The 143,288-nt window shown below is 41.7% G+C and overlaps 5 protein-coding genes and 1 long non-coding RNA gene across 9 annotated transcripts in view; 2 read left to right on the plus strand and 4 right to left on the minus strand.

Moving 5' to 3' along the window:
- The first annotated feature begins 5,706 nt into the window (after positions 1–5,706).
- CSTF3 (cleavage stimulation factor subunit 3) lies at positions 5,707–52,275 on the plus strand. Of its 2 annotated transcripts, XM_058807982.1 has the most exons (21): positions 5,707–5,883; positions 13,678–13,779; positions 13,909–14,004; positions 36,593–36,625; positions 36,989–37,086; positions 38,442–38,508; positions 38,605–38,639; positions 38,748–38,874; positions 41,318–41,395; positions 41,589–41,751; positions 42,243–42,352; positions 42,746–42,862; positions 43,942–44,016; positions 45,258–45,401; positions 45,500–45,602; positions 47,007–47,076; positions 48,252–48,447; positions 49,862–50,015; positions 50,400–50,494; positions 50,625–50,685; positions 51,576–52,275. In XM_058807982.1, exons 1-21 carry the CDS (start codon positions 5,854–5,856, stop codon positions 51,776–51,778), a joined length of 2,157 nt encoding a protein of 718 aa, XP_058663965.1. In that variant the 5' UTR covers positions 5,707–5,853; the 3' UTR covers positions 51,779–52,275. The 2 variants fall into 2 exon arrangements, with proteins under 2 accessions (XP_058663965.1, XP_058663966.1); XM_058807983.1 differs by lacking the exons at positions 50,400–50,494; positions 50,625–50,685.
- TCP11L1 (t-complex 11 like 1) lies at positions 52,099–66,141 on the minus strand. Of its 3 annotated transcripts, none has more exons than XM_058807985.1 (10): positions 65,928–66,141; positions 63,407–63,572; positions 61,124–61,256; positions 59,795–59,915; positions 58,906–59,126; positions 57,736–57,872; positions 57,108–57,301; positions 56,636–56,817; positions 55,778–55,950; positions 52,099–55,569 (listed from the first exon to the last, which is right to left on the minus strand). In XM_058807985.1, exons 1-10 carry the CDS (start codon positions 65,949–65,951, stop codon positions 55,334–55,336), a joined length of 1,587 nt encoding a protein of 528 aa, XP_058663968.1. In that variant the 5' UTR covers positions 65,952–66,141; the 3' UTR covers positions 52,099–55,333. The 3 variants fall into 3 exon arrangements, with proteins under 3 accessions (XP_058663968.1, XP_058663967.1, XP_058663969.1); XM_058807984.1 differs by lacking the exon at positions 65,928–66,141 and adding an exon at positions 65,051–65,113; XM_058807986.1 differs by lacking the exon at positions 65,928–66,141 and having other exon boundaries at positions 61,124–61,252; positions 63,407–63,411.
- Positions 66,142–68,781: 2,640 nt separating this feature from the next.
- DEPDC7 (DEP domain containing 7) lies at positions 68,782–77,496 on the minus strand. Its single transcript, XM_058807548.1, has 9 exons — positions 77,413–77,496; positions 74,763–75,150; positions 73,100–73,230; positions 71,972–72,161; positions 70,975–71,189; positions 69,729–69,871; positions 69,427–69,552; positions 69,250–69,328; positions 68,782–69,089 (listed from the first exon to the last, which is right to left on the minus strand). Exons 1-9 carry the CDS (start codon positions 77,483–77,485, stop codon positions 68,872–68,874), a joined length of 1,563 nt encoding a protein of 520 aa, XP_058663531.1. The 5' UTR covers positions 77,486–77,496; the 3' UTR covers positions 68,782–68,871.
- Positions 77,497–87,329: 9,833 nt separating this feature from the next.
- QSER1 (glutamine and serine rich 1) lies at positions 87,330–131,210 on the minus strand. The gene is made up of 13 exons (XM_058806841.1): positions 131,057–131,210; positions 114,940–115,049; positions 113,598–113,762; positions 106,653–110,351; positions 103,446–103,741; positions 102,282–102,398; positions 101,544–101,677; positions 100,074–100,285; positions 98,361–98,498; positions 96,922–97,019; positions 93,091–93,243; positions 91,915–92,010; positions 87,330–91,344 (listed from the first exon to the last, which is right to left on the minus strand). Exons 1-13 carry the CDS (start codon positions 131,170–131,172, stop codon positions 91,204–91,206), a joined length of 5,475 nt encoding a protein of 1,824 aa, XP_058662824.1. The 5' UTR covers positions 131,173–131,210; the 3' UTR covers positions 87,330–91,203.
- Positions 131,211–132,783: 1,573 nt separating this feature from the next.
- On the plus strand, positions 132,784–142,328 carry LOC131558658 (uncharacterized). The gene is made up of 5 exons (XR_009274831.1): positions 132,784–132,918; positions 134,983–135,141; positions 137,231–137,368; positions 138,751–138,861; positions 139,743–142,328. It is a non-coding gene; the product is annotated as an uncharacterized LOC131558658 (long non-coding RNA).
- Positions 141,286–143,288, minus strand: part of PRRG4 (proline rich and Gla domain 4) — an 11,173-nt gene continuing 9,170 nt past the window's right edge. The window contains exon 6 of the mRNA XM_058806587.1: positions 141,286–143,288. This exon is cut by the window's right edge and continues 1,653 nt beyond it. The gene's annotated coding sequence lies outside the window, so the exon portion shown is untranslated.

The raw sequence follows: 143,288 nt of genomic DNA on the forward strand, positions 1-143,288 counted from the left end.
CTTCAAAATTAGCTTTGGGAACAATAATGGCATTAGAGACATAAATGTGGCTTAAGGTAGGACACACAGCACAGTCACCATGGGTTTTGAAGGTGAGCTGAAGCAAGAGGTATCTTGTGGATCAGGAGGAGGGGGTGGTTACTATTCCATTACACAGGCATTTCCAGGACTTGTAGATCAAGTTTGCCTAAAATTAAGGAGATTTAAACAATCCCAAACTTTGGTTTCTTCCACATTGCTTCTAGGTTTCTGGGAGCTTGTGATGCACTTGAATCACACAAAGAAGCTTTGTTTCATAATAGAAGGAAACAAACTTAGAGGAAAGAAAGATTGATTCTTATGTAAACCCTTGTTTCCTGGAGCTGAGCTTTCAAGCAAAACATCAAACACTAAAGTTGCATAGCAACCTCCCCACCCCCATGACAGGTGGACCGGGTGGCCAGTTCCACCTTTCCTGTTTCTCCAGGCTGCACAAACACGGTGCTTGCACAGGTAGGATTTATGTGGGCAGGGTGAGCTTCCTGCCTGTGGACAACTTGTGTTTAGGAAAACAAGAGCTCTGCCCAAAACACCCCGAGGTGGAAACCTGTGATGTTCTGTGCTCATGTTCTCTAGTACATTATGAAAATGAACAGCATGTAATGTCTTATAAACTGACTCTTGCACATCATCTTATGATGATTGGATTATTCAGCTAAGTAGAAGGCATTTGAGTGCAAGCAACATTATGCTTAGATAGTCAATTATTTATTGTTAATCACTAGCATTTTTTGAAAGTACTATATCCACTAATCACAATGAACACTAAATTTTGTATCACTGGCTTTAAGTGAGAAATATCTGCAATCACCACTATGGTTTTTACAGGGCTTTGTCTGTGTATTTGCAACCAGAGTAAGCAAGCATACACTAGAAAACACCTGAGGCTAAATACTTGTATGCAAAAGCACAAAACCAATTACAAGTAAGTATGTTCTGCCCCACCTCATTTTGTTCTCCCTTTTATTTGTTGGATGATCTCTATGCTGCCTACTGGCAAGTTCCCTCTTTGATTTCCAATCATCCCTTGATGACTCTAGTTTTCTTCCTACTTTCTGCCCTTCTAATTAACTGTTAAAACCCTTACACCCAAAATGTGCCTGACTTTTTCCTAAAATAAGGTAAAGGAACTTAACTTTGCAAGCTGTGACTCGACAGCAGGATTCACAGAAAGACACTCGTGATATCCAACAGCAATGCGGCAGGAAAAAAATCCCATAATCCAGACATGAACCCCCCCGAGCTGGTGCCGTGCCGCTCTCCCCGCTGGGCAGGTGCCCGGTACGTGCAGCTCGTCCCCTCTCTGCGCTGGCCGAGCGGTGTTTGCCTGCCACCTCCCGGGTGAGTCACACAGGGACACGGGGCAACGCGCCAGTGCTCGCTAGGAGCATCTTAAGGACTTCCAAAATACTTAGGTTGCAGACACTCCGAAGTTTGAGAACATTGCAATCAGCGAACTGCGCTGCTGTTTGTGTGCAGTACCTCATCTTTCTCCCTTCATTTGGGCTCCAGTTTCATCCAGAATAGCGTTTTTCAGCTGGTTTTCTTTTGTTGTTGTTGTTGTTGTTGCTATTGGCTTGGTGGTTTTTGTTGTTTTGGTTCGGGATGTTCTGTGTGTTGGCTTTTTAAACCGTTGTGTTATTTGAGGTTTTCTAGATTTCTATTTTTTTTTCTGCCAATGAATTTGGCCCGGGCAGAGCTGGTGGGTATCAGCCCCTCTGATTTTCAGAGCCTTGGACACTGTTGCAGGAATGTCAGAGGACTGGCTGCTGGGCATGGGGGGTTGACTGTGCTCATCCTGGGGAGCTGATCTGCTCACAAAGCATTTAGGACATGTTAGACCCACTGTATGTACACTATAAAGGGTAAATATCTGACATACAGAAATATCTGACCACAAATCTCAAAGGAAAAAAACCAATGTAACCCTGCCCGTGAGGATACCCAGTTGTTGGCTTAAATAATTTACTGCACTATGTTCACTGCTTAGTGTTTCATGCTTAAAGTACAGCTGTAACCAGAGAGAGAGAGTTGCACACAAATTGAGCTTCAGATTTCATTTCATTATGGTAAATTTTCCCAAGAATCCACAAGGCAATATAAATAAACATTGATGAATACTAATAATGCTCCACAACAGCAAGAAGTGTTATAGGAAGGTAACAATTACTTGCACTGGGAAATAATTCTGCATTGAAAACAGAACAGGATTTGATTGACATGATGATTATTTATACTTTCCCTAGAAAACATTAAAAAGCCGCTAACAAAAAATAAGTGAGGCAACAATGTAATAAATAGCACTAAGTAATAGGCAATTCAAGCAAATGAATTGATGGTGAGGAGGTTAGAATTCAACCCCAAATTTTAACATCTTATTACACTATTAAAATACATTACTGGAACTATGTGATCTGCTGTAATTATTTTTTACTGATCACCCTAGCTGCTCACTGGTCCATTCAGCTCTGTTTTCTTGCTCATACGCTGGATTTCCAAACTCTTTTCAATCCTGTTGCTGCCTTCTCCTCCTCACCACCCAAATCCCCCCCCAGATGCTTCCTTCCTTCTTGGCTACAAAGCCCAGCAGTGCCACTGCAGAGCCCAAGAAAACAAACTCAGCAAAGCCTGTTTGGGTTTTGCCTCCTTCCTCATTTATACACTTGATTAGTCAGACACAGCTCGCTGGAGGTGAAATGGGGAGCAACACCAGTCTGGATTGATCCATCAGAAGGATTAATTTATTCATTCTTAATCATGACCTATGAGAACGTAAATTTAGGCTGCTTTCTCGTCTTTGGTTCACAGAATCCTCAGGGTGTTGTCACTTTAGAAGCACCAAAGGGGTGATTGTGGGCTCTGTAGGGCAGAAGTCTCAGCTGAGCAAACACCAGGCCCCAGCACGCTCCTGGCCAAGATCAAGGTGGGATCTCTCCGTTTCCAGGTCCTCACCTTCAACCTGTGTCCGAAATGCATCTCAGAGGAGGGGAGACAGCCCACAGCCTCCAGCAAGTGTGGTGACACTGGTGACAATCTTCAGCACCCTCTGCCCTCTGGTGGGATTCAGCACTGGCACACAGAAATTACCAGGGCAGCTCAAATCCGAGGGGCTAAAACTGTCCTTCCAGCACTGAGCAGACACAATCAACACAATTACATCTGTGACTGAATCCTTCTGAGAACTAGGTTGCAAACAATGTTTTTAGTGGGAACAAGGTTGCAAACAATGTTTTTAGTGGTTTTAGATTCACAGAACCCATGATTTCATAACTAGCTGCTAAAATGCCTTGGGAGGCAGGTATGCCAGGCCTGTTTGATAACCCCAACTCTCTGCAAGCAGCTTCCTTTCAAATTTGCTTTGCTTACAGCTCACCAAGATCCTGGCCTGGCAGCCTCTAAGGTTCAACATCTATCTAGGTTCTCATTTCCTTCCATTTCCAAGTCCCTGCAGGTACAGCAGCCTTTAATTCCTGAGCAGCTCTGGATTTTTGATTTGTGCCCCATTCCCTCCCAGAGCAGCATAACCCAGAGTTTCCTTGTTAATTCATGAAGTTCCACATCAGTGACTGAGCTGAGCATGAATCACAGCAGGCACCAACAACATCCTCCTGTCTGATATCACAAAGCTCAAGTGCAGCCCTGCCTGCAGCAGCCAGGCCTGTCATCATGTCCTGGCTGCCCCAGCTTCCTCAGGCTGGCGTTCACAACAAAATGGGGACCTGAAGAACCAGAAAAAAAAGAGATTCAGCCAGGCCAGGGAGGCAGCTGACACTCTGCAGCCCTGCAATGACACAAGTGTTGTCTAATTAGAAGTTTTCCCAGCACTGCTTCAAGTAATTGCTTTGAAGGAATCAGTTCCTGTGTAGGAAGTGGAAAAACATTACAGGAATGACTTGGAAAATTGCAGGGTTTTTGTAGTCCCTGTTCTCCAAGGGCCTACTATCAGCCAAGACACGTTTGTATTTCACTTTTGAAGAATCAAAGTTCTGAGAAATGTCACTGCACAATTAGTCAACTGACTCTCCACTCTCTGCTGCCTTTATTTTTCCCAGGTGAAGCTTCAGAAGGTTGCACATTATGTTTTCCTTATGTCCCATTGCCACACATTTCTGTGGTTTAAGACAGTGACTTCTGCAAGATGAGGCAGAAAAGAAACCCCAGCACTAACACCAAGTTCTTCATGTATTACACAATTTTAACATCACTTACACTGCTGTTGTGAAGGCAGCTAAATCACCTTGGTATGTGCCAAGCCTCCTCCCAGATTTTTTTTTAAATATAGCAGAGTTTCCCTGCACTGGCTGCCTCAAGGCTCTTTTCTCTGGCTGGTGGGTATTTTGTAAACAAAACTGTGAAAAATGTGTCTTTTGTGATTGGCTTTTGGCAAATATTCAAATGAATATTATATGTGTTGTGTTAGAAAGCAATGCTGTATTAATACTCTTAAGTACTGTGTTAAATATAGTTATAGGTTATAACAAAATGTTAAAATAGAAACTATGCTGTGTAGGATACTTTTTTTAAAGTAAGGACTTGCAGCGAGATAGCAGCCACGGGACACCTGAATCTTTCAGATAAAGAGAATTTATTGCTCCATTTTCAGAAGAAACGAACTTCTTCCCCCATGGAAGGCACTGTTAGGATTCGGAGGAAGCTGACGCTGATCAGACAGAATCCTGTATTTGAACGGAATTTATGCATCATGGATGGGATGTATGGATATGCAACAGGCTGTTGCTTTTAAGGGTTAATCCTTTGTTAACGGGTGTCCTTTTTCAGGCCCGTGCTGCCCAAAAAAAAGGTACCTGGAGGTCCGTAAGTCCTTGTCTCTATTGTCTCATATTGTCCTAATTCAAATTGTCCAAATCATTATTACTCTAATTGTAGTACTATTTTTATAGCCATTTTTATTCCTATTAAACTTTGAACATTTTAAAAACAAGTGATTGACACTTTCCACAAAAACTAAGTAGCTTTAGAGGAAGCTCCCTCCTGCGCCCTTGCCATCTTTAGTGACCGCGATCTCAGCCTGGGTTTTGAACTTGTCTCAATCAGCAGAAGCGCTTGTGAGGTGCAAGGGACGGCCCTGCGGCTGGCAGCCGCCTCTGGCGCTGCCTCAGCGAAGGCAAAGCGCCGGCAAGGAGCTGCTGGAAGTCTCCGAGCTCCCGCAGCTCCCTGCATCCCTCTGCGGGGTGCCATGAGCGCGGCTACAGCGGCTCCCGGGGCCACCCTCATGGCCGGGCCGGGCATCGCGGCTGCATCCTGCCCGTATGGGGCAGCAGCGGCTCCGGGGAGCCAGCTCTGTCCCCACGACGTGGAAAGAGAAGGAAGGGGCAGGGAAAGGGCAGGAAAAAGGAGAGGAAGAAGAGCGGGGAGAGAAGAGGAGCGGGAAGGGGAAGCGCCGCCTCAGCGCGCCTTCCCGGGCCCACCCTCATAGCCGAGCCGGGCATCGCCGCTCCATCCTGCCCGTATGGGGCAGCAGCGGCTCCGGGGAGCCAGCTCTGTCCCCACGACGTGGAAAGGGAAGGAAGGGCAGGAAAAAGGAGAGGAAGAGGAGGGGGGAGAGGAAGCGCCGCCTCAGCGCGGCCTCCCGCCCTCAGCGCGGCCCCGCCCCTTCCGGCCGCCCCCGCGCGCCGCGATGACGCACTTCCTCCCGCCAGCCCCGCTCCCCCGCCCCCGGGCCGGAGGTGCCGCCGCCATTTTGCCGCTCTCTCGCTGCCGCTCTCCGGGCGCGGCGGCTGCGGCCGGACGAGCGATTTTTAAGGAGCTTTAAGCCGCTCGGGGCCCCGCGCCCCAGCCCGCTTTGAACGCGCCATGTCCGGAGAGGGAACCGCCGGCGACCAGGTGAGGCGGGGCAGGGTGAGCGCAGGCCGCGCCCTGAGGGAGCGGGGCGGTGTGGGCTCGGTGAGGGCGGGCGTGCGGCGGGGCCCAGCGGAGCGCGGCCCTGAGCCCGGCCGGGCTCCCCTGCCCCGCTGGCCGTCGGAGGAGCTCCGTGTGCTCCGTAGGCGGGCGGGGAGCGGAGCTGGCCCGGCCCGGGCGGTGACGAGCCCGGAGCTCCGGCTCTCAGGCCCAGCCGGACAATGGGCGGCCCGGTCACGGTCCCGGTCCCGCTCGGCCGTGGCCGCTGAAGGCAGCGCACTCCGGGAGGGAATCGCAGCTCGGACGGGCTGTTTACAGAGGCAGCTTGCGGTGTTATGTAAAGCGAGCGTTGGCCGAACTCAGGCGTTTCGTGGAGAAGGCCTCCAACGACACCTCCAGAATAAAGCATTGCTAAAATACGCTCAATCCTTAAACTAGAAACGATAAACACGCGTTTGCTTGATAAAGGGTTTTCTTACAGTACAGCGCTCGTTTCGTTTAGTAGGGAGCTGAATTAAAGGCCCAGAAGTGCCAGCTCAGCATGAGGAAGAACTGCTTTAGGTTCAGCGTTGCAGAGCCCTGGATCGGCTGCCCAGGGAGGGCGCGGAATTTCCCTCTCTGGACGCATCCCAATCCCACCTGGACCCATTCCTGTGTCACCTACTCCAGCAGGTGACCTTGCCTGGGCAGCAGGGTTGGACTAGGGCATCTCCAGAGGTCCCTTCCAAACCTCATCCTTCTGGGATTCTGTGAAATAGCTGCAGTTTCAGCGGAGTTTGGTTGTTTTTTGTTGGTTTTGTTGGTTTTTTTTTGTTTCTTGGTTTTTTGTTTTTTTTTTTAATAGGCTAAAGTCCGTATTTACTCTAATCTCTTAATTTATAGAGAGCTACCGCAGTGTTGTATGTCACCTTTTTAAATCTAGTGTTACTATGAACGATTTCTGATTTACTGGCAGAGTTTCTCCAAAATGGCTTTTTTTAGTAGTTGGGATTATGTTTAAAATCTGTATCAGTTGGAGGGGTGGGGGTGAAAATTCCTGATTGAGGGAAGAATTATTGATAACAGCCACATGGGAAGAGTTATTGATAACAGCCACGTGTCTTAGCCTTTAGAAATACTTAAAATCAAGCTGATGCCTTAGTTGCTTCTTGAAGTGGCTTTTTCTTTGTAGAATGTTAGTTTCTTACCAAACTGGTGAATTTCTGTATGCCTGTGCCTTATACCCCTAAAGGATGGAGTGTCAATTTTATCTATAAGCTCACTATTTTGGTGGATGGGGTGGGTGTAGGAAATGTGATGCTCAGAGTGTAAAATACTCAGGATATGCCTGGTTAGGGTCATGCCCCAACATTCCCTGTGTGCTCCAGGCTGCTCAGTGTGCTTGGAGGTGCAGGATGGTTCCCTTCATCATGAGATGCCTGGCTGCAGAGAAGTAAGAATGTGCCACAGCAGAATGTTGTTAGTGCTGGTGTGTGGCATGTTGCAGGTTTCATCTCCCCACTCCAGAATGTTTTCAGGAATACTTTGATGTTTCATGGCTCAGTTAAGCTGTTTGTTAAAAGGGCACGTGTGTTTCTACAGCTTGTAAAGTGCTACTATTTAACTGCAGTCCTGCTGACTTTAGACTTTATATTCTTTTGCAAGGGAGGATTTGATAAGCGAAAGGTTGAGTTACTTGGTCTTTGGGCCATAATAAGGTTCCTTTTTTTTGCCCATTATTATTTCTGTGTTCATGTTGGGTGCACTTAGATTAAAAAACCTGCTCATTCATATAGGTTGGGTTAATTTTTATGTTTTTATTTCTACTGCTCCATCCTCCTGATGAAGGCTTGTGGATTCTGATTTGCTGCAGGGAGGAGCAGCAGAGCCTGGGGCACCCTCAGTGCAGCTGCTCTGGGCCAGCCTGGTGCTGGATGAAAGGCCTGGAGTTACCTGCACAGGGTTGTGGCTGTGCCTGCCTGTAGAAACTGGGGCTGGCGTTGCAACCTTAGGCCAGGCTGAGCTGCAGGGGCTGTTACTGTGTGACAGGAGCCTGACCTGTGTTTGGTAGCTCGTCTCCTCGTTATGTTACTGTGGAGCAAGCTGGAGCAGGAGGACGGAGAAAGGCAATGCAGCCACAACTCTTGGAGTGTATTTAAGTTCTTGCTCCGTGTTCTGTGCTGGGCCCAGATTAGTCCTGAAGAACCAGCTGGATCATGTGAGGACTTCAAATCCATCAGGCCTCTGCCAGATTTCTGCCGAGGCCTCATGGTGTTGAACAAAGCAGGATTTCCAGGGTCAGTCTCTGGAACAGCAAGCACTCGGCCTGTCTGTGTCACAGAAATGCACTTTTGTAGACTGAAGGGCTGCTGCATCTGCCACTGTTTGCCAGAAAATTCCATGGCAGGCTCTGCCCAGGGTTACAAAGAGCCCATGCTTGCACCTGTGCGTGTCTGGACATGTTTGTGCTCCTCTGTGTGCACATCCAGTTTCATGTCAGTCACGGTGCTTGTTTCATGGGCTTGGTGACAGAACCTCCATTCCCCACTTTATAAATGCTTGCCAGGCATCACCTGCGTCTGATGATCACATAACATTTGCTTTGCCCCTGCCTTAGTTACCTTCCAGTCTTTTAAGGTTACAACATGCATTTCACACTCCCAGTTAGAGTTTCGAAGATGCTACCCCAGTCTGAGATGCATTTTTAAGGTTACAACATGCATTTCACACTCCCAGTTAGAGTTTCTAAGATGCTACCCCAGTCTGAGATGCATTTTTTATGTTCCATGAATATGGATCTGTGGAAAAAAAAATGTCTGTATTGTCTCTGTGACTATAAAAATACCTCAAAACCAGTTTGTTCTGGTTTCTTCAGGTACTTTTGTCCCTTTTGATTCCTTCCTCTCTTTGTCATGTGTCTGTTTGATGTGGTACATCATGAAAGTTTCTGCATGCTAAAGACAGTAGTAAATGTTGTAAAGTTGCAGTTAACTTCAGTTTAATATTTTAAAAATAGATGTCACTGAGTGCAGTGCTGAAAGAAGACTTTCCTTGCAGGATTGTGTGGGTTTAACATCACAGGAGGAGCCATTCTAGAGAAAGCTCTTTAAGAGTAGACACAATAAGTGCAAGTATTGCTGAAGGAAAGCTCCTGAGTTTGTAATGCAGTGCTTTAATGACAATTTATTTACAACTGTGTAAAAACTGTCATTTAGGTGTATTCCAGAGTCAGTAAGTTCCAGGTATGCAAATAAGAAGTTCAAGTGAAAAATGTGTCAGTGCAACATTTGGGAAATAGTCCTGTGAGGGAAGAATGGTAATCATTACTAATCTAAAATTTCAATTTCTCTGGAGTTTTGAGCCCAGATGATGTTGGGATGGGGCAGTACTTACAAAAGTTCCTTTTTTGGTCAAGATGAATATCCTGGGCTCCAGCCTTAAAGGACACATTTTTTTTCCAAGTGGTTTAGTGTAGAATAGAAGAAATCAAGGCGTTAAAAACATTTCAGAAAGTGCAGGTTTTGCTAAGCTGAAACTACAGTTCCCCCAGTGAAGGGCTGTGTTACTGAGGAAAGGGTTTTAAAACTTGTTCTTCTCTGCACATGCAGCTTTAAATAAGCTTACAGGGGAAAAAGCCTTAGACTAAACCAACCTGTAAATTTAGCAAACTGAACAACTACCAATGCTTGTCAAGTTAATATAATGAATGTTAATATATTTGAAATTCCATTCACAGTTCGGGCTGTGCTGAAGTGTGCCAAACCAGCAAACTGGCTGTGTCTGAATGGCCAGAAAGCTCCTTTTGGCTGTTAAAGCAATTTGACTGAAGTAGCCATTACAATTCCTGCCTTTTTGTATCCAACAGCTCCTCCTGTGATGTTAAACCCACACAATCCTGCAAGAAAAATCTGCTTTGGTTTGTAGAAGTTCTTATTTCATCATTAGTGGTAGTTTTTAGAGCATCTTGAGCTGGCCACTCCCTGGATGTAGCAGGTGTTGTAAACACATTTATTTACTTTCCACTGCAGAGGATCCTTTTGTGGAAACAGGAGGATACCTTAAACTACTGGATGTATTTAGTTTTGCAAACAATATGAAGGTATTTAGGTATTTTCTTAGACACTTTGGTTGGAATCATGACGATTTATTTGAGAGGCTTGAGGAAACTGTTGATTTTAGGAATATAATATAAACCAAGAATATTCCCTTGGAGATGATTGATAAATAAGCAAATATTAAAAGTGGACTTTATTTCCTCTGGTTTTGTTCCCTCAGGCATCCTTTATGACTTCAGAATTGGATTTTGTGGAGTTGATGGATTTTGTGGGAAGGAACTACTAGATCCCTTCCTAGAAATGTGGGTTTAGGTCTCTTGAGATTTTGGAAAGATCTTTTTATACTTCTAGTATCTGTGAGACTTCAGTTCTATTGCTGTTTGGCAGTGTATAAATAATAAAAGGGTAGTTGTGAGCTGGACTAGGTGGTGGTAATCTGTAGAAAACCCTAAGAGCTAAAATAATTCCATGACCTTCAGAGAGTTGCTCATGGGATAGGATCCTGATGATGTAGAGATCTACTGCACAGAGTTAACAAAAGCAGAGGGAAAAAGGGTTTTTACAGTCTGTGTAAAAGAAAAGTTAAAGCCAAGACAAGTTAAAAGCCAGTATCCGGTTAGGTTCAGCTGGATGGTATTTCAGCTGGTCTAAGTTGAGGCTGCTGGAGTCCTGAATGGTTTTGTGTCCTTTTTGCTGCATCTGATCCTGAAACCAGGAGATTGAACCATTAGAAAGTTAATCCCTTTTCCAACAGGATTATTTTTCTGCTGATTTAACTCCCTGAAGTGGTTTGCTACAGGATGAGCTTCCCTGGAAATGCTTATCTAGGGGCAGGATAATGGCAGTGAACACCCAGGAATTCCATGGTCCCGGTTTGGATATTGGCTGTTGTGCAAGCACTACAGTGAGAAATACATAATTTCTGTGTGCCCTTGAACTGTGATAGCAGCAGCTGCAAGCACAAATTGCAGTTAACATCAACTCTCAAAACTGGGATCACGTTTTTCCTGCCTGTGCTTGAGAGTCAGGCTCGTGGTTCCATTTTGCTGTGTGTTGCTGTAGGTGTTGGTCCTCACAACGGGTGTTTGTTCACACACCCAGCTCTGGCAAAATGTCCAGGAAATCCCGAGTGTTGATTCCTGCAGGGTGTTAGGAGTGGTCATTTGGGAAGATGCAGTGAGGCCCCATGTGTGCTTTGCCTGCAGTGCAGTGTCCTGACGTGTCTGGAGGTGCACAGGGGACAGCACAGGGACTGTTCCCTGAGCTCACCTAAGGTACAGCAAGTGCAGGCAGTCCAGTTCAAAACTGACCCTCAGAGTTATTTTCCATTCTGTACACTGCCTGTCTTCTGTCTTCTACAGCTGAATGGAGAACTTTATCTGCTGCTGCTGAACAATTATTTACCAACTTAAAAAAATCAGTCCTTTTGATTTTCCAGTAAAATAATTGTGCTTCTTGCACAGTTTGATTCGTGTATCAAATACACAAAATTAATGTAGGATTACTGTGGTTGTGCATCTTATCCCCATCTGCTTTTGTCCTGAGCTCTTTCTGCCTTTCTGAGTTTGAGTTTATGACCCTGTATCTGCCTAGGTGAATGAAATTCCTGGAAGTCTTAACATGAGATGAATATTTTTGTGTCACCTGGAGAGATTTGAGGGAACACAATTTAGCTACTGATGTAATAGCTGAAAGGTGCCTCAGTGGCCCATTCTGTTTAATATTGTTTAAAAGTCAGTACTTAGAGGGCAGGACCTTGTGCTTTTGTAGGTGGGGTCCTTTTGTTGTAGCAGACATTAATGCTGCATCTGCCAGACCCTTCTGTCTCATGCACCCAGAATAATATATTTGAGACAAGTAAATTTCCCTCTGATGTTGGTGTATTTGAATTAATGCTTCATTGAATAAGCAGCATTTCAGTTTTGGGTCACCTGGAGGGGTAGCTTACAGAAATAGTTTTAAAATGCAGAAATTTCAGCTGCAGTGCTGCTTCTGGAAGCTGAATAATGTTTATGCATGTCAATTGGGAAGAAATAAAACCACCAGATCATTTTATAGTGTTTTACATCTTAAGCTTGTGTCAGTTGAACTACTACAGAATCCAAATTTCGATGGACTTAGGAATGTAAAACTATTCATATGGCAGTTTATAAATTTACTCTTTCAGAGTTGACAGCTTAGTGCTACTTTGATTTTTTAATCAAATTAATTCTAGAATAGTTTAATGTGGGATTTGATGTTTGCCTTCCAAGCTACCCTGCTTTGCATTAGTGTTAAGAATTGCTTGAAAAGTGAATCAAAAGAAGTAATGGTGTTTAGCCTCCTATAAAGCTCAGCTACTGATTTTTTTTCTTTTTCCTTTATTGTATATCTGCAATATCAGATATGTCCATTTAACAGTTCTGCAATATTTTTGAACCTTTTCCCATTTTATAAGTAGTTTTATTAAGTGATGTATTTAAAGGGATATGCTTTGGATTATATCCTGCTAGTGGGACTGACACAAAAACTGGTGATGCTGAAAAATATTCAGAACTAGTGTAGTTACCTTCTGCTTCTCATTTATTCAGAACTAGTGTAGCAAACTCCTTGAAATAATATTCTAGCAAATGACAGAATTTGGTTGTTTGTTTTTTTTTTTAGAATTTTCTGCAAGTTTTAGAATTTATTTTTTTTATAAATCAGACACACTGCACGGTACATTAGAGATGAATATTTTTAGTTATGTAGTGAAATTATAAAATTTCACCAGCAAGGTCTTACAGTGATGATTTAGGGGTTACTATTGTTACATCTCACAGAGGCAAGGATTTAGTTGGTGTGGTTTTTGTATTGCTCTTACCTGCCTAAAAATGAGCCAGGTTTTCAAAGTTAGTAACTGCTTTGGAGTACAGGTCAGAACAATATTTCAGGCTTAACTAATAAACTTCAGTTCATTTAGGGTTGTAACAAGCATGTATTTTAAGGGTGTCTGTATGTGATCTTCACACTGTAATTTTTTATTCTACTTGTGCTAACAGTTTTAGGTCTAGGAAAAAAAGCCTTGAAAATCATAAAGCAAGTTATTTCCAAAAGTGTTTGAAAGTAACGGCGTTAAAAAGTTTGCAGTCAGTTTGGTACAGCTTTTAGCCTGAGAAAAACCTTTTAAACTTCAATCAGAATGTCTGAGTGTTTTAAAAAAAAGGTGATGTTAGGGCCAAAACTACAGGAGAGCATCTGTAGGGTTGAGAGATCAGAAAGTGAGCAAAGGAATTGTGCTTGCGTAGTGTGTATGTGTTTCTGCTGAACATCATCTCCTGGTTTGCTTGTTAAACCTGTGGTACCCAATACTTCTGTTCTCCAAGTCCACAGTGACTCCTGGATAAACTGGCTTTGTTTGCCTGAGCTCTGTGATAGAAATAATGGGCTGAATTTACTTTTTACATCTTAAAGTTGCAGGTTGGTAAAAATGTTTAAAATTCATAGTGCAGTAAATATTCCAGCAAACTCAAATTTGTTTTCGTGTTTTAGAGACATTGAGTTGGTTTAGTCTAACATCTTGGTCGATGTCCATAACATGTAGAACTTGTGCTAAATGTGCATTATCTTCCTGGGACAACTTCTTTTCCAGCTGAATTCCAGTTTAGAAACTGCATTTTAAAATATTCCACTGTTGAAATGTTTTCTTTTGCTTGACTGTGTAGGTGGGACAGAACTTTTCAAACGCTGCTTGTGATCTCTTATGTCTTCTTTTTAATTTTTCTAGACTGCTGAATATGTCCCAGAAAAAGTGAAGAAAGCTGAAAAGAAACTAGAAGAAAATCCATATGACCTTGACGCTTGGAGCATTCTCATTCGAGAGGCACAGGTTTAGTGATATAGGATTACATTTCCTTATCTATGGTCCACTCACACTATTTGGTTCTGGAGTAAAATCAGCATATTCATTGACATGAATCATAATACTGTAAATGCTGTTTTGATTTTCAATTTTTAGAATCAGCCTATAGACAAAGCACGGAAGACCTATGAACGCCTTGTTGCCCAGTTCCCCAGTTCTGGCAGATTCTGGAAACTGTACATTGAAGCAGAGGTTAATATTTTTACATTTTTTCTTACATAACATTTAATAGGATTTTAAGTTTCTATTTTTATAAGCATGAATAAGATAGGCACATAATATCTAGGGGAAAGGGGATTTTAAATATGCCTTGCCTTTATTTTGTAAAATAGGTACAAAGGAATGATTAAAATGAATTCTAAAGTATTGGGTCTTTCATGAGTTGATGATTGTTGCATTATGGAATTGCAACAACATTAAAACTGTTTCAATGGTATTGGAGTGCTTTAGCCTTTTATTTGCTTGTCGTGTCAATTTATTGCCTCCCGTGTCATTTACTTAGAGAATTTTTTTTTATTTACACATACAAACTTATTTGAGTGACTTTCTCTGAATATTTGGTTCTGTTATTTATTTTTTTTTTTGCTTTCTTAGGGAATTGAATGTTTCTGTGAACAGTGTTTGCAGGGAGGGTGTGGGGATGGAAGCTAATTTCTGGAATGAAAATGCATTAGCCCAACTCAATAGCTTTTAAAAATCCCAACAAATTGTGATTGTTTCCATAACTGGGTAAGACTTATCACTAGGTGCATTGGTCAGTGAACTGTCTCTAATGACATGCCATGAAATTCCCTGTATAATCATGGGGGGGTGGTGGTGGTGTTCATTTTGGTTTGAGTCCTTTCTGTAGCTGGTATTTATTACTAATACACATGGTTTCTGTGGGCATCCTCTGGCTGCACATCTTCCTTGAGACAGATTTTCTATGTGCTAAACTTCAGGGGTGGGGACCTGTGTTCTGTAGATGAGAAATGAGCTCTCTTTTTCTTCCATTTGCTGTGAAATTTCATTGCATAGTTATCATATCTTATTTTACATTCAATTACTTATCCAGAAATGTCTGGCAGTAAATTTTGAAGATAGAGAAAATTGGGATCATGGGAATCGAGCAGAATTTTTTTATATTGCAGTTCATAGAAAGACGCTACAGTGCAAAATAGTGAGTGCCATCTGAATTGAATGCTACCAAATTAAATATCTGGAGTTTTCACTATCCTGTTTGTAGCAGTAGTTAGAATGTTGATGTTTATTCATGTTTGGGAGATTGCAAATGGGCTAACATAAAAATACAAGTTTTTCCTTTTCGAACCCTGCAGCCAAATCCATTAGTACACGAGTACCCTGAAATTTTTGCTACAGGTTCCAATTTTTAGAATCTAATCTTATTTCATCATTTCATTAAGTTGCCTGATTTCTGCACTTTTTTAAAACCTTTACCTTTGTCATGCCTCAAATTCAGGGGTTGAGCAAGGCCATTTCAGAAAGCCAGTACCACACTGTGCATCCTTCAGCAGAAAGTCCTGTTGTCAGTGTAAAGCTCCCTGTCTTAAACCACGTTCAGAGATGAACTGACAGACATCACCTCCCCTAATTTATAATTAAGACTATTTAGAAACCTTAACAGTGGCAAACTTGGAAGAGTCTAGGGCAGAGTTTTTTACCTGTTCCATCAAGGAGAGCAGATCAGCACCTCAGCAGTTAGGGGTACCAGGGAACACAAGGTAACTCTGAGAGGGAAAGAATTATCATAACCTTCACTAGTTCTTGTGTATGTGCTTATTAATACACTTCAAATATTAGAGAAATGGAATATAGAGTTCTGTAGTTCAAAATAAAAATAGGAACTGTGGATTTCTGGTAGAGGCTACAGCTGAAGAGGGTTGTATTTGAAAGAAATGTAAGAAGGTAGTTTTCTTTTTATCTTTTATCTTAACAGCCAAATTTTTAAAATCCCAGTTATTACTTAATTTTCAACTTTCCTGTTTACAGTGACATGTTCCAACTGACAGTGGCCAATTTCCAAACAAAGCAATATGCTTTTCTCTGGTTTTTTAAAGCATATGTGAGCATACATAGCTGTAAGTTGAAATAACTTACTTCGAAATTCCTCTCTAAAAACAGATATGCTCACACAATTGGGCACCATTGTCAGTGTTGTTTTCAGTTGCATATCATTTGTGCAGTCCATCTGGGTGAATTCAAATCAAAATGCTTTATCAAATGTTCTTTAAACCCAGTGGTTAAATTAAAGACTTCAGTTAATTTTTGAAGGCTGAGTGGAGGAATTCTGTTCAGGCTTCTTTTTATTGCAGCCTTAAGTTGTGCAAGGAATATGAGGAAAGTATTTTCAAAAGCTCTTTTCCTTGGCAATTTCAGTAGTCTCCTCCTGCTAGAAAACTTTTCTTGGGCTGTTTAGAAGTATATAACTTTCTAGCCATGACTTAGTAAAATAAACCCGTGGTAGATCTGCAGCACTGCTTTCAATTTACTTTTGCTGCCTCATTATTGAAATCTGAAACTTGTAAAATCTTCAGTCATCTGTTACCTGCATTTCCTCTGATGTCAAAAAAGGATTTTACTCTTTAACATGAAAACGTTTTCTCTTTGCATCCCAGAAAGACAGAAAGGGGGAGGGAAGTGGGGGTTCTTTTCTGCCAGGTTGTCTTTCACTAGAGAATTTTGCCCTCTGCAAGACATAAATCAGAGCTGAAAAATGTTCCTTAGTTGTGATGTATTGCAAGATGAGCCAGGGTGAGGGTTATGAAAAGGGCCTTACAAAAAAGAAATTAGCCCTTAAACAGCTGTACTCTCAAAGTTGTTAGAAGGCTTCAAATTCCCCTTTGTCTGTCTTAACAAATGTGTTCTCTTTAGTCACTTCCAGTCTTCAGTAGGAATTGTTGATAAACTATCTGCACAAAAAGTGCATGTGCCAGTTCTTTCTGTAATGTATAACTTGTAAGTGCAGGCCTTGCTGCTGTGATTGCCTCTGGGTTTTATGGCTGTGTTTGTTCAGCTTGCTGACTGTTGTGCTTTCTGTGTGTGACTGTGTTCCCTGGTGGAATATAGTGGGGAGCAGTGCTCAGCACTCAGTGTTCATCCAGCTCACCACACCTGGTACACAGAGCATGCTCAAGTAACCAAATACTTCACATTGAGCATTTTGTGTGCCAAGCACTGGTTTAGATGCTCTGCTCTCTGCATTGTGACTGGTTAGGTAGGCAGTAGAACATGGAGATTAGTTAGGAAGAGCATGCTTTGAGTTTGTTAATGGGAATTACATTATTAAAGTTGAAATTGTTGAAACAAGTTTGGATTCTTGCACTGGTTCTTATTTCTTCTGACCTTCAAAGAAGAATTGCAGGACTTAGAAATGATATAAGTGGATGAAACAACTCCCAGTTCACAGCTGGTTTTGGGTCATAATATTTGAACATCTAAGTAGAGTTTTGGATTTGATAAGTGTTTAAGCAAGCAAAATAGTGAACTTGATAAACTGCATCTCTTAAAATTTAGGAAGTGGAACAGTAGTGCTATTCTTCCCAAACTCTTATTTTCTCTAGCTACTTGAAGCACACTTTTCTTCTGATAACCTTTCTCATAAAAACCTCCTCTCAGAAACTTGACTCTGTTGAATGGCAGTTGTATAAAGGAGTGCCTAAGTGTCAGCCCCACTGTGCCATAACATTAAATCCATAGATCACACGCTCTGGACTCTAGCCTGCTCTGCTGATGTGCTGTGTCTCCCTGGGTAAGTTATTTAACCTGTTCTTTAACAGATACCTACCTACCTCACAGGGTTGTTGTGAGGCTGCTCTAGTGATTAAAGTGCTTTTGGCACCTGCCTAAAAGGTGCTACAGAAATGTGCAAATAAATCCAGTTTAATACCCTGTGATCCCATAGGCCCACCTGTCTGTTGCTGTTTCCTTTGTCACTTTGATTGAACCATCTTTTAGATACAGAAAGACCTGATAATGCTTTTCATGCTCATGAAAGAACATTTACTTTACCAGTCTCCTAAATACTTCAGTAGTTCTGAAGCTTTTGAAGTTGCCTTTTTTTCCTCTGCTAGTTTCCTTTGAGAAATCACCAGGTTGAAAATCTTCTTAGGCACATTTATTAAACTGTATTCACATACTTTCAACATTTTTTTTTTATGATTAAAGAATTTTTAATTCTAGTTACTCTGAATGGAAACTTTCCTCTGTAATTGTCCTGAATGCTTCAGGCCAGTTCACACCACAGCCTTTACCTTTATATCCTGGTCACTTTGAACATTGTTAATAGGGGTTGAAAGGTTGCCATCATTAAAGACATAAAAATCAGATCCAGAAAACAGTTGTGACAAGTAGCCCAAGTCTAGAAACAATAAATACAAAGCTGGTAACACACATGTAAAAGGTTTGGCTGTTAATATGTATTTTTTTGTCTTGAGAATTTTGCAAGACTCCTGTGTTATTGCTTGTCCTAAAGAAATGCAACCAGATAAATTTGTTTAGATAACTTCTATTTCATATGGACATTTTGAATTTTAAATGTCTTGGTAACAAACAGATGCTGTTTGAGGCATCTCACATGCAGGGGGTGGGACCACAGTTTAGGGTTGATTGTTTTGCATTTCATCATATGCAATACATCAGTAGCTTTAATCCATGTAATTAATTCACACTGGTGTGGATACTAGTCAGAATGTATCATTTAACATACCTGTATATGAAAAATGTAAATAAAACCATTTAGAAAAATGATTGTTTTTGTTTAAAATGTCTGTGTTTCTTCAAAGCATTTTCTTCCCCTGTTTTACTTTAGTCTGGTTATGAAAGGAGAATGTTGTACCTATCACCAAAATTACTCTGCTTGGGGGAAAATGGGAACTGCCTTCTGTCAGGATGAAGTTGGAGTGATCAGAAGTCAAAGTAGAATAGGTTTCTTGCCTGAGATTCTGTTTAGTGGTACTTTCAACTGAATATATTGTGTGTATCACCTGCTGATCTTAGTGAATTTCTTAATGGAAGGCATCCCCATGATAATCCAAGCCCACCCCACTAGCCAGCCACATTTCTCATGGTAATCTCCTGCTTTGAGAAACTGCTGTACAGGTGCTCTGTACAAATAACCACACTGCACAGTCTTGACTGCCTCAGTCTGAGATTTTCAATCTTTTTTACAACTGTATTATTTATGATCTTTTCTTATTCATGTGTGGACTTGTTCCATTCCTGTTAATAAATGTTGTTCTGTCTGTGTGATTATTGTAGACTTGCACTAGAAGGTGAATGCACCTTTTTCCTGTCTCTTCTGCTCCAAGTGTCAATGCAGGTGTGTCTACATCTTGCACAGTTCCCCTGCTCCTACAAGCTGTGTAATATCAGAAAATTGCCCGCATACTGACATTTGTAGTTGGGGAAGATGCATGCAGTGCAACACTAGTGGGTTTTTTCATAATTCTATTTGCTGTATTTGGTCATTAAAAATACTATGGGGAAGCTTTAGGACATTTTTGAAGTGGAAGTGCTGCCTAATGAAGAGATTACTCTGAACCCTCTTCTGTAGTGTGTTGCTATTTACACGTGAATAAACACAAACTACTTCCTGTTCTGTTGTATTCTTTCCATGTGGGGCAACAGAAATATCTCCCTGTAAGCTGTGCTAGCTGTGTGCTCTTGTTTACAACACTTCTGAAGTCTCACTTCAGGTGTAACAAGGACAGTGAAACTTTTTGTGTGCTTTCTTCTGTTGAAGTCATTTGTTGATTCTTTGATATTTTGAGGGGGGAATCTGAGTGTCAGGTCAGGCACGAACTTGGGCTTCTTATGTCAGAACCTGAAAGAACCAGAAGTAAAACCAGGTTTCTTGTGTATGCTGTATTTGCTATGGATTGGTTCTCCATCTGCCTGGGAGAGGGAAACTGGAATTGTAATCTTTTGATTCTTTTCTACATCTCTTCCAGCTGCCAGCTGGTTGAGTTTCCTGATCTTTATTCAGATTTTGAGAAACATGATGATTGAGAGAACACTTTCTGTTAAACCTTCTCTGCTAGTGCTACTACATAAAATATTGTGTGCTGCAGAATGTCTTTACAGACTGTGGGAAGGCTTTGAGTCATAGCTGGGATGAAATCCAGTGGCTTTTCTTAGCTGGAAGCTCTGTGGAAGCAAGTCCTTCCTCATGGCATTCCTGTGTCCTCCTTGCACCAGTGATCTTCATTTACAAGAGTGCATTGGGTTTCCTCCTTGTTTTATTCTTGATTTTTCTCACCAGTGGCCTCAGAATGATAGGTGCTCCATATCCAGTGACAGTTTTGGATTTCTGCAATGGCATGTGTACCTAACATCCTGTGATTTTTTTTTTCCTGTTTCTTACATAAAGCAATTCAAAAATGAGGCGAAATATCCATTGGTCCATAACTGTGTAACATTGCACAGGTAGCATTTGCTTTGTGCACATTATGTACATGTAGTTAACTACACATGAGGAAATTTTAATTTGTAATTAAATAATTATTAGAAATTATTCTATTATTTCTATAGAATTTTTCTTATTCTGTTATTTCTAATAAGCCGAGTAATTTCAATCTGATCTCTAGTGGGGTTTAGCTGGTTTGGTAATGACAAATATAGTACAAAAGCATGGGAGCATTTCTGGGTTCATTGGAACATCATAAATGTAACATTTTAAGGATAGGCAGATAAGTAGAAAGATGTTCTTTTTTAATTGAGTTTGTGCACAGTTTTCAGTAATAACTTCTTTAGAGTGGGGTCCTGTTGCATCTTGAGGCAAGACCTCGCTGTTAATCTGGAGTGTGAACAGCTGGGCTGTCCCTGTTCCCTTAAAAGCAGATTGGACAAGCCCCGTGCCAGGGGCTGTGCATTAATCTTAAATTGCCCCATTTCATTGAGCACGCAGGGCTGATCTGTTGGCAGGTGCTGCCCCCAGTGCTCTTGTAGATTGCTGGGCTCGAGGCTTTCAGAGCTGTAACATCTCTGACATCCTCCAAAAGGAGAAGAGTTAGTGTGCTGAGGATGTGTGCTAATTTTACTTGTGCTTTCACCCTGGCTCTGAGTATCAGCAAAGCAGCTTGTACATATGTTTAAATTACCTAGTTTTTTATCCTTAATTCAAACTATTCCTCTCAATCAGCTAATTTGGGAAGTTTAATATTGTGATGGAGGATCAAGTGCGTTACCTCCTTCGATTCCTATAATATATCTGGATGAAACTTTGAGATTCTAATGAGGACAAGATACTCAGTCCAGTTCTCTATGCTTTGCATTAGTGCTTGAAATAGAGAGTCAGAAATAACCAGTGTGTGAAACTAGAACAAGAGATGACTGTACATTCTTGCTATAAACAACTGATGTTTCTGTACTGGTTTTTGTGAGAATGAATACATTGCTTAAAATACATTTCAGGTCTTACATTTGGACTAAAATAATGCCTAGTTCAATTTATATTATTTTCTATGTCCAGACTGCAACAAAGTCAACTTCCTTTAGCTGTTGTTCACCCTCGAAGTATGGGTTTTCAAACACAGTTTTTACTGTTTAAACAAAATAAAAATGAACTCTCATTTTGAAATTTAGCTTTGCAGAAATGGGGTGGCCGATGTGTAGTTGTATATTTGCTATTCTGCAGATAAAACAGTTATGAAGTTCGCCTGTTAGATAACTTCATTGTGTTCAGTGGAGCTGCATTTAAACATCAAACTCTTAATTTAGGATTTTGATTATTTCAATTTTTATGGTTAAATGCAGACTTACTATAGGTTCTATGCCTGTGGATTCCTGAGGAATCTCTCAGACTATGCATATGCATCCTTGTTTGTGTGTGTTTGTGTATGTTTAGATTATAAGGTCACACAGCATAATGTTCTTTTTAAATCATAGAGTAGGATAGGAGTGGGTGAGCTTATCAGTGCAAATTGTCTACAGGTAATTTACTCACGCTACCTAAAAGTGTATAGGTACTTGGAAAAATAATGTATGTAGAATATATTTCGAATTTCAGTGAAAAGGATTTTATTATCTGCAGCTTCAGCCTGGGTGCAAACACATGCCTTGGTGCTGTGTGTGGAGGAGTGGGAAGATAGAGCTGGATTTCCTCTTCATTTTTGTTGTCTTCATCCCACTATTGGCCTGCCTTTTCTCCATTCCTACCTACCCATCACAGTCCTGTGCTTGTGTGTTTTTATGGGCAGATGCAGGAGTGTAAGAATTGTCACTCAGTGTAAGAATTGTCAATCTCAGCTCTTGCTGGATGCTGGATCTTGCAATGTGGGCTTGCAGTTCATCTTTCAGATGCTCAGGAGGCCCAGGAGGCCTTGGCAAGAAGCTGTCACTGCACAGCTCAGACGTGTTCTTGCAGTGCCACAATTGTGCTGACCATTTCAGATGGGGCAGCAAGGGCACTGGGGGGGGAGATTCCCTAGTATTGAAATGGAACTGATTTGATCAAAAAGATCTCAAATTAATCCCCTACAGACTTTTTAACATTGCAGTTACTGCAGAAAAAATCTGGTATTCTTGCTATCTCTAAATTATGCTTATGCAGTTGCATAGCTGCTGGTTAGTAATGGTATTGCATTTGTAAAGTGTGCAAGTACATTTAACGGCCTGTGATGAGCACTGTATTGTAGGAACAGTTCTGAATTAATTTCTTTTAAACTCCCTGAGACATGGTTTAGTTAGTCTCTGTAGGTTACTCTTTCATGTTGGATCACAGAAAATTGCATTACAGCATGCAGGAGCTTGAGGTCCAAGCAGCCTTGCTATTGATGTTAATGCAGCAGGGGCTAGAATGATGGGAATTTAATATATATATAGGCTTGCTGCTACTTAGAGGTGTTAAGCATTTCTAATATACAATTCATACAAGCTGAAGATGAGTGACAGTGAATAAGTTCACAAAAAATTGCTTTTGTAATACATTTGCTTTTGGAAGCTTAGCTTGCAGTTTTCCTTCCACCAGCTTTGTCAACTGAGCCCTTCCCAAGATCTTCCCATGGCACTGCAGTAATGAACAGTTTAGTTCCCAGCAGTGGGCTTTGGAAGTGTCCCTGCACAGCCTGCCAGTGCAGCCAGGTTCCTCCCTGAGGAAACATTTCCTTCATACCACATCAGAGCAGCAGGCCCTACACTGAGAGCCTTAGTCTGGCAGGGTTCATTTCACTGGGGGAATTTTGTCATTCTGGTTCTGACTGAGTGTGCCTTGGGGAATTTGAGGTTCTGTCTAGTTGAAGGATTGTGCCCGATATTCTTACTCCTTGTGATGATGGCCAATAGTTAGATAAAAAGTGACTAGGAGAAAGTGTAGTCCATTTATAATGAAAAACATAAAGTTCAAATGGACTGGTTCTAAATAGACAGGGATAAATGTTTAAAAGCACACATAGATGCCCTGGAAAACCCTACTAGCTATTTAAGGATTTATTTTTTGTAAAAATGCACTCTTAAAATAGTCTCAAATGCATGACTTGTTGGTCCAAGTCCCCCAAAGAAGTGCAGTGGGTGCAAGCTAAATGCAGAGCAGGGTCCCCATCCCTACTGCACCCCCTAAGAAAGAAATTGCTTCCCTGGTGCCTTACTTGCCCATGATTGTATCCACCAGTTACCATTCCCCAGGGCAATATTATCAATAATTGTAGCTCAAGCGAAATTCTGCACAGAAATCCTTGAGCAGGATGGGCAGGCACCTCAGAATATTCCCCAGTATCTCCTACTGATAAAATATCAGTGCTTGTAAGCCTGAGCAGGAAACAGACTGTGTGATGTATTGTTACAGGATAAAAATTTAAGTTCTCCCACACAAGGTGTGACTAAACTTAATTCAGGCCTCACTTTTTTTGGGGGGGGGGGATTCAATTTCAGATTGATACACAAAAGCACATGCTTTTTTGTATGTGTACAGGATGGGTGTTAGAAATACTGTAGAACTTCAAAATTAGCTGGCTTGAATTCAGGAATATTTTTTCTGGCACTAAGTAAATGGAGGTAAGTTTCGTGCTAGTGGGTCTTAGCTGTTAAAAAAATCACTGTTGCATTATCGGCTATTTACAAAAGAAAAAAGGCACAAAGTTAGAGATGACATACTTATTTGTCATTGTACTGATGCTCCCACGGTTTGGGTTTACCCCTAGAAAAGTTGTGAATAAGGTCAGCTGTGGTTTTTTTTTTTTTTTTTAATTTGTCAGTGAGAAAAGCACTGGTGTTTTCAAATAATTAAGTTTGGTAATTCTGGTTGATCTTCTCTCTGACTCAATTGAAGACCCAGCACTGAGGAGGTCTCCTTAGACTTCCAGCAGTCTGGCATTTCTGCACAAGCTTCACAGTCAAACATTTTTCACTGCTCCTGGAGTGTGCCTTTGTGCCTGCAATGCACCCACATGTTGAGCACCTGCTGAGTTGCTGCAGCTGCTTGAACCCTGTGCTGGTGGCTGTGTTTGCCTCCCAGGCTGGCAGAGTTGCTGTAACTGTCTAGAAAATGCTGGTTTTCACCTGTGAGCAGGGATTTCTGCTGCAGTCAGTACTGGAAGTCAGTTCTCAGGTGCTGCCTGACTCAGTCCATCCCAGAGCTTTTGTGGTGATGCTTCACTGTGTTGCTGAGCCTTCAGAATGGATTTTTAAGGCTGCTGCATCACCATGATGACACGTGCCCAGAGTGCTGTGGTATTGACGTGTGCTTGGTGTTTTTATATCCAACCTGCTCTTGGCATCCTAGCTTAAAGCAGCAAAATAGAAGAAAAAAGAGCTGTCTTGGGATTTCTGAGATCCCTTATGTGCTTCCATGCAAATTAAGTTAGCTAGGAGCCTACATACCATTTTTAACGCTAGGCTTTAATTTTCTCTTTGCAGGCATTTGCAGCATTCTATAATGCAAGTGCTGTCTGAATGTATTCTGTATTTACATAAAAATGCACCTAACCTAGGAGTCAAAGTCAAGTCCTGAATCGAATAATTGCCTGCTGTTCATCTACCAAAGACGCTCTTCTCTGTAGAAGGTTTTAGAACACTTTACCATGGGCTTCTGAATGATCAGCAGAAAAGCCCCAGAATGCTTGTAGGGGAGAGAAGTATCATACTGAACAGATGTTCTGCTCTCTCAAAACAGCAGTTCCCTGCTATGTGTCTCATTCTGCATGGCCAGCACTTGGTGGTGATGGGGTGCAGAAGAAAATACACTTTTCTCTGTGAAAAGCAACAAAAAAAGAGATTATTAGTACCAAACAGGGCTTCACTGCAAAGAAGCTGTAATTGTTCTGAGTGTTCTCTCGTGGGGGAGCAGAACTGCCAGCAGTATTTGTTTGTTGTGCACTGCTGTCTGTAAAAGTGGCACATTCTGGTCAGGAAGCTGGTGTTCTTTCTAGCATGTGAGTCAAGGCTGACCTTTGGCGAGGCTGGGGATTTACCTATGCCAGTTTCTCCTCATGACCCCAAAATCAGAAGCTGTAGCTTAAATACATGACCCTAACTCCTGGTATTTCTTCTCCGTATAATGACAGGGGGATAGGTGGGAGGAAGGTGGGAGGTCAGTGGTGTTCCACCTCTCTTGTTTAGGCTACAAGTGAGTTTCTGTACTGCTTTTTTGATGCGTTTCTGCATTTCATCTTCCTCCTAAGAGGTGAAATAAGCTGCAAATGCACCTACCTAGGCTGCGTGGGAAATGAGTGTTAGCACTGCTGTGATACTGAAATCTGCCATCAGAGCAGCTCTTCTCTCTGCTAACCCAACACCAGTGAGTTTCAGATAGCAACAACATAATGAATTGTCTTTGCAAGTCTTTTGTCTTTGAATGCAGCTGGCTTAAATGGGTTTGAATCCTATAATTCTGATAGCACAGAGTGTATAGGAAAAGGCCCACAAGCGGACAGGAACCTCACATAAAGTGTCAGTCATTTGGAGTTGACCTGTAAAATTAAAAGACTTCAGTGTAGAGCTATCCCCTCTCACATTTCAGTGGCAATGTCACCTAAGCATGGGCATGTGTGATCTGTGGTTTTATTTTCCAACTTCAGTGCATCTCTGCATAGCCAGTTATTCAAGTGTGAAGTCACTTATTAAGTTATCTAAGCACTAACATAAATTCATAGATTTAAAATAGCCATACAAATATTTTTGTCTTGATCCTGGTTCTTGAATAAGTTCCCATGAAGGAAGTTGAGCAGGCTTAGCTTTAACCTTTGAGGGCATGAAGCTGAAATTTAGGGAAGGAGAAGAGAAACCCACTTCAAAAACTCAACTTGTACAGTGTTTAAGGGGAAAAGCAGTATAGCATTTAAATATTTTAGAAACTTGAGGGGTTTGTAATGCAGTCTCATCAGCTAGGACAGTAATTACACTCAAATTCAACTATTCTGGAAAGAGGATCCAGAATAGTTGTGCAGAGCCTATCCATGGAAAGTTTTGGATCAAGTTTTTACCAAAAAGATTTGCATTGTTCATGTGATTATGGATGAGGTTGTTGGTGATCAGTCCAGATATGGTTGCTAGATATTGAGACCCTGCAGTAAAACTCCTGTCTTGAAGGAAACTGTTTTACCACTGAATGCTGGTTTTATAGTGAAGTCTGTTTTCTCTTCATGGCCAAAAGACAGAAAGCTGGATGTTTATTCTGTGATTGACTCTTCAGATAGAGTCTTTCCTTTTCCAGTATAAATTGTAGATGAGATTTCTCAGTAATTATGATTAGGAATATGCATTTTCAAAAAAGGCATGGGGGAATTTCCTTGATTTCTGACAGATATGTGAAAGATTTTTGATGAGGGCAGCTGCCTATATTAGAAAAATAACTTCCCTGAACTTCAGCAGGAAGAAATTCATTAATGGAATACTTCATTCATGTAAACCAAAGCAGCTCAGTCATCATCTGAGGCAGGTTATTATCCTGCTTTAGTAAACGATTGACCTAATCCTGTTAATGATTTCATAGGAAATCCATGGCAAAGCCAGAACCACATCCCTTCCTTTAGAGATTCATTTCATGGCACTGCAGTTGAGTGTGCTTGCTTTGGGATTGGTGGGTTACCTTTGCTGGGGTTTATTTTGTAATGCAATGTACAACATACAACATCTTGTCAGCTGCAAATGGATGCTGGGATGCAGTTGCAGAGAATTGCTTGTGCCTGAGCATTATTCTGCACTATTAACTTTAACATTTCTGATTGATGGTTTCCTGTGATGAGACAGTGGCTCCTGTGGTCAGACATGAGAGCCCTTAGGCACTTTTGGAGGCTGAGGGTCAGTCTAATGGTTTTGAGAACCATTCTCTGGGCCATTTCTGCTACAAATTATTGGAAAATTGCTCTTTATGTTCTAAGAACAGAGGCAAAACATTAAGAACAATTTGTTCTCCGCTAACAGGCCAAGCTGGTCTTGTGCTAATATTATAAGAGTAAGATTATGCTGCATGACATAATTACATCATCTATTTTTTAACCTATTTTTAACTCCTTGAATAACCTGTATTCCTTTTCCTCAGGAGAATTGCTTGTTTGGCTGGATTTACTGGGGAGAGCCTTTCTGAGACCAGTTCCATGCTAGAAAATGTGAGCCATGAATGCATGGCCACTGAATGAATCTGACCACTCCAAAGAGCAGCAGTTCTTTCTGGTCTTAAGATATCTTCATTTGGGTTAGCAGCCCTTTTTGCTAAGTCCCTGTGGAGGCTGCCTTACAGATGAGTAGCTGTTATAAAATTTTATATTCTAGGATCTCTTAAAGAAGTAAGATCTCTTTGAAATTGTAAATTGCTCAGGTGTACTTTTAACATATGATTGGTGAATGAACAGAGATTTCTTCCATTAAAATTATTATTTGATAGCCATATTTTACTAAAAAAATTGTCTGAAATACTATAATTGACAGTTTGCTTATCAAACTTACTCTTTTCTGCCCTTTTATGCAAACCCTTTTCATCTGAAAAGAATGTGTCAAAACTGTAGGCACGTGATGAGTATAGGGAGAAATTATAAAACTATAAACCTAATGGGGAACTCTGTGCCCCCTAAAACACCTCATTTTCCCCAGCTATAACCTCAAATGACATAGTAAACTGCCACTTTCTTAAAGAATTTGAGGATAGCAAAATGAAAGCAGGAATGATTTTTTAAAATAGCTGTACATTACTGTAATGGACACTGATTTCTGATAGACATGAGAAAACACAATTATTTCAAATTAAGAGTCTTAATAAATTACATTTTAGGTCACAGCCTTGTAAGGTGTGAGAGGAACAATCGGCCTTTTTCCCCTAGGTAGTGATGCCTCACATACCCTTTATTCCATATAATCTGTTGCAGTGCTCTGATCCCTGCCTTGATTTTAGGTCTGAGTGTAGCAAGGAATTTCCAGCTTGGATTATTATCCAGCTTGGAGTATATTATTATGAAAATTGACTTTTTGTTAAAATGAGATTGAGGATCTGGGTATGAGGTAGAATCTGACTAGAATGTAGTGGGTGCTTATCATTACTGTTATTCTATCTCTATTGGGGTAGGGCCTGTGGTGGCACTGGCAGACTCAGTGGGTCTGTGCTCCTCAGATAATAGGCACTGGTGCCTATAATCTTATTAAATCAGCTGGAAAAAGCATTAGAGGAGTGCCTGTGTTCAATTGCAATGGGCCCTGCTGAGGGACTGTTCTCTTTTGAGAAGCAATTGAAGTAGACAAATGGTGTAATTTTCTGATTTTATAAATTAGGGATCTCTAGCCCAATGAGATGGGCCAAATACCTTGGCTTTAGTCTTCCCTCTTAATGGAACTTTAAAACTTCAGTGATCTGGCCAACAGCTAAGACTGCAAATCTTTAATTTATCTCATTGCATTTTGTCATGTTAGATAGAGATTATCATGCAATCCATGGGTGCTAGATGTGCTTTTGATCCTATAATTTGAGAGTTAAATGATAAAAAGTAAATTCTAGGAGGAAAATCACTGCTGCTTTGCATACTTCCTAAGAACTGCAAAGGATCCCAGTAGATCTGGGGGTATTAGCTATCCAAAAACACATCCTAGAACATCCCACTGCTTCTGTAAGGTACAAGGGACATTGAGAAAGGGATGAGCAGCAGAAGTGAACTAAAGCACGCAGGAAAAACCGAAATGCCTAAGTTGGGAAGGAAGCAAGTTTGCAGGGCTGTGAATGTGGGAAGGTGTTTTCTGCTGTGCCTTAAAGGGAGTGTGAAATTGAAGAGGAAATTACAAGCCAGGGGGCATGTCGAAAATTGACTTTTCATTAAAATGAGATTGAGAATCTGGGTATGAAGTAGAATCTGGCTAGAACGTAGTGGGTGCTTAGCATTTGTGAATTACTTCATACAGCTAATATTACATTCCATTTCATAATGGGCAGATTGCCCAAATAAAAAAAGATAATGGTTTTCCTAAGTTGGAGAATATATTAAAGAGTGGGTAAAAACAGAGCAAGGGAAAAAAGCTGGCAGTGCTGATGTGATCTGTGTATCTGGGAGCTTCATCAAAGAACAGCCAGTGCAGTAGACTCGCAGGAAAAGAAAACTTAGACATGGAGCAGTTCTCTTCTTCACCCCCAATTTCTGGGCAGAAATGCCCGAGCTGTCGGGTGCTAAAGTAAAAGAGAAGTGACACTGTGTTTGTTTTGAAGAACATAGAGTGTGCTTTTCATCATGATTTAACAGGGCTGGTTTTGCAGCTTCACTTCACTCCTAATGTGTGAGACATGTTTGCAGTACTGGGGCCCAATCAGTCAGGAAGAACATCAATGCAAGTAATAACAGATGGGTTTGGTGTTTAACATAACTCCCAATTGGGGTGGGGGGTGTGTTGGGTTTTTTTAAATGAAAGTGTGTTCTGGAAACAAAGTAAAACTCCAGAATGAGAAGAGAGAACAGTAGGATGCTGTAGATAGGAAGAAAGAGAAATGACACATGAGAAATTGGTTATTTTTTATAATCAGATGAAAAACAAAATAGATGTATTTGATGTCTGAAATAAATGAAGTAGGGAGTGAATCAGTGATTGCAATTCAGAATCATTCTCCAACCAGAAAAAATCACTGAAGAGTTTTGTCACTGCGGGTTTGGTTTTTTTAAGGCAGCCTGGAAATAAATATTTCTCTGTACACCTTTTATCTAGTCTCTTGAGAGTGGTGCCTGAAAATTGTGCATTCTTTTCAAAATACTAACATGAAGGAAGGCCTTCCCTGCAGGACCAAGAGCCAGCAGTTTTTGTAAGGGGGTAGGGGCAGATGCTGCTCCTGCAGATTTCTCTATTTCATAGAAGTAGACAAATTTCTATTTCTAATGTTCTATTTAATAGGAAATTAATCAAATTGCACTAAGGTGTAAACCAAAGCACAATTGCTAGTTTTAGTAGCTCTGTCTCTGAGCTCTTACTTGTTAGCAAAGCATTTGCCCTTGACACTAGAGTAGGTATTTAGGAATTAGATAGATAGGTAGTTCTTTTATATTCCAAACTATATGATTAGTAGCAAAGTTTATTTACTGTGGTGCATTAATCCTTCATCACTTCTAGATCAATGTTTGCTGTAAGTAACAAATAGGCTGTCAACATCCTCAGGCCATGTATTCCTGCACTTCTGCAATGCAGTTTGCTCATACCTCAGCACTTTCTATTCAAGTATTTGTATGGATTGATTCCTTTCCTGATACCTCTGAAAATGAAAGGTACTGGGTCTTTCAGTCTAATAGATTAAACTAGAAGACATCTTCCACTTGCAGTTTTTTCAATTGGTAATTATTTGCTTACATAGGTTTTCTAATTAAGAATGACTCTTAACACTTTAACTGGGGAATGTTACTCTGTCTGCAGAGGGGCATTTCACAAGTTCTTCTTTTGCACCCTTTTCCAAAGCCTTCTGCTCTGAGCTGCTCCCTCCTCATCCTCAGGCCCCCTGGGTTCCTTTCTTTCCCAGACTTCCAGATAAATCTAGTTTTATGTTTGCAGTTTCAGAAATAGCCTTTTCAAGTCCTCAGTGTAACTTCTGCAGTCAGTGAGGGAGATGCTCAGGCAGAGATTCTCCAGGCTGCTGCCCCTCAGAGGAGAGATGTTGGTAGAGTGTGTTACCTTGATATGCTGTGGTTAATTGTTTCTCAAGGCTGTTGCAGGTTTTATTAAAGGCTTGGGGTGATGAAGCTGTAATGAGAATTTCAAGAAGTTAAGAGAACGAGGAGCAGTTTTGCATATTGCTGCCCATTCGTGCAGTGGCTCTGTCTTTGCCACTGCCTTGTCCCCATTTCCGGCTGCCACTTAGCTCCCCATGAAAATTACTGCCCTTCATTTCCTAATTATCATTTTTCCTGTAGACATGACCACTTTTTTTCTGTTGAAAATGGTAATGTGGCTCAGAATTTTGCTATTAAAAGTCAGCTTTCTCACTATCTGTTCAGTAAGTGCCTGTTCAACTATTTTTGGGTGCAGGATATGAACTGGTAATTGGATTTACAGAACTGCAGCTTTGCTTCATTAACAGAGCCAATATTCTCAGTTAGTGTAAAGCTTTTTATTCTTAAATACTGTGAGCAAATAGAAAGTGTACCTAGCTATAAATACAGTGTATGTGACACCTCAAGGATGATGGGGATCAGGAAGCGGGTGGAACAGGCTTCCCAGAGAGGTGGCCCCGAGCCTACTGGGCTTTAAGTGTCATTTGGACATGTGAATTACATTTAAGTGTCATTTAGCCCTTAAGAACATCCTTGAGCCTCTTGTCAGCCCTGAAGCTGGGCTGGGTGACCAGCCTAGGTTCCTTCCCACTGAAATATTCTGTTCTTGGGTTTTCTCAGAAGCAGATTGCAAAATAGTGGGGATTTTCCCCTCTGCATTACAGATGGGGTTTTTTGGCAGCTGTGTGTGAATCCTTTTTTTCATGTGATATATCTAGTGGAAACAACATGACTTTTAAATTTTGATGCCATGGTTCTGGAAGCTCTAGAAATAGTCCTTCTAAATAGTAATTGGAGGCATTTAATTTAGAATAATTTTAAGGAACTTTTATGGCAGTCTTTGAAATTGAAACATATAACCAGGTGAATGTGAAAAATTACAGTTCTGAATGAAAATATGTAGAATCTCATCTTGCTGTCTTTTGAGAAAATGAGTTTTCCCATGGTCAGTGTGCTCTATCTCTTCCTTGCAGGCTTTACTAATAGCAAGATAAAAGCTGTATTTTCACAGGGAATATTAAAACTCTGAATGAAGACAGCAGAAATACCTGATAATTCAAGCCTTATCTGGTACAAATTTTAGCAAAACAATACATTACAGAAATTGTATCTGCAATCACATACTAATGCTTTTGAAGAAAGGATTCGGAATATCTGGCACAAATGAAATATATGCTTTGTTCAGCATACATAAAAGAAGTTTTGCATCCAGTTCTTTAGACAGTGATAGTCCAGCCTCCGTGGGTTAATGAGCACAGGGAAGTGCAGTGCTAGCCCTGCCTTTTTGCTGCATTTCATGTGTCTGGGCAGAGCTTGGGCTGCTGTTTGCAAAGGCCATTGCTGCTCCCTGAGCTGGAGCCAAAGGAGTTTGCCACATTTCATTGTCTGGGAGCCTCAGCAAGCAGCAAAAGGCTGAATGTGCTGAAGATGGAACAGAGAATTGGCATCTCCATCCTTTCCAATGCCACTCCTTTGAGGTGCTCTGAGCTGCTGTGGTCCCTAGCCTGTACTTTGGAAACAGAGAAATGTGAATGGATTTTGTTACCCACAGTTCTGGAGACCCAAACTGCACTGTGCTTGACAGTGGGGAGTTGATTATTCCACCCTAACAATCAAGATGTTAAAAAAAAAAAAAAAAAAGCAAATGGTCAACACAAATGGATTCAGTGGTGATAAATTTTGTGTAGTCTGATATTATTTTTTAAATGTTAATATTATTTATTTATTTAACACCCAGTCGTGTAACTGAATGAATTCAGTCAGTGAATATAGGTCTTTCACAATGAGTTCCCTTCAGTTAACAAACAAAAGCAATATTTATACTTATATTTAGACTCTGGTTGTAATTTTGCATATTATGAAACAGATTTTGTGTCCTTTTTTTTATAAAAACCCCAAACAATAAGGATGGTGTGCGCCTTTTAGTGTTCGTAACAAAACCAGATTTTAGGAAAATCCTCAAAAAGGTAACACCTGTGTAGCTGTGGTGTTTCTTCTCTCCCAATTTGTCTCTCATCAGCTGCTGCAGTCTCAGGGGTGCAGAGTCCAAAAAAAACTCTAAAAAACCTTGGAGAGTAGTGCAGGGGCAGTGGGAGCAGTAAAGAAAGCAAGAGGATCTGCCTGACCAAGGAAGAACTGCAGGGAGTGAATAAGGGAGCATCAAATTTTCTGCTGGAGAAAATATTTTTTCCCCTGGAAAGTAACAATTGCTAGAAAGAAAATGGAGTTGGGATATAGAAATAAATGAAACCATGCTGGTCCTTAATTATCATATACTAACTGTGCTTCCTTGGGAGCTTGATGGAAAGCTGAAGAGGTTAAAATAAAACAGGGATGCTTTTTAGGCTGGTGATGCATGTTGCCAGACAACTAGAACTAGTATTAAGTCTCTAGATTAGTAAAATCACTTGCCTTGCATAATCAGAAATGATTCATGTGGCTTGTAAAAGTCTGTTTAAAAGGATGAAGTGCTGTGTAATTTATGGATTAAGATTTGCCCTTCAATGCTTGTGAAGCTCATTATAGGGAATTACATTGTGTATTCTGGGAAGAAATTTGACTTATTTTACAAATTAATCTTGTACAAACGTGATACAGTAGTGACTTAAATTTCTTACTGGAGCATCAAATCTAAAGTTACTCTTCTAGCAAAGCAGGTGGAATTTCTCCTTGTCATGGGCACAGGAGGGCAGGTTCAGGTGTGTTTTGCTACAGGAATGTCCAAGCAGAGCTAGTCAGGCTGGGTGGTGTTGTGTAGTCCTCAAGGATGAAGGGGAGACATTCATTACATGGATTTTACCTTGGAATGAGGATATCCCTCATCTCATTGAGATAGGAGATGGATTTGTGGTGGAGCCACTCCTTGGTGTCAGCTTGTGAGGGTTAGGCCTGCCCCTTGAGTTAAAGCAGTCAGAATAGGACTCCTGGCAGCCTTAGAAACTGGAGGATAAGCTGCTGTAAGTATCTTTGCAGTTGACTTTATGTTTGTCTTTTAAGGACAAAATTACAGTATTAATGTCAGTTCTTTAATGCTTTCCCACATCTCATCAGTGCCTGTTGCAGTGTCTGTCGTAGGAAAACCAAGAAATGTGTGCTGGGTCCCTGCTGGGGGTGGTGCTGGGCTTTCCCTGAGCCAGGGCTGCAGGGCTGTTGGCATGGGAGTGGTGAGCCAAGAAATGCAGATTCCTGCAGGAGAGATGCTTTTCTCTCATAGTTGAGACAGTCATAGTACAAAGCAACTCACTCCATTTTCAGAAGGCTTCAAACCTGGTTTTATTGTAGCATGAATGCTTTCTACACGTTCTTACAGAACCCCTGAGTTTACACTTCACTCATAGGTCAGGAAAGACAAACAAAGTGCTCATTGGAATAGGCAGTTGTAGATTTCTCTTCTTTATCCTTCTTTCTTTCTTGGTCTTTATGTCAATGACCATGTAGGAAGTTCTTTCAGGGGTAAACATGGATCCTCTTGTCAAGCTTCTCTCTGGCTCACAGCAGTCACTGTAAAACCTCCTCCACACTTTTCCATTGAGAAATCCAGTAAGCTTTGGCCAATATTGCTTTGCTTTTCTTCTTAAATCCTGCTCGCCAGCCTCCTAACTTCACTGGTACCATGGTTTCTGAATTTTTAGATACCAAACCACTTGTGTGCATTTAACAAATATAGAATGTTGACTTGAAGTCCAGATGTGGTCAGCAGCTTTTCATATATATGATAATCACATAGCAAATATTTTGCTTTGAGTCATAACCCATGCAAATGAAGAATATACCTCCTTTTCTTAGCAAAGTAGTTTTCTTTTCAAGGTCTTTGGTCCTGGGAAGTGCAAGCAGTCTAATTGATGTGTATTCCTTGTGCTCCATCCTTTGATGCTGCCTGGTGACAGTGCTGCCAGGAGCTACTAAACTTGCTGACACTGTTTTCCTGGCTGCACCTGGCAGGCAAACTCATTTTTTTGCCCTGCCTGCTTACAGCTTTTCCTTCTGAGCTCTTAAAAATTATTTTTCATCTTGTTACTGAATAATCAGAGGGTGATGGCATTTGTCAGTGGCAGAGCCATGAATTAATTATTTGATTTTCACAAAAGAATTCATACTATCTCCTATCTCACTCTCTTTAAAAAAAGATAATTTATCCTGCATATCTTGTTGAATGTTTAACTTAATACAAGGGAAAGAAGGTGCAGGCAGCTGTCCTGTGTGCTAAGGCATAGAACCCAAGATTCATTTGTTCTTTTTCACTCAGGAGATTTTAGGGAGTGGGAGAAGAAGGATGAAGTAAAAATGTCTTTTTTAAAAAATTTTTTGGGACTTTTTGTAATACACAATGAGGTTTACCTTCCTGCCATCCTGGATTGTGTGGAATTCTTTCAGCCTGGGTGGGATGCTGCTCCAGTTCAAGTATGGTACACACACAAGGGTCCAGTCTGCCTTGTGTGTGCCAATAAAGTTTTTTTTCAATATTTTTTCCGTTCTCTCATTTTTCATTGATCTTTTTTTGAGAGTGAGAGAGATGGGGATGGCTCTTTGAAGCCTCTCAGTGCTGGGGTGTTGCAGCAGCAGAGACACCCAGGGGAGAGGAGGCGTGGTGTTCTTATTTTAGGTGCATCCATTAGAAATGCTGCTGTGCTCTGGAGTGGGAATGCTCTAAACTGAAATCCTGAATAATCCCTGGTGCAGAGGGTGCTGCTGTTTGCTACACTGTGCTCCTCAGGGAGATGGAGAGGTGCTTGTGCTTCACACCACAATAAAGCTGGGAATCCTCCAAGTGAACAAAGAGCAGTGAGATCTTAAAGGGGAGTTTGATGCTTTACAAAAACGCAACACAGCATAAAAAATCTTTTTTTTTTTTTTTTTTTTTTTTTTTTTAATTTCAAGGCCTCTTTTAAGGGTGTTGTTGATTTTCCTTGTGTCACCAGGGTGTGTGTCTGTAGAGGTTGCCTAGCCTGCTACCATGGCTGGAGCTAACAAATCCATGCAGGATGCCAGAAAATCTCGTGCTTTCCTTTGTCCTGTCTGAAAGGCAAACTGTGAGCTGGGGTCTGAACTTCACCCCTGCCCTTGTGGCGTGTGTGTGTGTGGATGAATGAAAGTGCTGCTGCCATGTGAGAGTGTTTGCTCCCTCCTCCCAGGGAGCACCGGGGCTGGGACAAACAGGTTCTCCATGGGTGTTATTCCCTTATTCAGCATCAGCAGATTGGAGCAAAGTGCACTTTGAGACATGAATATTCAAGGAGAATACATTTATTAGCCTAGTAGTTTTGTAAATAAGTGTTTTACCCTTTACTAAATCTTGGTCTAGAAGCTCTACATCTATATCTGCTCTGAATGCATCAGGTTCCTTGAAATAAAAGGCTAAGTCTGGGGGTTCAAACCAGAAAGCAAATTTGCCTACTGGTACCTACATTTTGGAATTGAAGAATTAAAAATAAAAATAAAAAATCTGCTAATTTTACATGGCTTCTGTATGTTTAATTATATTTTTGCAACGTTATGGGGTGTTTTGGTGTAATTGGTTTAGGCAGACAAAGTACAAATTGGAATGCTATAGTATTGTATGAAGAATATATTCCTACTATTCTAAAATAGTTTCTTAAGTGATTTGTTTTTTTTCTGCTTCCCTGTAGATTAAAGCAAAAAATTATGACAAGGTGGAAAAGGTGAGTCATATTAATATATGTAATATATCTCTATAGCAAGAGCAAGTACCTTGTGATTGGGCTAAATCAGATTGAAAAAACTCTGTAGCTGTCATTGAATGTGAAACACAGATAAAAAGTGGCACTAAAGTTGACATGTTGCTGCCAAGCTCTAATCAGTGAAATGTGCAGGGGGATTTCTCTGCTTAATTCTCTCCAGTTCCCTTGCACAGGAACAAAAGAATGAGTAGTTTAACTTCTTCTTCCTTATAAATCTGAATCATAATTAGAAGGGCTATTTAAATTCATTTTGTATAGCTTTAAAAGTAGAAACCTAATTTCTGTGTCTGGAATCCTGATCAATCTTCTTGCTGTATTGCACAGTTATTTCAGCGCTGCCTTATGAAGGTTTTACACATTGATTTATGGAAATGTTACCTTTCCTATGTACGAGAAACCAAGGGGAAGCTACCTAGTTACAAGTAAGTTCCCAGAGTTGCTCTGAATTATTCTAGTTTTATGGTGGATCTCTTCTTGATTTTTTGACCAGGGGATGGGGAAGAACCTGGGTGACAAATCTGTCTGGGGATTTTCTGGTGGGGGGGTTAATATATAATCTGCATTTAGAAAACATTCAAGTCTCTCTAAGTGGGCTTGCTGGGTAAAACTGGTTCCTGAGTCTGGATTCCTCTAACAGGATGGGGTAAGAGCAGTGCAGGGGCTGGTGTATCAATGCCAGTTCCCTGCAGATGGGATTGGTGCTTAGGCCAAAAACCTGAAACTCCTGAAACACATTTCTTCTTCTTTGTCCTTGCCCTCCATGTCCTGTTTAGTCTCCACAAAAGTTAGCACTGGTTCCAGCTGAGACCAGTCACAGTAAAGAGTTCAGGAATTGGAGGAAGTTTTGCATAAAAAAGTCATAAAATTCAGAATTTTGGGGTATGTTAATCTTCATCCCTTTTCAGTTATTACATTTTGCTTGTTTATATTCCTGTGGGTTGAGTTTCAAAAATTACCAGTGACTTCCAGCATCTATAAACTGTTTCTTCCCCAGCCCACCATAATTTCTTTGCTCTATAATTAGCAAAATGAGTAATGCATTAACAAAGAAAATAAGCAAGGGGTTTTAATTTATTTTTACATGACTGTTTTGAAACAGTTTTAGGAGATTCAGTTTGCCTGTCCTCTGTTTCTCCTGTAAAAGTGATCAAGGAGGCAATCAGGTACTGAAGTATGTTTGAGTAAAGGAAGCTAGGACAAAAGTTAGGGAGAGAAAAAAAAAGAGCTTTCACTGAAACTTAACCAAGGAAATTCTGTAAACATTTTAAATTTGAGGAAAAATACTTGGAATTTGGGGGAAATAAATAGTGTGAAGTATTCTGGGCAGTTTCCACACAAGGGAGCTACTCCTAATTGTCCCAGACTTTTGGGGCTCCTGGAGAATTACAAAAAGGTTTGGGGAGCTCTGAGGGGGAAAAAATAAGAAACCATGGGTGCTTCTGTCAGCTGAGAAGATGTGGAGAGCAGTTGGTTTCTTCTCAGCTTCATGGCATATTTGTGGATTTCCACTGACTTGGGGTGGGCCAGGAACTATTAAAATGCTGGATTGCCACCAATGAATTTATAATTCTTGAATAAAACAAACAACCAAAGCCCCAACAGAATCTGAATAAGGAATTTAAAGCTATCTCAATACCAATTTTTTCTCTCACCTGTTGAATATTTCTGATTCCTTGATGTTTGGTTAGAACTTGCTGCACAAAAGAATACACTAAAAAATAAAGAATTTTTAAATACTAAGCACTTGCTTTATGGTCTTTGTGGTTCTTTCCCTCAGAGAAAAAATGGCTCAGGCATATGATTTTGCTCTGGATAAGATTGGCATGGAAATCATGTCATACCAGGTATGTTTTCTTAATCAAAACCCATTTTATTTCTAACTTTGTGACAACTACAGCTAACCATTGGTTTCACCATATGTAATATTTTTTCTCACCTAGATCTGGGTGGATTACATCAATTTTTTGAAAGGCGTGTAAGTACCTGAAAATTCACCTTTTTTAAGCTCAGTTGATGCAATGCTGATGTTGCTGCCAGTTGTGACCTGTCATAGCTGACCTTGCTCTCTCTCCCCACTGTTTAGAGAAGCAGTAGGATCTTATGCAGAAAACCAGAGGATCACAGCTGTCCGTAGGGTTTACCAGCGTGGTTGTGTCAACCCCATGATAAACATAGAGCAGCTCTGGAGAGATTATAACAAATATGAAGAGGTAACCAATAACTGATTCTTTGTGACATTCAGAAAGAAGTAATTATCCTGTAATCAAACATGGTGCCCAAGCCATATCCTCTAAACACATATGTATAAAAGAGATGACCAGCAGTATAAACACATTTTTGTGTGCAGTATGTGCCAACTCCTGTGGCAAAAAATCACTCCTGAGTGATTTTTAAATTTCTTTCAAAGACCCTCCATGAGATTCATTTGACTGTCCCATTTCTCAGCTGGTAAATGCTGGTGAGTGAGTGAGTGAGTGAGTGAGTGAGTGAGTGAGTGAGTGAGTGAGTGAGTGAGTGAGTGAGTGAGTGAGTGAGGCATCAGTGGAGCAGCTGAGCTGGCAGTGAGGACTTGTGTCCCTAAGGAGGCACTCCCCTCCTTCCACTCAGCCTCAAATGGTATTCAGCTGGGATGGTTTGGGCTTCCTGCACAACATCAAGTTACATGCTCTCAGTGCTTAAAAATGCTCCTCACCATCCTCCACCTGAAGCCATCCCAGCACCCCTTCAGGTGAGTCTGCTCCCACACTGCCTCCAGCTCAGCTCTCTGCCCTTTCAGGCCAGTTTGGAGCTGCACCCTCGGAGTGTGTTTTTAGACACATCTGCTGGCCAAGCAGCCCCAGCCAGCAGCAGCGTGAGTGCAGAGCTGATGTGGGTACCCTGGAGCTCAGCCCTGCCCTGCAGGGATGCTCATACAGCTCCTGCTGGCTGTGCACAGGCATGCTTGCTGTGGCTCCCTGTGCCCTGAGCAGCAGAGAAGGGCCAGTTCCTCTTTCCTTGTTGCTAATTAGGCCAGTTGTGAGCTTGGTGCCCTCTCATGTTAATAAGGCCGTGGTGCTTAGCTGCTGGGAGAGCCTCTGGGTGGGAGAGCTCCAGGCATCCCCAGCCACGAGTGTGTACCATGACAGCTCATTGCCCCACAGGTGTTTGGGGACACCACTGCTGTCCCCAGAGAGGATGCCCAGGACACACCTTCTCCAGTGTAGGAAAATCCCCACCACAACTTCCCCACAAAGCACCCCTTCCCCTCCCACACAGCCAGCAAAGGCTCTCGCTGCTGGTTCCTCCTGCTCTCATTCTACATGGGGAGGCTGCAGAGCCATGGCTCAGAGCTGTCCCACCCGAGGCAGCTCCAGCAGCCCCTCAGACTGTTTGAGCAGCTGGGAGCTGAGGGCCAGAGCTCTGCTGGGCCACAGGGATCTGTCTGTCCTGTTGTGGCTACTCTGACCTCAGGGGCAGGGCTGCTGCTCACTGGTGTCCTGGCACAGGGAAAGCAGTGCTCCTCACCAGAAGGGCTCTTTGAGGGGGAGGTGATTGCCCAGCTGCCCAACAGCACAGAGACTTCATGCAGGTCTCAGCATGGAAAGGTGATGGCCATTTGCTGTAATCTGAGCTTTCCTTCAGCTCAGCTGTAGCCACCAGGTAACAATACCAGCCTGTCAGTCACCAGTCTTTAACTAAATGGTAAAACTTTTAGGGAGACGTGGCTCAGCGACAAAGTGACAATCTGGCTCACAAACCTGCATGCATCCTGGCAGAGTGCTGCTGTACCCTCAGCCTGGTCCTGTGGGTTTGAGTGCCACATGGCCCAGTTTGCCATCCCAGACAGTGCCTTGGCTTCTGCAGTGAGGGCAAAGCTCCCTTTGCTTCCCAGCTCAGGGGCCTCTTTGCACTTGGGCTGAAAGCTGTGCACATCTTCTGCACAGTCTTGGCAAACACAGCAGCAAAATCCACCCAGACACAGGCATAGCCAAGGGGGGGCTGCTTTTCCTGCCCAAGGTTTTGTTCTTGCCAGGACCCTGTGCCCAGGGCCTGGCTGCCCCCAGCCCCTGCTGCTCTTGCAGAGCAGCACAGCAGAGCCCTCTGCACGGGTGTGACGTGTGTGCAGGCCTGGAGGGTGTCAGGCAGTGCTGACACATCTCAGCCCCAGCTGACAAAGGCAGGTGCTCTGCAGGGAACCACGTTCCATGTACTGCATGGAATCTCTTCTAAGAGCTGTCAGTTCCTTCAGGAACAGAGGAGAAGGCAGAGCTCTGAGCCTGGAGGTCAATCCCTGGTACTCCTTGTACCAGAAAATCAAATTGCTCATGTGCTCTCAGTCACTGACCATCATTTTAGAGCAAAATTGTAAATCACAAATTTTCCCACTTTCACCCACAACAGTTCATGAGGAGCTCATTTTATGTTTGAAAGGGATTAAACATAAGCTGAAGTGCTTCAGGGCACTTGGATTTTAGTACTGAGTTCATCCTCTGGTATAAGTTCTTGCCCATATATTTATTAGGCGAAATAAATATTTTGAGATTGGTATCTTTAAATAACTTTGTCTTTGGTCACTTTTGCATCCCCTTTCAAGCTCTTTCCTGCATAAATTAAGATTCAGTATGTCCAAAGGGAAATTGCACATTGCCAATGCCTTTTTTCACCCTTCTCCAGGGCATCAATATTCACTTAGCCAAGAAGATGATCGAGGACAGGAGTAGAGATTACATGAATGCACGACGTGTGGCAAAGGTACAACCTTCTGTTGAATTTTCTTTGTCCTATTTAACACCACAAGCCAGCATTAAGCTTGGTTCTTACACCAAATAAAAGTGTGCACAGACTAGTAAGGCTGGCATGCTAAAATATTTCCATTTCTTTTAGGAAGCATAACCTGAAGGAAGTGTTCAATGTGTTTGAATTCAAAGCCTTGCTTGTGTTTCAGGAATATGAGACGGTGATGAAGGGCCTGGACCGCAACGCTCCCTCCGTGCCCCCACAAAACACCCCCCAGGAGGCTCAGCAGGTGGACATGTGGAAGAAGTACATCCAGTGGGAAAAGAGCAACCCTCTACGAACAGAAGATCAAACTCTGATAACAAAAAGAGGTAATGAGATGTCTCTAGGGCATGGAGAATTGTTTTTCTCAGCTCCAGCAGAAGCCATGATGTGATTCGGTGTTCAGGGATCGTGCTGTAGTAGGTGTTGGTGGAGTTTCTTGAATTGTGTGGGTGGTTTTTTATAAAATACAATCTAGATTTTGCTAAAGGCAAGCTGGAAGTAAGAAATGCATTTTGGCAGACAGTTTTGTGCCACTGAACCTCTGGTGCAGGTCAGGGAACAGTAGATTGCAGCCTGGTTTTATGGCTGATTTTGAGTGATCTGTGCTTGTTCCTCTGTGGACAAGGCAGGTTTTAGCTGCTGGTTGTGGTTCGTGAAGTTCCTGGCAGTATAAAAGAACTGCAGCAGTGACCATTGTATTCAAAGCCAATTAGTATTGATGTTGTCTGATTTATTTGATGAATTTTGCATTCCACACTTGGGTTGTACAATGGTGGCACCATTTCCAAGGAGTGTTCCTCTCGTGTTTTGCCCACAGTGATGTTTGCCTATGAGCAGTGTCTCCTGGTGCTGGGCCATCACCCAGACATCTGGTATGAAGCAGCTCAGTACCTTGAGCAGTCCAGCAAGCTGCTGGCTGAGAAAGGGGTAAGCAGCTTGCCACTGGCTTTCTCCTGTTTCCTTGCTCTGACATGCTGTACTCTCACTTTTTCCTCAGAATCAGGGAGGGGGGGTGTGAAAACACAGTTGTGACATGGTCAGAATTTTCAAATGGGGAAACTAAAAATTTTAAGAAATAAAAATGTCTGCATTTTAGACAAGAATTGTGAAAAATTGTTTCAATCTTGGCCAGCTTTAGGCGTGGGGGATTTTTTGTGCCTGATTCTGTGATTCCTTAAGTACTGGGGAGATGATTTTCTCTTTGTTGGAGCACTGAATGGAAATTCACTGGGGCTTGTCACACACAGAAGATATTCCATAAATTGGCCTTCATTGTCACAGATGCTGAACAATTGTATTATTATACTTATTTTATAACAGGACATGAACAATGCTAAACTTTTCAGTGATGAGGCTGCTAATATTTATGAAAGAGCGATCAGCACTTTATTAAAGAAGAATATGCTTCTTTATTTTGCATATGCAGATTATGAAGAGGTGAGCAAAAAGTAGTGATGTACTGACATTAAAATACAAATAACATCTCCCATTAATACTGTAATTTATTTGAAACATCCTGAGTGCACAAAATTCTGTAGAATTAATTTACTGATTCTTCTAGCCTTATTCTCGTTCAGTGTTTTTGAGAGGAAGCTGACAAAATGGAGAGGAAAAGCTATGAAAATCCACTCTCTTTCCATTCCAATATTGACTATATTTCTGAAATGATCATAAGGGTGAAATGCTTAAAAATTTCCATTTCCCAGAGCATCAGCTTCTTCACTTTTAAAGTGGGCATCAAGGGCAGCTTTCCTGTCTGATTCTTGGGAAGGTGATGTTTTTGTTGGCACAGCTGTGACAGAAGATGGAGCCACCTTTGCTGCAGCTCTCTGGAGAAATCTCTTTCCCCAGACCACAGTGAGCCTCCACAAGGAGCAGTGCCCCAGTGGTGTTTATTCCACCAGGAATAAATGCTGTTTCCCACTGGGCACATGAGGACTGTGGAGTCTTCTGTGGGGCATAATTTGCCCACTTATTTTATTGTGAAAGAATCTTTCCAGGGAGAACTTCAGGACAACAGAGGGGGGGAAAAAAGCCTTTGCCTTTAAAAGAAAAATCCTTCCTTGGTTTTCAGTGCTGTGTCCTGGTTTTTCAAGGCTGCACAATACAGCCTGGAGGGCTGCAGCTGGCAGGGAACAGAATGGGCTATTGGAAATGTGTAGGTTGGAAAGTTAAAGAGATGGTGCTCCCACCTATCTGCACATTGCTTTTAGACAGAGGTAAAGGATAGTCTTTGTGTGCCAAACACCTCCAATGGCAGTTCTGCTGCAGCATTACTGCATTAGAAAAAGACTTCAAGGACTCCTGAAAAGCATGTAGTGGGAAATGAGTGTGGGAAGTAAAAAATGTCTGCACAAGACAGAATATGCATCTGGGTAAAGGGGCTGACATACACAGTGTTCAGCCAGGGAAAAATGGGACCAGGAGAATTCTAGTTTTGTCTTCAGCTTGAGTTTTGCCTTCTGGGAGGTGATCTGAAGGGGGTGAATGAGCAGTATGTGCTTGCCTTCCCCCAGAGCCGGATGAAGTACGAGAAGGTGCACAGCATCTACAACCGGCTCCTGGCCATCGAGGACATCGACCCCACACTGGTAAGATCATCCTCAGTGCCTCCACATCCCCATGGATTGGCACCCAGTGCATGCACAGAGTGGGGGAGCTCTTCCAGGACTCCTTGGGTCACAGGCGTGGAGTACTGAGGTGGCAGAATTACAATCTTTAATCCATTGAAATACCTTAAGACGTGTGCACTTTCCTCCTGTGTCTCGTTTACAACAAGTAATGAAAAAGATGTAAAATATTTCACAAGCATCCTGTGGCCATGTAGTTTGCAAATAAATCTGCAATGCATCATGTAGGTAGCAGAGTGTTGCTGTACCTGTGCTGCAGTGACACAGTGAACACTGTCCGTGTGCCAGCTGTGGTGGTGCTGAACAAGTGGTGTCAGCAGGAACCTGCCCTCAAAAGGTTGTTTCGTTTATTGTAACACAACAACCTGAAATGGTTGTTTCGTTTATTATAACACAACAACCTCAAAAAGTTGTTTAGTTTATTATAACACAACAACCTCAAAAAGTTGTTTAGTTTATTATAAACAGACACAACAAAGCATGAGGGGGCAAAAGAAGGTGTGAAGCCTAACACTAAACATCACGTCAGTGTCAGAGGAGAGGTATCCATTCACTGACACTTGCCATCCTTTTGAGACACATCCTAATGCTTCCCAAAGGCACATTGTATGGGAAACCATGTGCCAGTTCCTCCTGCTAAGGAATGCTGCTATTCATGATCTAATTCAGAATGAAGGAGAGTTGAACCCCAAAGAAATGCAAATCACAAATTGGCTGCTGAATTAAGTAGCACGTTCATTATTTCCTTGATCAGGTATAAATACTTGCAGGCAGGAGGATTTGTATCTTGGATTGTATTATGTACAGTAAAATGCTTCATCAGGCCTTTTGGCTGTTCCTTGGCTTTATGGACATTTTAACTTTACTGGAAAGTTATCATTTTTACAACAAGCCTTGAGTTCTCTGAAGGCACCGGCTAATGTCAATGACATTCATCTCCTTATCTCTGTGTTCACTACTGTCTTTTCATGAGATCAGTCTTAGGTGTATCCCATTTTTTATTTTTAAAAAAATCTATAAAAAGGTTTTCCTCAGTATTATAAAGCAAAACCACACAGAGGCACAAGACAGCCTTGTTTCTAATAGGATTCATCTGCTGTATATTGTGAGTCATGATTACTTTAGACATAGTAAAAACCTTAATGATAGCCTGGTGTTCTTTGTTAGCGCTGATGCTATTTAAATATTAATGTGCACCTTAGGTTTATATCCAGTACATGAAATTTGCAAGGCGAGCAGAAGGCATTAAATCCGGAAGGACGATATTTAAGAAAGCGAGAGAGGATGCCCGGACCCGCCACCATGTCTATGTTACTGCAGCTTTAATGGAGTATTATTGTAGTAAGGTAACCACAGGTGCTCACCCTGATCCTAAACGAGTGCCAGGAGCCTGCACAGCTCACTGAAGCTAATAACTTTTTTTTTTTCCCCCTAATGTTTGCAGGATAAGTCTGTGGCCTTTAAGATTTTTGAGCTAGGGCTGAAAAAATATGGGGACATTCCAGAATATGTACTGGCATATATCGACTACCTTTCCCACCTTAATGGTAAGCTTTGAGCTTTGAGAGGTCTAATGAAGCATTACTCAGACCAGGTTCTTGGTGTTTAAATTCTTCATGAAGCTCAGCAGTTAATCTGAACACAAAACCTGCTGCTGGTTTGTCTGAACCGAAGCTCCGGAAGTCTGATGACATTAAATCTGGATTCTGCTGAAGAGAGTGAACTTTCCAAATTGTAACTCACTGGCAGTGCAGGAGTTTTACAGCATCTGCTGTGAACAGTGGGAAGTGCACTGAGGAATTTAAATACTGAAGAAAAAGATTTAAAGGAGTTTACGGTCAGCATGAGAGGAGTGAGGGATTAGCTGGTCCTGATCAGGATGAATTTATAAACTCATTCTCCCCGAGCAGATGAGATGAGCAAGATGTAAAATCAATACTGAGCATGTCAGTCATGCTTGGAAGGCGCTGGGGAGCTGCAATGGAAAGAGCAGGGACAGGGGCTGGAGGTAGAGGTGGTGGTGGAAGGGCTCTGGGTGGGATTCCCTGGGGCTGAATGGCCTCCTTAAAAAGGAAACCCAAGCTGCTGTGTGGGTTCTGCAGCACCAGGCACCATTCATTCATCTGTCAGGCTGCAGTTCCTGGAGTTTTCAGGCACTGGGAGTTTAAAGATTTTTGAGGGTTTTTTTCTCCTGTGAGCTGTAAAATGAGAGATTTTATCTAAGATAAAGTATATTTAATTTTGGTCTAAGTTATTGAGGGTCTACATAAATATTGACAATACCTTTCTCTAAGATGCCATGAGAAAAAATTCTCCTAGAACTCCCTAGTTTATTGGTCTATTTTAATAACCCAGCAGAACTCCTGAAAGCCAGGAGAACTGATCTCTGAGCTGTAAGTGCAGGAGGTGGTGCAGTGCACAGGGCAGGAGTTGGCAGCTTTAGGAACAAACCCACAAACTCTCCATCCCCCCAGCTGGCAATGTGCAAAGACTGACTGCTTGCTGGGAGCCAGCTCTAATAATTTTGGGAGGATTCTGATAATACAAGCATATTAATATTGCCCTGATTTAAAAGGGAAATAATGAATCGAAAGGCCAAATTTACATTTGCCAACATATGCTACTGAGATAATTCAAGAAAATTGATAAAACCCCCAGAAATCCTGAAGAGATGCTAAGTAATAGCTGTGGTCTTATAAAAGAACCTGTAGTAAGATAAGTTTGTCACTATCAATAAAACAGACTCCCAAAGAACAAATTCACATGGGAATTTAACATCAGGGAAATTTAATGTGGGCACTCAGATCTCTTTATACTTACTGAAATTCAAATCCATGAAAGTCAGCCTTATGCTTAATTCAATGTACACATCTCTTTGAATGGACATATTTTAACTTGTCTTTAATATGTTATACTCAGTGTGATTTTTTTTTTTCTTTCTATTTTTAAAGAGGACAACAATACAAGAGTTTTGTTTGAACGTGTTTTGACTTCAGGGAGCCTTCCACCTGAGAAATCTGGGTATGTTGCAAAAGCAGTTTCACTGCTCTGGAAAAGACACATAACCCCTTTCAACCGTAAATATCCCAAAGAAATTAGAAACATGAACAGCAGGACAAAAGTAGGTACAGATGTTCCTTCCCCTCTTCATGCTGTCTAAAATAGCAACAGCTGTGACAGATCTGGGAAAGTCCCTATCCCACCTCTAGTGAAATTCATTAATTTATTGACTTTAATAATAAATTAAAGTCTCACTGATGCAAGATTGTTGAGGATAGAGTCCAAAATCCTCCTGTACAGTAAGGATCCAGTGGTCTGAGCTGAGAAGGTGAGTCAGGAATTTGTTGAGGAGGGTGCTGAGCATCTCCCAGCCATGAAAATAAAATAGGAAAAGAACCAGAAAGGACTTGGATTAACCACTCACTGCCATATTTGCATTACTACTTTTTAAGTTTCCTTCTCAATAAAAATGCTCATCAAAGCCTTGCAGTCTGAGGGTTCACTTCACCATTATTACAAAAGCATCAAAAGTAAGGAATCAAATATGGCACTGCTGTGCATATTTGTTCTGCACTTCAGTTCTGATCTTTCGTGAGAAATATTTTTATACCCAATTTAAAAGTGACAAAACACAAGAGCTTAAAAGCTGAACCTTCTTCAAAGGTGAACTCCAAAGCTAAAATATAAATTGAATCAAGTCCAGAAATATGGTCAGATGTTGCTTAAGTTATATATGAGATTTTCCATGGAGAAATCAGCAGTAACTCTATATATTTTGGACTGTATACAATTCTGAAGTGCTGCCTGTTGTGGTCTTGCCAGTTAGAATGTGCTGCTCTGTGATCACAATGCATGGTAAAAAGTCCTTCCCATGTCAGCATCAGAGTGAAGCTGTGTGTACAGGATGAGCAGAATGTCTGATGAAAGATCACCTCAAATGCTGCAGTCCTTGACACCAGAATTCCTTTCCCTTCTGTAACAAATTCCTTTGCAGTCCACCAGGCTGAGGGCTCTTACAGAAATACAGCAGGCACTGGGAGGGCAGTGCCTATTTTAGATGCACCTAAAGCAAAAAACAGAAATGGCCATGCCCTCCTAGATGGGCTCCTCTGGCTCTGTCCTCCTGTGGGTTTGTAACTGGGTTGTGCTCAGTGTTCCTTCCTCCTTCAGTAACTCTGTGTCCTGCTCTGTTCCAGGGAGATCTGGGCTCGGTTTTTAGCCTTTGAAAGTAACATTGGGGATCTGGCCAGCATCCTGAAGGTGGAGAAACGCAGGTTTACAGCCTTCAAGGAAGAGTATGAGGGCAAAGAAACAGCTCTGCTGGTGGACAGGTACAAGTTCATGGATCTGTACCCTTGCTCTGCCAGCGAGCTGAAGGCCCTTGGTTATAAGGTGAGTGGCTAAGAACACTTCAGTTCACTGGTGGTGTTCTCAATCCTAGGAAACTTGGGCAATTCCTTGTTTAGGACTAGCCTTATAGTCCTTCCCCTTGCTAGAAAAGCAGGTAAAATAGGCCTGTTCTTCCTCCTCCTCCTGGTCTCCTTGGGCAGTAAAGGAGCCGGGACCATCAGTACCAGCTGCAGTTTTGGGTGTTCCTGGTTACCTCCCATCTTCCCATGGAGAGGTCAGTGTGTTAATGCCATCCCCTTGCAGCCACAGGCCTCCACTCCACATCTGGGCTCCTTCAAAAACCAGAGTTCTGTGGGAAATTTGTAGGATCAGGTCACCTGTATGAAATATGGCTGGCTGTCGTTCTGCTCTGGGGTGGCAGAGCTCCCCTGACTTCAGTGGGAACTGCCTCAAAGCCCACATGCTGCAGTGCCAATGTTTGTTGGGAATGGCTGAGGAAAGCTCTTGGCAGGGAGCACTGGTGCCTCTTTTTTCAGTTTTTGCTGCCATGTGGAGTTCAAAGTCTAGGCCAGACCCCTGTATCTGGTGGTCTCCTCCTTGGTTTCTAACCACATGTATTTTTACTGTTTCTGTCATTTAACACTTTGGGGAATCATTAGAACAGAACAGGATGTTGGTTTACAATTTTTAAAGGCTGCCAGAGAAGCAGAAACAGCTGATTGCCATTTACATGGACAGGAAGAAACGCTCAATCCATGGTTCTAAAGCAGTGCCTCAGCTTCCACTTACTTCTTACGCAGAAAAATAATGTATGAAAAATACAGATGCCATCAAAGGTAACAAAGCAGCTGCATAAAATAATCTGATAGGTGGAAATCAGAGTCACATTGAGCCACTGAATACTTTTCTTTGAATGCAGTGGGGGCAAAGTTATTTTGAGGTTAGATGTGAGCTTACCAACAAGTACATTTTGCTAAGTGCATGCAGGGCAGTGTGTACCTAAGATGGTGCAGTCCTGCTGCTTGGAACATGCCAAAACATAATCCTGTTTGAACTGATGCTTTTGCATGCCTGCTGACTGCCTTATGCTTTACTTCTTTTCTAGCTAAAGCAATCTAGGAATGAAATGAGGGAGAAATGATAGTTGTGAAGGCCTAGTGGTCTGCACCTGTTCACCTAAATCCTGTTAACCTAAAAAAGGAGCCACTCCAAAATGACAAACACACGTTCAGGAACAGAAACAAGTGTTTCCATTCCATCCCATTGGGTCGCTGTAGGATTCAAATCTTTAATGAAACCATGCAAGTTTTGCCCAGATGGCCTTGTGAGAGGCCATCTGAGATGATAATGAAGACAAAGTGAGAAAAAGCAACTGGTGCAGAGCGAGGTTTTGTTCTGTAATTGAAGCTAGCGGTGTGATCCTGCCAAGTTCACACTCTCTAATTGGCTTTCACAGGATGTCTCCCGTGCCAAGCTAGCAGCAATAATTCCAGACCCTGTGGTTGCACCTTCCATCGTGCCTGTTCTCAAGGATGAAGTAGACAGGAAACCTGAATATCCCAAACCAGACACCCAGCAGATGATTCCATTCCAGCCAAGACACTTAGCACGTAAGTCAGGCTTTGGGGAGTGGTTGTGTTTCACCTGTGGTGAGTTGGGAACCTGGCTGTTCAGCCTCATCAGAGGCTTTCCTGCTCCTCAGCCATCTAAACCTGTACTTAACTCTCAGGCTGTCATTTCACTGGCTTGCTAAAGGCACATGTGTTTTAATTAATGCCAAGGTCACATGGAAATAAGTACAAGGAGTTTGGGGTCTGGTAAATGGTAATAAGCTGTTACACACATCACAGAGCAGATGGCTGAGTGGACAGTGTGGAATTAGTAGAGGCAAAAGGGACAAGGTACTAATTATTTGTATCAAATAACAATGCAGTGCAAAAGCAGCTCTGGCCCAGCTGTCCTGCACTGGCTTCACCCAGCTTTTCTCCCCACAGCTCCAGGTTTACATCCTGTCCCAGGCGGGGTATTTCCTGTTCCACCAGCAGCTGTAGTTCTCATGAAGCTCCTGCCACCTCCTATTTGTTTTCAGGTTTGTTTTAAAGAGCTCTGAACATTTCAGAAAGCTGTGGAAGACATTCTGTCATGACAGAACCACAGTGTGTATCACTCTATTGAAAATAACCTTCTAAACTTTTTTTTCCCCTTTGGTAACAAATCAGGGTCCCTTTGTTCAAGTGGATGAGCTCATGGAGATATTTAGAAGATGCAAACTGCCAGACAGTAAGTTACTTGTCCTCTCTGGAGGCTGTGCTAGTGCTGCATGAGACTTGCTTTTACATATGGATATTTGTGTCTAAAACCCAGACCTCATTTACAAATTGTAATTAGTGTTTGAGAGCAGAGGAGATTGCACTGGAATCTGCATAGAGATGTTTGCACTTTTACCTGCAGGGAGGCAACAAAAAGTCAAAAATCTGCACATCACCAGCTGCTCTTTAATATGTTGGTGGTATCAACTGAAAGAAATTAAGACTTTGAGAATACCCTTTAAAGGCAGCGTTTCCAGCAGCCTTGCAGCTGCAACATGAAATTCCAAATCTGCAGCATGGTGAGGGATAACTCTGAGTGCACGTTGTTGAGCCCCTGCAAAGAGGGGAAGGAGGCTTCTGGAACAGAGAAAAAGCACAGATCCTACAGCAGATGATAATATGCCACTCTTCATGCTCCTTGTTTGAGGAAAAAAATTATCATAGAGAAAGAAATGTAGGATTTAATTTCTTCAAGTGAAACTAAAATATCTATTTAAATTATACAGGGTATTTTTGAGGCTTCCTCTGTTGAGAAGCAGAAACTGACTTGCTGTGCAGCCTCTCTGGTGAATCATGAACTAGTTACCCTGATTCCCAAAAGGCCTTCCTGTTTTATTGCAGCTCTCAAATGACCTCAATTCCTGTGTCAAGGGAGGGGAGGGCTCCAGCTGGAGCAGCAGCATTTCCTCTCTAACTGGTGCTCAGAGTTTCAGACAGCCAAGGCTTAATATTTGTACAAGAGGGCAGGAGAAGTGTCTGAGGCTGCAGAAGTGTCCCCAGGGTGTGTGGGGGTGTCCCTGCTGGGTGCTGGGCAGGCTCTGAGCTCCCCCTGAGTGGCTCTGTGTGTGTCTCTCCCTGAAGCTGTTGACGAAGCCGTACGGATAATCACGGGCGGCCTGCCTGAGATAGCTGTGGAAGGCAATGGACCTGTGGAAAACAACACCATTCTCAACAAGGCTGTGAAGAGATCACATGAGGATTCTGATGATGATGAGGAGAAAGGATCTGTAGTTCCCCCCGTACATGACATTTACAGAGCACGACAGCAAAAGAGAATCCGGTGAAACAAGTTTGGAGTTCTGCTGTGACAGACAAAGACTTGCATTGAATCAGTCTCTTAAAAGTCAAGCATTTAAAAGGGACAGCTGCAAACAAAAAAATCCTTGAACATGGTTTTGTTACTGTGGTGCCTCTTCTCCCATATGGTTCTTGATCTGAAAACAGCCCGAACAACCTTAGAATGTGCTCTGAACAAAACTCGGTTTTCAAAACCAAAAGTGCAAAATGTCAAAACTGTATTTTGTTCTTCGAGGGTGTACACATCTACCACTTGAACTCTTGTGGGTTTTCAACAGTTTTATTTTAAAAACTGGATGGCTTATACTTGTGAAGCATTTTTAATTCACATTTTCTGGAAAACAGTTGTTCTCAGTTTGTTCATGTAGTGTCCTGCCTTATTGTTCGTTTTTATTTATGGCAGAATGTAAGGAATCTGTTTTGTAGTTGAAAATTTAAAAACAAAATGACAACAAAAGACCATTCCTTTAAAATAAAAGGATATCCATAACATCATGCCTCATTCTGGTTTTATTCAAACACAACAAGGTACTTCTTAAATATTACTCAGCCACTTCAAAAGCAATGCTAATTATACCGTCACAGGAAATTGATCAGAGCATACATATTAGAATGGATCTTGCTTTCCATTTTCTAGAGGATACAGCACACTTTGGCTTGTAATTCCAGGACTGTTTGAAGAAGACAGCATTGTAAGACTAACTCAGTTCAGTGTGGGTAATCCAGGAGCACTGGCTCACACAGCCTGGTCCTGGATACCTGCACTGCTCTTCCACATAATGCACAAAGCTAAATGTTAATAATCGGCTACATCCTTGCACTTATCTTCAAACAAGCTAAAGAAACACTATGTGAGCTTTCCAAGCAGTTTCTACGCCTACTTCAGCTTTTAACTTGGAATTGGCTGTGATGAGATTGACTCTGATAAGATCCTAAGAAGCCCTTGGACTAGAGGGCAGTCAGAGCCTGGGGCAGATGGAGCCATTCCCAGCCCAGCACAGCTGCCCCTGGAGATGAGGCCGGCCTTGGCCATCCTGGAATGTCCTCCTTGCTTTGCCACTCAATTGCAGCTCCCTGTTCCTTTAGAGAGGATGTAGAGATGTTTGTCAAACACTCTCCTTAAATAGAACAACCTGGGAGAATCATTACCTTGCACTTGTGGGAAGTTATTGCAGTTCCTTTAGGTCCTTCCTGTTGAAAGGCCCCCAGCACCTGTGCCAGGGGCATTTGTTCCTTTGTGTGGGCCCTGGAGGTGAGAGTGGAGCCAGGAGAGTACTGCACTCTGTTCCCTCATTCTAGGATCTTCCTGCTACACAAAGGCTTAGGATCAAACCCATGCTGTGAGGAGAGCTGGGATTCCCTGTGTGGGCCTGACCCCTGAATCCCAGCCCTGGGAGCAGCCATCTCCTCAGTCAGGGTTTTATCCATTGCTAGAGCAGTGCCCTGCACCCTGCCATCAGGCACACACCTTTCAAGGGCTTCTCTTTGTCCTCCCCACAGCCTCGAGCTCCTCCTGTGCCTCTAAAGGCAGCTCCTAGGCAGGACTAATGATAAAACAACAGCAGCAACTCCTACCCTGTGCAGCTCTCACTTAGGAAAATGGCAACAGCTGTGCCTGGTTATCTGTCCTGGTGCCATCACCTCCAGCAGTGAGGGCTCTGGAGCTCACTGAGCACAGGCTGAGGGGGTTGGTGCAGCTGCAGAGCTATAGGCTGTGATGGGAGCAGAGCCTGCTCTAACAGCAAAGCCCAGCAAGCTGAGGCAGCAGCCTTGAAGGCCTCTGTAGAATCCTTTGCTGATCCAAACAGTGAAATAGATCCTACTCAGAACCCTTTTTTTTTCTGGCTAACCAACCTCATTTTTGAGTTCTCAAAGGAGGATTCAAAGACGGACATTCATTTGGCCAAGAGAAAAATCCCTTGTCTGAGCTGATGAACTCTCACAGGGTTTTTCCCTTGGGGAAGGGGCTTTGTAATGCATGAGAAAAGATTTGGTTTAGAGTTGCATAGGCTAATAAAGAAAAAAAGGTCTTATTTCTCCCATCCCCCTCCAAACACAAAGCTGGTGCAGCTTTATCCACACTGACATTCAAAGGAAACTGGAAAGGGAAGCATCAACAGTTGATCATAATCAAGTGCTTCTGCAAGTTCTGTTTGGCTGATTCCTAAATTAACCTGCCTGCTGGCAATACAAGGGCCCTTCATTCATTTATTTCACCTACCTTGTTGTTTTTTTTAAAGACAGCACGTTCTGGTTTGGACAACCTCATACTTGGGCCACTTACTGTGAGTAACTACAAACTTTGCTCTCACAAAACCATCAAATATTGATTACTGAAATACACAGTTGTGCTCAACCAGAGGAAAATTTCACTTACCTCCCAGCTGAGCCTGAGATTGCAATGTAAGATCACTGGGCTCTTCTCCTCTCTACAACATGTAGCTTATTAAATTCGAGACCTACAAATATTCTAAGTTTCAAGAACACATCTAGAAAGTGAAAAAATCTACTAAAATATTCCCTATATATTCAAACTAACATCAAACCATTCACCTCTCACAGTACATTAAAATCACTGATACTGCCCACAGTGCCCTGCACATAACATTTTTGAAGACATGATTGAATATGCAACCATCCCCTGCTGTAGTTTTTTAAAAAGCCCAAAATTTTCAACCTAAAGTTTCACACACTTTAAATCCACCTTCTGCAAATGAGAATTTACTTTAAAATTAGTATTTCACCTAAAAAGGAGTAAATTACTAGCAAAAGAAAAGAAGGTAAGAAATGCCACTTTTATCAAAATGTTTTAGCTCTGCCCTTTCTGAAATCTTTACAAGATATAAATACAGCTGCAATCTATAAGATTGCCACCTCTGGGAGTACTGTACATAGCAGAGGACAGTTACCCAATAACCAGAAAATTTGCTACAAAAATATATTATGTTTTGTAACGTCTGCAGGTAAACAGCAAAAAAATGCTATTAAAAATGCAGTAAAATACAGAAAAAAACTAGTAAGCCTACCATACTCACCATAATGTTACAGTAAAGTGCTGTTTGGCTTGGTGTTTTGTCTGCTAAAGTTCATCTTTAGGATTTTAACTTAATTAATTCTTTAAAGTAAGATTTTTTTTAAAAAAAACCAAATCACCCCTTCTGGGAAGAACCATTGCTAATCAGCTCTGGATAAATTAAAGTAAGTTCACTGTAAATTAAGAGTTAAATGCCCTGAAACGAGCCACTTAAATACAAAGTTTGGTTGTTAAACTTGCCCTACCTATCACCAGCTCAAAAATCTAAAAATTGCAGCCAGAAAACTCCTATGATATCCCCTTCCCCAGGTTGCATAATTATATTAGAAATGCATCTCTCATCTTTTAGCTCAGAACCCTTTTGGCATCTCCTCTGTTTCCCTCACCAGTCAGCACTTGTGGGTTAAAGGAACCAGTATTTACACGGAAAGCTCTTTTCCTAGACAAATATTGGTACAAGTTTTATTTAATAGCTGACAATACTGTAGTGGTAGCACACAGACTGGTTTTATGATTCTTCTGACTTCCCTACAATCTGGGATTCTTCCTTAGTCAGTATTTTGCCAAGGACTGCATCATAGTAAGGGCTGAAGACCATTCTGTTGTAGTTGACAAGACGGATGTACTTGGCAGCAATCTCCTCCAGCTCCCTCTGAATGGGGCCTAATCCTCCAGGAATGGCAGGCAATGATTTCTGGTGACTGGATGCAAGGTAATTCTCCAGAAACTTTTGAATACGAGAATCTGGAAAAAAAAGGGGTTGGTTTGTTTGCAGAAGAGATGGTGAATTAGAAACAGCATCACCTCATGTGAAATGCAACAAGCCTGAAGGTGGCCAGCAACTGGAGAGACAACACGGAAACAACGTGGAAACAGCAGGGAGAGAGGAGCCCTGCACGTCCCCCAGCCCCAGCTCCACAGACAGGCAGAGCAGAGCACTCTCCAGACCCACCTATGAGCTTGGAGATGGAGTTATCTGGGCTGCCCACTGCCTGGATCTGCCCCTTCAGCACAGCCTCCCTCTCAGCTGAGAACGGGGTAAAGCCATGCTGGGAAAGGCAGCTGTTCACCTCAGCACACACCTTCTCACCCACGGTGGCCAGGGATTCCTTCAGGTTAAAGGAGCTAAAAAACATGAGGTACAGCACAACTGTATTAGTTACTCACTGCTTTCCCACTTTTTAAAAATAAATCATTCAATTAGAGTTGCCTTACTTAGCAAATGTAGCGGGAAAAGCACAATGCAGATCAAGGCAATTATAAAGATTAATCCAATTATATACACATGAAAAATAAAGCTGAGATCTAAAGCAAGGAAGTAGGAAATCATTCAAGACTTAAAACCTGAACAATCCACACACATAAGAGCTGACTTTCTGTCTGAGCACAGCTCTGACTAGAGCAAAACCTGGAGATGTAATCACTGACTCTGCAGGCAGCTCACTGTGCCTCTTCCAAGTGGGAAACAAACATTGCTCTCCTATAAAAAAGCTTCCATGGAATGAACTTCACTAGCTCCATATTTTTATCTCCCAGGTTTTTGGGGAGCCTGGCCCAAACTCTGAGCAGGAGCAGCTGCTGGCACTCTCCTGTGCCAGCCTGGCACCATGAAAAACACAAAGTTTGTACAAACCATGAAAGAGCAGATTAAGGAAAGACGGCTCTGTGTAAGTTAGCTGAAGAAAAGCTGGACTCATAAAAAGATTGCATTTCCTGCAGTCCCCAGCCAGAAAGTGCCTTAAGCAGATCATTTCCCAGGGTGCCAGGAGAGCTCCTGCAGCTGCCCTGAGAGCAGGAGTGCTGTACTCACGGGAGATGCATCCCTGTCAGCAGCACCTTGACGACGGTTTTGATCCTCTCTGCAAAGCCAGGCACGTCGATGAGAGCTGGGCCTGCTGCACTGAAGGTGACCAGCAGCACTGTCCCCACCAGCAGCAGCTGCTCCAGCTCCAGCTGCATCTCCAGGAAGCGTGTCTGGTCCATCAGCAGCGTCTGCAGGGAGCCAGCAGAGCAGGGAGTCAGCCTGCAGGGCTGGGAAGGGTCAGCAGAGGGCCAGGGAACAGCAGGCCAGCATCAGGAGCACAGTGAGAGCACTGGCTCCTCTCCCCCAGCTAAGCAGCTCTCAGCACTGAGACAAGTTAGAGCTGCCCCATCTCCCAGTCACACATCAATGGTTTAGCACTGTACGTGTTGCCAGGCTACAAATCCCAACAGCTTCTGCTGTGTGCTGGGAATAGAGGAGTGGAAGAAGCACAGAACCAATTTTTCTGTTAAATACCTACTTCTGGAAAAGGCCTGTTCACGTGATCCCACTTCAGAAGCTTCAGATAGGCCTGATTTTGTACAGCAGTGAAGCACAAGGCAGAAGCTCCACCAGTGGCACCATCATTACAGTGGGGAGGCAACGTTTCATGTCCCAGCTTTGCAAGATCATCTGCTGCTTCTTGCAACCACTTTGTGACAAGGTCTAAAGAATCTGGAAGAGCAGGGAAAAAAACTCTTGTTGAGAAAATTCATTTTCACAATCAGGTTCTTCCAGCAATAACTTCCAAACAATCCCATTAGTTACTATGACTAATGCCCATGATTTCAGGTATGACATGCATTTCATTTATTGCATCAAGCAGAACATCTAAAACAAAACCACACAGCTACAGGAAATCAGAGGTGAGATGATGCTGGGTAATCATGCCCTACACTGTACTGAAATTAAACTGAATGTAGCAAGGGCACAACTATTGCTCTGGCAGACTTTTTCCAACCAGTTTTGGGGCACAAGCCCCAAAATGTCATTTACCATATGAATTCTAGAACTTATAAAAATATCTGAGTTCTTTTCATGATCTACAAGCAAAGACACGCAGTTTACTGGGAGGTCAGGGGGGAAGAAAGAAAGGAACAAAGTCATACTTGGCTGTTTCTCAAGAAACTCCTGAAACTTCTTTCTTTCATATTCAGCAGACTGCTGCATTAATTTTGGCCTAATACTACTGACAGCGAAGTTTGCCATATCCATTTTCATTAGGTCTAATACAGAGAAAATTGCTCTAAACAAACAAACAGAAAAAGTTATTCAAGGCTGCAGATGCTTCAGAGGTGCTGTTTACAAGATTTATTACAGGTTGTCTAAAGAATGAGCAAAAACATGCATGGGAAACAGTAACAGCTTAACAACTTCAGAGCATGAGACAGAGAAAGCTGGAGCAAGCATGTACATGCATGCATGTGCCTCTTCCAAGTGGGAAACAAATCTTGCTCTCCTGTAAAAAAGCTTCCATGGAATGAAGTTCACTAGCTCCACAGATTTTATCTCCCAGGATGTGCAGTATTGTATATGAAAAGATATCTGGGTTTCCTTGCATGCCATGGCTCTTGGCAGCCTGGAAAGCCAACCTCAGTGGGAAGTGAATAATCAGACCCAAGGGGCAAAAAAGAAAAAACAAACAAACACCAAAGAAAAACACCTTCATTTCAAAGCAACCTAATTCCTGCTGGCAATATTTCTGCCAAGTCAATCTTGAACTCCTGGAAGCTTTTCAAATTAGAAAACAGCAAGGTTAATGAAGCCTCTCCCAACTACTGAGACCTTGAGCTGCTCCATGAGAACGTGGTGGCAAAGCAGAAGCCTGGATGCTCCAGAGGTGGAACACACACTGCCTTTGGAACTGACAGGGAATTCCACAGGGACTGGGGTAAAGAGAGCTCCAACTGGGAGGGAAGGACAAATTGGCTGGAAACCAGTAATGCTTTTCCCCTAAGCCCCTGTGTGCTTTTTTCACCTTCTGCTGCTGACATTCAATTCTGATACAAACTGATTATTAATCTGCTACCTTACAGCTTATTTGCATTTGACATTTAAGCAAATGTCCTTCAGTGCCATGCAGGAGCCAGACAAATCCTCCAAGTCACCAGATCAGAGATGGCCCTTGTTAATGACTCCTGGAGCATCTCTCCCCTTCACACCCACAGCTATCTCTTTTTTCCTATTACTCTTCTCTTTCTAGGAGTTTCAAGTTGCCCCCTCCACTTCTAAAATTATTTAAGGGGCTCTGAACATGACAAATAAATACATTTCAGTACCTGAAAAGAGGAACTATGTCATTAATATCTTTCAGTTTCTTAATGTCTTCATCTCGAGCTGGAGCACAAAGAGTCCCCATCATGCCAATAACAAATTTGACCAACTTAGAAATGTCAAGGGCCCCATTCTCTGCCTCCTGTTTTATCAAATCCAGGTCAAGAACTTCTGTAATCTGGCTTCTCAGTCTAGTGTGACCAGGCAACAAGAATGACAGAAGACTCTGAAATGGCAAGTTAACAGTGCATTAGTTCTACATCAAAGACTACAAGGATCCAAACAGTTACTGAACCACCTCTCACAGAATTACAGAATCATAAAATGGTTTGGGTCAGGAGAGACCGTAAAGACCACCTAGTTCCAAAAGCCTGCCAGGGGCAGGGTCACTCCCCACCAAACCAGTTTGCTTAATGCCCCATCCAACCTGGGGGCATTCTCATCTAAACAACAAATAATTGATTTTTTTATTTTTACACCAACCACTCACCAAGTCCAAGTGTTTCACCTGACACTGTGTGATGCTGAAGTTACTGAGTGGCAAACCCTCTGTGGCACAGAATAAACTTCAGACTGTTGTGCTTGGTTTTATCAGCCCAGGGTTGGAGCATCTCACTGATTCCATGACTAATACCAGTGCCATAACATGAAGGAAGCTTGCAATTACGGAACTGGTATTGTTTACCTGTTAATCACCTTACATGGTTTTACATTTGGTTTTATATTCAAATTTCTCCTCTAGGATTATACAGCTGGTATATGTTCACAGTGATACAGTAATGAAAAAGAACACGAGGATTTTTTATGAAAAGCCAAACTCCAGCCACTTTTGCTCATTCATGTCAGTGCAGCTACTCAAATTCAATCGTTTCCCTTCATATCACATCATCTTACCTCTTTAATTTCTCCCAATAACTTAATTGCATGATCATATGTTGGGGGATCTTCCTTCAGCTGAGCTTCCAGACAATCCCAGAAAGCTTTATGCACAATATCTCTGACTTTCTTCTCTAAGCTGTGAAAAAACATGTTCAAAAGAATGATATTGGTCTCTTCACCACCTTACAAAGATAACCTGCAGCTCCTGAAGCCCAGCATGTAATAAAATCAATATAATGTAGTAGTAATGATGTGATGATTAACAGAGATCCATCATTTAAAGTTACTCAGAAAAGCAGGAAAAACTGGACACAGGATTTGGAATGGTTTATGTCTTAATACAAGGTTAAACACCAGCAAAGGTGGCTACAAAGTAAAACCTTTCAAAGTGTTTATCACATGCTACATCTAGAAAACTGGACCAAAACAAAAAGAGCAAAAATTACATTTTGTCTTCAAAAGACCAGTATTCATGTTCCTTTTAAAGGCCCCACTAAGTAAAATCAATTTCACTACACAAAATTCAGTAGTAAACCTAACAGAAATTAAGTGACTTCCCTGACACAAAATCTTGGGTTTCACTACATAAGTATTGCACCTACTCTGAGATAAGGGCCCAGATCAGTCTGTATACAAAAAATAAATGAATTCCACTGCTTCAGTACCAATTCTTAATTCAAAATAGCGACAGTTCCTGTTCACACCAGGTGTAACTTCAACACTGGCCCCAGTGGAGAGCAAGTTCCCCCCATGAAATATGCACCCCCTGTCCCAAATCAAGGCAGGAGGCTGTCAGCCACACCTCACTGTGTGTGAGAGAGGGTAAAACAGAAGATGAAGCTTCCTCTGCTCTCCCTCTCCCCTCTCAGCAGGGCACACAATTACTGCAGACTCACACACACAAGGAAAGGCTTCCAACTTGAAAGGAGCAACGTAATAAAACACAGGAATCTCTGTCTAAAATATGCCTGAAGAAACAGACAGGAAAAGCTAAAATAACCAGTTTCCTCTTACTCCCACAGGCAATGAGAGCTCAAAAATTGCTAAAAGCACCACCTACATCTGCAGCCAGCCTGGGGTTCTGGGGAGGCTGCAGCCTCTGGGTGCTGGGACAAGGGGAAACAACAGAAACCACAGCACTCTGGGGTTTGCACCAAGCATCTCCAATTAATCCAGGAGGTTCTCCTTTCACACACACACATCTGGGGAAGCAGAACTGCACACTTACCACCTTCTTATATTCTTTCCTACTTCCTCCACCAACCAGAGCCTTTACCTGAACCCCCAGAGCTGCTCTGCAGTTTCTACAAACACAATTTTATTAGTATTTGGTACCAACCTTACCTGTGTTCTGGCAGTTCAGCTGGCTTTATCTGGAAGTCTCCATTCACCACAATTTCATGTGCCAGTGCCATGTTGGTGACTCCCTTGGCTGTCTCCATGAGCTCTTCTATGGACACAGGCCGAGAGGGACTGGCTGCAACATCAATGACACTGTCAGACAGCTCTCAGCAAAAGCTGCAGAAAGAGTCTTTTGGGCCCTTTCCACCTGACTGACAGCACACAGGGTCAAATGACAGCATCAGCTGAAGATTTTCCTCCTTTCCTTCCCTTCCTTTCCCATCTGGTGGATGGCACAAGTTTGGAGTATTTCAAAAACCCAAGGAGTGGATCCCAGTTGATATTCTGGGCTCAATATGTCAATTGCTTCTATCAAGCTCTTTTAAAAACCACCTCCAAACAAAACCCCCCACACAAACCAATACTTCTTTAGGATGGCTTTAATAGCACCTTGGAATCTTTCTCCATGTTGCAGCAAGAAATAATTACAAACAGCACCATTTTCACCATACTAATTCCACAAGCATTGTGCAGATATTGCCATTTCAGTTTTACATTTTTCAAGGAAGTGATTTCATCATTAAAGCAGTCAACAAACAATCACCATCACTGTTAAGCAGCAGCACACCAGTAGCTAATTATTCTCACTACTTCCAATGCAAATGGCAAATGGCACTCCTCCAAACTCTTTTTTTTTTTTTTTTCCCAGAGGCCATTACTCAAACAACAGAGATCAGCAGCAGTGGCAGCACCAATGCTGAAGAGCTGTTACCCTGGCAGGCATTTGGGAGTGAGCAGGATGGGCCAGCAGCCTCAGACTGGGTGACAGGGCTGGTGCCCTGGTGGATCCATTCCATTCTGTACTTCATTCACTTCAGCTACAGGCATGGGAGCAACACATTAATCCCAAAAGTGAAAGAAACCAAGCAGGCATCTCCATTTCTCCCTGAGAAATGTTTCAGGCAAACTATGACCATCTCATTTGATAATCCATGTTGATTTGACTTAAGTGATTCCACAGAAAATCTTCCAAAAGGAAGTGTCCATCACTTGTCTGCCATGCAGAGCTTTTCTGAGTTCATACAGCTGGGTTCCAATGTGCTTGTTTTTCATCCATATCTTGCTCTTTTCATGCAGCCCTCCTAAATCCTTATTTCCTTCTGCTTGGAGCTGAACCTTGCACAGTGACTCTGGGAACACAGCAAGGATTGATAGTCTGAGAAGAACCAGCAGACAGCAAAGTTCACAGTGCTCTCGTCCAAGCACCAAATGACTTCACTCCAGCCCTGGGGGCTCTGAGAGCAAAGGCTCTTTCATTGGCCAAAGATTGCTCCTAAATCACATCACTTCATTCTCATACCTGCTCCCTTGCAGGAGGGAAGGGCTTGAGATCAAACCACCTCTTTGTGGTACAGGGCAGTGCTAGACTGTGCCATGCCTTTTCCTTCCACGTGTTCAGGGCCTCTCTCCACACAAACACCCCATTCCCCACCAGGCAACCAGCAAGGCATGGGAACAGAAACTCCCTCAGAACATCTCCTCTGACTAACACCACGCTGAACACAACCAAAAAATAAAAAGGATGCAACAAACAAAATGTTACTCCCTACAGAAATACAGAAGCCTGAGCACTTCTGCTTCTTTGAATTGAATCCCTGGAGCCAGAAAACTTCCCCTTGGTTTTATCTACAGATCTGCCAGAAATATTGGCTCCCATATTGCATCCAAGACCTTCACGTTAAAAGCAGAATGGCAAAGAAAATATGCCTTAGGAAAAACATGCAGTCCTGCTTATATGGAAGTAGCACTAGGATTAAATATACAACTTTCCATCTATCCTGTGAGGGGGCTGACAGGACATCCCTTTGTTGATAACAGCCTTTTCTGCCCTGCACTGGGAACAGGGGCTGCAGCAATGCAGAAGGTTCAGCTGATAAGGCAAACAGCAGAGTAGGTTTAGCTGGAACACACTGGGGTGGTGTTCATCCATTCCAAGAGCACAAACTCACCTGGATATTTAGGATATATCACCAGGATATTTAGGACACATGTGGCTCAGAGCAATGTGGTCATTGTGTACAATTAAGAAAATGTACACACTGTGTGTACAATTAGGGAGATGAAAAGAAAACAGGGAGAAAAGTGTTACAGTTTCAAGGCATGACATCAAGAGTCCCACTGTATTTAACTGCAAGCACAGAATGCTATCAAACACTAGGATTGCCCCCACCAACAATTAGGGAATTTAGGGTTTTTTGGTGTATTTCATAAAGCAGTTTTGCTTACACTTGGGTGTATCATCTCTGTGGGACCCTGGAGCACTCTGTCGTATCCTTTTTCGGTCAGACTGATCCGAGTTGTCCAAGCTCTCCTCCTCATCCTCCTCCAAAGCATTCAGCTTCTCTTCACTTGAATTTAGCTTGTCAGGATTCTGAGACATTTTCAGTTGGCTCTTTACAAAAAGAAAACGTAGGAAAGAGGGAATGAATAAGCATTTTCTGACATGGCTGAGAGGGTAAACATTACCAAGAGTCCTCTTGATTAAGAAAAAAAATTAAGAGTGAAAGAATTCTTATGAGAAGTTATATGATGTCATCCCCATAATGGCAGGGGACCTGGACTCAGTGACTCACTTCCCATCTCCCACAAAATGGGATGTTTTCATTTTTATTTAATCTGCAGTCCTAGTCAGTTCTCAAAAATCTCAAACTGTTCCCTTGCCATAATGATAGACAAGAGAAAAACATAGTTTTCTTTCCTAGCACTGCTTTTGAGAGAACAACAAAAAACACCTTCAGAACAACGCCACAAACATGTTTTACAAAAGATGATGAGGCAACATTTCCTTATTACACAGCAATAAATCTTCCTGAACATAACATATCCCTGAACTATGGTCTGTCCCAACTGCTCACACCTTAAAAACTTCCCTCTGAGCCATCCAAAAGCATTAAGAAGCAGCAAAAGAACTAGAAAGAAATTATTATAAAATTCTATTCCCATATTTTCATTACATTCAAGAGTCCTGATTTATGCATAAAATATCACAGTTGTTTAGGTTTTTTAATTAAGACAGTAAAGAATAGCTTTTGTAATTAAAATCTTGGTTTATGAGACATTACATATTAAAGGATATTTATATCACATTGCAGACACCTGCAGGGTACCCAAAGTTACACTGAAAAAATGACCATATAAAACCAAGTCTCACTTGGTTCCTTATCTTCACTTATTTCATTCTCAGATTTCCCTATCAAGAATGTCATTTCTACATCCACCATTGAAAGCTATCACACAGGAAGCTGCTGCTCAGGCTTTAATTTCACAGAAACCTCTCAGAGAGCATATGATGTCTCTAAATTAAATAACTTAGATGTTCTGTGAAGTGGGAGTCCGGAAGAGCCTGCTTTCAAAATAAAAGAAAGCTCCTGGAAAAATAACAACTTCGTTTTTCTGCTAGTACATTACCATCTCCACTTTCACATTTTGAAATAAACCAAGTTCCTAGCAAGAGAAAGTCTCCAGAGGCACCTCACAGCCACTGAGAGAAAACACAGCATCAAAATCTACCCTGGAGAGGATGCAGCAGGAAGCAAGCAACAGTGCAGAAATATAAAATGCAGCACTGAGATTTATTTTCATACAACAGCTGTAATAACCAACCCTGCTCCACCAGGGCTTAGATTGATTGCACAATGTGATTCCAGGACAGCTGGAAAGCTCAGGGCACGTAAGGAACAGCTTTGCTCTACAGCAATGACTCAGGATCATCATCTTGCTCGGTGCCTGAGAGACAACAGCATGCAACACATTGCCCACAGCACTGTGTCATTGCTATTTTAGAAGAGAAAACAGCATGAGGAGCTTGGGACAAGTAACACAGGAGAGTTATTGGCACACAGGCATCAGCACAGGTACTGTCAGACTCACTCCAGCTCCAGATGGAGGATGAGGAGCTCTGGTAATAAAAGGGCTGCTCACAGAAAAGAGCATAGCAACCACTGCAATATAAAATATAAAATGTAAAATATAAAATATAAAATATAAAATATAAAATATAAAATATAAAATATAAAATATAAAATAGCACTGGTTAAAGAGAGAGAGGGAGAGAGACCTGTTGTTGAATTTGGCTAGGATAAAAGCATTATCATAAAGGTTTCCACACTCATTCCAGACTGGATGGTCGTTCTTCCCATCCATTCTCTTCCACAAAGCATCCCCCGAAGTCAAATCTGAACCACAAAGATGACTCAACCAAGCCCCACTACAGTCTTTAATGCACACAACAACCCCTATTGCCTTGCAATCTCTCACTGCACTTTATCCTCACTACCCTGAGAAAAGCAGAGAAAAACAATAAATCTCACAGAGGGGAAACTGAGGTTTGAGTTCAGCTGCTTGAGGACTCACAGAAGATAAATGACAGGGACAAGATCATCAGTGTGATGATTCCTGGCCCCAGCTTTGCCCAGCAGGCCACCATTCCTACCATGCAGACTACACCCTAAAGTGTTACCTTCCAGAAAACGGCAGCTCAAGAGCCACGGTTTCCAACCCAGCCCAAATTTCATTTAATTACCATTTGTTTTTAAAAAAATCCTATTTCAGCTATGGAGGACAGGTATTAGAACTCCTGGGCCATTCTCCCAAATGACTGCTCAGCAGATGATGTAAACAGGCACACTTGTTGGTTTAGTTGTTTAGTTTGCAATAGTCTGCTCTTTTCTGATGGATTACTGCTATTATTGCCAGAACACATCTAGAACATATCCTCTTTCCACGGGGTAAATAAGCTTGACAATACCTCTTCCAGAAGCACGACTGTCATCCCTCCTTTCACAGAAACAATTCCAACTCTTAACAAAGCAAACTCTACTTCTTGCCACTTCCCTCGCGTTTATTTGTAATGAGAACAGAAACGCGAGGAGAAAAACCCAACAAATTAAAATCTAAACGAAACATTTTCCACAGCTTCATTTCATTAGAGCTCCTCAAACCATGTGATGGGCACCTGCACGAAACAACCTGCCTTAAAGCACACACAGGGTGGGCACTAAATAAAATGAACTTCACTGTGCTGCCCTGGAGCACACACAGGGTGAGCACTAAATAAAATAAACTTCAATGTGCTGCCCTGGAGCACACACACAGGTTGGAGCAGCAGCTCCCGGCTCCCAGCGCTGTCCCCAGCGTCTGAGGCAGCGCTGAGCCCGGCCCAGCACTCCCGGCTCTTTCCCCAGGCGCTGAACTCTTCCCTTCCTCTGTTCCCCTGCCACACCACAGCTGATTTCCCTCATAACCCGCTAGCAGGCAAGCCTCAGCCTGTCCGCCGTCCCACTTGAAGGAAAGCTGTGGAATGCCGCTGTTTCCTCCGCCGCCGGTTCCGTGCGAGGCCCAGCCCGTCCATCCCTACCGGCAGCTCACACGGTACCGGCCCCATCCCCACCGGCCCTGCAGCAGCGCCGCTGCTCCAGCCACGCTTTCCCTTCGCAAGGCCCGGGAGCCCCGGGCTTCATCAATGGGCGAAGGGGGAGAACGAGCCCGGGGGGCCGTGGGTTGGCAGGCCGAACGGGGAAGAGGCGGCGCTGGGGCCGAGCCCGCCCGGGGCCCCGGCGCTGCGCTGCCCGGCCGGACCCGGAGCCTCCGCGCCGCCCGCTCGGCGCTGCCGGGCCCGGGCCCCGCCGCCGCCCCCCTCAGCCCTGGGCCGCCCTCCGCCCCGGGCCGCCCCGCCTTACCGCCCTCGGAGCAGCCGCCGCGGCCGCCGGCTCGGACGGGCCCGGCCCCTCCTGCGGCCGCGGAGCGGGGCTGGGCCGGCGCCGCAGCCCCAGCGCTGGGCGGGCCGCGGCGGCTGCGGGGCGGAGCGAGGGCCCCGCGGCGGAGCGGCTGAGGGGCCGCTGCCCGGTGCCGGGGCTGCCGTGTGGGGAGCGGGGCCCGAGCCCAGCAGAGCCCCGCGCTGCCCGACAGCGATGGCTGGGTGGACAGATCGGGTTCTGCCCCACCACACTGCGCTGGTTCAGATCAAACCCCCAACAGCCCGCGAACGCGGTCCTGGACTGTCCTTGCTGTCCTTACACAGGTCACGGGAGTGACCGCCAGTTCCTCCACAGAGGAGTCTGAGGCACTCAGATTCCCTAAATCAGCCCGAAAAGAGCAAGGGGCGTGCTGACCCTGCCCTGTGCCCACCTCTGAGTGCCCCGGGGCTGCTTTTCCGTAGCCCGAGCCAGCCTGGCACCGGGGCCAGCCCAGTGAACCGGGACTGCAGCAGGCGGTGCCCACCGGCAGCAGCTCATTTTCCAGATAGGAATCTCATCCTCCTGACCGAGATGTTACAGCAGGCAGCAGGTGGAAAGGGGAAAATACTTCTGCCGAAGAGCAAACCAATCCAACGCCACCACTAAGTTAGGATTTCCACTCCAGCATTTTAAAGACAGTTTTTCTGAGGAAGTGCATTCATAATAAAACCCTTTCAGTTAAAACTAAGAACTAAAACGATAAAGGCTTGTGCTTCCCTGCTAGGTTTCAGGAACAGATTATTTTTAGAAGTCCTTTGTAATTAACCAGAAGAAGCTTTTGACATTTTTGCCTTCCATCCCCCATCAGGACACAGTAAAACATTGTCCTGTTGCACACCAAGTCCTTCAGCTCCATTTCAGAGAAACCCTCTGGCCCCTGGCAGCAGACACCAGTAATCACTGAAGCATTAGTTAGTGAGACATGAGAGTCTGACACAAGATGAAGCTTTTTAAGAACAGCTCATCACATATGCCTGTAACAGTTATTACTACTTTGTTATCATAATTAAATTAGTTTTTGCTCCTAAATAAAAGAACAGAGCTCAACACTTTAAACTGAACAAAACTTGGTTGGTATTTTTTTTTCCCAACAGCAGCTGTAATGAAGTTTTGGTGATATCATTCCAAAGTTAACTGCACAAGAGTCAAAATTAGATAACTGATCATGTTAGATATATATATATATATGCATGTGATTGCAGTTGCCCAAGTTGCGAATCTTGGTATTTCCACTGCAGACCAGCCATGAAGAAAAAAATGCCACAGGCCCTTCCTTTGCTCCAGCACTTTTCTAATTACAGCTGGTGCCATCAGTAAGAGTTACAGACAGAGCAAAACCCTGCAGGGATGAAGATAACCAGCCACTGACAGCACAGCCTGTGGCAACCAAAGCCAGCTGACTTAAAAATCCAGGCTGCATTCACCACCCCAGGAGAGCCAGTTCCTCACCGTGGTGCCATTTAGCTTAAAACAGCACAGTAATTCAGCACACACATGAGTTAGTTGGCTGGCAAGCCTGAAGAAAAGCTGTGCAGTATCAAGCAGAACATGTTTTTTAGCTCTCTTTTCAGCACACAGCAAGTCAAAGATCAATGTTTTATGTAATACATAATCTAAGGCAAATTAGGGAAAAAAAAAACCCATAAAACTCAGTGCTGGGGCAAAAGGTGGCAGAGATTTCATTCATGGTGTCTTCCATCTCAGTGATTTTGATACTTGAATAGAGTATATTGAATACTTGGCTTTTGGGGAGAAAAAGGAATTATTTTGGTCCTATAGCAATTACCAATGAGAAAAGCTAAACTATAAATAAAGGTCAAACTCAGTTACTGTTGGCATTGGTAATAATTGCATAAATTCCATCAATTTCCACAAAATAACTTTATTAGGCAGATACATGAATATAAAAGATTTACAAATATATTAGTGTTTTCACTGCTGGGGTATACAAAGTAATCAATATTTACACACATTAGTAACTCTGTCTCCAAAATACTGCATAAAAATACTTGGATTACTACTATGAAACTGATCTAGCAGCCTCTTTCTCTCTTTGTCAGAGAGCTTTGAATCTTCATCAATAGCTTTCAATAGAGAGAACAGCTCATCTTTTGTGGTCTTCTCTGTGTTGGAGCGATACTCTCTCTCATCCAGCTTTTGGCAAAAGGTATAACCTGAAAGGAAAGGTGAGATATTCAGAGGATTATCACCACACTCCACCCACTCTCGAGATTCCAGGGACCCACCCTCCTTTAGATCACATCAGCCATTGTTACAAACTTTTTTTGCATTTGTGGGCATGACAAGATGACAAAGCTCAGTGGGAAGGGTTACCTGGTATCTTGCTGGGATCCTGGCCTTTCTGCAGGGCCAGCAGTTTATCGCTGACCATTTTGTGCAGTGCCCCTGGGACCTGGAACAGAAAAAGAGGACAAGGCAACAGCAGCTTTTCCATCAAAGTTCTCCATCGAGTTTCAGACAAACAAAACCTGGCCATTTTCCAGCTCCTACCTTCAACACATCTCTCTGGTTGTCCACAAGGAACAAGATCAGGAGGTCAGTTTTCCCTCTGGACAAGTTTTTATTGTTGATAATAGCTTTAGAGAATGTTCTTTTCACGACCATCCTGTTGTCACTCTACAGAACAAAGGGAAATAATGACCAGAAGAGGAGAGTTAGTGTCCACCTTTGTTCTTCTGAGACATGGCTTTTCCTGTAGTCACAAATTTAAACTACAAAGGTGGTTTCTGACCAGTACCTGGGCAATCTGGATTTCAGAAAGAGCAAAACAACCGTCAAGAATGCAGATTTACCTCCTTCTGTAGCTTGAGCTCAGAACTATGTGCTGCAACAGCCATGAAGTACAGCAGTCTCCTGAACTCCTCCCTGACTTGGCTGTCTAGGAGCTTCAAATAGAGCTGAACAGCTTCTAAAGACTGCTCCATCTTCCCATTCACTGGGGAGAGAGAAAGGGATCCATTGCCATATTCATTTAAATAAACGTTACCATGAAACACGTGAATTAGCCACTAAAGAGATGCCCTTCTCTCTAAACAGAACCTGCCAAACACAGCAATCCATTCTCCCAAAAACCTCTCCCAGGCTGAGGAGAGCTGCTTGCAGAGCCTCTGACAACACCCCACACACAGACCTTCAGCCTGGCATTAAAGCTCCCTTGTAATTAAGTTCAATTACAGTTCAGCCATCTTAAAGGGGGTGAGAAATACTGAAAAAGGAAAATGGTTCTATTAAAAACAAAACAAAAGAATGACCTCTGCTTGTGGTAATAAAGACCTCAGAAAACCTGAGGAATATGTCCTAGATACATGGGCTAGTTTGATGAGTTAATTGCAAATTACTTTGTAGAAGTTTGCTAAGTTTTAATTTGCCTTACTATGCAGAATAGTCATTTTAGAGTTGTGAATTGTTTAAATGAAGTAGGCTGTGCTAATATCCTTTATCATGTAGAGAAGAAGAATGGGATATAAAGGCTAAGTATTCCAGTTAACATGAAAAAAGGAGAATAATCAAGGCAGAGAACTTACGAAAAATAAGATGATCTGGGATAAAATGTTGAGAACTAAAACATCATAAGCTTTCTAAAATGGTGTCCAAACAAAATTTAAAAACAAGTAAAGAAGAAAAATTAAAAGTTGCCAATGGGATACAAAGTATGTACACCTTTCAGTTTAGCTCTTACAGCCTAAATATTTACTATTAGGCTATATTTGTATTTCATTTCCCTTGGATATCTGACTTCCATGGATATCAGCTAGTACCAAATAGTAACACTCTGGTTTCACAGCCATTCTACATACACCTGAACAATGATTACAGAGCTGCATGCAGTAAGAACCAAAATGTCAAAGAACAGTCCTTATGACTAGAAATTAAAAAAAAAAAACCCAACCATATATAAAATCCTCAAACAAACAAACCCAAAACAAAACAAAAAGCCACTTGTAGAAGTCAGCTTTTATTCTCAGCTCCTGAGGTAAACACTCAGTTTCTTAGTACATATCTCACATAAGCATTGGAACGCAGCTCTATCTTACTTACCTAACAGTTCTGCAATTCCTAAATGAATTTCAGATGCATGGCTTAAGAGTGGCTCCTTTTTTTGGCTGTAGTATCTCCCAATGTTTTCAAACAGCAGCAGCTTCCAGGAATCTGCTTTGTCTGGCTGATCAGGCAGGTTCCTGCTAATATCCACCACCATATGATCAGGAAGATATTCCAAGCAATCAATTGCTGCAGAGAGCCACTCGTCTGTCCTGGAAGACAGAGAGGTTTGGGGTTGTACCTTTACTTGAGGGTGCCCTTCAGAGCTGGCTGCAATGCTTTCCACAGAGAGCAGGCAGACTGGTTCCTTCATCACACTGAAAACTGAGCGTGCGGGCACTAAAACCCATTGGAGATTCACACACAAGACACTTCACCTGACACACTGGGGCAGATCACAGCCATAAGCCTCTTTGTTATGTATTTAATCAAGATGAAAAATTAGTAACCCACAAGTAAACAGGCCCAAGCAGTAAAACCCAAAGTCAATCATGTCCTCTACTGTTTGATAAGGACACAATTAGCGCTGGATAAACAGAAACATGAACCTTGATCTGATTCAGACTGGTACAAGTTTTTCTGAGAATGTTTTTTCACCTCTATGCACAGTTTCAAGCTCAACATTCTTAGCTCTTTGAATACAGTAGGAGAAACTAAACTAGTTCCTCACAAGCAATGTCTCCAGGAAAAACTTTCATGATGATTACAAACCCTCTATCCTTCCCTCAACGCAACAAAGATTTTCCCCTCTGAACACCCTCAGCTACTGTCATTGCATTCAAAACCCATCCCAGTGCTCAGCAGACATGCTCACCAAGCAACTGATATTTACCAGTTATTCCAGTCAAGTCCAACAGGGAAAAAAAGCTCACATCCTTTCTGCAGCACTGAGACTGCTACATTTGCTACATCCCCCCGAAGCCCAACTGTGCTTTACACTCTCCTGAAAGCAGAAAGTTCTTCAGAGCTGCAGAGGAGAGCAAGGATTGCTTACTGAGAGTCACTGAAAGCCTTGAGGATCTCTCTGTCCAGGTAGTTGCTGGTGATGACATAGCCAGGTGCCTTCCTGGGCTCTGGCAGCTGAGCTCTGATCTCCTGGTGCTCCAGCAGAGACTCCAGCAGAGGGAGGTCCACCAGCTGCAGCAGGCGAGCAATTGTTTGTTCTTGCCACACTTCATTAATAACTGGGGAAGGTGCATACACAAAGCACAGAGAGACTCAGCAATGTGCAAAAACTGATCCCAAGGAAGATAACTCCCTTCCTCCCATCGGGCCTAACCTAACAGATTGATTTTACCAAAGCGGAGACTTGCAGTAGCAAAGCATGTGGCTCTTATCAGCTTGAAGTGCCTTTTATCACCACAAAAGGGCAAGAATTACCCATTTGTTTAGTTAGCTACAAGTGTGGGAGAACTGCTTTTCGAATAAATCTGAAGTGCCTTACACTCTTTGTGCTCTAATTTGCAAACAATCTTTGTTCTAGATAAGGGATAAAAAATAAAGCACAACAGTGACACTCTCCTTATCACAGCTTCCTTGAATATTTCCCTATGATGAAACCACAGTTTCTAGGATGCATTAGCACTTTTAACCAAAGGAAAAAACACATCAGATCATAGTTTGGTCTGAAAGACAAGCAGTGAATTGTCAAGAGTTTCACACAACACTGAAGGAGTGCTGGACATGCAGATACACAATTCACTTCCAGCTAACAGTAGACTATTTGCCCTGACTAAAACCAGCACAACCAGCGCAGGTCACTGAGTATTAGGAATATTTCTAACTCGAATCAAGCTCATAATACTCAATACCAGCACAAGTAGTGCAGGTAACCGAGTATTACGAATATTTCTAACTCAAATCAAGCTCCACACATTGGGTATTCTTCTCCACAAAAGTCAACGCTGATTTATTTCAATCAAGAGATAATGCCTCCTGTCTGATGAAATAAAAAGGCAAAAGGCAAGCCTGCAACAAATATAATTTGCCTTTTCATGACATGGTGGTTAAACCAAAATACTGTGAGTGTCAGTTTGCCTCCCTCTCCAACCTGAGGGGCACAAGTCCTGCAGAGGGATTTTCCTTCTCCCACAGGCAATGACTGGGACATTATTTGGCTTACCTCGCCGGGACAAGCTGTCTGAGATGTTTACTTGAGGGCTGCTTGCAGGATTTAGACTCAGGTTTTCCCAAAGATCCTCCAAGCTTTCTGGTTTGAATGGGGTATTGTAGAGCAACGTGCTGTTCTCGTATCTGAGATTAAAACCAGTTTATATATGTATATGTATAACCAAATACATGGATAACCAAATATATCATGCAACATACAGATATGGGTAACTGTCCCAAGATCAAAAATTTTCTCCTGTATAGATGTTTACATAATCCCCCTCATCTCCCCTGCCTGACATTTCCTCTGTCCAAGTCACCCAAGAGAATCTATCATACCTGCAAAAATTATTTGCATGTAACAGAGCCACTCCAGCCACAAAATTACTGTTTCTCCAAGCAGAGCTGTATGATTTCAATTGCCAGCTCTTTGTTTTAGGGCACTGCAATATCTTTTTGATGTCCACTACCTTTGACATGGATATGCATGTATTGACAGAGCTGCTCCTTTGACTAAATGAAGAAATGTAACCCGATGGATCTGTGCCCTGCCCAGAAGAAAAACACCTTCATTCTACACTAATAAAACAGGAATAATCCAGTTTAACGACTGTTTGTTAAATATATTCTAAGTCTCACTTTAACAGCTCTTGTGATGGAAGTATTTTTAAATACCACATATAATTAAAGTGATTTTAATTTCTCATTAATTCTCTTTTTAAATAAAGACTTGGGACAGTATGCTTCAGGAAAGAACAAGAGCCAGTGGGAGAAAGGGGAGAAGCAGGACAAAGGAAATATTTTTAATCTGTGTTCCTCTGCTTTTTTCATCAGGGTTGATGCACTCAAGTCCACATTTGCTACTCACATGAATACGTCAGTCAAATAAGGAATTTGGGGTCAATACCATTTACAATCTCCAAAAGCGCACATTGCTAAAACTGCTGCATTAAATACATCCACGGAGTTTCTTGTAAGAATATGTCAGAATAGGTGAAGAGACGAACACTTCACAAAAACTGTTGAAGGGAAGTTATGTGGCAAAGTGGCATCTACACATTGTGCTTTGTGTGGGGTTAGTTAGCACCAGGGATTTCTTTGCCCACTCCTAAAGGGACAGGGAAACAAAAAAACCTCACCATTGCACTTGCCTCTGGTTCTAGGATGGAGCGCAATAGCAGAACAGCCTGCTACCCTGCCTGGGAACAAGTCATACATGCATAAAGAAACAGCTAAAAAAAAAAGAGTAAAGTTGGAAGTGTAGCAAAGCGAAGATGGTGAAAGGAGAAAACGTTTTCTTAGAAGGTGCATGGATTACTGGTTTATGCCAGAGCTAGATGTGCAGTGACTAGATTGCCCTGTTGCATTAGCCTGCTTGATGCATTCCAGCTGGTTATATTGATTTAGATCAGTATGTAAATGCACTTAATTTCTACCCTCTCACCTCCCTCCCCCAAGGCGAGGTGACAACAGACAGAGAAAACAAGCAGCCATGTAGGCTGTGTGGTTTACTCTCTTCAAATTGCTCTTTCCTACCTGTCTTCCACCCACATCTCCACAAACATCTATGCAGTGTCTATTTTTACCCCTTAAACGAACAAATTCGCTTTTCTCTCCCCCAGAACACATAATATTTTCCTCTTGTAAATAATTTCTCTTCACCTCCCCGTACTAACCTCTGCGGGGTACACTGCTGGTAATCCTTCTCAAACTCCGGCTGCCTGGGGGCGTTTGTGAATCGGTAGAGGCTGCAGCTGCTGTCCTCAAACACGGAGCGTTTGTCTTTGCCAAAGACCCTGGTGGAGACGGCCTCGAACACTTTGCAGTCCATCAGCGCCTGGCACACCCGCACCACCTTAGCCCGGGAGATATCCACGTCCCCAAAATACTTGTTCTGCAGGAGGTGGGCAAAGACAACATCCACTGCATCCGAGCCGATGAAGCAGTCGTGGTAACTCTTGAGGTTCTGGCGGCGCTTCTTCACTTCCACTTGAGTCTGGAGGGCGCTGATGATGCTGCTCCAGACGAAGGTGGCTCCGAACGGCTTCTGCGCCAGGCTGAAGCCTGAGAACACACACAAAGCCTGAATTCATGCTGCAGCCTCAGAGAACAGCCCCCTCTCTGGCTTCCAGCTTTCCTCAACCTCGTAAGGGTTTAAAAATCTGTCAGACTTCCACTTTGGCTCGGGTTGCTCAGGCATTAACACTGTGTTACTTCCTCAGCAAGTCTGCCTGCTCTGCGCCCCTGTCCCTCTCTCTCTTTGGCGCTTCCCCTCGCTACACCAGCCTAAAGCTTTGCGACCAGGAGTTCCTGTTTTGTCGGCCTCTCACTTTGTCCTTTTGTGTCCCTTGGTCACCTAATGGTCACCCCTGCAGAGCCACTGCTAAGTCCCACAACCACAAACCAGCTGCGTGCACTCCTAACACCCCGGCTCCTCCACAACACAGCTGGGCAGGGAACAGGGATGAAGAGACACCTCAGAACCCTGCTTGCTCCAGGATTGTGCACACAACACACAAGCTACCTAACACAGTGCTCAGCACACCACTAACAAGTGCATGGATCCTCTGGAGATGGCACCGACTCCACACCGATGCCACCAGAGAGCCCTTTGCCAGCACGGCTCCCTCTGTCACCCAGCCCGTCTGCCCTCCCGCCCCCAGTGAAACCACTGAACTATTACTCATTTACCAGTCTGATTAGAACAAAATGCCAGCAGCCAACAGTTTGACCGGAGGCTGCACTCAGCCTCCACAAGGACTCAAAAACACACGAAAGTTTGTTTTTGAGCAGGTGGCACCCAACTGGGGAGAGCTGCGGCCACCAGGGAGGCTAGAATTAGAACGTGTTTTTCACTAAGTCAGATGAATAATTTACTAAGAGTGAAAGCAGAGGAAGAAGAGGGAAATCAAAAGCTGAAGGACAAAATATGGAAGGAGGAGTTGGCAGCAATCCTACAGAAAGCCAGCTGGGATTGTGACAGACCTCAAACCAAATGAATTAACAGTGCAAGGCAGTGTTTGAAAAAAACAACAACATGCAACCCCTTCTGGAACATATTACCACGAGCGTTTTCCACAGGGATGCAGGAGGAGGTTGTTTCTGCTGTTTAGTCTGAAGTGGCTTTAGCTAGAGAGGTGTATTCCAGTTTGAGGCACCAAATCACCAATCAGTTTTCAGCTGATCCCCAGCTGCAGGAAAGCCCAAACTGGCAAATAAGCAAGGGGAAAAGGAAAGGTATAGGGGCAGTGAAGACTGGGAAGAGGGAGAGAAAGCAAGGAACACACCACCATCTGAACACAGCAACTCTTCAGAAAGACAGCATCTTTTGTTTCTGAAAAGATTCAAGCCAGAAAAAAAAAAAAAAAAAAAAAAAAAAAAAAAAAAAAAAAAAAAAAAAAAAAGAGAGAAAAGTAAAGCAAAGCAGCTAACACACAGCATTGAACCAGCCAAGGGAGAAATCTCCCAGAACCTTCAGTTTCCAAAGCTTTAAAAGTACAAGACAGACAAGGTACAGAACTGCTGACACTTCAACCCGATGACACCTTCAGGAAGGCAGAACAAACACAGCGAACACGGAATTCGCTTCCTGCCCTACATTCCAACAGCCAGCTATGCTCTTTGGGAGGGAAGAACCCCAAACCCGACACCACCAAACACACAACCGCGCTGGTTTCCAGCGCTAGAATAAACACAAGCACCTGCAATGCTCTAACTACCGCTCACAGCCTTACCAGCGCTTCGGATCTTTTCTGAGGGAAGCGGTATGAAGTGTACCATTAGGACAACAACTTTCCACAAAGTTAAGGTGGGGAAAGAAAAAGGGCAAAGGCAGGGAAAGAAAAAGGGCAAAGGCAGGGAAAGAAAAAGGGCAAAACCGCTTTCCAGCGAGCGCGCCCGGTCACCGCTTAGGCTGCGCCACCGAGGCACCTGCTCCTAAACCGAGCTGGGGCCGCGGAGCTGCCCGAGCCTCCCCGGCAGCGACTCCGGCGGCAGCTCCGCGGGCAGGGCAGGGACGGGCAGGGCAGGGACGGGCAGGGCAGGGACGGGCAGGGCAGGGACGGGCAGGGCAGGGACGGGCAGGGCAGGGACGGGCAGGGCAGGGTCCCGCGGGTCCCGGCGCTGCCGCCCGGCCCGGAGCGGGCACAGCCGGGACGGGATCCCCGCGGAAGCGGCTCCCGGAGCGCGGCCAAGTTTTGAACCTCCCGGAGCCGGGAAAGGCGCCGAGCGCAGCAGCCGCCGCCGGCGGGAGCCGCATCCCACTCCACGCCGCTCCCGCTCCCATTCCCTGCCCCGCTCCCCGGTATCCCCGGTGCTGGGCCGTACCCGGGGGCCTGGCGGCGGGGCTGCAGGCCGCGCTGAGGCTCAGAGCCGCCGCCTTCTCCCGCACCGTGGCCATGGCGAGCGCCGGCCGCTCCGCGCATCGGCCGCTCCAAGGCGGCTCTCGGGGCCCGCGGGGGCGGAGCTGCCGCGCCCCCGCCCCGGGGCGGCGCCCGGCACGGCGCGGGAAGGGCAGAGACCGGCCCGGCACCGCCCGAGCGGCCGCGGCGTGGGCGGAAGGGACCCGTGGGGACCGTCGGGTGTAATCCCCCGGCGAGGCATTTCACGTGTCTCTCTTACATCTCAAGCACGTCAGAAGGCTCTCTCTTCTGTACCAAACTTTATTCTTTAGATTTCAAATGTCTTCCCACAACAGGAACGCGCTCGGGGGGCTCTGGAGTGTCTGTGCCGGTGCGCTGCCGCCTTCGGTGCAAGAAGCTCCTCCTCGTGCAGTGAGCGCAGCCCTGGCACCCCAGTTTTGACGGGGCAGGCAGCAGATACTGGCTGGTCGGACAGGATTTGAGAAATGCCATCTTTTGCTATTTCTTAAAATAATATTATTGTAAAATGCTTTCCTAAAGCACATTTAAACTTAATATATACATAATTATTGTCAATATAATAATTCGTTTATAATTTTATTTAGTCACTCTAAATAGTGCAGCCTCATGCAGCCAGGATGGTTTTGGCTGGGGGAATTCCTCAGACCATAGTGGAAAGAGCTCAGGATAAAAGTACAACCCCCTGTGTCTGGTTTCCCCTTCCACAGCAGATTCCCCCCAATTAACATCCATAAACCTGAACACGGGATGCACAAGAGAATGCCAATTACAAAGACACTAAATTATGTTAATTTATTCACAAAATTGTTTGAGACCAATGTATTTTTAACAGAAGTCCTAGTCCTAATAAAAGCCACAGTTGTGTCAAATTATTTTCAACTGTTGCAAAGGACTTTTATAGCAAGGAACAGCAGAATAAAAATCTGTTTTCATTTATTTCCAGGTCATCTAGAAATACTCCTACCAGCTACAAAAGGATCAAGAGAGTGGTTAAGTTTTGAAGAACTTAAAAACTTCAGTTTTCAAGAATTTCTGAGTCTCATGTAAGACCTGTAGGGTTTAATTAGAAGCATAAAGCAGAAACAGAGTATTTAAATTCAACAGCCACAATTTCAGACATGTCTGTTGATTAATTTCCTCATGTCAATTAAGTGTTTGCTCAAGGATAAAGATGGTAAAGGATAAAGAGCCACGTTCAGGTCTTGTCTGATCATGGAGGGAGACAAGGCCAAATGGAAACCTGCAGCTCACAAAGGGAGCAATGATGCACACCTGTGTGCAAAATGCAAAAAGCTTTTCCCATAATGAACCTGGAATCTGGGCTGCCAATCAGGATGGGGAAGTGACAGCACCTGGAATTTCCAGATATTCTGAGCACTGTTCTTCCAGATAACAAAGGAGATCTAATTGGATATAAGACCTTACACAAAGTAAAAACATGAGAGGCGTATCAATAGAAAATATTCTATTTTATAGGGGTGCTGTTCTATTCTATAGGGGTGCTGCTGTTTTATCTGCAACAGATCAATGTTTGGTTAAGTGACTGAGAAATGTTATGTGTTCATGAAAAAAAACACAGGAGAAAGTTTTAATTTCATAACTTAAAAAAAAATGGAAGGACACCAAAGCTGGAACATAAGCTATTCTAAAACCCAGAATTGTTCAGAGTTCCAATTAGTATTCAAATTTTAAACACCAAAACAGACAGTGACTTATCACTGAAAATTGACTAGGAAATAAAGAGGGATTTTTGCAGAACAGTACCATCCAATTTCTTATTTTCAAATGAATTCAGATTCCACTTTCTTGAATGGTTAACATAGAACTCTGCATTTCACATGCCTCTCTTACATCTCAAGCACGTCAGAAGGCTCTCTCTTCTATACCAAACTTTATTCTTTAGATTTCAAATGCCTTCCCACAACAATAAAGCTTTAAAGATTAAGTGTATATCAACATAGCTTAAATGTATATGTACATAAAATTTATTGCCATTGTCATCAGGATCTGTTGAAGCCAATAGTTTTCTGTTTCTGAAAAAGCATAGCAATAATTACCATAAAAATTCAGAAAAATATTCCAGTTATTTAGAACAGTTACACTTCTGTTTCTTCCCCACTTAAATATCAACAATGCCTGTATTCACTACAGTGCTGAAGTTGATGAAAGGAGTACATTATAAAGAGTAACGCTTAAAATGTTGCTCCATTCCATTGACAAATGTCGAGACAAATTAAAGTTCAGCATTTGGTTCACTGTCGCACAGAGATCCTCATGGAAGGGAAAATCAACAGCTTCTGGTACAGAAATTGCTACAATTATCAGGGCATTGTCAAATCTGCTCTACTGCAATGCCTGAGGATACAAAGGCCAGTGCAAAAGGTTTTCAGTAATGAAAGGGACCTATAAAAATGGGAAAACTCTTCTCTAGCGTGATAAACGCCAGTCTCTTGTTTTTAAAATTTTTAAAGTTTAATAGTAATCAAATGGTTATAAAAATAGTAATACAATTAGAGTAATAGTAATTTGGACAATTTGAATTAGGACAATATGAGACAATAGAGACGAAGAGTTACAGACATCCAGGTACCTTTTTCTGGGCAGCATGAGCCTGAAAAAGGACTCACGTTAACCCTTAAAAACAATAACCTGTTGCATATTCATACACCTCATACAGGATGCATAAATTCCATTCAAATACAGGATTCCGTCTGGTCATCATCAACTTCTTCCTCTTAATCTTTACAGTGCCTTCGAGGTGGGAAGAAGTTAATTTCTTCTGATAAGAGGGCAATAAATTCTTTTTCTCTGGAAGATTCAGGTGTCCTGTGGCTGCTGTCTTGCTGCGAGTCCTTTCTTTAAAAAAATTATCCTACATAGCATAGTTTCTATTTTAACATTTTTTTATAACCTAAAACTATATTTAACACAGTACTTAATTAATACAGCATTACTTTCTAACACAACACATATAATATTCATTTTAATATTTGCAAAAAGCCAATCATAAAATACACAATTTTCACATCTGGTAATCTCAAATTCAATAACACGAACAGCTATTCACACAAAATAGCAGATTGCAAAGGGCTGTTTGACAAGCTGGACAGATCTGAGGGTGGATTACAGGGCTGGCACAGGGGATCTCCCTTAGTACTGACAAACAGGTTCTGCCATTTGCAGCTCAGAGCAGGAGCATTGCTTGGGGCTGAGCTCCACGGGCTGCAGAGCACAGACACTCTCCCTTAGGATGCAGAGTAGGTTACTCACAGACTCACTGCTTGGTCCCATTTCCCATCCTCATAGGAATTACTAAAGAGGATGGCGTAGTGTCACAGCTCTTGTCACAGAGAGCAGCAGGGAGAAGTTCCCAGGGATTTCTCCTAGGGAAAGGCAGTGAGAAGCTCAGAGAAGAAGAGAAAACAATTGTTATCTCTACTTGCTGCTCCTGTTGTTTGGCACATGTGGAATGTGTTATGGAGCATGTTTCCCCAAAGTGATTTGTTAATTGGATTCTGCTGAGGGTTGTTTGGACTGATTGGCCAGTTGGATCCATGTGTGTGTCGTGACTGTTTGGAGACAGCCACAGGTTTTTCTTTAGTATTCTTTAGTATAGCATCTCTTTAGTATGTAATTTTGTTTAGCATTAGTGTAATATAGTATAACTTATAGCTATATACTTCTAGTTTATATACTTATGAGCTATATACTTATAGCTCTATAGTATATAGCTCACAGTATAGCATTGGTTGAGCTTTCTGAACCATGGAGTCAGAGCACATCATTCCCTACATTGGGGTCACCCTGCATGGATAGGTGTTCCAGATTGCAATGCAAGATGTATTCTATTACCATCCGTATGGCAGATTATCTTTTGTCAAGTGGGCAGTTTGCCTTATCTCTCTGAGTGACCACATTCACACCTCCCTGCTGATAACAGCTATTGAATGTCACTGCATGGCTGATAAGAACTATAACATCCCACTGGGAGATGTGAGCCCAGAGGGAGGAGCCAAGCATTGCTACCCAGATATAATCCAGAGGGAGGAGCCAAGAATTGCTACCCAGATATAATCCAGGGGGAGGAGCCAAGCATTGCTACCCAGATATAATCCAGAGGGAGGAGCCAAGCATTGCTACCCAGATATAATCCAGAGGGAGGAGCCAAGCATTGCTACCCAGATATAATCCAGAGGTTTTGAGACACCACGGGATTCCCCAGAGGAACAGCAGCTGCCTCTCCTTCCACTGGATCTTCAGAGGAAGAATCCATCCTTCTCTACAGGATCCTGCTCCAGCAGAACCACCCCTGACACTGCAGGAGGGCTGAGCCACAATTCCAATGGGACTGCCACCAACAGCCTGACCCACAGGGTGCCAGGTTGGGCTCTGACTCTGGCAGTGTTGTTCTAGTTCACTGCATTGTTTATTTTATCCTTTTTTCTTCCCTATTAAAGAACTGTTATTTCCTGTTCCCATATTTTTACCTGAGAGCCCCTTAATTTAAAATTTATAGCAATTGGGAGGGGTGGGGGGGGTTTACATTCTCCATTTCAGGGGAGGCTCCTGCCTTCCTTAGCAGACTCCTGTCTTGCCAAACCAAGACGGCAGGGGCAGGTTCTGAGGGATACAATGATTCCATCTAGTGACCACAGAGCACACTTGGCCTGGGTGAGGGCACCGCTCACTCCTGAAGGGTGGCTCTGGAATGTCACGGTGAAGTGAAATCTGTAAGGATTCCACCCTGGCATTTCTGAAGGGCCTACAACAATGAACAAGCTGCCAGGACAGAAGGTTCTGGCGACAAAGGGAGCATTGTCCAGGAGCTCCATGCTTGCAGTGGCGGGCTGGAATAGCGATGTGTCTGCGGGAGCACGGCGGGCAGGGCAGGCTGAGCCGTGCTGCTGCACACTGGCCCCCGCTGGAACACGGAGTGCACTCGTACAGAGCTTCTAGAAAGTTCACACTTTTGTATGTCAACTTGGAGATAAGAAATGCTGATCTTAGAAATGTTACGGAATTAGGATAGATGTTGTTGAGACAGAAATGGAGTTAGAAAAGAGTTTCAAAGGATGGTTTTACAAATAAGACTAGATACTTTAGAGAAATAGAGCTATAATACTTTAGATATTTTAGATATTTAGAAATACTTTAGATATTTAGAAAAGAGTTTCAAAAGATGGTTTTACAAATAAGACTAGATACTTCAGAGAAATAGAACTGTAAGAGATGTATTGTAGTAAGACTCACGAGGAGTTGTTTTAGATGACTAGTTTTAAGGCATATACAGCATAGTGTAGTAAAAAACTGATATAAACACTTGTAAATGTATTGTAATTAGAAAATAGCTTCTAATTGTGATAGCGTGAATGACAACATCTGTATGTTGTCTCACTTTACAACATCTGTATGTATTGTCTCACTTTACTCATAAGACTAAAAATAGAATAAAAGTCTTTAAAACACATCTCAGTTGCCCCATCTCTAGGTGAAGAAAAGAGTATTGTCACTTCTTTTGGACAATACTATTTTCTTGACCTAGAGCTCTCTACAAATCCATTTCCCACGCTCCAGGAGGAGCCACAGTAGCTGGCATACACTGATCCTCCAGGTGCCTCAGGGCAAGGAAGTGGGAATGAAGCAACCTCACCACACTTGTGAGGTCACAAGCCCCCATTTCTCAGTCCTAATAAAGAGAAAAGATTTTGTCTGAAGTGGATTTTCCTACTTTTCCCTCTAGTGGAGGTTTCCTGGGACTTCAAGCACGATTAGATGCTGTGACCAGAGACTGACTTCACTGTCCCTAAATGAGTCCTGGCACTGTAGTCTGAATTACAGTTCCTAAGAAGACATTACACTTCTGTCTCAGGAATGGGCTACTGTGTATTAAAGAGATCCTGGAATGTATGTTAATAAGTTTTCTCTTAATATTTCTACTTGTAATATATCTAGAACGACCTAGAAAATTCAAAGAATATAATCATCCAAACATTCTAGGTCCAAAGCATACATGGAACATGAATTTACTAATATCATAAGCAAATTTCAGCTGCAAAGTCTTTTAACTAAGAATTTGCACCTGTCAGCATTTTAAAAACCTACAAGACACCTACTAAAATCAGTAACAAATTTCTAACTTCTAAGAAAAGGATATTGCTTACACTGATACCATATTGTCAAACTATGACACATTAACTAGAAAATTTAAATATCTGTATTTCTTTAATTATTCCTAAGTTTTTCATGTTCAAAAAATTTTTTGCACTATACAGCAAACCTCTCCCAACCAATTTTATAGCCCTGATCAAGCCATGAACCTGGCTGGTAAAGAAAAATATTTAGTATGCAAAGACTCCTCTCAGAACATTGACGGCTCAGTGTCCTCTGCAGGCCAGAAAGCTGCTCAGCCAGAAGTGCAATGAGACACTGTGAATAATTTATGCTTTCATGAAAATATATTTTCTTTAGTGTCTGCTCTGAGATGTGACCAGGAATAGAGCGAAGCAGGGTTTAACTTAGGAATAAAGGAAAAAGACTTTATTAACTTACAACTATATGTAAAAAGAAACACACACAGAACTCAGAATGAAAACATTCCTCCTCCCCCCCACCAAATTTCTAACACATCACAGTAAGACAAAACACTGGATTCTCAATTCAGTTACTACTCCTCAGATAACTCTCAGTCTATCAATGCTCTTCAGATAATCAATTCTCAGTTCATGAAGAAGAGAGGAGTCTCTCTTGTACCACAGGCTCCTCTAGGAAACACAGTTGAAACTTCTTGTGTTTCTATGTCTATTGTTTAAATTTTATTATTTAATGAACAGGTTTTTTCCACTTTTCTCTAAATATTTTCTCCCAGACTAGTTGGGGAGAAAAGCCAATTAAATCTACTTTCTTAAAAAAAGCCCTTTAAAAAGTTCTCTCCAAAATTTGCTCTAAACCAAAATAAACACAGGTGGTAACTTCACTGTGGGACAAGTTCCATGTTCCTCCTACCCAGTGAGCACACGTAAGAAATTGTAGAGAATTCCTTAAAGTTTGACAGAAGGTTTACATAGTATGTACTGTATGTAAAGTTTGAGATAAAAAATGTTGACTTAGGAACGTTATAGAATAGAATAGACATTGTTGAGAGAGAAATGGAACCAGAAACAAGTTTTAAAGAAGGGTTTTATAAATAAGATTACATATTTTAGAGAAATAGAACTATAAAAGATGTAGTGGGACTTAGGAGGGATAATTTTAGATGATTAGTTTTAAGGTATTTATAGCATGTTGTAGTCAAAGTTGATACGTAAAGAAACACTTATGATGTATTTTAATTAGGAAATAGTTCATTTCTGATTGTGATGTGTGAATTATAACATTTGTATTGTTTCACCCTTCACATGAGACTGAAAATGGAATAAAAGTTTTTAAAACAGCGTTCAGTTGCCCCATGTCTGGGTCAGAAAAGGGCATAATCCCACAAGCACTCACTAGTGGCACCAGCTTAATGGGATAGCAGGAGCTAGTGGGTGAGGGGGGAGAAAAGTGAGAACTCTAAATGGATTTGCTGAGCAAAAGTGAATTCCTGATTTTGACCCTTTGTTTTGATTTTCTTAGAAAACAGCTGCATATCCTATATGCTCTGGGGCATAGAATCAGGCTTATTGTTTCTGTTAGAAGCAGGAATCTATAATTTACATTTTATATTACTGAACAATGTGCTGAGGCCACCTAACTCAATTATGCCATATTTGCCAGGCCCACGGTTTAGGATAGGAAAATGTCCTGAGAAGAATCCTGCAGAATTTTATTACCCCACTAAACTCAAAGGGAACTTGTACAGTTCATGTCAAAGAGAAAGTGACAGTCCCTGGCTGAGCATTCCTTTTACCTGGTTTGTGGGGTTTATTTAAGGCAGCTGGTCCCAGAATTGCAATACTTGGATTCTCACAGAACCTGTGAGCACTCTCTTCAACTCCTTCAGTGCAAAGTCCATTGGCTGTGGTCAAATTACCTCTAAACAAAGTTGCTGGAGGCTGCACTGAAACAAGTAAGTGTTCCCTTACTGTTGTTTGCTAGGAAAGCTGTAGGGACAGCAATTTCTGCATTCTGACCAACAACAAAAATCTGGGAGGTTTCAGCAGCCACCAAAGCTACTTTACTTAGGGAAGAGCTCTAAATCCTCATTCTCCCAGAGCTTTGAGCAAGATGCCCATTTGACCTAAACACATAATAAAACATTGATGCTCCAGCTTTTATTCAATTATCATATCACTTACCTTCTGTTGCCACAGCAAAAATATCTGATACATAAATAATGCACAGACAAATCACTCTAGCAGCCAGCAGAGTTAGAAAGGAAAGGATGATGCAAGCCAACATAATTTTACTTAAAAGATCTTTCAATCACATGTTCTGGGAGTTTGAGAAGGCTACATGTATTCCCAATTATATAGTTTACAATTTCAAATAACACATGTAAATAAAAACCTCATTTATTCATAAAAACTAAAATGAAGGACCTTAGCTGCTCCTTCAGTCCTGCTCATGGGCTCTGCTGCTTCCCTCTACCCTTTGGGCATCAGGTAGCTAAAAAAACCCAAACAAAACCAACCAAAATTAAGCACACACAAAGAAAAGAAAATGCCCAGTGGAACTTTTAAAAGCAAGAACCCAAGACATACTCAGGACAAATGAGAGAATACAGCCCTGAAATGTTTGTTGCTGTTTTCCCTGACTCACCATTTCTTTTTCTCCTTTATAAAAAGCTTGTTCTCTGTATTTGTCCTGTATTCTTTTAAGAAATCAAATGAAAAGAATTTTAATATGGTTTTCTCTTCTTCAGTTTCTAGAAACGAAACAAAGATTTGTTAGGTTATCTATGGAAAAGGCAAATAGCTAATGCAGAGCACGTCATTTTGATTGCCTAAGATACTTACCCACAAACTGCTGATAGTATGAGCTGCTTTCCTTTCTTAAAAGGAATGTGTGCATTCAGCTTCTTCCTCATTCTTTTTGGAAAAAAAAAAAAAAACTTCAGAAATTAAAAGCTGTATCAGAAACACAGCATTGAAATCCTCAGGATTGCAGCCGGACATGCTCTGCCTACCTGCTTCCCAAAGTATTTTTTGGAGAAAACAACAATCAATTTCATGGGAAAATGACTCATTTTATATTCATCTTGGTTTGGGAAGAAGCTTATACAGAGAGCCATGAAAAAAAAAATATTCCAGCCTCCAGAAGCTCCTTTTTCTGCAAACAAGCTGCCCAGAGAAGGGCTGCTGTGGATCTTATGGCCAATATCCACAGCATGGGATGGGGGTTCAGCCCTCTGTGCGAGGGAAAAGCAGTGCTAAGAATATCCAGGGTAATTCCTTGTGGTTGGGGGCAAAAATCCCACAACTCCGTGAGCACCTTTTCTTCTCAGGCACACAGAGATGACATCCTAGTCCAGCAAGAAAGAGAACAAATGAGAAGAGTGAAGTTCAGGTAAACCCCACCTGAATCACAGCAGCAGATTCTCTCTTGCCCCAACAGTCAGGCTCCTCACTCACCACAGCAGTGGAAGATCTGGCAGATGTATTGTACAAATTCATTCAGAATTAAGAATTAATTCAGAACCCAGAATTAAAAAAATCCAGATCAACCAGACATGCTCACTTCAGTCAACATAATGAAAAAAAAAAAAACAACCCAAACCCAACCGTAGAATTGTATTTCTTCATGTTGCAAGCAGAAAATACAGGAAAAATTCCAAATTGCCAATTTGTTTCCAACAATCTTGACTTTTCAAGACTTGTGGTTTAATAACAAATGACTAAGCATTATAAGGTTTTTGTTTAAAAAGTGTTTTCACTTTAATGGGTTTAGTTAATAACATCATGAATGGTACAAAACTGTCCTTTTTCACATTTCCATACATTGTATTATGGACCACCTGAAAATCTGGACTAAGAATGCATAGTGTCTCTTAATTAGCCCTAGCTTCATTTTTGCCATACGTAGAACAGATATGCAGAAAAACATGCATTTATTACCAATGACATGTTAATATTAGCTTAAATAATAAAATATGGCAGAATGTGCACTGTGGAATGCACAGGTTCATAATAGGGTAAAGAGAGACCAAATGTCAAGTGCTGGCAACAAAATAAGAAATGGTTGGTGACACACTGACATTTTGTGACCATAGTATTAGCTTTCCTGCTTTAAAATTGTTTTAAATAGTAGTAAATATTTAAATAATATTTAAAATATATTTCCTATGGGAATCATTTACTTGGAAGACAGCCTGTAAGATCTGACTTTCTAAAAAGCAGTATTTCATTTCGACAATATATGAATACATTACATGCCACAGAACCTCCAAGACCCTAAAGTCCTTAGCTGTTTTCAGAAATAATTTCTCAATCCAATTTGTGTCTGATTTTTTGCTAGCAAAACTTTGGGAGTAGCATCTCAAAGCAAACCTGCCTTTAAGGGCAATGCTGTATTTGAATAAAACCAAACCCAGTGTAAATTGGGATGCCACACTAAAGGATAGAATAGAGGAATTAAAAGCCAAATAACTGATTATGCAATTTGTTTCATTCCTGTTCTGCTGATTCATAGTCTAAGGAGGGCTTTGTTCCTTCCCAGTGCATCTTCTCTTGCAGTCAAATCAGTGCTCAATTTCCACTGTCATATTAAGGGATGAAGACCTCACTGTTACTCCAAGGGGAAAAAATCTGAGGTGTGGGTGCAGACTTCATTATCTAAAAGGCAACAAAACAAAGGATTTGTGCAAAAAAAAAGTAATTTGTACATTGACTTTTCCATTAAGTTTGCTTCAGTATAAAAAAACCTGTTCAATCCTACTAACAAAGCTTTGCTTTGATTTATGACCCTTCAACACACTCAAGAGTTTCTGGTTTTACTTATTCTGGTTTGGTAAATTAACAATCTAGCCACCATTTCTGCACCCCAAGACAAAGATGGAAGCTCCATTATATTAATCTTTAATAGTCTGGGGCAGTTAATTTTATTCAAGACAAGTTTTTCCTGTCTTCTACAGGCACAGTGCTTGTTTAACTGGCCTTGGGAACAAAACAGCCAAAAATAAGCCAGGTCACTTTCTATGGCAGTGCAGAGCATCCTGGCCCCCCACCTCCCTTTTATTTTGAATGGTTGTTGCTAAAATTACTTCCTTTTTAAACAGGGACAAGCTACTCCAAAAGCCTCTCATTTATTTTTTTTAGCGTCTAAGGACTGAAAGCAGCTTTCTAAAGCTACTTCTAGATTAGAAAATCCAGAGTAAGTACACAGTAGTGGTAATCTTCTAGAAAGCACAGAAAACCCTCTCAACTCTCTGCAGCATTAGGAAGGGGTGTGAGAGAGACAAAGCCTGACCAGCTCTTTACAACACCATCAAGGAGCTGATTCCATTCTTCCCTCAGTCTGTATCCTCATGATTTTTAAAACAGACTAGGAATTTCCAAACTGTAACGTGACCACAGAACTCTGCCTGGGCAAGTAACTCCCTGTCATCAACCTGCAGGCATTGCCAGCCATCCCAGTAAGGGATGGAAATTTGGGAATGCCCACTGGTGATTGAGGAGTGTACCAGGCACGTTTCTACTCCAGTGTGCACATTTACATTAAAATCATTTTGTCTGATTGCTGCCAAGGCTGCTAACTCTGCTGGTTGGGTTTCACTCTCTAAACTCACAGGACTGAAACCACAGAAATTCCTTAATCCCACAGATACCCCTCTCTGCACCGTGGGAATTAATTAGCTCCATGATTGCTCTAACAATCTGCACATTCTGCCTAACCCCAAACCCACCTCCTCTCCTTGATAACTGCAGACACAGCAGTAGCACAACGTGTCATTAACACGACAGTGACCTCCCTTTTTAAAGCAAAACCACCAGGAAGGGGCTTGAAAAAAGGCAAGGGCACGTACCCATTTCTGTTCATAGCAGTCTGCACACAAATTGTAAAGGAGAATTATTGCTTTGTAAGGATGAAAAGCTTTGGAAATACGGTAAACATCCTACAAGGTTCTAAATCTAACCAGCTAAAATTCTGTACATACTTTAATATTCAAACCTCTATTTGCTTACCCAAGATCAAATAATTTCATTTTCACATCTATTCATTAAACTCTTTATAGTTCTACGGTCTAATGAATATTTAACAACTAAATAGTATCAAAACATGGGGGAAAGGTCACATGGCAATGAACGTTACTTCATTTGGCCAATGAATAGTGAACCCTGCTCTCTTGGCTGAAATTAAGGCACTAAGTGGCAGTAAAAGGATAAAGGAATGAAGGGTTTTTTTGACATTTTCTGAAAAAAGACCAACATGACTTTTTTTTTTTAGGATGCCTGTAGAGTACATCTCCATTCTGAATGACTCAGTAAGGCATTCTATTGGCAAATTCAAAGAAAATGTTCTCCTGATCAGAGCCCATTACATTCATTGTCTGAGTGTGACTAGTGGCACTACGAAGTGTTAACAACCTGGAGGGGGGAGAAAAGCTACAAAGATGTCTGAAGACTTGAAAGGCACCAAAAAGAGAACAGCTCTGCAACTGCCAGTTCTACAAACAATTTTGTAAGCTGTGTTTAACACTGCATATAGTCTATTTTCAATCAACAATCTTTGTTGACCAAGATAAAGTGTAGTAGCTCTTCATTTAAACTCTCAGTTAATCAAGTGCTAGTTTAGTAAGAAATTTATTTTCACATACCAGGAAATAATTGCAGTGTCTAACACAACTACACTTAAAGCAAAACTAGTCTAGTATGCATTAGGCATTATTCTGGTTAACACTGAAGCAAACCTGTATAAACAAAAGGGTTACCTCGAGATACATAGTTTACAATATAAAATCAACATATAAATGAATAGGATTTACTGAAAACAATGGAAAGTGTATTACAAAGATACATGTAACAATTTTAACCACAATATTTCCTCTGTGAAAAATACAACTATTAGTGAGATAAAATGTACAATTGATTTTTTTTTTTCCAAAAGAAAAAAAAAACCACAGTATAAAGGAAAATATTTTTTTCTTCAAAACAGGGAAAATAGTTAAGGTCATTGTCTTTCATTACAATATAATTTGACACAAAAGCAGTCATAGGATTGCACCAACTCCATGTTTGGTCTCCCAAACATGACAATAGTAAAAGGAGTCCATAAAGCATAATGAAATTTCTGGATTTTATGATGGCAATATACGTATGCAGAAACTGATGTCACTCCAGCTCTGTTCACAAAATGTACAAAACTCTAAATTTGGTGGCCAGACATGTACAAATTAGTTCGCCCCAATGCTGACTTTTCTCTCACTTAGTCAGGGATGGAAAAATCTGTAGTATTTTAAGTGTTATCTGTTGAGCAATAAAAAAAGAAAAAAAAGTATACGTAGTGCATGCTTCATCACTTGTCAAAAACATTTCTGAAAATAAAACTAAGTTATCCAATAGTTTACAAAATCGAAAATAACTCTTCAGGTTAAAAATGTGGTTAGGTTTATGTTTAGTTCCATCTCCAAAGGACTGATTTCCTTGGCAGCATCACTTTTCCTTAGCACGAGCCAAGGCACAGAGTTCCATAAAGAGAAATAAAAATGGCTACGAACAAGAATGCAGTCTGGCATTGTGAAAGAAATCAGAGCCTCTCTCTGAGCTTTCTGTTCCATCAGGTTAGTGCCATAGAAAAATGTGGGATTTGGGACACATTTCTGTTAGGAGCATTTCTGCTGGACACGATTCAAGAGTTCACCAAACTTTTCAAAAAGATCCTCCACCCATTTTATGTTTTTCATGCACAGCTGCACGATCTCCTCCTGGCCTAGATCTGCACTCGTCTTCTGAACAGAAGAAATCTATTCAAAAAAGATAAGGAGGGGGAGAGAGATGCACACACACATTAAGCTGCCAGAATTGGAGAATTTTCATTTTTATAAAATTCTGCAGTTAAATATAAACCTTCTCTGCCAGAAAATCTTTGAGTTTTAAAAACAAGGGTAATGCCCCCCAAAATGCATTTCTTAACAACTAAGACAGAGCTCAACTCTTGTACTTCTGCTACTTGAAATATTTCCAGCAAGGATTTGCAGAAGAAATAAAGGCACAGCATTCTAAGACCAAAAAATCCCTTTTAGATCCAAGGAGTTAAATTCACTGTCAACATTTGTTTTGTTTATTTTGGCTAACACTGAAGAACACTTCAGGGAATCCCACAAACCTTGCAAGCCTCACATCTGAATGTTCTAAGCAGCAGCTCCCATTAGGGGCAACCCATGTGGTCAGTGAAGCCTTTGCTTGCCATAAAAAAATAATTAAAATAGGAGAGAACAAAATAGTTGTTTTCTCATTTACCAAGAATGACAGAACAACCTCTCAAGTTGGACTCAATTCCCTCAGTGAATGCAAAGAATGAGAGCAATACCTACCTCTTCTTTACATGTTAGATATATGTGATATTTGTAATGATGGAGTGAGTGATACAAAGAATACAACTGTATTTTTTCTGGATCTACTGTAAACTCCTGCAAAAAGAACAATTATTTTAGGCAAATTCATGTTATTTACCAGGAGACATGACAGATATTTTCTTCTGTAAACAATTTTTTTCAGCAATTCAGAAATTGAGTGCTTCATTCAAATCATGATTGTGACATACCTGGCAAACTGATTCCCTTTATATCTTAATTATCTCCTATCTCCACTTCCCATGTTGTTTTATCAAAACCAGATGGGAGAATGCTTTCAGTCATCCTGAATGCACTGCAAACTCAAAATGGGTAAGACACACCCTTCTCAAGAAGTACTCCAAGAACTACCAAAGTTTAACCATTATTCTACCAGATTGATGCCTATCATTGCAAAAGACATAGACTTTGTGCTTGAGAAAGCTGATTTGTGCTTACCTAAAAATTAGGTTAATTTGGCCAGAAATATGAGTGTGAGCTATATGTACAGGTCATTTGTCAAGCCACTATTTACTGCAGGGAGATGAAGCTAAGAAAGCCAAATCTAGTTAGAGTGTTCCCCAGGAATTCTATGGAAATAAACAATATGTGCTTCTCAAATTTTTTCCATGTAGTTTTTTTTTTTTTTTTTTAATTTAAGACTCACAGCTTCATTCCACCATTGAAAATGAGGACTGGAACAAGATAGAGCTCAATTTTTAAGAAGTGTTATCTGATCTCAGATTTTACAGGGTTAACACTATTTTTACTAAATTTTTGATCTAGAAGTCATTGTGTCATTTACTTTGCAGCAAGTGTAAGAAACTATTATTATGATTATTTTATATGTTACTATTATAATATGATTTATTATTATGATCTACAGCAGCAATGGTGAAGGCAAATTGTTGCTGCTCCAGCAACAGCTCAGGAAGCCAACAAACCATGTTTCACATATGAGTTATAATAATGATTTAATGTACTCCTTTAAATGTTGGTTTTTAACATTCCCCTGCTACAGAAAAAGTACCTCTCTCAAAGATTTTACATTTTGATCAACCAAACAAAGCAGCTAACACGTGAAGCAGTGTTTTATATAAACATGGTTATCACAGCACAAGTCAGATGGTGGCAGCAACAAACTCTGTGAGCACTCACCTGTGCTGATTTAGTGGTTGATTTAGAAGCCCTCAGTGTTTTCTTGTTGTAAGCTTTACCATTCATTTTGATCTTGGACACAGATGTCCCTCCACACTTTGTCTTGGAATCCCGAGTGACCACTGTCAGTTCAGGAAAGTTTTCCAAAGCGTTCTTCAACAGAGCACAGAAAGACAAAGGATTAGGAAAAAATCAGGAATGGCCACATTGGTGATAAATTGGCCTTCTTTGAAAAGATTAGAGTGCAGCCTATTAGGAAAAAATTTATTCTTCCACAAAGACCTGATAAAGTCTTTATCAGATTATACAACCAAATCTGGTTTGGAAAGCATGATCACCTGCTCCTGACTACTGTAATTTTTCAACACCAGCAGATCCTTTCACTGTACATCAGATTAACATCTGTGATTCTCTCACTAGAAAGAGAGGGGGAAAAAAAGTTCCACAGGGCAATTTTTAACTTCTAAATTGCTTTCCATTCCATTTCTACCCAAGAATTCCTAAGGCTAAGTTACTTGAAGATTTTTAAGTATTTCATGCATAGTCAGGCACGCGGGGATAGGATGCCTAAATATCTTCATAGGTTTTGTCCCAGATTTTGCAAATTACAAACTAATTGCATATCATCAGATCTGTAAGGCAGAAATGGTTTGCACAGTGAAGTAGAAGGCTCGTTCAAAAAAGTACAAGTTGAAGACATTTTAACTCATGAGAGTGAACTGCATTTCTGTCAGCTTCAATTCTATATTATTTGCATGAGTAAATTTGAATCCAATTTTGTTGAACAAATACAGCATTATGTTAGCAGCTGCTTTGAAATAGTCCTGCTATGCTACATAATCTGGCCCTGAACAATATGTTTCACATTAAATAAACATACATCTTTGTATTACACTCCACCATGAGGCAGAAAACTACACATATGGAAAAATGAATCACTGCAGCTTAAGGACCTTACTGGGACTATTGGGTTAAAATATGAAGTTGACTCCATTTTTATATTTTCTTTTAATAAACAGTACCTGACTACAAAAACCTCCCCTGCCTATAATTAATTAGCTCTTTATCTATATCACCCATTTTTTACTTTATTAAGCAAACCTCTCAGTAAACAGCTGCACAGTGGTAGCAGGAACCTTGACCAGCCAATCTGTGCATATCCAGTCTTCCTTGCAGTACTTCCAAAGTGGAACAACTTACACAGGTTTGAATTATTTAGTTTTGCTATCCACTAAAATAGCCTTCCTCAAGGCTGATTTGGAGTGTCAAGGGGCTCTGGCCACTTCTGGAGAATTCCTAAGAACCAGAACAGTTCTGTGGCCACACCACTGACTTACACCAGACAAAAGTGAACTGGAATGAAGAAGTAAATACTAGTGATTACTGCATCTTTTGGATGATCATCCCAAAATGTTCCCCAAATGCCACATCATTATTTTCAAATGAAGTTTACACATTTCAGCTGAGATGCTTCACTTACTGATCTTCAACTAAAGCAACAATATTTCATAATTTTGTTTGTAACAACTATTACCCAAATGATGCAATGAACTGTCAGAACTACAAAAATGTTACAGGCAAAACTACCAAACAACTGACAGCTAACTTCAGTGTCTGCTTTGGTTTGTAATACAGTGCTAACATATTCCACATTAACTGTATCCAGTATTAAATTCATCCTTGCCTATCAATGCAAACCAGTAAAAACATTCAAACCGCATGGTATCAGTGAATGAAATTATACTTTTAACCTATTGCTTTCTTCAGTGTCTCATTCAACTCCAATATCTGAACTGATTATTTCATTAAAGGTGGAACAGAAACCTTCTGTATCTTAAAGAGCATCAAACACATTTTCCTAACCAACACAACCACTTATGATGACAAGTAGGCATTTCATTTTTATCCAAGACATCGACCCAAGGATGGCACCAGTTGGCATTGTCACATCAGAAGAAAAACAGAAAAGGTTTTCTGTCTTGCAGATGACACCACAAGCAGATCCTTTCCTGACATCCATGAACTCCATTAACATCTTGCAGATGACAGGATGGAATACAATCTGAAGTTAACTTCAGAGATATGATACATAATCTGCTGCTAAGTGAACACACAGCAAAGCTATTGTATTCACTATGAACTCCAGCTTAATTACATGTTGGAATTCATGTTGGTATTACATAGAATTATAGTAGCTTTTCCCCCTTAAACTGAGAAAAAAATCAAGTGTGACTGCCTCTCACTTTTTGTGTACTGTGCATGTAACTGAAATTCTACAAATTTGTATCTTCTGTGCACAGGCAGGTCAAAAAGAGGTATCTATATTAATAACTATTAACACTAAATTCTTACCATGACAAAAAAACCCCAAGAAATGGAGGGTTAATACATGCCACCTCTTTGAGGCTCTGTGCATTTGAAATGACACAGCCCTCCCCAGGCCTTTTTACTCTAAGGAAGAAACCACAAGTAATTCTGTTCAAGGAGGTACAAATCATTCAGCTGCTGGGAAAACACCACAACTAACATTAAAAAAGTTCAAGAATCATGTGAATTGTAGCTGTTTCTCTGGTTGATGGTGGTCTCCTCCCTGAAACAAAGCCCCCTTATGTCCCACAGCATTTACTAGACGTGGAATGGGGGAAAAGGTTTCATGATGGAAAAGAGCAGAACTTTCAAGTCTGTTATTATCTCCCTCCTCACCTAGTTGTCAGATATGAGCTCACAGCAGTACAAAGAACAGCACTCACTCTCCAAGTGTCTCTGTGCTGTGGGACAGTTCAGAGGAAAGGGGGACAGGGAAAGTCAGGCAAAGAACAAGTTTGGAGGTGGTGTTCATAGCCAGGCCTGCTTTACTGTTGTTGGCCTCAGAGCTGTTACAAGAACAAATCATCAGTCTGATTACAGACACTGACAAAAGGATGTTTTATTCCCAAGCAGCAGGACAAGAGTAAATGGGATATTTAGAGTGGATATTACAAAAACTTCCTCACCAGGAAGGTTATGAAGTACCAGAACAGGCTGCCCAGGGAAGTGGTGGAGTCCCCATCCCTGCAGGGCTCTGAAACACGTGCAGCAGATGCGGTGGCACTTTGGGGCAGGGTTTAGTGGTGGGCTTGGCAGTGCTGGTTTAACAGCTGGAATTGATCTTTTCTAACCTACACGAGTGAAAATCACCTTGCTGCACTTGCAAGCTCTGCATTGCTGCTTGGAGGGTGGGTGGGAACAGTGGGAAGCACAGAGATTATCCTCCTGTTTACCTTCTCTCTACTGAGATGGTACGGCTTCTCTCTTCCCTGGCCACATCCAGACCTGATTTTTTATTACCACGCCAAAGCTGCTGTAATATGGGCTTGTTATCCACACTTTTCTCAACCTTCCATGCTGAAGATACATGAAAGAGCACACAAATGAGTTGTTCTTGCATCCCTCTGTCCTGGTTTTAAACTCCTCTGATCATGTTCTCTACTTCAAAGAGGTTCAGACATCTGTTCCACAGCATAGCTATTTCACGTAAAAGTTTCTTTTTAAGCAATACAATCACTTAAACAAAAGGTCTAGAAGGACAGGAAACAGATTTTGTTTGGCAAACTGGAAAAGCTTAATGGAAAAAAATGCTTGAGAACGAAGCAGAAAGCATGGGGAGCAAAACTAGAACTTCACCTTTGCAGTATGAACTCCTCCATCCCAAAATGTTCTCCAAATGCCACATATAAGCACTAAATTTATAACTGCTGTTCCAAATGAGTTTTAAGCTGTTCCTGCATGGTATGAATTCACTGATTTACCCAAACCACCACTTTTAAAAGCCTAGAATTTGAAAGAGGGTACCTTGAAAGCGTGATCCAAGCGCAATTTGGACAGCAGCCTTTTCCTGTTGTCATTCAGCATTCCATCAATCTTTCTCATGTGAGGCAAAAGCAGTTCATCTAAAAGACACATCAAAAACCCACAGTAGCTGATTATTAAGAGATGCACAATAATGAGATTCATATTAATTCTAAACTTTGACCCATTAACATACAATGTGGAGAGTAAAAAATAAAGCAATTGCCACATAATCTAATTTCAAATGTGAGAGAAAAATCTTTTTTTTCTTTTTGATCAGCCCACTAAGATGGTGTTGATAGTATGAAGTTTAATTGCTGAGTGCAATCCTGCTCCTTCTTGGAGTTTCCTTTGCTGCAAGGATAAATTCAGATAGAGCAATACAGAGTAGAAATATTAGAGACAATTTTACACCAATTCCTAGATAATCCTCTTCTGTGCAATACAGCTGGCAGTTTTATGAAGACAAGTAGGTGGTTTTGACATTTGGTATTCCATTTTACAAGAAATGGTCCTGCTGGCATTTATAACAAAAAAAAAAAAAAATTGAGGAAAGTGCTTACTGCTAAAAGTTACTGGATAAACCACTGTGAATTGAACAATATACAGCTGAACATAGGCATGTGGCCAGGAATGAAAATTTACAGCTCAGTATGGAGCATTTTATAAATAAACTCAATTACTTTGATTTTAGTGGGACTACTGACACAATGCATGGGTCTGAAATCTTGAGATAAGTGTGCACTGATGCACATTCAAATCAAGAGAGGCAGGAGAGGAGAGGCTAGAAAAGATTTTTTAAAACACAGTCAAACAATATAGTACAAAACAACAGCTTGCAACTAAATACATGAAAGGATTTATCTTTTGGAACCTTTATCGTTGAATGTGTTTTACTAAATTTTGAGAAATAGGAGTTTTGACTTGTACCCTGGAGTCTACTAAGATAAACAAATCCAAATATTTTGTCTTCAAAGAAAAAGTGTGCATTAATACCATTTTCTTTGATCAGGATTTCAAGATTTCAGAGTTTAAAAAGCTGAATTTTTAATAGTAGAAGGAATCATATCTACTTATAGTTATATGCCTATTTCTTCATAAGAAAGCAAACAGACTTGAAACTAAATTTAAATAAATCTTTGCTAAGGTTTGAAGTACAGTAACTGTAGGAACAAATAGCTCAATTCTGACATTCACAGCAAAGTTCTAATGCAGCAAAGAAGATAAAACAATATTTCCAAGTTACTTTGACTGTTCAAAGAGATAATGCAAAAATATATACACACATAATGTGCAGATTCTTCAGCTGAGGTTGTGTAACTCGAATTTTGTTACGTTTGTTTTTAAAAGAACAAAAAGGGTGTTTTTAAAAAGAACACTTGCTTTACTGATTAATAACCTTAAAATCTAGTAAGAACACACAAGTGTTAAACATACTGTACCATTGCTCTTTTCCAAGGCTTGCATTGTGTCTGGATCCAAGGCAATGCTCACAAGCAACTCCATGTAGCTCTTGAAAGTCTCTTTCATAGCTCTTGTATTCAAAAAACGAGTAACAAGTGGAGCTGGAGGTACAACCTCTGAAAAGTCAACAGCACAGAATGAGTTTTTCCCCTTCAATATCCTAAAAACACTTGTGTTTTTCAAAACTGAAGGTATCTCTCTTAAAACAAAAGTGACCCCTACTGGTATCCCAAGAGATGAAAATTCAGTGCATTCTACTGCAATAAACTACTTACAAGTCAAAAACAGGGGCAGACACAAAATATGGCACAAATGGTTCCATTTTTAACTATCAGTGTTTAGATTATATTTTAAGGAATTAAAACACTTTCCTATTAGTGTAGATGAAAGTTCACAGAAACAGGATAATTTATAACTTCAGTCAAGTGAAGTACTTAAGTGCCCTAACTTTCACCTCAAGGCAAGGACCTCCCAAAATTGCAAAAATTTGAAGTCATCCAACAGGAAAAAGAATTTCTGAGTACTAATGTCATCTAGGAGCCTGCATACCATTGAATCAATCACACCTAATTTTTAAACTCACAAAAAAGGTAAAAAAAAAGGTAAAAAAAGGTTAAAAAAAAGGTTAAAAAAAAGGTGAAGAGATACAGGCATACTTATGCTTACTCTGAGGAAGCTTTTATTTTTTCATAGACAGCAATTATTTTAACACGCACATCAGAACTATGAAGCATTCTGCAGCTTTTTATAGGCTCTATGTCTGACACCAGGGTTTTGCAGTGATTCAGCCAGCAAGGCTGTTCAACTCCCTCAGGGATGACCATAATCACACCAGGTTACTTGAGCTCTTAAATATGGAGAGAGTTATTTGGGCAAGTTTGCTTGAAAATTATTTTAAAGGTGTTGTCCTCACAGAGGCAGTGTGCCAGTACATCAGTCATGGTGTATCGATATTTAAAAGTCACCAGGATGCTTTAGAAATGCAGCAATAATAAAGTATGAGCAATACACAGCTTTGTTTCAAACACACAGGAAATAGAAGCTTGCAAAATGCACTGTACACCTGCCAGCAAAGGTAACCCCTTTAAACACTGTAAACTTCAGAAATCCCTTTTTCTTATGGAGAGCTCCTGCAAACATTGAATCTCAATGTTCTACCAATGTCTTAATAGCAAATCTGCTCAGCAGGCTACATTTGAACAGCTGGCATTCAGACAAGCAATGGAGCAGCCAAAAACTCAACTGTTTCTTCCCCTTGGTTCTGAAAAAAGAACAGCAGCATCTGAATTCTCCCCACATCTGCATGCAGGCAAACACTTCAGGAATGTTATTTTAGACATGACATTCAGTTGCAATGGAAAACTAATGAAGAATCTCACCCTTAAGATTTATTCAAAAAACAAATTGGTTTCTCCTCCTACAATTGTACCCAACACAGACAGCAAGTGGTAAAATATGTACTCATGTAGATAAACTACATTTGAAATAAATTCAGTTGTAAACATTTGCTTAAACACCAAACAGCAACTGAAAAGTTTTAGGAAACTCATTTTGCACGGCATTGTTGGATTTTATATTTTCTTTCTGAGGCTTGTACACAAAAATGTGCAAGATCAAACAATTTAATTTTATAATACTCTTCTCAGTTCAGTTCAAAAGGGCCTGGGTGCCAGCAATGGTATCTCACTCACCATCTTCTTCACTCTGGGCCTCAGGTGAAGAATCAGACTGGGAAGATGAAAATTCTTCTTTCCACTTTTTCCTTTTCTTTGGTGGTGGTTCAGCCTTTACCTTTGGCTGTTTAGCTTTGGGTTTCACAGAAGAGACTTTTGTTGCTGCTGGTTTTGGTGTTGGTGGATCAGGGGGTTTGATGTTGCTATTACTAGGTTTGCAGTGAATAGTTCTGCAATATTATGAGGAGAATGTTAATGAATATAATTACCACCCAGGTTTTAGCAGTAATAAAATATAGCTATAATCTTATTTAACCAGAATATACTCCCCACTGATGATATCCACTTATTTCACTGTAACTGGGTATTAGGTTGTACCCATTTTATATACTACTATATTTTTGAAATAATACTTGACCAAACAACGCCATTCTCTTCCCACCCCTCAGAACAGGAAACAAACATGAATGTTAATATCAGAAACACAAAGTTCTGTACTTTGGGAGTGATAACACAATACAGTTTTGAGAGCATGGCAGGGAATGCAATCTTAGAGTTTTGTCAGGATGGGAAAGCAGTGATATGTACAGCAGAAACATTGCCAGTATCTTCTGGAACACTGAAAATAATTCTAGACATCTGTCAGAAATGGAGATTTCAAACCAAAATGCATGGAGACAACAGACAGTAGAAGGATGAGAGCAATGGAAGCTGAAAGACCTCACTTAATGAGCTCAGTGAAACACACACAGAGGTGGGATGTGACTGATTTGCCCAGAAGTACAACACGCAGTACAAACAAAGAAAAGCCAAAAGCTGTGTTGAGAGAACAGCAGAAGCATAACAAGCTCATCACAATCATGTTTTGTTAAAAGAGGGGGTTGCCTCAGAGCACTGCAAGAACAGGTACTGGAACAGCCTTCCACAGCCCAAGAAAGAAGGAGCATCAAAGTCCCAGCTACTTTTACTAAAACAGGATTATTTCACCAAATCGATCATCTGATGGCACTGCTTTCTTTGAGAGCAAACTAGACTTAAAACTCCAGTGTTTTCCTGAATAAAGAGCACTGTCATGAACATCTGACAGGACTGTGAAGAAAGCATGGTACTTCCAGTATACCAGGACAGAGTGGTCATTAAAGCAACCCAGAAAAAAACTACCTAACCAGCAAAGTCCACAGGATATGAGAAAACAACACACAGAAAATTAAAATCATCACTCTAGCAGGCTTGTAGGGCAAAGGATGACATAGAAACAGCATGTAGAACCCTAACACCTCCCAAATAACTGATTATGGAACCGAATAGAGTAAGGAAGACAAGGCAGTAATTTATATTTAATTTCTTAAAGCAAACCAGACAGTTCTCAGTTTCCATATTAAAGCACAATTAATACACTTGAAAGTTATAACTCTTGTTTATTTCAACAGGTGTGTTCTTAATACGAAAACAATATGGCAAAATGAAAAACAAATTGAAATAAAATACCTTGCTGACTGCACAGGCTTGATTCGTGGCTTTTTTGAGCATACTCTGACATATTCCTTTTTGTTTGCATTTTCAACAAACTTCACATAAACTCGTTTGTATTTTGTCTTTGCATCCCCAAAGTACCCAAGATACTAAAAAGAAAAAAATCCAAACCACAAGTGTTTATGTTAAGCAAAATTTGTCAGTTTTAACAAGTAAAAATTTCAATAGTAAAGAAAAAAATCAGTTTAAACTTCCCCATGTTTATACAACAAGCCACTCTACAGCATTTATAATTTAAACAAAATTCTCCATCAGATTTCCAGATAATAATTAAAACTGAAGACAATAAGGTAAGGGGATGTACTCTGGGCTTCTTTTTTTTTTTTCCTTTATTTTATTCTCCACATGTGTTATCCCAAAAGCATTATCTGCCTGGCAAAAGGCTGCCTGTTAAAATTGTATCCCCTCTTGTATCCTTCACAAGCTTTTTTCCACTGATTTTATTCTGGTCAGGAAAACTTGTTCCTTTACAAAAGATATCAAAATGATATCAAAATGATACCAAAGACCCCATGCTAGAAAGCAGAAAATCAGTCCATGGATGTCTTTAGGGAGAGTTTGAGCTGGAGGAGGTTTTCCCCCCTAGGATGATTGCTAAGAATGTATGCCAGAATCATATTCAATTTATTCTCCTAGCCTTGCATGAAGGAAAGCAGCTCCCATGAGGCTTCCCAAGGAATTCTGAGGACTCACACTGTTAGTAGCAGCAAACTCTCTGTGGCCGTCACGCACTTCAGGAACAAACTTCTGCAATAAAGCCTTCTGTACTTTCCAAATAGCTGGAGGCTCTTTTCCTGTCTGCAAAGCAACCTGGAAGAACATAAAAAAATTGTTTGCTAAAAGCAGTGCTTATTTTTCTTCCAGGAATGTGCTTGTGCATCACGTTTTTGAGGAAGTAACCCAAGGATAAAATGTAAAGAAGTAATTTAAAATTCCAACATCATCGTTATTAAGTTCTGTTTGCATCAAGGCAAGTTTGTAATTATCAGCTTGAATGAGAATTTTCTGTAGATCCTACAAACAAACCACTAACTCAAATAAACCTTTTGGAAAATGTAGGCAAACACTCGTTACTTTTTCATGACTCCTGAACTAACAAACTTAAAATTCAAAACATCTCCTAACGTACCTTAATCCCTTTGATAAGTGAGAAGGGAATATTTCAAACTGATAACACTTGTCTTGTGTGACAAAGCAGCATTACTTAATTTAAAATTGCACCCTAAGAGGACAAGCACAGAGACAAGTAATCAAAAATACTAGAAATTTTCTAACAGTAAGAACATTGCTGGCTATGATAGCAACAAAAAGAAAGGTCAACATGTAGAATAATAAATATGGTGAAGCAACAAAACCAAACCAAACAATCAAAGACAACAAGGAAATTCACATAAACTCATGTGAAGAGTTGTACTGGTTGCTTATGGCAATAATTTCTTGTTGAAATACAAAGCAGAACCTCTTACAAAGAACCAGAAGCCAATTCCATTCAAGTTCTTCTGCAAAGTTTCATTTGAAAGTCTACTCCTATCTTAAAAAAAAAAAAGTAGTCAAGAGACTCTGAAAAATTTATGCTGTTTAATATTAAAATAGGTAATTCCAAGTTCTAACAGAGGTTACCAGCACACAGATTTACTTTATTATTTATGTAGCATAAAATGGGTCATGTACATTCAAAACATGTTTGTAATCTGCACTAGAAAGACACCTTTAAGGCTTTTTGGCAGCAATCAGGGAATATTAGAATGGAAAGAGAAAACTAATCTGCAGCCTTTCCTCTTCTGGTAGTTCCTTGAGGCTAAATTCATATGCAGGGGTTTTGTGCTGTGTTTCCCCCCCAGCAAATATTCAGATTACCTTTAGTGTCTCTATATCTTCAATCTTCACTACAAATTCATCACGTTCTCTGTACATCCCCTCTCCTTCACTGTCCATATTCTCCTCATCAGTACATCCTTCTATTGCAACAGTCTCCTGCATTTTTGCCAATTGTTCTGAAGTCACAGCATCCTGTTGAGCTACTTTTAAAGGGTCAGCTGGATTCATTTTCTCCTGCACATTGCCTACAGGAGCAGCTGTCTGTGGAGATTCCTGCTTTACTGCAGCACTGGTGGTGGTGGCAGCAGCAGTAACAACTGTCACTTTTTCAGTTTCTGAAGAAAAAAATCCAAATTTCAGTTAAATTATCAAGGATTAGCAATGTAATATGGAGCTAGGTTTATCTTCTTTTCTATTACAATTCATAATAAAAGCAACTATTCTAGGAAAAACACCTGTTCTAGGAGTTAAAATAGAAGCAGTATTTGACCACAACTAAATCTTAAACAAAACCAGAATACTGTAGCTAATATACCTCTGTTTGTATTAAACTGCTACATCTGTTAGCATCTGGAATTAACAAAACGGAATGCTTTGGAAAACAATTTGATAGTTACAGACACGATCACCAGGTAATACTGCTGTACTTTGTGACGATAAGCAAATACAACAGTAAAGGTTGCAACACTAAATCTTGTTATCTGCTGAGAAATATTTTGAAATTGGATTGCAGAAAGAGAAATACACATGAAATATGAAAATATTTTCTGTGTGACTTTTGGACATTTATAATTTTTATGTGATTATTTGTGTGATTATTATTTGTGGTAATGTAACTGGAAGTTCCAGATTAAAACTTTAGCCATAGTCTAATGATTTTTAATATTAACAGAGGTGAGCAATGAGAACTGATGGTACAAAACAAAGAAGAGAAAAGAACATTCCTTTCCTCCTCTATTCCAAAGAGCCAAAGAGAAGTCCCACCTTTCAAAATTATTCTTTCCCACCTGAAAAAAATTAGAATCCTTTTTAGATATTACTTTACAATCTTCTATGTGTGTTAGTTTTAACATTGACTTGCTGATCTAAAAGAAATCAAGTTATATTAACTATAATACAATTACTAATATCACTCAGGAAACTTAAACCACTTCACAATTTTGTTACAATCACTTCTAATTGTTGACTTTTTCACTTGAAAAATTATACAAAAGATAATGTAACATATTTTAACAAAAGTGACTCCAAACAAATGAGTTAAATGTCAAATTAATGTGTCAATACAAAAGCTATATATCTAACTAAGTGAAGATTCTCTAAATCCATTCAATAAAATTGTTAATTTGGAATGTGAAATGTGTTCTTCCATATACATCACCTCACATTATTGAAATATGTTCAATTTCTTCAGTGAGAGAGAGCTCTGACAGCTTTAATTAGCCACACCATTATGAGTTGCTCAGGTATATTTACATATTTGTCAGAACAGCAGATAAAGGTACATGTATACTTAATACCATCAACAAAAGACTATGTTTTAATATTTGTCTGTCTATACTTATTTGCAAAAACAGACAGAAAAGGCTATTACCATAAAACCTGCAAAACACCAGCAAGAAAGGAAGAAAGATGCCATCGTTAAGCATCTTGTACAAACAATTTTGCATGTCACAAAACAGGAAGAATTTCAAGAAATTGATGACATAAATTTTACATCCTTATGGACAACAAAGAAGATACAATCATAGTGTAAAAGAAATCATTGCAAATAAAACAGTAATGGAAATGCTCACTAATGGAAATGTTCACCCAACGAAAAAAAAAAAAAATTGAAATATTTCTTTGGACATTGTACACAGAAATGGCTTAACTAAAATTAACAAACTTCAGCAAGAGGCTCATGCCTTGGCACTGTCCAGATTTCAGCTTTCTGGTAAGAAAAACAATCAGTGCTTTCTTGTTTGAAATATATATTCAAGTGAAAGACGCAGAAGGAACTTCATCCTCTGTAAAAGCCTTTTTGAAATGCATGCACTTAACATAATTGCATAGAAATAGCCAAAGAAAAAAACAGAATAGTAATTAAGATAAAGCATTGTTCAGCATCTCAATGTATTCTGCAATGATTTCCCAGTATCTTAGGTGTGATTATTACAATTCAAGTTTAATTTTGCCACGTATTTTTCATGTCACACCTAGAGAAAAAAAAATTCTCCCTTTCTCCTTTAATCTAAAAAGGGAAACCATTACTTCATTCTCTCTTGTTGAGAATCAGCTTACAGGTCACGGGTTCTGAATCCTGAGAAGAGTTAAAGAAATGTTTCATTTCTCCCTGTGATTATTTTGGAAGACAATGGTAGGTCTCTGGAATTAGTACAATTATGTGATTGCCTGGATAGTTTCTAATTGCTTACCAGAGGGGAAAAAAAATATAAATCTTTACTGAAGAGACCTGTCCAGGCAAAAACATTCTCTATGCTGAAAATACTTCAAAACAAAGCACCCTCAGTTAAAAGCTCTGAACATGGATGTACAGCATGGATGTAACACAACTGAAACCGCAAAGTGTGGGAAAAACTAATTACTGCTGTGATCAGTGGTTGCTGCCTGCCCCTCCCTGCCCAAACCAGTCCTTCCCAGGTTTTGTTCTTTTGTTAGTAACCTATCAACATGGAACTACAACACCCTTGATCAATATGGCTCAAACAACTCCTACCTTGCACCATGAGTAGCAGTTAACAAATAAATGAGTGCAGTTTACAAGAGCCAAAGTTGTTTCACACACGTATCCAGTGCAACTTCATTGTCACAGAAAATGGGTGTTTACCCAGCAAGAGCTTATCACCTGTTGATGGCAATTATGAATATATTCCCTTGCTAGAATTTTTTAAAAATAGGTTTAGAACCTCTGACATGTTTTGTTGATGTTCCCAGATGAAAATCATATTTAGTGCTTCAAGCCAGAATCGAAGAGAACACACACATTATTCCAACTCCAGGCTAAAATAACTTTTTGGCATTAGTCCTATTTAAGTAGCATGAAAAAGTTTATTTACATATTTTCTAATTGTGGAAAACACTATTTTAGTCCATAGTCAATACACCTTTTGAAGAAAACTCTTAATTGTGGCCAAAACCAAATCAAATTAAAACCTTTACCTGAAGAGAGATAAAATTATTCTTTTTTTTTGTCCCATCAGCTACCAAAATCTCCTTCAACATATGGACCTGTAGTAACCCTTTTACCTGATTTGATCTTTTTCTCAGATGTTTCATCCAGGGCTGACAATGCAGTAGAGATGCTCTTTTGAAGATCATGATTACCACCCACAGAATCATCTTCATCAGAAGAAAATGAAGGCAGCGTTTCTAAATTTTTCTTAAGTTCCTCATCAGCTTTTTTGGTTGGACTTTCTCCACTGACCTCAGCAGCCACAGGTGCTGCTGCTGCTGGCTGAGGCTTTGCAGAGGGCTGCAGGCAAGGGGCACGAACTATTTGTGCGACTGGTCTCCTAGTCCTGTTTGGCATTCGTACAGCTGGAGTGGAAAACTGTTGCCTAGGCCCAGACTTCAGAAAGTCTAAAAAAGATGCAATAAATCCTGTTCTGACTTCAGGCTGTTTTTCTTCAACTTCTTTAATTTTTTGCCTCATTCTTTCCTGATGTTGGTAAGTATCATAACAACCTTCAGAAACAGGAGAAGAGTATGTGAAACATGCATCATTTCCTCTTGAATTTTGACGTTTACACTGTCCACTTCTTTTTACCTGTTTCTGAGTTGCACTGTCATCTTCTGCAGCATTTTTGTTTTGGCTTTTTCCTTTGCTTTTTTTCTTCTGAAGGTTCCCTTGAGTTAAATCTTGGCATTCTTCTTCAGTTCTATTAATGGCTCCATCTGAACTTTGGGGCACAGACAGAGGCTGCAATGGAACCTTTGACTGGTTACCTGACACTGTACCATCATCACCACCCACACTGAAATCATTCTCTGAAGCAGCACTTTCCTCACTTAGGCTCCTACCACTTGAAACAAAATCTGTCTCCCTTGCATTCAGTGCACCATCAACAGAAGCTTCATTATCTTCTTCAGACTCATGACTGATGCTGGATTGTTTCTTCACTCGCACAGCCTCCTGCTCCTCCTGACCAGGACCAAGGGTGGGAGAGGTCATTCTTATTGGTACAGTCTGATCAGAAGTTTCAAGGTGCTGCTGATCCAGGTTCACAGCTTTTGTCTGTATTGTTGACACTGGGGTAAGATTTAGAGTAATTTGGCCTCCATTCAGAGAAATATTATTTCTGCTTGCTGGCTTTCCAATTACAGTAGGTGAGGCACTGAAAACAGAAGACACGTGTCTGGAATCCAACGATCGGAACTGCGTTTTAGACTCCTCACTATTTTCAACAGTTTGGATTTCCTCTTCATTAGAGGATGATTTGGCAAAGTCAGATGGTGTCACTCCACAGGCTGCTGCTGTTGCTGCTAAGATGTCATCCACGTTGGATAATATATTCCTCTCATCGCTGAGAAGCATAGATTCTGGGAAGCATATCGAACTAAGAGAAACAAATTGATTTTTTGCATCATGTTGATTTGTCTGAGTAAAATGATCTTTTGCTGTCAAATGCTGCTGTAGTGGTTTTGAAGACTCAGAAATGTCCATTTTCATTACTTCTGAATTCTGACTATGAAGCTGCTGCTGAGAATGACCCCCATTACTTTGAACAACGTGACCATCCATCTGAAGGAACGGATGTGCCACCTGCTGAGGACTCTGTATTCTTTGCACTTGTGGTGATGCCTTTGCTTGTCCTAAACCCGACTGCAGGATTGACTGGTGAAGGATCTGCAAGTCACAGGTTGACTCCAGCAGTACCTGTGCACTGGGCAAGCACAGCTGATGACCATGTCTTAAAGCATGAGGCTGCACCTGTGGTGGCGTGCTAATGACTTGGCCCTGCTGCTCTTGAGCTTTACTGTCATGTACCTTATGCATAAGGGAATGCTGCTGGTTTAGTTCCTTAGCACTCACAGCTCCCTGTGCTGTTCTCATTAAATTCGTTGTCTTTTTGATATCATGGCTTAGGCTGCTGATATGGCCAATGTGCTGGGAAAGCTGTTCCACAGAACTGACCATTCTTTCATCTTTTTTTGTTCCTTGAAGAGTAAGTCCAACAACCTGATCTTCAAGACGAGAGTTGCTTCTGATTACACTTTGAGAGTATCTGTCATTTGCTTTTGAGACCCTGTAGGACGCATCCTGAGCATTGATCTCCTCCTCTGTTAGGCTTTGAGTGGAAGATTCGAGAGCAGCTTGCTGTTGCAATGCCTGCATGTCCTGCATTGATAATTCCTTCTCCTGCTTCGATGAGGCGTATAAGTTAGAGTCAGACTTCCTTTTAACATAGGACTTTGTTTCTGAGGAAGGTCTGTTGTTCTGCAGCGTCTGGGAGTGAGCTGGGGATGCAAAAGGAGACTGGACAGATGGCAAAAACTTTTGAGACTGTGGAGAGGAGGATTCTTGAGACTGAGAGTTCTGAGAAGAATGTAAAGAAATATAGCTTTGATTAGGGCTGGAGGCTGGAAGAGTTTGTACCCGAGGAGAGGCGTTAAAGGAAAGAGAAGGCGACGTTAATGTTAAAGACTGCCCTGAAGAATAGCTTTCTGAAGGACTAACAGCTGCTAAAACTTGTGACTGAGATGAAAAATTAACTTGGGACTGGGTAACTGGAGATAAACCCTGAGAGTGACTAGAAGAGTAGTTCTGAGCTTGGCTGACTGAAGAGAGTTCCCTCATTTGCCCAGAGTAGTTCTCATTTGGAACTGAGGTCAATACCTGTTCCTCTGAGGAGTAACTTAAAGTCTGACTGTCAGAAGTAATAGCTTGTGATTGCCCAGAAAAAGTCAATGTTTTATACAGTGAGGGCAGCTTCTCAACCTTACTGGATGAGAAATCCTGTGAGTGGCTGACAGGTGGCACATTCTGAGCCTGGCATGAAACGTAGTTTTGGGACTGACTGACGGACAAGAGGCTGGGGAGCTGTGCTGTAGAATAGATCTGTGCTTGGCCTGTAATGACAGAACTCTGGTTTTGTGCAGTTTTGGCATAGCTTTGTGTCTGCACAGCGGGAGCTACACTCTGAGGTTTGGGGGTCTTTGTTGACCTCGGAGGCTGCTTCATGGAACAGTTTTTCACTTTTGCAGTGGAAGCAGAGGGAAAACCAGGCGATGGAATTGCAGATGTGTACGACTGAGCGAGTTCCACTGTGACTTGAGAAGTCTTCTGCTGTGGTCCTCCATTGCTCACCTGAGTAACATCTCCAACTGGACTGCAGGATAACGCCGAGTGCCTAGACGTATCCTGAAAGTTAACCTCACTTGTACTTGTTAAATAGCTGTGTAAGGAATGCTGTGAAACAGTCAGTTGAGGCTGGACAGACTGAGTACTCGAAGGCCGCTGGTGGTGTTTGATAACACTACATTCTCGCTGAAGTGCTCTGTCCATGGAAGCAGTGGAACCAGTGAACACAGATGTGCTGTAGGCCTGAGACGCCTGCTGGGCTCCTCCAAGGGTTGAAGGCAACAAACTGAACTGAGGCTGCAAAAGATGGGGTGCAGATTCTTGAGCAGAACGATATGTTGATGACTGGGGGGGCACACTGGTACTCAGAACGGAGCTGCCCAGGCGCTCGAATGTCAAAGCGGTTGGAACGGTGCCTTGGGATGTTTTAATCTGCAATAAAGGATCATGGGCACTTAAGAGACCGTTGGATGTAGCACTGAAAGTGGCGTCTTGAAGGGTAAGAGAAGGGGTAGTAGCAAAGTTTCTGCTGCTGAAGGTGTTGGGATGCTGATATGCTGACAAAGCAGAGGTTGGTGGAAATGTTCCAGAGGTTGGCAAAGCTCCAGTAACAAATAGTTCTGTGGCTGTCGAGGAATGCATACCTGGAAAAAACAAAAACAAAACAAGGAGGAAAAAGGAGCATAAGAGAGCTTTAAAAATAACAACATTGCATTTCTTCTTGCAAGCTCTTACAGCATTTACAAATATAACGTTCTTTAGAATCACCACCCTTTTAAAAAACCCAAACATACATAGGGAGGCACTTATCATGGGTAATTTTCAAAGTGGAAATGCAGGGTTTTTTTAGAATGCCAAACTCTGTACCTGCAGTGAATTGCTGAAACCTCATATCCTTAAGAGGCGAATTGTTGATTAAAATAATTGTACAAGATTAATTCTGCTTTGAAATGGAAGGCTCTTTACTAGTTTTTATTTCAGTTTAAAAAGAAGATCATACTAAACTGATCAAAAGCCCCAGCCACCTTTAATAAATAGTAAAAAGGCAAAATTACACCTTAGCAGTTGTAATACATACACAGTTTAAGAAGCAATCCCATCTCCTGGAGTTACCCTCACCAATAATTTTATAACTCACTTTATGGGAAACATTCCAGAGCATACAGTGAGACAGCTAATGGTCTATACACTCTGCAATTCATTTTCTTAAAGGAGGGGTTTGACTTTCAGTACAAGCAGTAAATATAATTTGTATGCTTTCTGAAGTGAGAGTCCCAAATATCCTCAGACAGCAATTATCTGCATGGTGCAGTAACAACTATCCAAATGAAAAGCATATTTCTTATTTGCATCCAGCCATGGGTATGACACCCTGGCTTAAACAAGATTTCTCAACAGAATACACTACTCCAGCTGAAACAGGAGTATAAAACTCCCTTGCAAGCTTTGAGGCTTAGAGCAGTGATCCATATCATTCACCCTGTAACCCTGTAATCATTCACCTTGCTTTTCACCCTGTAACTTGCAGACACTGGTGAAGTTTGTGTACTGTTTCCAAAGTCTACCAAGAAAAGCAAAGAAGACAAGTTTATTCCCAGAGAAGCTTAAAATTTTTGCAAAGGATTCAGTTTCCTCTGGGAAATTTACCAGGGTATGCAAATCAGAAAAAACTAAAATCAGTGGAATGACTTGACCTTTTTAGATTCTTCTTGCACTCTTAAAACACTTTTTAGCTTAGCATCATTCAAGAACAAATAAAAACTCTGAGTAAATCAAGCTTGTTTTGAAACAAATACTTCAGTTAAAAAATATTTCATTTTACAATACAGTAAGTCTTCTTAAGCTGATTGCAACTTAATCATACAATTGCTTTTGAAGTTTCAGGCGAAGCTGAGAAATAAATTCTTTGTTTCTCCCTTTCAGCCCAAGATAAACTGATATGAAGAGATGTGATAGTGAAGGAATGCCAAGGTATTTTTCCTTAGTCAACAATAAGGTCTTTCTGAGTGAGAAAGCATAATCAGTGTTTTAATGCACTTTTCCCCCCATTCTAAAAAACTGCAACATCATGTTCAACTGGGTTCTCTTTTACTGCTACCTACTGCTAACACAAAGGAAGGGCCATCTGGAAGCCCCTAAGAAAGGGTAAAATTTAAACCTGTTTTAACTGCAGATGTTCATTTCTCATCTAACCTGTATTTTACCTTTTCCTTCCATAAATCAAAACCATTCCAAATACCTCTAACTTCTCAAACCAGACAAGAGCCTGTCACAAGAGCACTACCATGGTAGAACTGCTGGGCTTTATATTCTCATATTTGTTCAGGAGCACACAAAAGGCATGGCAAAGGCACTAAGTTGCATGCACAGACACACCCTCACAACCCTAAGAAATCAGAACCCTGATAACACAGATCAAAGGAACACTTGGAAGGACAAACATGACAATGTTCTTCTTTTTTCCCCCCAAAATCAGCAGTGGGGGGTTTGGAGAAAACCCCAAAGTAAGAAACACTTCTGAAAACAGGTCGCTTTGCAGAGTGAAGAGCTCTTGCTTTCCCTCAAAGAAGTTTGTGAAGATAAAGCTCTCAATAGACACTTGGGAGGATCGAGGGTCACAGAAAAGCAGCAAAAGTATTAAAGGACAACAGAACGCTCAGAGAACTGGCAATAGTGAAAAATGGGCTTACTAATGAGCTCTTAGTAATGAGCACAGAGAAGTCTCCCAATCATTGGTACCAACATCAAACCTGACCCACAGCATGTCTCCCCCTTCTTCACAATTCACTGTTAGGCTGGCTGCAATGGAGAAATGCTAGGACAAAGAGAAAATGATTTCTTCCCAGCTGACATTCTGATGGGCCATCATAACTCTAAACTCACAACTGATTTATACTAAGGTTGTTTGCCAGATTACCAGTGGGCATCTTCATCTGTGCTCCTACATATATGCTTTTGCCAATGATGAGTTAAAAGCCATGGTCTCTAGTCTCAACTTTTTAGCAGCTCCTCACAGAATGAGTGCAAACTGTCAACAAAAGGACTGCTCCACTCTGGCTACCTTGTGCCTCCTCCCCAAATCAGAACAGCAATCATACAGCTGCACTGAGACACAGATCAGCCTGCTGATACAGAGGAAATCCATCCCACCAAAGGAAAAAAGCCACTCAAACATTTTCTGCTAAATCAGTGAATAGATCCAATTCACTGCACAGCTGCACAATCACTGCAGAAGATTAACCAGAACTTAAAGCTACCCACAGATGCAGCAGCAACACTTATCTTGGTGTGACTGTCTAGAGCAAGCTCAAAATCTGCAGTTTCCTGCCCTGCACAGAAGGCTTGACAGATGGGGGAGGTTTGTGGAAGGCAGCCAGTCTGCCAAAAGAGATGGCACATTTGTTCAGTTGTAAATTAGATCCCTTATTTCTATCTGACATGCACCTCAGACCTTCTTTTTGAGAACACCTTGCTCATTACTTCTGTGTACAAAGGGGCCAAAGCTACCCATAGATTTTAGTACTAATAGCACAGAAAAACTGTCATAGGGAACAGAGTTTGAGAGTGAAAGATTTGCTAGAAGGAATAGGTAGTGTGCCTGATAATGCTTAAAGTGTTAGACTAATTCCAAACAAAACTGGGGATATAAATTTGACTCTTCAGACAGAATAACATCCTATGTATCTAAATTCCTTCTAAACAACCAGAACTTCTGCTCATTTAAATTCTTTGCTAAGATAATTTCATTGATTTTGAAATTGTTAAATATGGAGATGTAAAAGAAGTAGAAAACATGCAGCCTTTTCAGTTAGTCAGAATATTTTTGTTTCAAATTCTCCCAAACATCCAATATAACAATGACAAAATTTATTTAAAGAGAAAATGTTCACCTGTCTGCCAGGAAGGAGCCCTGAATTGTGGTAAAAGGGTAGATCCTGAAGAGACTGCCTGAGCAGTACGAGACTCAATAGCAGAGAGAAAATTCATAACTGAAGACGTTTCCTTAGTGTTACCTCCAGCACTGTGCATACTGGTATCAAATATTCCTGAAAGACCTGGATGACAGCAGAGAGAAATGAAACAAAACAGATAATTCAGATGAACTTCAAAGAAACAAAATCAAATAACAGATATATGTTCATAATTCACTAAAAACCTCCACCTTATGAAACATTAGAAAGTCAAGAACATTGATTTTTCCGTGTTTAGCTGTTATGCAGTGTTACAACTGTAAATTGAAACTTCAGTACACATTTTAAGACCTATTATTAAATGTATGTCAAATATGATGCTTATAACAGTACTTATGTACACCCTTAGCTGAAGATTCACTCTTCTATTTTCACTTGGTTAAACATTCAGAACTCCTCCTGAAACATGTCCAACTTTTCTATATCCAGTTTCTCCCTTTTGGGCAGCTTATGGAAGTTTGGATTTGCATTCCCTGTTTCAGCAAACAGCTCCATGTGTTTCCCATTGCTCAGACCTTTCCATAGCAGGGGGCTCAATGGGAAGCCCTGGTGAGATCCAGAGCTGTGAGCAACTGAGATTATGTCCAGACTGCAATTCCAGCCCTCCATCACCCTGATCAAGGACCTGGCCAGGAGATACAGACTCAGTCAGGGCATGAGCTCAAACACCTTCCTTTGGAAGCTGTGTTGCAAAGTGAGCATGAAGAGGTCAAGCCCCATCTTCTGGGGGATCCAGAGATATCATCAGGATCAAAGACAGACCCCAATGCAGCTGTAACACAGCCTAAGCCACTGCTACATTTTCAATGAATTTTAACTTTTCCCCAGCAGGGTCTCAGTGTGCACATGGCAGTACAGCAGCAGAATGCTCCAGCTCCCATCAGTTCTGCCGTTTGCTTTTTTGTGTTGCATTTCTGCCACTGGCTCGAAGGCACACGACGTTTGCCCTCATACATAGGCCAAATCCTGAAAAGCTGTATTCTAACAAATAAGTACAGCTGTTTCAAAAAACAAGATACCAAGCATAACCTCCCTTTATATTTTCCTTTCTATTTACAACATTTTGATAAAAAGCTAACAACTGTTAACTTCCTGCTACACACTCAGCTTTTCTAATACCAGTTGCCACCACTTACGTGGCAAACTCCCTTTGATTATATAAAAATTGATTGACTTTAATCTAAATCACATTACAGTTGGTTTGTTTTTCCTTTTTCTTCTGTAGCTATTTTAGCAGTATTCTCATGATCAGGACAGTTACCAGCAGGATGTTGGGTAGTTGAGTATCCAGGAAGCTGATGAGAAGCTGTGTATGTCTGTCTGTGAAGGTCTGTTTCTGAATGTGATGAATGTCCTCCTCCATAGCTTAAACTAAGGAAGAAATTAAACATTATTAACAAAATGTACACCTATAGAAATAAAGAACAGTTATGAAGTATCAATCACAAGCCAAAAAGTTACAGAAATACAGGGAAACAAAAGCCCAAGATCAGACAGATCTAGTGCTGCTAGAATATCACAAAAAATGTTAAGCAGATTAAAAATGTACAATTGAAACCTAAAAAGCCAAAGGGTTTAGGATGGGGAAAAATCTTACAAAAATCAAAGCTGACCACATAAAAGTTTATAAAGGACTAGGTCAGAAAGACAGAGTTCAGCTGTAAGAAACACTCACTGGGCACTTTTTGTAATGATTTACTGATAGCAAGTCTGCAAAGTGGACAACTATGAATACATGCCCACTTTAACATTTCCATTTTTAATTCCATTGAAACTTACAGGACCTCATTTAATTAAAAGGCTGAAATGACTGGGAAGCTGTAGGACCAAAAGGTTTTTAAAAGGTTTTGGTACTTTTGGTACAATTTAATAGAATTGACAGTGAAAGCACTACCAAGTGACAAATCCATCTTCAGACCTCCTAGCATTAAATGCAAGTTAATGATTCCCAGCTTTTATTTAACATTTTTAAGCGAGTCACCTAAATTAACATGATGTTTCAATCAGGCTTAATGGAAGCACACATAAAATATAGATTGTCTGGCTCCATGCAAAACCAATAATGCAGAAAAGAAATAAATGCAATCTAAACACCAAGCAACCTTAGGAACTTGCCAAAAGCCGTAATGATTTCCAGTTTAAAAAGCAGAAAACAGAGGGAGAAACAAAACAAACCCCCAAACTTTCAAGCTTCCCCAGACTCAGCTCTGCATACCACCTGTCAAATGGAAGAAAATGAAAGCCAGCATGACCAAGTAACCATCTACCTGTTTCTTTTCTTGCTTTTGGACACCAGGCTTATGGGTAGCTGCTACTTACTCCAATGCACATGTGAGACTGCTTCAAATTGAAAATTCAACTGTAAACAAATGCCAAAAGAACCCAAACAAGGAAAGCCACAGCCCTCCCTGCTGCCTGCTCCAAGGGAGACTTCCCTTACCTTTCATCCCTGGGGATGAGGGGCAGGCACTCTGCACCAGGAAAAATTAAACTCTCAATGCCAGGAATCATGACATCATGGGAAGCTTTTATAGAAGACACCAAATAATATAAAAATTGGCAACACTGCTGGCTTTGCTTCATTTTCAGTAAGAGGCAGATGAGCCTCTTAGAGCATTGTGACCTGCACACATCATGAGCAGCAAGTCCTGTCTGTGCAGGACTTTCCTGCCTGAGATGCACTATCAGGGGATGGATTTTCCACTTCAGCAATGCTCTATAGTCAGCATGCCAGGCTACAGCACAAGCCTAAAGAATGAACCAAAATCCTTTGAAAAAACAAAGAACCTCAGCTACTGCTTTTCTCAGTTGTGCTCATTGTCTAGCACTTTAACACCTTTCACAGCAGTAATTGCAATTTAGAGAATTGCCAAACCTAAATTCAGAGTCAGCAGATCCCTGTGCTTATGCTGTAAAGGACAGATCTTTGTGCAGTTCAACTCTATGCATCAGCAACTGATTTCTATTATATGCTGACTGAAATCTAACTATTTGCATCACTGCTATGGACAACTGGCAGACATGATTGCATGACACTGTAGATTATTTTTTTATTTACAGCATTAAACAATTTCTATTATTTCCAGACAAAAAAAAAATATTGCAACAGTGTTCTGCACACAAAACATTATGCAAGTAAGAAAGCCAACTGAAGTGCAAGTATTTTCACAAGAAAAATTTTAAAGTAGTTTGGAGTTTTAGAACAAACTTGCATAGCTGGAGAAAAAAACCCCAAACATAGAACTTCAGGGACATGAAGCTTTCTTCAGGTCTTTTTAAGAAATAAAAAAGCACTACATGAGAAAATAGGTTTCTAAACTGAAGCATGGCAGATTGCTCACAAGAATTACCTTCACTTACAAAAATGCTGAGCTTGTGGAAACTTTCCTGCAACAGCAATAGGTTGTATTTAGGTTTTCTTGCAAGTTTACCTAATGCTTTTACCTATATAAAAGTGTGCAGTGCTGACTTCTCTTTCATAGACGTTTTAAAGGCAAACTCTAAAGTCCTGCAGCAGCACAGCTTCCTTTTCCCATTCTGTATTTCCAGGTGAGAGGCACTTTGGTGGTGTCCAGGCAACTGGGGCTATGCTTGGCACCAAAAGCTCCTCCAGATGAGGCAAGACCCAAACCCAGTACAGTATTTCAAGCAATTTCACCTCATTCCTCCTCTTTGATTGTAAAAGCAGAAAGTCATCAGCAAAAAGTGGATGAACATTAATTAATCACCTGATATTTAAAAAAATTGCTGTGAGGGTTTTTTGTTTGTTTGGGGTTTTGTTGTTTGTTTATTTTAAATTTCTATTTATTCTGATTGTTCAAGACTGTGATTAATTTCTCTCTTCTTCACTCCTGTACAACAAACACCTTTTTTTGTAAAGGGCAGGCACAGCACACACAAATACCACGAGACACCATAACACGAGCCTGCAGACCTGAGGCAGAATCCTCTGGAAGATAAAAGTAACTTGTAAAACAAACTTGGACAAAGACGTTGTAACAAGGAGGGTGCTAGAATTAGCACTGGGATACAAAATAACCTCTAGACATCAGCACTCAGAAACATTGTTAATTACTAGAACCTCAAAATTCTAGTAATGCTGGGCATCTTAGAACACTCTAAGTATATGATGGTGCTTTTTTTTTTTTTAATACAAATTCCCAGCTCATAGTTAATGCAACCGCAACCTCAAAAATGAATCTGTCTTTCAATAAAAAACATTGTATTTATTTGAACAGTTAATTGTTTATTGTATAATTACTGCTTGCTGGAATGTAGATTCTTATCTCAAAAAGCCTTGCATACATGCCTTTAGTTTACATAAGCTTATCCTAAACAAGCACTGCAATCTGAGAGATTACTGCCTTAAGGTTTCTTTTCATAAAATTGAACTTCTAAACAGATGAGTTTACACAGCATGTAATTCACATACCAAAAACACATCCAGCATGGCAAACACCCTCATGGCTAGCAAGCTCTGCATGCTCTTGTTTGGAAGTTTGTTACAGTTGTGCAAGTTGTTACTTGTCCTGAAATGTCAGATAAGTTACTGAAGGGACATTCCCATTACTCGGTACTTGGTTATGCTCTGCTCCAAAGGCACTTGGCCCTTATCTCTGATTATCACAGTCATTTCCCACTCCCACTGTCATAGGGAATGGCACAATGGAGTGATTACTGCTAGGAAATAATATTAATTTGACACACAAATTTGGAAAAGAGTTCCCTCAAAGTATTTTTCATTGAAAAGATAAATATTACTCTAAAATAAAATGTAAGAGATATCCTTGTTGTTATTTGTCATTGCTGTAATAATGCAATCAAAAAGTGTGTATGACAATGGAAGTTAAATGATTCAAGTATTAATCTGATTTTTTTCAACTGCATCAGCTGGGCTAATAAAAGACTTTTACTTCTCCAGTAAAATTTCTCGAAGAAAACTGTACAGTCATTGCACCTCATTATTACTAAAATACCTCAACCTTGATTTACAACTCCTTTTTGTTAGCCCAGATTAAACCTGTCAGGAATGGACCCTTCACACATCTGTTTGCATTGCTATTCTCACAATAATTTCTTCTCAAAAGCATTCTTCAACCCAACAGTTCCATACAAATTCAGGTCTCCATCTCCAAAAGGTTATCCAGTCCCACTGCACTCACCACCCTCCTCAGGTGCCAAGGCAATTATCAGGTTTAAGCTTCACACAAGTGAGGGATGCATTTCCCAACTTCACACTCACATTGAAGTACCATTTGTACATGGAAGCAAAATTTAGCTGCAATAAACACTGGACATACAAGTAAGTACTTTTATTTCTTGTACTTTCGTCAAACAACCATGCTCTCCTAGGCATCCACACAGAATAAAATACAGAAACAGAAAAGAAGCACTTTGCATAAATATTTTTCCCCTTTCCATGTAATGATACTCCTTTTACTTTTAGGTATTGAGCAAATTTTTTCATTTTTCTACTTTATTTTCTGGGTAAATCCTCATTACAGCTCATCAATTTTTAAGGCTGATTGACTGATTATTTTGATTTGGTGCTTTCTGGGGGGTTTTTGGGGTTATGTTTAGTTTAGTAACAGCGATCATTCAAGTACCAGGGAAACTCACAATGCTTCCATGGAAAGCAGACCAGAGGGTGCAATCCCTTGTCCTTAGGCACTTGTACCTCCTGCCTCTCACAGAAAGGAAAACTGCCACAGAAACCCCCAGATGAAATCCCAGAGCACTTCCAGAGCTGTGCTCAAAGTGAACCTGGACACCTACAAGACAAGAGGGTGCACAGGGAACTCAGTGCCCCAGCACAAGCCTGACACCAAAACAACCAAGCCCAAACAACAAAAGCCACCAAGCCAGCATGCACACAAGGCATCAGATCTGAGGCAGAGCAGAAATTTAATCTCATTTTTGCCTCACTGAAAACAAGAGCTCCTGTGAGAAGATGACTCGGCACAGCCCCCTTCTAAAGAAATCACCACAAAGGAGATTAAAAAGAACAGCGATAGCTTCATACTGGCAAGAAAATACCTTTAAAATCACACTTTGCATTTTATCTTACTTGAGATATAGGTGAAATAGGGGAAATCTCAAACTTCCTTCACCATCCCAAAGCGCAGACACTTAGCAAAGGAGGCTCTCTCCAACCAGCTATTCAGCTGTGCTACAGCAAATTCCACTCAGAGACAGAAAGCAAAGCCACAAAACTGACAAAGGCACTCCTAAATATCAAAAATGTCATCCAAGATATAAGATACAGAAACTGACACACAGCTTACATCTCTTTTTGTCCACTGTATTTGATTTTAGATGTGTAAAATGCAGTTCCAGGTTGTATTACCTGCTGGCAAGTACATGGTTAGGATTAATATTTAATAGCTTGAATATCAGATATTAGAATATACAGTATATATAGAATAGATATTATAATATATAATGAGAATAATAGCTTTAATATTAGATACAATGTTTATTACTTTCCTTAAATACTTCTCTTTGTTATTTTGCCTTTACTCAAACATCTCCTGGAGAAAGAATGGAAGAGCATTATTTGAAAATTTCACTTGAATTTAATACAGATGAAAAGGAGGGTAGATGGCCCTTCAGCTGCTCATTGTAACAGCAAGAATTCCCTGTTTGCTACAGTCAAGCTAGAATGTAATTCAGCACCCAGGGGTTATCTGCAGCTCAGAATAAAATTAAAATTTAAAAGCAATGTTACAGGTAGATTACTTCAATCCAGAAATAGGTTTAATCTTGTATTTTAAAAAAGCCATGACCCTAAGAAGCAGAAGAGGGAGTTGCCCAGGAAGAAAGTTCAATACCATTAGTAACAGCAAGTCACTCCTGTCCAACACACTTATGGAAGTTTAAAAGCACAGAAAGCCCTTAAAAACAACAGAAAACAGAAATGGAGAATGTCTCAATAATTAATTCCAATGGAAAACAAATGCCTTCTCAGCCCAGAAACCCATTTCAGTGCAAAATATTTCTTAAATGTGTACAATATGTGATTTTTCACTTCTATTTCCCAGCCACAGACATACTGGAGGGAGGGGGAAGACAGTGCAAACACAAATTTGGGCTGAAGCCTGAAAGTGTTGGCAGGTTCAAGAAAAATAGGAAACCAGCCTACTCCCTGCATCTAATTCCCTTGATCCTCTCTTTAGATTATACAAGACAAACCTTAACATCATATTAGCAAAAAGAGAAAGAATATTTAACAATCCAGTGTCCATGTGCCCTGGGGTGACTCTATGATGCTGAATTGATCCCCATTCATCTGTTCAGCCCAGAAATCAGTTTTGTGCCTTTAAACCCAGATCTGAGACTGAAGAGGGGGGAGAAGGAAAAGGAGTGGAATTTTTTTTGTAACTGTATTTAAAAACACAGAGATTGTCTGCACACAGATATGTTCGTCCCACACTACAAGAAACAAAAAGAAAAAAAAATTGCTACTTGAAAAATAAAGTCCACTGCTGAAAAATCAAAAGAAAACCATCTCAAACTAAGACCTCAAGGTACATAATGCATTCTTTTAAGAACAGCATACATCTTTAGCATTTGCCTGGCCTGTTCTTCTATTATAGCAAGAAAAAATAGATATTGATATTTTTAAGTATTATTAACATTATTCTTCAAGGCTGATACTTTTGTAAAGATGGGAAATACAGAATGAGACTGCAGCACTGAGGGAAGTCAGTAAAGCACAGAGGAGCAGCATTTTACTGACAAGCTCCAGTGTCTGTTGGTTATGGCACATTCTCCCTTTTAATGCAATTACACAGTATAGAATATTTCCCATCCTACCACACCAAAGGCAATCACCCTCCACTCTTTCATTAAAAATGAAGCTATAATGTTAATTTTCCCCTTCAACTCAAAGGCAGAGCCACCAAGAGCGTGGCTGAGACTGCCACAATGTGGGCCAAGGATTGCCTGGAGGTACTTGGGAGAGGAAACTCTCATTACTTCCTCGCTTTCTAGGAGCAGAGATAAGGAGCTTCTAAGAAATAGATTTTTGAGGTAGAAAATTACATGCAGGGAGCTGCCGCAATAAGCAAAATTCACACTGTTCCTGTGATTCTTCACCTGAATATATATCACCTCTTAAGGAAATAAAGAGATTTTATGGCACAAAAGGGCCATCTCCCTTTTATTCCCATGTTAATGTGTCTGAACTCCTTACGCCTGATCCTTTTAAAAATGAAAAACAGGAAAGCCAAAATAGTCTTACTGGGACTTCAATACCTGAGTGCAAGTGCTGGCTTGTCTGATTAAGTAACCTGCAGAGTTCTTAACAACAAAGACAATATAATTCTGTTAAAAAAAAATCAGTTAAACTCTGTCTTGAAAATATGTATGTGAAAACTAATATTCAGATAAAAAAAAAGCTATTTTTAAACTTCAACTCCAATTACTACTAAGTGACTGGACAAACTACTTTATGTCATTTTTTAATGCATGCAACCTAAACCAGCTTTCTTTATGAGGTTATTTATGGCTGAAATGCAGTATATATAACAAAATAATTTATTTTTTTAAATCAGAACTGGTAAATTTGGAACCACTTCTCTTGGCTTTGACAAAAAAATAAAACCAAAAAAAAACAACTTTGTAACTTAACCAAAACAGAAACTAAAATTAAACTACTCTACAATGTCAGTCTAAAGCTCCTGATGCATGTTTGAAGATTTCAAGGTCTGGAAAGGAGCTTTCAGTGTTTTCCTGCTCTGAATATTCAAGACTAACTTTGATGTCCTTATTAAGACAGTATCATTTAAACAGACACTGTAACACATTCCTCCCAATTTGCATTATAATGCATTGTCAGAAATAATTTTAAGACATTGGTTTGCCAAGCAGTGCTTTGGGGATTCATACATCTTCCCTGACAGCTTCTACTCAATCAGTGCCTGCAGAAACAGAAGTCCCATTATGGTCTGTGTAGTTTCCACCACTCTAAGATCTGCAATCTTATTTTCTTGCCTTTTGAGACACTGGATTATTTTGTCACTACATTTATTTCTCTTCTCTTACCTTCCTTCTGTGAAAGAACTTTTGCATTACTCAGCATAAAGAGAATAGCTGTGATTTTAAAAATTAAATTTAAAAACAACTTCTCTCCTAGAGTTTTACTTACAATTTCAAAAGATTTGTGTAACAGACAGTAAATGGAAATCTAACACTTTTTCTCTGATATGTGATGCTATTCTGTTGCCAAAAGTGTACTTGGGGCATATTCAAAACTCTTCTCTAGATCATTCCAGTACTAGTGGTTGAACACACAGCATAATCCTCTATTACAGCTGAGATACACACAAAAAGATTCCATTACTTTTAATAACAAAATCTTATTTCAATATATAAAAATCAGCAGAGCATTATCTCAAGATGTGGGTTAGCCACATCAGAGCCTTAATAAAATCACAACTCGTTTTACCTATTGAAATGCTTTTCAACCCTCATCCTCCCAGTTATCACAGCATTGCATTTTGTGGCAAGCTTGAGTCTTACCTTTAGGGTACTACAGGAATACTTGATACCCCATTTCTTACTAAGCCCTTTATTTCCCATTTCTATGGAAAGGATGATGCTGAAGCTGAGCTTTTTGTCACAAAAATAGGTAAGAATTGCAGATACACGTGTGCTGTACACTGGCAGAGCCATCTTGTGCAGTCAGTGGGTTCCCTTCATCACCAAACCTCGAAGCACTTTGCAGTTCCAGCACCCATGAAATACTTTGTGCTTCAGTCTAGGGAAAGCCAGGCACAAGGAATAACCACTCTGATTTACAGCCCTCGCCACTGAGTCCCCAGTACTGAAATAAGGCAGTTTCTCCAGGTTTGGTGAAGTTCAAATGCACCCCCGTGAAGAGCAGGGGGCTCATGGCCCACAGCCACTGGCACAGAACGGGGCAGCTGCTCAGTGACCACATCTGAGATGACACATCCTGCCACCCTACAGCCAAAAATCCAGGGCCATTAGATGGGCTCCAAGCCTCCCAGCACACCCACGTGCCCAGCACAGTGTTTTTTCCACATCCCACAACACACCACAAGAGCTAAGCAGCTCACATGAGCTCCTTCAGACTCATAACAAGAAGTTTCCCTATGACTAACTCCACTTCCATCCCAATTTAGGAGGTGTGCCCAGGAAAGATCTAACATGCTAACAACACAGTTCATCATAAAACACAGCAGCAAAGAGTTCTTTACATTAAAGGAAGCACCACAGGGTGTTATTAACCAAGTTTATAAGGAAAATTAGCATAGCTCTTGAATTTAGCTCTTATACCTCTTCACAAGTGCTCTCCTCATCCTAGAACAGGTTTAAATCTACATTTTTAACCTTACAAAGGGGACCCTGGCTATCATTTCATTTGCCACAAGTCACTATTTAGCTGAAAATACCAGATGAACCCAGTTGCTTGTGAATGTTTCAACCATTGTTCCAAACTGTAGAAAAACAGTTACAGCCACGTGGCATTTACTTTGAGATAGGAAAAATTACACTATATTAAGCAAATGCATTGAATATGCCCTTGATAGTGATTTGAGCTTTCATGATGATCATGTCTAAACAAAACCAAGTTATTAATCCAGATCAAAACAGCATACGCACATGAACTAAAAAATATCCTTTAATTGGTGAAAAAACTTACAATAACAAAAGGGAGTTTTTTAAAGGGGAAAAGATGAAAATCCCATCTCTTTCCAGTGGTGCTGACTATCAGCAAACTCCAGCTCACCAGTGCCAGCAGCTGAAGGTGGTTAGCACATGGCTGTGTTCAGAGCAGGGAGGAGTTGGCTTTCTACAATCACTCTTTGCACAGCAAATGAACAAATGTTCAGATTCAAGAAAAACTTATTGGAAATCCTGTTCTTGGCAGACTCAGCAGAACATCCTGAAATGGGCCGAGCATGGGGATTGAAGGATTATTCACTGTCTAGCACTGGAATTTTTGACACGAAGACCAGAGAAAGTAAACAGGATGTGGTGTGAAACACCAAGCTGCCATATTTTTGAGAGGGATTTCCTGGGCAGGAAAAAGGGCAGCATGGAAGGTGCAGCACAGCCTGGCACACTCAGCCTGGCCCATGCTCTGACCCTTTGTCTGGCACGTTCTGGGTGACCAAAAGCTCTCAGAACAGCTTGCCAGACATCTGGAATGCTACATGAAGGACTGGAGCCCTCCAACTCTTCTCCAGCTGAAAAAGGAGGGATATCTCCAATGAAATCTAGCTGTGTGACTGCCCTAAGTAGAACTCCTGCAGGATTATTAAGGAATAAATGCTCCTTAGTATCCTGCTGTGTAAACACTATTACTCCAAGATAAGGATGCCTAAGGGTGCCTTCTTCCTGCTGAGCATAATTGGATGCACTTTTCCAAGTCCTAAGCAAGCAACACATGGTAGGCATGCAGAAGGAAGATGAAAAACAAGAAAAGCAATATGGGAAAGTAAGAGCTTGTCTAAACATATGTAAGTTCTTGCTGAATTGTTTTGGAATAAGAAACTTTCAAGTGTGCAGAAATCCAGGAATAAGAGCTCCCTGCCTCGTTTTGTAGCATCAGAGAGGTGCTGAGGAGGCTCTAAAGAATTTAAGTGTCCACTTGGCCCCAGGTCTGTCCAGGGCAATGAAACAAAAGAAGTCATGTAACAATGACAGAATAGCAAGCAGAAGTAAACCTAAAACCTCAGAAATCTGCCCAGTGAGACAAATAAATCTAGTACTCAATAACCATGCACTCTGTCCTCTCAGAAAGTATTTCTCTTTGCTTAAAAATTCAAAGAATTTTCTTTTCTCTGCCACTTGCATGGTACAGCAAGAAATGCTGTGCTGGAAAGGCTGAACTCTGCATGCTGCTCAAAGTTATTTTTGTCACAGTTAAGGCTGCTAAGGAAAGTCTGAAGTGAGACTATTAATGTACTGCCTTTTGACCGGTTTTTGTTTTGGTTTGTCTTTTCTTTGTTTGTTTAATCTATGGAATAGGCACTCACCATGCAAAGCAACTTCTTGACATGCAAATTTGTGAAAGCTTTGACAAAATATAACAAAGATACCCATGCAAAATACACCCACTCTATAAGAGCCCAAGTATTGTTTAGAATTACTATAGTTCAGGCATAGGTGCTTTTTTCCTGACAGGAACAAGGATTTTTCTAAAAACAGCCTCCTTCCTATGACAGCTTTATGCCAAAATCAGCAGCAACTCCAAGAAAAAAATAAAAGGTGGGGAAAAGTGCAGAAGAAACAAGGTGAAAAGGTTGCTCTCTGTTGGGGTCAGGTAAACACACCTATGATTAAAGTTAACAGGATGAAAGGCAAAATACACACATGGGACTGAAACAGTTTTTGCATAGGTGGTGGGATACAAGTCGCCTTCTTGCAGAACAATGTATTCTGTATCCTGCGTGGAGGATGTTGGCTCCATGGGAAAGGGCTCCCATCTGAAATGTCACTGTAGGTGATCTGAGGACAGATGTGGCACCCAGCTAACAGGCACCAAGTGCTCCTTCCTGCCAGGGAAGCAGGCAGCACAATTTCTGTGGGATGTTCATCAAAGACAGTGACACGGCAAGAATGAGCCCATCCAAACCCTGTCCAGAACCACTGGCAAGAATCCCTGCCAAGGCCACACAGCTCTGCTCCCTGCTTGTGCCCAGGTGCCACCTCTGGCTCCCAGCCCTCCAGCACAGATATCCAGCTCAAGCCATTCACTGTTTCAGCCAGGAGAGTTTTCTCATGGACTGACAAACAGGACCAGCTCCCTGTGCAGTTGCACAAACACCAAAGACAAGGGAAGAGGAAGGGAGCCCCTTGCAGCAGCAGTGAGCCTGAGCAGCCAGTTCAGCCTTCTCAGGTAACTGCACCCTCACACTCAGTCTCAGCTCACTCCTTCTGCAGATAATTCTTTATCACCATTTCTCACTGCAGCAGAATGACACACACTGCTTGAAATCTTCCACGTAAAGCTGGCATTAAATCTCACACAGGTAAGCAGCATCTAAATCCAAACAAGCCTGGCTGGCTCATTTTGAAACTTTAGTCAAGATTTTGCAAGATGACCACACATCTGCACCAGGGAAAAGCTGTGGGACACAGAGCAAGAATGCATTCAGCTTCTGTTCAGCCAATCTTTGACCTTCTCACAGCTGTGATTTCAGTGTGTGCTGAATGCAGGTGAAAAAAAACCAAAAAGAAAGGAAGCCAAACAAAAGCCAGCAAGTCCCTGTAAGGTATCTGCACTATGCCATGGACTACCTCTGTTTATTTTGCATGTATAAATGTTTCAGATATAAACTATGACAGAAAATTTTATATGGGTAAGATTTTAAAAGTGACCTACCTTTTTATATGTTTTTAAAATTTATTTAGTGTTTCTGGGCCTTTTAATACAAAATTTCTAAGTAAATTCCCAGATTATGAGAACGCACTTGAAATACTACGCCATAGGGAACTTTCTGTAGAATGTATTTAACAACAAACATTGGTTTCACCTTTCAGAACAATTTCATTTGATGAAAGAAAGGGTTCTCATCTTTTCTAAAATACTCTGCACTTACAGAGTTCCTATAGCTATGCAAAAACCCATTAGAATTTAAAATTGAGCCTTAACTAAAACACAATTATCACACAGCTGTTACAATAAGCATTAATTTGACAGCTATGCAAAAATGAGTTTAAAAACCCATCATAACCATTTATCATAAAAGTGTTAGCCTTCCATTTATGCAAGTTTGCAAATGAACTATCACAGGAACTAACTCTTTATCTTAGATTAGCTGTTACAGGCCACACTAACAATGCCAGAGCTATCTGTTGTAAAGAACCATATTGAATTAAATGACATAAAATCCCATATGCTTGGGTAGCACAGAGATGGATAGAGACATAAAGGAACATCAGAGACCATGGCAATCACCATAAAATTTAAATCAACAACAAAATAATTGTGACTGACTTTTAATCACATGTAGCAGATTTGAGTCTTGGAGCTGTGGTAAAAACAGAACAAGAACAGTGAGATCTTTCCACTAGTAAAAATCTTTTTTTAAATGAGTACCCCCAAGTCAGAGATACTCAACCAGAAACCTCATCCATTATCAGGTGTCTCCACATCTCTTTCCAAGCAATTACAACAGTTTCTCACACTATTACACATCAGCTGGTTTCTGAATACTCAATAACTCCTGAGCAAGCCGCAAGTAAGCATGGCACACCTTATCTGCTGTTCAAGAGCTTTTGGCCAAAAGAGGGTTTAAGCACAGAGGTGGGGTTTTCTGACACTATAGTAAAAGGCCAAAAGTGGCAGGGCACTCCTAGAACCACCAGCAATTCCTTCTGATGCTGACAGGCTGTGTAAGGGGTCTGGGGGTCAGGAGCATCCCCTCAGCCCCTCCTACCAGGCTGCAGTATCCCAGTGTGTCCCTGCTTAGGTACCAGAGGGATGCCAGTGATTTCCATCAGCTTCCATCCCAATCCACCATCTCCTATTCCATGGCAAGAGTTATGTCACAGCAGGCCTGGTAGAAATGTCTTTGCAACCCTTCACCACACATTTCCTTTGAGTTGATAAGAATAGAGGCATTGCACAGACAAAACAGTGCCTGCAAGAAATAAGAAGCAGGATAAAAACCAGATGGCTGAAGTGAAGCACAGGAAGACAGGAGCAATGCTTGTAGGGAGGAGAAATCATTTTGATGAGCTGAGACTGTGAACATGGCTCTCCACACAAAGGGAACAAAACCTGCCACGACACAGCCTGCAAGAGCATAACTATGAGATTTGAATGAAATATTGTCATCTTTATCACCTAAAGGCTGAATTCTTTTCAAGCAAGTACCAGATGAACATGACACACATTTTTTAATTTAACATCAGGCTAATGCAGCTTCAGCTGTTAAGATGACTACCTGTCAACCACAATCAGAAACACCACTGTGAAAAATGTGATGTGATCTGTAACACAAGTCGAGGGCATGGACAGCATATTCCTTTACAGTACATCTATACCTCCACAATTTCCTTCCAGGCTGCTGCAAGCCTTGGCAGTGACAGGAATGACTCTTCCATCCCCATTCCTCAGCAACTCCATCCATACAAAGACAAGTGCTAGCAGCAGCAGTAGAGGAATCCACAAGCACCTAAAGCCCAGACTCTACTCATCTCTGTGTCCAACATGGTTCAAATCTTTAAATCTGGCCAAAGACAGGGTATGTTAATTCTTGTTAAAAATGACATGAACCCAAAGAAGCTAGATCAGGAGAAATTCAAGCACAAAATAGGATTCATTATTCAGTATTTTCCCTGTTCTTGGTACAGTTAAAGAAAAAAGTTTAAATGTTTCAGCCAACAATTTTTAAATGCATCATTTGTCACCATGTATAGAACCTGGAGATGAAATTTCAAAGAACTAAAAGTTTTCTCCACATTGTTTCCTGAAGCATAGTATAAATACTGCCATATCATACAGGCATGCAATAATACTAATTTGATTGGTATAGGCAGCAGGCAGTGATCTAATGAGCTTCTGCATGGTACTTGTCTTGGGATTTTTGTCCATGCCATTGCTCCTAAAGAATTCCCAAAATGTACATTTAAGACTGCATTAACACAGTAGCGATTAAAAAAAATTTGCAAGACGTGTTGTAAAACCAGGGGATTATTTTAAATATTAAAAAAGAAAATCCTGTAAAATCCAAGTTCTGCTTCTGCACTACCTATTCTTAAATGACCTGGGAAATCCAAATCACCTCCAAACAGCTGGCACGACCCTCAAGAGGTGATGGGAGCTGGCAAAAGCAATACAGAAAGGACAGGTCACTGACTTCCACTGAAATCAACATAGCAACAACACCAAAAGCACTTCAGTAGTCAGGAAGAAAAATTGGGAAGAATTATATGGAGACCTTACTTTGCCATGCAGGCAGCTCCTCAGAGAAACTGGCTAAAGAGATTGATGGGGCAAGGGTTTGGCCAAAAAGCTGCAATTCTCTGTGAAACGGGGAATGTACCGCCTCACTCACTTCCCAGGGAGCTCCTGAGATCTTCTCACTGCATCTCAAATGCAATGTGCACAACTCAGGAAGGGAAATGGACAACTTGGAGGAAATCTGAAAGAAATCTGGGAGAATAACTAAAGTAAAGAGAAAAAAGAAAAAAATCTCTGGCAATAAACTTCAAAAGATTATGTTATTTTTATTAAGAAAAATAAGTAAAGCAAGAAATTAATTAGAATTCGTAAGAATTCATACTCGACATATTTTCAGCGTTGATGAAGCTATAAACAGGACTCGGTGGCCAAAAACTAAAGGCAGCCCTCTTCATATCAAAATTACAATATAAATCAGTCACTTGTATACTTTACCAAGAATTTTGGCTCATGGGAAATTTTTAACTACACCTTCTAAAACGTAAACTCTATTTCCAAACACAGATTGAGGGGGAAAAGAAAAGTTCTATGGCCTGCATTATGAAGAGGTCAGACTAAATGATTGCAACAGTCCTTCTGACCTGATAATCTATTAATCTTATCAGACATGTCTGACCACTTTCAGAACCAAGTGCAAAGTCATCTATCAGCGCACCTATTCTGACGGGATATTTTTAGCCCGAGATCCTCTTTTACCTTTAAACGCCGTCGAGATGGGAACTGCAGATAAATCAAGCGAGAGACATAAAAGGCAGGCGATAACGAAAATCTCATCGCCTAGAGAATACTCCTTTTAGTTGGCAGAGTTACACAATCAAAAAGCAACCCGAAGCCAATAAGATATCCCGTATTTTCCCCGCACTTCCCGGAACTTTGCAGAACTCTCCGCGGGACTGAATCGCTCCAGACAAGTTTTGGCTGAGAGGAGGAGGCTCCGCACGCCCCGGAGCAGCGCTTTAGAGCGAAGAGCTTCGCCGGGCTCAGCGGAGCGCACACCGGCGGAGAAACGGACGGGCGCGGGGGATGCTGGCGCGGCGCGGCCGGCCCGGTGCCCCGGCGGGCAGCATTGTTCGGCCGGGCAGCGCCGGTGCCCGCGGCCCCGCTGCGCTCCGGGAGCCGGCCAGGGACGCGTGAACTCTTGAACCCGCGCCGCAGCCCGACGCGAGCCTCCGGGGCGGAGAGACCGCCCGCCCCGCCGCCAGCGCCGCGGGCCGCCGGGGACAGCGGGGAGCCCGCGCCGCCGCCGCCCCCCGCCCGCCCGCTCGCCCGCCCGCCGGGACGCGGCCTCCGCCGCCCCGCCCGGCCCGGCCTCCCCGGGGCCGCCGGGCCCCGCTCGCCCCCCGCCCTGCCCTGCCCCGCCGCCGGGGCCCCCTCGGCCGCCCTCGGCCAGGCCCCGGCGCGGCCCCCGGCCTTTCGTGCCGCGGACCCTCCTCACCTGGGCTTCAGGCTGCCGGCGCCGCGCTCGTAGGCCCAGGAAGCGGCGGGCGGCGCGGTGCCCGGGGCCAGGGGCTCGGCGAAGCCGGGGGTCGCGGGGTAGTTCCTGTCCATCATCGGGGCCGCGGGGGCTCCGCGGGGGCCCTGCGCTTTTGAGGGCGGCGGGGACCGAGCGGGGCGGGGGGGGAGCGGCGCCTCATCCGGGGCGGGCAGCGCCGCGGCCCCGTGCGGCCCCCTGCGCTCCGCTCCCGCTCAGCGGCGGGCGGCGGGCGGAGCTGCGGGCGGCGGCGGGGGCTGCGCGGCCGCCGGACCCATGTCGGGCTGCGCGTTCCCAGGATGCTCCTCCCCCGCCAGCGCACTGGGGCTCACGGGCTCCGTGGCCGGGGGCAGGGAGGCCGCGGCGGAGGGGCCGCCGGGGCCGCCGCCAGCAGCGCCGGCGGGGGGAGCGGGAGCAGCAGGAGGAGGAAGAGGAGGAGGAGGAGGAGGAGGAAGGAGGTTTGTGACTCGCGGACGGGCGGCCGCGGCCCGAGGGGGAAGCGCGGCGGCGGGAGCGGAGCGTGGCGGGGGGCGGTAGCCGCCACCGGGGCGGGGTGGGGGGGCTGAAGGCGGGGACGGGCGGGGTGGCGGTGTCGGGTACGGGGGAGGCCGGTTCCTCGGTGGAGCGAAGCGCTGGCGCTTTGTTGGAGGAACCGGGGCGGGGCCATGTTGTTCCCGCGGAGGGGAAGCGCCGCCAGCCGCGGGCTCCGGGGCCGCCGCCGCCGCCAAGATGGAGCCCGGCAGCCGCCCCATTGTAGGGCGCTTTGTGGGGCCGCCCTCCCGCCCTGGCACCGGCACCGGCACCGGGCGCTGACGCCTCTCCCCGCGCCCGGCCGCCCCCCCCCGCGGCGGGGAGCGCCGAGCCACCGCCTCTTTATGTGTCTGTATGTCAGAGCTTCCCAAAGACCCGGGCGTTCCCCATCGAGAAGTCACCGCAGGCCTGGATGGAATTGTATGATGGCATGGCAGAGTGCTTTGGATTGGAAGGGACCTCGATGATCATCCAGTCCGATCCTCCTGCCATGGGCATGGGCACCTTCCACTAGATCAGGTTGCTCAAGGCCCCATCCAGCCGGGCCTTGAACACTTCCAGGGATGGAGCAGCCACAATTTCTCTGGGTGTTCCAGTGTCTCACCCTCCTCACAGTAAATAATCTCATCTTAATATCTCATCTAAACATCCTTCCAGTTTAAAGCCGTTGCCCCATATCAATTGCCTGTTGTCAATTGCCCCTTGTATATTTCCCCTTGTCAGTTGCCCCTTGTATATTGGCCCTTGTATATTTCCCCTTGTCAATTGCCCCTTGTCAGTTACCCCTTGTATATTGCCCCTTGTATATTGCCCCTTGTCCATTACCATATGCCCTTGTGAAAAATCTCTTTCCAGCTTTCTCGTGTATGCCAAAAGCCAGCTAGCAAGAGAAGAGAGAGAATATCTATCTATTCTTTATTTTTATTTAGTCTAAATTTAAATGGTAAAACTTTCTACTTTAGCTAGGACTGGCTAAAGCAGTTTGTTTTTATTTAGAGCAGCCTAAGCCACCTGGTTTGTAGATGGTAAATTCCTGTGTCTTTTGGTGAGTGGCTGTTAAAACAAAGAATAAGGGAGACGGGCACCATCTGCACAGAGCAGGGTAGCAGCGAAGGAGACATCAGGATGATGAGTGAACTGCGGTGTCTTGCTTTCCCTGCAGATTGAAGATAGGCAGGCCGAGATGAGCAGGAGGAATGTGCCTCAGAGGTAAAGATGAGGAACATGCTCTTGGAAAGAGGGTGACTGCACCTGAAGGCACTGCTCAGAAGGGGAAGGTGTATGCTAATGAGCGAGTAAGTCTTTTGAAGATTCAGTTTGTAGCACTCCAGGCAATTCTGAACCACAGACTGAAATGAATTCTGTAGTGAAATGCATTTAGAAATTTGGCTACAGCCTATCAGATTAGATGTTAAAAAAAAAAGCTGCAAAAAACCTCAACATTGGAATGAAAAGACGGAGTGATCAGTATTAAATGAGAAAGAAGAAAAGCATGAGACTTTAGGAGGAAAAGCTGAGGTTCTGCTTTTCTCATGCCTAATTTCAAGAAGCAGCAGGAAGAAATGCAGCCATGGATGGGGAGGGAAAGAAAGGTAAGTGTGAAAGTCATCAGCACTGAGGAGAGGAGCAAAGTCACCCAGAGGCCAGGGCAGAGGCTGGAGGGAGAAGCAGCAGCTCCCCAAAGCCAGAAACCAGCAGAGTGAGTTTTCCTCGTGTTTGCATAAGTTAGCACCTGTGTTGCTTGCAGCTGGAGGAGGGGTGGGAGACTTTCTCTCCCCGGGGTTGCTGTTTTACATATGAACGAGGCCTGATGGCAGAAAATGACTCCAGTTGTATGCTAATAGTGCAGCGTTTGCGCTGCTGATGCTGCTGAAAGTGCCATTTCCAGTGGGGAAGGACCCACAGTTTTTTTATTTCCCTGCAGGATCTCCACTAATCGCCATTATATTATTACACTTAGAGCACATTGCTTCCCTCAAGTGGGGCTGAGAGCAGGGTGATACATGGAACTGATAGGAAGTGCCTTTTCCTTCTACTTGTAGTGTCTGGTTTTCTAGAGTGAACATGTTGCTGTGGAGTTTCTTGTCCTAAATTTGGAAGGGTGTGTTAATAAATTGTAAAACTGCTAGTGTCTTGTTTGGTTTTTTCTTCAAGTAATGGCAACATGAACTGTAAAGAATGCCATTATGTTGTTTATTTCCACTACAGAACTGCTCTAAAGTGAATGTGGGGGTGGGTACATGGCTGTAAAATCATGTTACACGAGAAATCACAAACAAGAACCCGTCCAGATTTGCAGGCAGGGAAATACAGACAGTGCCTTCATGCCACTAAATGAACCACAGACACTGTGCTTCCCTGAGCATTGCTGGAGTAGATCCTTTTTGCTGGCATTCAAATAGTGAAGTTGAGCGAAACAATTTGTGACAGCTGTTGTTAAGTTTAATTTCTTTTACATGGTTTTAATAAAGGTGTAGTAGACTAAAAGCTTAACCACTGATGTCCACAACCATCAGATAAAGTCAGTTTATCCAGTGATTTGCTTTTCCTGTGTATGAGGTCAATCTTGTCCTGAGATCAGCCAGGGAGACTTCCGCGGCTTTCTCATTAAACTGACCCCTGCTGCTCGTTGCTGTCCTCTGTCTAGGAAATCTTCCTCCAAGCTTGTGCATTTTATCTTTTTGTAACAAATGGTATTTTGAAACACTTTTCTCTAAGACAACAATAGAGTATGTTGAGAGTAAGTGCTTTTACAGTACCCTGGTACCCAGGAAACTTACAGGCAGCTTTTCTGAAGGATCTGTTCAGGGATAGAAAAAGTCCATTGATAGATCATGTTAGACTTTTTTTAATGTTTAGATTAAAGTGTACATATTAAAATTTGTATTTAGTAGTCATGTTAGGTGTGTTAATGATTCTGAAACTTGGAATCTTGTCTTAATAAGGAATGGTTTTGTTTCAAATGCAGCTGTTACTTACTGTTTAGAAACTGAGCTTTAGTGGGCTAAAATGCCTTCTGAACTGTAGTGCATAACTTAGTGCCTGTGGCCAGTAGTGATATTGTATGTGCTTCTCTCTGAAGTCAAGAATTTAATATAACAAAAATATCTTGCTGAAACATAATACAATTTTTCTCTCTACTTAAGACCAAAATCTTAAGTTGAAGCACTGTAACACAATCTGTGCAGTGTACCAGCTTGGAGCACTACTGATTTTTTTTGTTTCTCATTTCTTTCCCTAAACAATGAGTCTCCACTTGGAAAAAATAAATCCTTTATAGAATCAAAAATATAATTTGATAGCTAGGAGACAGATATAAGTACTTAAGGTTACACTTTAATGGGAATCATCTGCTTAAGGTCTGAGGAATGATCTCCATGTGCTGCTGCCTCCAGATGTGGCGTGGCAGCAGGGCTGGGCTGCCTCAGCTGCTTGCTGACAACTCAAAGAAGAAAGCCTGACTGTCCCTGCTTCCCTTCTTCACCCTCTCACTTCTAGTGATGGGCTCTGGCCACAGGGTGAGTAATGAATTCACTCCACTGGCTTCCCTTTTTCACCTTTACCTTTTTCTGCCAGAGGTGATTTTTCTGTAATGTTGCTGAGCTGAGTCAGCTGGCTCAGCTGTATTGAGCAGCCAGGAGGAGATGACAGGGGAGTTTTACATCTTGTGGTGAGATGTTGTCTTGGCTGGTGGTGTATTCCACATGGGAATCTCTGGAGTCCAGGAGTGCACTCTGCAGACAGTGCTGGGCTCCTCTGCCTGTGTGACACTTCAGCCAGAATCAAGCCAGCTCTGTTGGAGAACTGTGTGAGCTCATACACACTGCCCCTTAAGGAAAATTTCCTGCTTCTCTTTAAATCATTCACTGTTGCACAAGGCTGAATGGCAATATTGCTTTTTGAGGTCTGGTTACATGTTTAGAGTGAACATATACCAAATGAAATGCAGGATCAAGCTAAGGAATAGTTGGCACTTTTCTGTGATTTTATCATAATTAAAGCAATATAGCAATCACAGATCTAGGGCCAAAAATCCTGCTCCAGTTCATGATTGGCATCAATGTATTTATTTGTAACTGTTATATTTATATATTAGCTTCTTTGTTGCACAGTGTGCTAGAATTATTACATATGTTACCAGAAGAAATGTAAGCCGGTGTTTGAGTGTGATTGTTTTTTATCTTGTATAGCATAGAATCATGGAATGGCCTGGGTTGGAAGGGACCTTGAAGATCATCCAGTTCCAACTCCCTTGCCATGGGCAGGGGCTCATTCTGCTATCCAGGCTGCTCAGAGCTCCATCCAACCTGGCTTTAGACACTTCCAGGGATGGGGCAGCCACAGCTTCTCTGGGCAGCCTGTGCCAGGGCCTCCCCACTCACACAGCAAGGAATCTCCCCCTAAATCTGATATAAAGCTGCTCTTTTTCATTGCAAAGCTCCCCCTTGTTCTGTCACTGCATGCCCTTGTAAAGCCCCTCTCCACTGCTCTGGCAGGCTCCTTGCAGGCGCTGGAGGGCCACAGCTGGGTGACCCCAAAGCCTTCTCCTCTCCAGCTGAGCAACCCCAATTCCCTCAGCCTGTCCTGCTGCGAGAGGTGCTCCATCCCTGTAATCCTGTGCTGTGCTCTGGGCTCCCTGCAGCAGCTCCCTGTCCTGCTGTGCTGGTGCAGAGCTCCAGCTGGGATACCCTGAGCAGAGCAGAGGGGCAGGATCCCCTCTAACCCTGGTGGGCTCCCTGCAGCAGCTCCCTGTCCTGCTGTGCTGGTGCAGAGCTCCAGCTGGGATACCCTGAGCAGAGCAGAGGGGCAGGATCCCCTCTAACCCTGGTGGGCTCCCTGCAGCAGCTCCCTGTCCTGCTGTGCTGGTGCAGAGCTCCAGCTGGGATACCCTGAGCAGAGCAGAGGGGCAGGATCCCCTCCCCAGCTGCTCTCAGGCTGCTCTGGGTGCAGCCCAGGCTGGCATTGGCTTTCTGGGCTCCAGCTGCACACTGCTGGACCCTGTCCAGCCTCTCACCCACCTGCACCCCAAGTCCTTCTCCCCAGGGCTGCTCTGGACCTGCTCATCCCCAGCCTGGACTGGTACCAGGGGCTGCCCTGGCCCAGGTGCAGCACCAGCCCTGGCCTTGTTAAACCACAGGAGATTTCCATGGGCCACCTCTGAGCTTGCCCAGGTCCCTCTGGATGGCAGCCTGTCCTTCAGGAGGGTCACCTGCACCACTGAAGGATGGGATGTACAAGACTGGCTGTCACCATTAGGTCAGACGTGACACACGCATGTGATCAGGGTCCAAGATAAAAAGGTTTTATTTGTGTTCTCCAGCTTATATACTCTTAACAAAACATGATCTTAAGTCGTAACTATATCTCAATAACTTATTATATTCATTGGTGCAAAGCAATTAATGTCAATATAATTGGCAAAAGTTCTAGAGAAATTTAATAAGACATGTATAAACATCTACTTATGCATGTAGTCTAGCTTACAAAAATTTCCATGTTTTTTTTCTAATCTGTTTCCATGCTGACAGCCTTGTCTTCTTCCTTGCTGTGGATACACTGGAAAATCATCAATTGTTATTTCTTCCATTAACTCAACTTTGCTTGCAGGCCAGCTGTCAAGCCCCTCCATACCTGGCTCTGCAGAAGAACATCGTGGTATGGTACAGCTTTAATGGTGTCATGAGTGTCAGAGCACCAGGCTGGCAGCACAAGGTGCCTGTGCTTTTGACTTCCTTTTCACTGCAGGTACAACAAACCTGACTCTATGCTGTTTTTCCAATGTCTCTCTATCCCCAGTGCCTCCTTTCACAGACAGCATTGCTCCTGTACTTTGCTTTTCCATAGCAGATGATGCCTGGTTTTGGTCTTGTTCTGGCTCTTCCGTTGCGTTTCTGTGCCAAAATATTTTTTCTCTTCCTTTAAGAGGCTTTCAGCTAAACCTGTAAACTGGGCTTTGCAGCAAAATTCTTATTGTGCTTTTGGGCAATTTTTGGTGGACTGAAGAGAATCATGGAAGAATAGTCAGATGCACATGCTGGATCAGCAGCTTCACCTGTTGTTGATGGAAGAAATTAGTTAAGGGCAGAATGTGCAATTAATGGTGCAAGTCTGAGATTACAGCTTGGTTGTTTCAAGTGGACAAAAAGGATTGTATTTCAGCACATAATAGTATTTTATTTTAGAACTATCACAGTATCATAAATAGTTTGCTAACATATACAAACACCTTGGTGCTTAGCTTTCAGTGGCTAACGATGTGTCAACAAAAGCTTTAGAAATAAATTTAATGAATAGCCTTGTGCTGAGAGAATGAATCTTCACAATTGTTTGGAAACAGTGTTTTGGAGACTTGAGGACATTCTTTTTCAAAAACTAATGTTTCAAAGATAAAACAATCAAGCGACTTGAATGTATCTAATCAGATGAAGTTTGAAGAAGTTCAGGCCAAAGCTGAATTGGGTGTGATGTATCAACACATTGTGAAAAGTGCACAAAATGAGATTTCTGCAGCACATGTTTCTGTTGAGCACTGTTGGACAGCTACACATGCTGGATGCAGCACCTTTGTGCAGGCTGTGGCTGCTGCCAGCCTGTGGTATCCTGCAGGAGCAGGAATGAGTGAGTAGATCAGATAGGCAGTAATAACATGAGTTTTGGTTAGGCTTGTTATTAATCACTGGCTGCGTTGTTTGTTGTTGTAATTGGGATTCTGACCAAAGCAGAAAATTGCAGTTGCTTTAACAGATTAGATTTTGCATTTAATTTGGCATGTGGTCTCTTTAAACATGAAGCTAGGCATTAAGATATGTGTGAATAGGGAAGAGAGTGCTGCCTTTCAAAGAGCACACTCTGTCTTGGAACCTCACAGCAAATGCCCTCCTTTGAATTTCTTCATTTACATTGCTCTGTGCATTTATTTGAAAACTTGAGTATGTGTGCAAACAAATTAAGCAAAATCTTCAGAATTCATTTTATTGAGCTAAAGTTGGTCTATGAAAGCTTGACTTCTAACATGACAAAAGATGATGGAGAGCTGGTGCAAAGCTCATTGCAGCAATGAGGAGAAGATCTTATTTCCTTCTTTTTCCTAATCCTCCTCCTGGTCATGTGCTTCCACTCCTTCCAAGGTGCCACCACTGCACTTGTGTTGCCTCAAATCACCCAGTCCTGAGAAAGCTGTCTATGTTTTCACTGGATGATTTATAAAAGGATCCAGTAAGGACCAGAACAGGTATAAGGTAAGTGGGAGAAATGTGCAATGACATTGCACATAGGAAAAACAAAAAAACCTAAATAAAACCTTTGATCTTGAACAAACTCATATTTTTAATAGAGAGTGTTTTGTTTTAACTCTTACTAGAAGACATTTTCCTTTGTATGATATCAATGGTGGGTGTTTAATGTGAAATGTTGGATGTTTATATATTCAATACTTGCTGATCTTTAGAAAAATTAAACTGGAGCTTGAGCCCTACTGAGCAATCAGAGGTGTTTCTTGTTTCTTAAATGAAGTAGGCACTGCTTCAGAAATTAAAATTTCAAAACTTATGTTTAACTGCACCACTTTCTAGATTGAAATATCTTTTCAGGTGCTTTGAAGTCTGTCTGCTCCCTTTAGAGTGTGGGGCTCCCAGAATGGGATGCCTGCCTGCATCTGATGGCCTTTAATGCTTCAGTGCTTCAGTAGTCTGGGTTCCATGGAAAAGCACCTAGTGTTACCAACTATAGCATGCAAGAAAGTGTTACCTACTCCATTTAAAAGAAATCAAAAGGGTTGTCAGAGGTTTTTTTTATTTTTTAATCATAGGCTAAATTAGTATTTTCTCTTTTGCCATGATTAATTTATATAAATGGAGTGAAAGATGGAATTGTTGTCCCAAGACACTTCATGAGAATGAAGCATCTATCCCATCAGCTGTATTTCAAATATCAGTTCAGTTATCTGGTTAAAAAGCTTCATTGGATGTTCAAATATAGGAGATTTGGGTAGTCTGTGGGGAGCTCAGCTCCTCTTGTACGGTTGGAAGAAAAAACACAGCTCTGAATTATTTTCCAGAGGGTAAATCAAAAGTGGCTTAATGTAATGAAATTCACTGTGCTCCATATTTGCTCTGTCTAGCTGCCCTCCTGCCTCTCTGAGGAATTCCACACACACTGCATCATGTGTGCCTCCACTTCAGATTGAAATTGCCATTGCCACGTGAGGAACTCCTGCTTCCAGCCTTGCTTTTGTTCTGCTCCTCACTGGGGAGATCTCACTTACTTCACTACCCCTAGGAAAAGGGTATTTTTTGGTGATACCATCGTGTTAAATCTGCTCACCCAAGGCCTGACAAAAGTCATGGAAGATGGAAGGGTTAACACCTGGTTAAGTCTTGAAGAGTTCATCTTCAGTGCCTGCAGTTCACGAACCTCAGATGCTCAGCTAAACTAGAGCAGTGGAGCAGGAAGATTTTGTCCAGAGCAGAAACTGCCAGTGTTAAAGAAAACAAACCATAGCCCTTTTTCTCTAGCAATAAGTTCTCTATGGCATGAGAAATCATCTAAGAACCATCTAAAATGGTTTGGGTTGGAAGGGAACTTCAAAGGTAATCTAATTCCAACCCCCTGCCATGGGCAGGAACATCTTCATGGATGGAGCCCCATATAAACTGGGGTGGATCCTAAACTTCTCTGGGCAACCTGTGCCAATGTTTCACCATCCTCATGGTAAAAAAACCCTTCCTTATATGTAGTCTAAATCCCTTTCAGTTTAAAACCATTACCACTTAGCCTGTCACAACAGGCCCTGCTAATAAGTTTGTCTCCATTTTCCTCTAAGCCCCCTTTAGGTGCTTTCAGAAGAGTTGGTACCAACTCAATTTAAAAGAAATCAAAAGGGTTGTCAGAGTTTTTTTTCATTTTTTAATCATAGGCTAAATTAGCATTTTCTCTTTTGCTGTGCTTAGTTTATATAAACATTTATCTGGAAATTGTTTTACAAAATAATATAGAGACTAGCAGAGCTTAAAATATTGCTACCCATTACCCAAAATATGGCAGCACTTGAAATCAAAATTAGAATTAAATATAGCCAGTGACAAGTGCATTCAAAATGTTCTGACAGACAAGTAGAAGGAAAAATGTTCATAAGATTAAGTAATTTTTTATACAGTTCAGAAATTACTGGAAATAGTCAAAAATAGCTAAATAAAGAGCAGAGAAGATCTGCTTAAGATTTTTGAGAGGAAAACACGTACAAGTTCTTTGTTGTGGAAATGATAGTGATAAATTTGTAGTGACAGGAATTAATTGAAAGGTGTTTACAGGATGGAAAGGCCGTGCTTGAAGTGTTTGAAAATGGCTTTTAAACCCAGAATTTCCTTCCTGTTCTCTATACCACATGGAACAAGCAAGGATAGCAGCAGTAAAAGTTCTGTTGGCAGGAGAGACTGTGGATAGAAAAGTTTGGTTTGTTGCTTGTTTTTGGTTTTTTTTATTACTTTGATGGTTTATTTAAAGCTAGAAATAGTGTTGCTAAGCTGCAGGTAATAAATTAATCTTATTCACAGCTGATAATCTGAGGAATGATAAGGAATTTTGCTACGCTTTTCAGATTTCAAATATAACTTTTAAGGGCAGATCAGACTGAAACATTCCAGTTAATAGAAGTGGGCATCATTATAACAATAGAATACTCTGAACTGGGTTTGGCAACAGCATTGTGGTAAAGAATTTGGCAGAGCATTATACTTTTTATTACCTGAAGTGATCAGTTATCTCATTTTCTTGCTCCAATCCCAGTTCAGCTGCAGCCAATAAAAACCTTGAGAGGACCAGAATCAAATGTTTCAGAGCTCACATTTTCATCAGCTGTGGTGAGGAAATGCACTTCCACGTTGTGCTTTGGTTCTGCTGTTCCAATGAATTCACAAAAACCCCAACAACCCCCTGCCCTATAAATGCATAATTGATAGAACATAGAGCAGGCTTTATTATTGCAGTAGTAAACAGGTTCAGTGATTTATTTTTCAACTGACACAGCCAGAGATCACTTTCCTGACCCTTATAATTTGCCCTAATTAATGAACTGTCTTGTTTTCTAAAATGTTGCATGCTGTAATCTTCTGTGATGCTGAAAAGGTTGTTCTGGAAAATTGTTCAAGGCAATGGCTAACAGCACTTATAGTGACACGTTTAAAACAGAATATTTGTGTTTACCAGTGTTTTGTTTAGACAGTTCTGTTTCCAACAGTCATAGTAGATCTCTGTTAAATCACTTAAAATCCACTGTCTTTCCTAAAGGTCCTGGAAAGAAACACCAAAATCAAACCTCTGACAGTTTAAATCTCTATACAAGTTAACTTGCTGCTGCTTTGCTCCTCAAAAATCTTCCTCCTCCTCTTCCTACTTAATCACAAAATGCTTTGGATTGGGAAAGGCCTTAAAGATCATCGAGTTCCAGACAGCCTGCCATGGGCAGGGACACCTTCCACAGGACCAGGTTGCTCCAAGCCCCATCCAACCTGGCCTGGAGCTTTTCCAGGGATCCAGGGGCAGCCTGTGCAGCACCACCCTCACAGTAAAGGAATTTTTCCCAATATCCAATCTAAGCCTGGTCTCTGTCAGGGTCATTTGCTGCTTTATGTATTCTAATAGCAACTCCATTTTCAAAAGAAGCTACATGTAAAATTTGCAAGCGTGGCAAAATAAATGAATTTGAATTTTAATCTAAATTCATCACTCCCTATAGTCTGTCTCTTGTTGATTTTGCCTCTGTTAACCCTGCTGAATTATGATTTCTAAAGAGAGACCAGATACAAGGTAAGAGGGGGCCAGGAGTCAGTGCATGAAAGAAGGAAAACAAACTCAACCCAGACAAGTGGCATTCAAAGGAATTCTGTCCCTCTACAAGGAGAGGTAAGTTTACACTGTATTCAACTAAATTTTAAACTTTGTTCCTTCTTTGCAAAAGGCAGGATGTGTCTCCCAAATTATCATGCCGTGTGCAACCAGTGTTTGAATGTCAGTCCTGCACATTCTCAGGGTCTAAGGTGCAGATTCCTTGAGTAAATTTGAGTGTTTTACTCTACTGAAAGGGCATTTTACTGCCCAGAGCACTACACCATTGATGTTTAACAGTTACACCCTCTTAAGTTTTTTTTATTAATTATGAAGGATGAGATTTTTCTTGCATTTGATGGAATCAGCTGCAAATAATTTGTAGGAACAGTAGAAAAATCAAATGTCCGGTGATTGAATGGGATTCTGTACGATTTCTGTAGTGTGTTTAAAATTTGCCTTTGCCAGATGTCTGTAGCAACATTACAGAATCTCTGAATGGTCACAAGCCCTGTGAAATCCCTTTCCTTTGCAGTGCTCCTGTCAGTTCCGTAAGTTAGTAATTTTTGAGTCCCAGGAAAAAATTAGGTAAAAGTGTGCCCTAGAGCTCAAAATGCACATTAAAAAAATTGAAAAATTGTTAGGCAAATGAAAGGGAAATATGGGAGAATGTTTTTGCAAGCTTATGATTGCATAGCTTGTCATCACCTTGTATTTTGATAATCAACAGTGACCTCACACAATTCATTTATTTCAGTCTTCAAGAACTCTCAAATGCTTTCACAAGCAGGGCAAAAGTGAATTGAAACATCCCAACATGGGGATTCCCCCATCTCTCAACAAA

The sequence above is a fragment of the Ammospiza caudacuta genome, chromosome 6 (assembly GCF_027887145.1).
Source record: "Ammospiza caudacuta isolate bAmmCau1 chromosome 6, bAmmCau1.pri, whole genome shotgun sequence".
NCBI lineage: Eukaryota > Metazoa > Chordata > Aves > Passeriformes > Passerellidae > Ammospiza > Ammospiza caudacuta.

What these genes read in the sequence shown, in the direction of transcription:
- CSTF3 (XM_058807982.1), top strand. Translation starts at nt 5,854, where the DNA reads ATGTCCGGAGAGGGAACCGCCGGCGACCAG. An exon ending in CTTCCACCTGAGAAATCTGG is followed by an intron (nt 47,077 to 48,251) that starts GTATGTTGCAAA and finishes GCTCTGTTCCAG; the next exon opens with GGAGATCTGGGCTCGGTTTT. An exon ending in CACCTCCTATTTGTTTTCAG is followed by an intron (nt 50,495 to 50,624) that starts GTTTGTTTTAAA and finishes GTAACAAATCAG; the next exon opens with GGTCCCTTTGTTCAAGTGGA.
- TCP11L1 (XM_058807984.1), bottom strand. Translation starts at nt 65,113, where the DNA reads ATGCTCTTTTCTGTGAGCAGCCCTTTTATTACCAGAGCTCCTCATCCT. An exon ending in CAGAGATGATACACCCAAGT is followed by an intron (nt 61,257 to 63,406) that starts GTAAGCAAAACT and finishes TTGATGTTGCAG; the next exon opens with CCAGTCCCTCTCGGCCTGTG. An exon ending in TATTGGGAGAAATTAAAGAG is followed by an intron (nt 59,127 to 59,794) that starts GTAAGATGATGT and finishes TTGCCATTTCAG; the next exon opens with AGTCTTCTGTCATTCTTGTT.
- DEPDC7 (XM_058807548.1), bottom strand. Translation starts at nt 77,485, where the DNA reads ATGGCCACGGTGCGGGAGAAGGCGGCGGCTCTGAGCCTCAGCGCGGCC. An exon ending in AGACAGCTTGTCCCGGCGAG is followed by an intron (nt 72,162 to 73,099) that starts GTAAGCCAAATA and finishes CACCTTCCCCAG; the next exon opens with TTATTAATGAAGTGTGGCAA. An exon ending in AGCTCAAGCTACAGAAGGAG is followed by an intron (nt 69,553 to 69,728) that starts GTAAATCTGCAT and finishes TTTGTTCTGTAG; the next exon opens with AGTGACAACAGGATGGTCGT.
- QSER1 (XM_058806841.1), bottom strand. Translation starts at nt 131,172, where the DNA reads ATGATGGACAGGAACTACCCCGCGACCCCCGGCTTCGCCGAGCCCCTG. An exon ending in GGCCCAGAGTGAAGAAGATG is followed by an intron (nt 98,499 to 100,073) that starts GTGAGTGAGATA and finishes TTGACTTTTCAG; the next exon opens with AGGTTGTACCTCCAGCTCCA. An exon ending in ATCTAACATGTAAAGAAGAG is followed by an intron (nt 91,345 to 91,914) that starts GTAGGTATTGCT and finishes TTTTTTGAATAG; the next exon opens with ATTTCTTCTGTTCAGAAGAC.